This window comes from Rhinoderma darwinii, chromosome 7, assembly GCF_050947455.1.
Source record: "Rhinoderma darwinii isolate aRhiDar2 chromosome 7, aRhiDar2.hap1, whole genome shotgun sequence".
NCBI lineage: Eukaryota > Metazoa > Chordata > Amphibia > Anura > Rhinodermatidae > Rhinoderma > Rhinoderma darwinii.
In genome coordinates, this window is record NC_134693.1 from 27,836,747 (window position 1) to 27,980,925 (window position 144,179).

The 144,179-nt window shown below is 42.7% G+C and overlaps 4 protein-coding genes, 2 long non-coding RNA genes and 11 other non-coding genes across 18 annotated transcripts; 14 read left to right on the forward strand and 3 right to left on the reverse strand.

Moving 5' to 3' along the window:
* Positions 1-324: 324 nt before the first annotated feature.
* On the forward strand, positions 325-16,876 carry SERPINC1 (serpin family C member 1). 2 transcript variants are annotated; one of them, XM_075833066.1, is made up of 7 exons: positions 325-430; positions 9,118-9,494; positions 10,550-10,765; positions 11,285-11,422; positions 12,052-12,448; positions 13,163-13,227; positions 16,221-16,876. In XM_075833066.1, exons 2-7 carry the CDS (start codon positions 9,120-9,122, stop codon positions 16,395-16,397), a joined length of 1,368 nt encoding a protein of 455 aa, XP_075689181.1. In that variant the 5' UTR covers positions 325-430; positions 9,118-9,119; the 3' UTR covers positions 16,398-16,876. The 2 variants fall into 2 exon arrangements, with proteins under 2 accessions (XP_075689181.1, XP_075689179.1); XM_075833064.1 differs by lacking the exon at positions 325-430 and having other exon boundaries at positions 9,075-9,494.
* Positions 16,877-26,851: 9,975 nt separating this feature from the next.
* Positions 26,852-46,888, reverse strand: ZBTB37 (zinc finger and BTB domain containing 37). The gene is made up of 4 exons (XM_075833067.1): positions 46,802-46,888; positions 37,477-38,432; positions 36,139-36,238; positions 26,852-35,501 (listed from the first exon to the last, which is right to left on the reverse strand). Exons 2-4 carry the CDS (start codon positions 38,403-38,405, stop codon positions 34,974-34,976), a joined length of 1,557 nt encoding a protein of 518 aa, XP_075689182.1. The 5' UTR covers positions 38,406-38,432; positions 46,802-46,888; the 3' UTR covers positions 26,852-34,973.
* A 275-nt stretch (positions 46,889-47,163) lies between these two features.
* On the forward strand, positions 47,164-55,445 carry LOC142657739 (uncharacterized). The gene is made up of 17 exons (XR_012849970.1): positions 47,164-47,327; positions 47,845-47,891; positions 49,421-49,457; positions 49,639-49,686; positions 50,151-50,186; positions 50,674-50,722; positions 50,893-50,974; positions 51,386-51,425; positions 51,854-51,882; positions 52,062-52,088; positions 52,675-52,722; positions 53,247-53,276; positions 53,461-53,494; positions 53,857-53,893; positions 54,069-54,150; positions 55,136-55,182; positions 55,364-55,445. It is a non-coding gene; the product is annotated as an uncharacterized LOC142657739 (long non-coding RNA).
* On the forward strand, positions 47,629-47,707 carry LOC142658270 (small nucleolar RNA SNORD74). The gene has a single exon (XR_012850098.1). It is a non-coding gene; the product is annotated as a small nucleolar RNA SNORD74 (small nucleolar RNA).
* Positions 49,261-49,339, forward strand: LOC142658251 (small nucleolar RNA SNORD24). The gene has a single exon (XR_012850082.1). It is a non-coding gene; the product is annotated as a small nucleolar RNA SNORD24 (small nucleolar RNA).
* On the forward strand, positions 49,495-49,574 carry LOC142658255 (small nucleolar RNA SNORD79). Its single transcript, XR_012850086.1, has one exon. It is a non-coding gene; the product is annotated as a small nucleolar RNA SNORD79 (small nucleolar RNA).
* On the forward strand, positions 50,004-50,084 carry LOC142658272 (small nucleolar RNA snR60/Z15/Z230/Z193/J17). Its single transcript, XR_012850100.1, has one exon. It is a non-coding gene; the product is annotated as a small nucleolar RNA snR60/Z15/Z230/Z193/J17 (small nucleolar RNA).
* Positions 50,757-50,832, forward strand: LOC142658274 (small nucleolar RNA snR60/Z15/Z230/Z193/J17). Its single transcript, XR_012850102.1, has one exon. It is a non-coding gene; the product is annotated as a small nucleolar RNA snR60/Z15/Z230/Z193/J17 (small nucleolar RNA).
* LOC142658269 (small nucleolar RNA SNORD47) lies at positions 51,920-51,996 on the forward strand. The gene has a single exon (XR_012850097.1). It is a non-coding gene; the product is annotated as a small nucleolar RNA SNORD47 (small nucleolar RNA).
* On the forward strand, positions 52,529-52,609 carry LOC142658271 (small nucleolar RNA SNORD74). The gene has a single exon (XR_012850099.1). It is a non-coding gene; the product is annotated as a small nucleolar RNA SNORD74 (small nucleolar RNA).
* LOC142658286 (small nucleolar RNA SNORD75) lies at positions 52,761-52,825 on the forward strand. Its single transcript, XR_012850113.1, has one exon. It is a non-coding gene; the product is annotated as a small nucleolar RNA SNORD75 (small nucleolar RNA).
* LOC142658257 (small nucleolar RNA SNORD79) lies at positions 53,314-53,389 on the forward strand. Its single transcript, XR_012850087.1, has one exon. It is a non-coding gene; the product is annotated as a small nucleolar RNA SNORD79 (small nucleolar RNA).
* LOC142658273 (small nucleolar RNA snR60/Z15/Z230/Z193/J17) lies at positions 53,928-54,003 on the forward strand. Its single transcript, XR_012850101.1, has one exon. It is a non-coding gene; the product is annotated as a small nucleolar RNA snR60/Z15/Z230/Z193/J17 (small nucleolar RNA).
* On the forward strand, positions 54,835-54,910 carry LOC142658267 (small nucleolar RNA SNORD47). Its single transcript, XR_012850096.1, has one exon. It is a non-coding gene; the product is annotated as a small nucleolar RNA SNORD47 (small nucleolar RNA).
* Positions 55,446-58,557: 3,112 nt separating the features above from the next.
* CACYBP (calcyclin binding protein) lies at positions 58,558-66,618 on the forward strand. The gene is made up of 6 exons (XM_075833068.1): positions 58,558-58,717; positions 60,922-61,132; positions 61,889-61,985; positions 64,040-64,139; positions 64,906-65,000; positions 66,105-66,618. Exons 1-6 carry the CDS (start codon positions 58,697-58,699, stop codon positions 66,271-66,273), a joined length of 693 nt encoding a protein of 230 aa, XP_075689183.1. The 5' UTR covers positions 58,558-58,696; the 3' UTR covers positions 66,274-66,618.
* Positions 66,619-68,787: 2,169 nt separating this feature from the next.
* On the reverse strand, positions 68,788-71,690 carry MRPS14 (mitochondrial ribosomal protein S14). Its single transcript, XM_075832152.1, has 3 exons — positions 71,588-71,690; positions 69,935-70,102; positions 68,788-69,093 (listed from the first exon to the last, which is right to left on the reverse strand). The coding sequence occupies exons 1-3, from the start codon at positions 71,630-71,632 to the stop codon at positions 68,911-68,913; spliced, it is 396 nt and encodes a 131-aa protein (XP_075688267.1). The 5' UTR covers positions 71,633-71,690; the 3' UTR covers positions 68,788-68,910.
* A 43,790-nt stretch (positions 71,691-115,480) lies between these two features.
* Positions 115,481-117,108, reverse strand: LOC142657106 (uncharacterized). The gene is made up of 3 exons (XR_012849809.1): positions 117,022-117,108; positions 115,734-115,853; positions 115,481-115,656 (listed from the first exon to the last, which is right to left on the reverse strand). It is a non-coding gene; the product is annotated as an uncharacterized LOC142657106 (long non-coding RNA).
* Positions 117,109-144,179: the final 27,071 nt, after the last annotated feature.

Genomic DNA, 144,179 nt, shown 5'->3' on the forward strand with positions numbered 1-144,179 from the left:
GTAAGTAACAAAATTTTTGAATTTTTTTTTTTTAAATCACTGCATTGTCCTACATTAAACATGAAACGAATATGCACATGTATGAGGCCTAAAAATGTGTTATCTGACTTTCTTTTTTGTGTACTTTGGAGATTGACACAGTGAAATAACCTATTATTGTTTGTAGAAAATATAAGGAGCAACTTCCTGGTGTTTCACAAGATTCTTCACCTAGCTTATCTGGCAACAAAAGAGTTAAAAATAATTCCCACCCAAAGTAAAGAGTAAAACACAGGTTAAGATTTCAACTGGCTGGTCATGCACCTTTCACCTGGCGTCCTTGTGCCTCCTGACCCTGGGGGAGTGGGACATTCAGTACCTGTACTGTGGGGAAACATTGGGTATTGTACCTTCCATATCACAAAGACAGTTGCAGAAGAACCAGGACTAGGTAAGACTGTTTTTTTTTTTTTAACAAGGCCTTTAGGTTCCCGATTACTTTTATGTTGTTTTTGTTAATCATAATGTTTGTTATATACAATTAAAGGGTTACACTTTATTCCCCTCTTTGAGAATAATAATCGGTTGAGTTCTTCATTCTTAAGACCCTCAATCTTCATTTTGTCCTGTATTCTCTAAAGTGCCAGGACACCTTCAGCACTAGATATGTCCGTAACTGTAAAAAATGTATCAATAGCAGGGTGTAGAAATTCACTAGTTGTCGAAAATGGCACGAATTGCTCCAATTTTTTGAAAGGTGCAAACAGCACGGTAAATTTGATGCATTTTACACCTCTTAGCCAAGCACCCTATTCTAGACCACTCTTTAAAACTGTTGAAGTAGGGGTCTAGTAGAAGTGCCTAAAACACAAGACATCTGGCGCATTCCACGTTGTCTGTATGGGAGACCTATGTTGAATTGCTTGGATTATACATTTTGCAAATAAATTATGAATTATGGGAAAATCTGTCCCACAACAAAAGGTTTCCAGTGTTTCAGAAAGTACTCAGTCAGTTGAATCAGAACAAGAGTGAGAGATCTTGAGAAAGATCTTGCTTGATAATCTACCTATTTTTTTTTTAGGTAAGGCTGGTTTCTTGAGAAGCGTAAGGGTATGTGCACACGATGAGAGGCTTTTACATCTGAAAAGACAGACCGTTTTCAGGAGAAAACAGCTGTGTCGTTTCAGACGTAAATTCTGCTCCTCGTATTATGCGAGGCGTCTTTGACGCCTGTAATCTTGAGCTGCTCTTCATTGACTTCAATGAAAAACGGCTCAAATTACGTTTCAAAGAAGTGTCCTGCACTTCTTTGCCGAGGAAGTCAATTTACGCGTCGTCGCTTGACAGCTGTCAAACGACGACGCGTAAATGACAGGTTGTCGGCACAGTACGTCGGCAAACCCATTCAAATGAATGGGCAGATGTTTGCCGACGTATTGTAGCCCTATTTTAAGACGTAAAACGAGGCATAATACGCCTCGTTTACGCCTGAAAATAGGTCGTGTGAACCCAGCCTAACTAGACTTTACTTCACCTGGCAAAAAATTCAGTTCGCTGCTCAAGTTGATTTCCAAATACCCTAGCCAAGAAAGAGTGGCTTGTTGGTGCCCTCCGGCAACAAGCACTTGACAACATGCCCTACCAGACCTCCATATTTACACCTCTATACACTCCTAAAGGCTTCATAATGCCATAATATGACTGTATGAAACTAGCCTAAATTACACCAACGTGATTATATTGGCTGCATGATGAATGGCTGTAAGATTGCACTTTTTGAAGACCATCAATGGAATTTATATATCATTGCCCACACCACAATTTAATTGTTTTACTGATGCATTTTGAAGTGTAAATATTGCTATACCTTACTACCCGTTATATACTATATGGACAGAAGTATTGGGACACATACAACACACCTATGGGAGCTTTTATGACATCCCAAACGAAATCCATAGGCATTAATATGGAGCTTGCCCCCATTTGCTTATAAAACCGCTTCCACTCTTCTGGGAAGGCTTTATATAAAATTTTGGTGTTCGTCTCTGGGAATTTTTGCCCATTCATTCAGAAGAGCATTAATGAAGTCAGACACTGATGTTGGAGGAGAGGACCTGGCTCACAATCTCTGTTCTAGTTCATCCCAAAGGTGTTTGATAGGATTAAGGTCAAAACTCAATGCGGGCCGGTCAAGTTCTTCCACACCAAACTCACCCAACCATGCCTTTATGGACCTTACTTATGGACCCCTGAAAAACAACCCTGTAGCATTATTTCTCGTCCACCAAACTTTACAGTTGGCACAATGCAGACAAAGTTGGAGGCTACAATTGTCCAAAATGTCTTGGTGTCCTGAAGCATTACGATTTCCCTTCACTGGACTAAGGGGCTTAGGCAATTCTCTAAAAAAACAGCCCAATAGCACGATCCCTTCTCCACCAAACTTTACAGCTGGCACAATGCAGTCAGGCAGGTAACATTCTCCTGGCATTCACCGAACCCAGACTCATCCATCAGACTGAAGCGTGATTGATCTCTCCACAGAACACGTTTCCACTGCTCCAGAGCTTTACACCTCTCCATCCGACGCTTGGAATTGTGCTTGGTGATGTAAGGCTGGCATGCAGCTGCTCAGCCCCCATGCCGTGAAGCCCCCAATGCACAGTTTTTGTGCGGATGTTAATGCCAGAGGAGGGTTGTAACTGAAGTTGAGTCAGCAAAGCGTTGGTGGCTTTTATGCATTATGCGCCTCCGCACTCGGTAACCTGCTCTAAGTTTATGTGTTCTGCACTTCTTGGCTAATTTACTGTGGTTCTTAAAGGGAAGGTGTCATGATTTTTTTTTCTTTTTATCCAATTGCTTTTAGTATGATATTAAAATAAATTTTAATTATTTGTGTTCTTGTGTTCTACTTTTTACTTTGTTCTTACTTTTACTTCACTATGGGGGCTGCCATTTTTTTTTTCATCTCTGTATGTGTCGATTAACGACACATACAGAGATGGAATACGGCATATACATCCCCATAGTGAATGCGAACGGGAGCCGTTCCATTCTTTGCAGCGTACGCCGTCTGTGTGGGAACGGTGCAGGCGCCGCTCTCACACAGACCAAAACGAAGCTCGTTAGCAGAGTGAAATCCGGCGCCATTTTCTTGTGGACCGGAAGCCGCTGCTGGACAGTTAGGCTCGGTTCACAAGAGCACTTTAACGTCCGTAATGGAAGGACGTATTTTGGGCGGAAGTCCTGGACCGAACTCATTGCAGGGAGCTGTGCTCCTAGCATCATAGTTATGTACGACGCTAGGAGTCCCTGCCTCGCTTCAGGACAACTGTCCCGTATGTAATCATGTTTTCAGTACGGGACAGTAGTTCCACTGAGAGGCAGGGACTCCTAGCATCGTACATAACTATGATGCTAGGAGCCCGGCTCCCTGCACTGAGTTCGGTCCGGGACTTCCGCCCGAAATACGTCCGTCCATTACGGACGTTAATGTGCTCATGTGAACCCAGCCTAAGATGACTACATCCGGCTGTGGCTTCCAGTCATATGTTCAAGGAAGCGAAGACGAAAGGAATAGGAGCGGAGGCGGCAGGAGCAGGTAATTTATGTTTGTGTATGTGATGTGTGTATTATGTTCGTGTATGTTAGTGTTATACTGTCTGCTTGGCACTGTATTTAATCCTCCTACACTGTGCAGACGCTCAGAAAATGGCGGCACACAGTGTAGGAGGTTTGAATATTCAAACCCCTCCTTCTCCTGGCACTAGCCAGAATAAGGGAGGGGGGGATTGTGTGAGGACACTAGATCGAGTGTGTCTACCCCAAATTTGCAGCATAAAGCAATGAGTTTGCTTTACCACATTGACCATGCTGCAATTTTGGGAACTGCTCCCTCTAGTGCCCAGCACATGGAAATGTTATAAATTAGAATCTAATTTATAATATTTCCTGACTTGTGAAAAAATTAAAACAATGTGTAATCACTTAAATAATAATTGTTTAACTGAAAAAAATATATATTTCTAGCGACACATTCCCTTTAAACGCTTTGACTTTGCAGTAATACCACTCACAGTTGATCGTAGAATATCTAGGAGGGAAGAAAGTTCACAAACTGACTGTTACAATGGTAGCACCTTATTAGAGGACCACGCTGGAATTCAATGATCTCTTAACCATGACCCATTTTTTCACAAATGTTTGTAAGGCGACTGCATGGCTCGGTGCTGGATTTTACACACTTGTGGCAATGGGACTGAAAAAAACACCTGAATTGAATGATTAAGAGGTGTATCCCAATACTTTTGTCCATATAGTGTATATGAAGTGACCACATATTCTAGAGCGCTGTACTGATTATACTCACTGATGGTCACACTGTTTTTCGCTATACATTACAATTTTTCTTATCACAGCCTGAATACACAACTTGGTTATAATGTTATATGGATCATTTTCAGTGCATATTTACACATGGAACCTGGGGAATAAGACAAATTACTAAGTATATCCTTAGATATATACAAGATAAATGGTGCTGTACAATTTGCTAATATGGAAAAATAGGGTCATTTCCAAAACAATTATTTAAACCTAGGGACTTTCAGGGAAACTTAAGAGCATTTTTCACTTATAGAAAGAGTGACGAACGCTCAAAATACCCATAAGGAACCATAAGGAGGGTCATGTGGCCCCCAGGGAGAAAGGGGTTGTAGTTGTAAAGGTAGAAAAAACTGGCAAGATAATTTCTGAATTGATATTGCTGACAGAAGCGACTTGAGGTAAAATACCTAGCATAGTTCTCAAAATGACAGTCTGAGAGAATTTTCAAATATGGCTCTTTATAGGATAGCGCTTGAAGTTCACTAATTCTTCTTGCAAAAGATATAGCACTCAGATATAGTGTTTTGTAGGCAAGAAATTTTATGCCCACATTTTCAATAGGTTCAAACGGAGGAGCTGAGAGGTAATTCAGAATCAATGATAAAGAATGATGAACGGGCAAAATGCCCATAAGGAGGGTCATGTGGCCCCCAGGAAGAAAGGGGTTGTTGTAGGGAACCTTAGACAGTCTGGTAGGAATAGAGATAATGCAGGTTTTTTACTTTGTCCAAAATGGAGCTGGCCTCATGGCTTGTGGTGTCAGGTAGTCTAAGGGGGAGGTAAAGGAAAAATAGGGGATGGTTTTAGACCAGAAGGTAGGTGTAAGGCAATTGGGTGAGGAAATTGGGGAGGGAGTAAAGTTAATTGGGTAAGGGGATTAGTGTAGGAGGAATGTGAAGGAGAGCAGGCTAATTTTGTTTCTGTTTACAGGGAAAATCAAGACCCACCCACCCAGCCCTTATTATAAGTTTTGTTGTAATGTTTTGTATTATAAGGCGGGGTTTCTCGTCTGTGGGGGGGGGGGGGGGGGGACACACAAGCTGGACGGCTGGTCCCCGGTTCGGGGACACAAGCTAGACAGCTGGTCCCCGATTCGGGACACAAGCTAGATGGCTGGTTCCCGATTCGGGACACAAGCTAGACGGCTGGTCCCTGATTCGGACGGATGTGGGCAACTGCGAAGGTTGGTCATGGTAGCCAGAGGTTGCTCAGGGGGAGCCAGTGGAAGTGCACCTCTGGCTCCTAGTCTTTGGGAGGGCCGGGGCAGGCGGGCCCCAGCCCAATACGTGAGGTGCTGCAATCGGTCGGGTTCACCCAACTGAGCTGTATAATATGTTTAAATAAAGAGTGGCTAGTGCCACAAATTTATTTGCCATAATACTGTTGTTGTGTGGCTATTTGTGTTGGATGAGTGGGGGTTTAACGTGCGCTCCTTATGTATAGAAAAGAATATAGTAGTTACTTATAATTTGTGTTACTACACAGAGCTGCTACCTAATCCATTCTCATGCAAAGTCAACTTACCTGCCCGTATGTTTTTGGACTTTGCAAGGGCACTGCAGGACGGTAGAAGTACAGAATGAGAAAGCTCAGCTTATTTGTACATGTGGAGTTAGGAGTGTTTGGTCTTCACTTGCACGTATTGGACATTATCTATAGTGGACTTTAGACCTTTGGAAATGACCCATGTGAACTCAATAAAGGAATACAATTCCGATCTCTAGCTATAAGTGGTCCCTTCTGGTTTTTGTATAATGCATATGTCACAGTGTAGAAGGTGTTGGTAGAAATAATATTGTCTACTTATAGGGATCTAAATAAGCTTATATGTTAAATTGTTGCTGTATCCACTGATATTCAACCGTATGTCATATATGTTTCTCTTTGGGGCTTATCATAGAGATAATGTATTAAGCTGACCTTATCGTAGAGATAATGTATTAGGCCCTGTTCACATCAGCATTGCCCTTCCGTTGAGGGGTTCCGTCGGAGGCTTCTGTCTGGTTTACCCCTCAACGGAAAAAGGCAAACGGAAACCTTAGCTTTCCGTTTGCATCACCATTGATCTCAATTGATCACCATTTGCCTTTCCATTGAGGGGTTCCGTCAGGTTAACGCTGATGTGTACAGGGCCTAACAATGTTTAACTATGATCCAATGGTTACATTCTGATGCACTTCATATGCATGGAGTCGATAGTTATGGGCCATGGTGAGTAAATTACAGGCATTATCGCAGGGTTTCAGTGGGGGGGATACAGACTGTGAGGCAGGTCCCTGGTCAGACAGATTTTGGCATTTACAAAGTTTGGTGGAAGATGAACAATGACTACTGGCAAGGGGAGGGCAGTGAAGGTAAACACCTTAAGTAGCCAGCGGAGGCATTTGTGTTAGGCCACAGAGTTGGGTGGGTCGGGGCAGGTGTCCTCCAGCCCACTTCGTGGGCTGCCGCAATCAGTCGGGTCAGTCAATTGTAACGCTGGAGTTTTACTAGGTCGCTTAGGTCTGAATGTTTTGTGTGTTTATTTGTACGGCGCCATTTGGGGGGGGGTATACATTAATAAAATTATACGTTATATGTACTAGATAACTGGAGATGGGTTGTTGATACAGGGATTTATTCCAATTGCCATATTTACAGTCCAGAAGGAATCTTTCTCCCTCCATGAGGAAAATTAATAGCGACTCCATTTGGGTTGTCTTGCCTTCCTCTGGATCAACACTGCACGATAATAGATTGGGATAGATGGCCTTATGTCTTTATTTCTTATTGTGTTATGTTACTATGTAGCTTACAGCAAAGTTCTAGCAAAAATCTAGGACTCCAATCCAAGTGTTAGGGTATGTTCACACGAGGGCGTCTGTTACGGCTGAAATTACGGGGATGTTTCAGCCTGAAAACATTACCGTAATTTCAGCCGTACCGGCATGTGCAGGCGCTTGAACGCCGCGTCCATTACGGCCGTAATTAGCGCTGCTATTCATTGGAGTCAATGAATAACGGCTCCAATTACGGCCAAAGAAGTGACAGGTCACTTCTTTGACGCGGGCGTCTATTTACGCGCCGTCATTTGACAGCGGCGCGTAAATTACGCCTCGTGTGAACAGACAAACGTCTGCCCATTGCTTTCAATGGGCAGATGTTTGTCAGCGCTATTTTCGGCGCTATTTTCGGACGTAATTCGGGGCAAAAACGCCCGAATTACGTCCGTAAATAGGCCGTGTGAACATACCCTTAGTTGTCCTCACTTATGCCTTTTATAATTTACAAGACACACATGAGATGTCAAGCTTTTTGTTTTTATTATTTATAAAAGTAACCAATAAAGCAGGGAGATTAACTTACTGTATAGGGACATTAGGAATTACTTTATGCTTCCAACAGATCTTACTGGCAAAGAACACATTATAAAATTATTGGTTTGGACGACAGAGTACTAAAATATCAAACTGATCTTGACCTAAGAAAGGAGATGGATCAGATGCTGCTCGTTCAATAAATTGCTATTTATACTGTGTCAAAACCAGAATACAAGCCACCAAAATTCTAAGGCCTAGAGGATCTAAGAATCCTTATGTTCCCTGGCAGGATGGAGCTACATCAGGCCCTCAGATCACATGGTAACCTATGGATATGAAGGTATCTCCTTGTACTATCTGATAACCAGATCATTAGAAGTTGGATGAACCTTCTGATTTTTTTTGGGCAATGTTTTAACCTGAGATATGTTTTTTTATTAGCTAGATGGTAGATGCTGATGCCATAAATTAAAGGGATCCTGTCATCAACATCTTACCTGTTAAACTCACCTGACCCCTCAATGGCCGCAGCTGTCCAGAGTTCGTTCCTGTTCTCTTCTTTCCTGAAGTCCTCCTCTGTCGGTAAATATAGTCGTTTAAACTTTTCCCGCCTTTTATGGGAATTATTTTTCCCTCTGGGATGCAGCTTCTTAACCACGCCCACTGCCACCTCCTGTCCGGCCCTGACTGGCTAAGAAACTGTCAATCAATAAGAAGGAGGTGAAGTCCACTCTGAGATGCTGGAGGAATGAAAACCTGACTCTTTTCAGATGAAGATTTGACTCTTTTCTGCTCATTTGCATACGGCGTGGGACCACTGAAAACTGGAATACTAAAGCTACAGAGCTTACTTAGAACATATTTATAGCTTACATGACAATGATTTTTCACCCACTTTCACCAGGTATTGCTGGCTTTATAGCTAAAATGCTGGTGACAGGTTCCCTTTAAGACCTGCGGTGGTGTTGCAGGAAAAGGGAACACTTGGTGCCAAGCTCCCTGATAGCTGGGGGTCTTGCAGCGAGGGATCCATTGTATCAAAAAGGGATTGTCTAAAGCAAACAAATTCAAAAGTCCCGCAGTTGTATCAGGTATAAGGATTTATTGGCAGGGTCTAGTAAGTATACAGTTCGTTCTTATCAAAGAAGAACAGTTTTTAATATGGTTGGACTTTGTTTATGTGGCTTTGGGGTTGTGTACAGTGCTATCTACAAGTATAAAAAGTGTTTTCCAATTCTCACTGCAGCTTGGGAGAAAGTTTGAAGGCACTGGTCATATAAGAACAAATATGCTTTATTTTCATTTTTCTTTCCTGATTGGAATTTTCTGTAAGTCAGGAAAATCTAATAAATGGAGTTCCATAAGTGAATTTTTTCTTATTACATTGTATTTCAAAAACATCAGGCAAATTATGTTTTCATGTCCTGCCTTCTGACATCTGTTGTAGGTATGCATCTCCTCCCAGCATTACTCTTAAGTCTTTTGGGCTTGGTTTCATCCCATGCCCAATATCCTGACATTTGCACTGCTAAACCCAAAGACATTCCTCTGAATCCCATGTGCATTTATCGAAAAGAAGTGGTAGAAATGGAGGAACAAACGGAGAAGGAGGCCTCTCCTCCAGAGAAGATCCCTGAGAATACCAATCCTAGAATCTGGGAACTCTCCAAGGCAAATTCCAGGTTTGCTATGGACTTTTTCAAAATTGTAGCTGACTCTAAGACCAATGCAGAGAACATCTTTATGTCACCTCTTAGCATCTCCCAGGCCTTCACCATGGCAAAGCTTGGGGCTTGTGATAACACCTTAAAACAGCTTATGGAGGTGAGTACATAAATGTTAGTGTCAGTCCTAAAGTTACAAAGTTCTTACACTGTAGGACTGCAAAATTTTCTTTCTAGACCTATTGAGAATATTGCCTCTTATGGAGGATAAACCCTAATTTGAGACCTTTGAAATTGGAGGCACACGAATACTTTTTGTATTGCCTGTTTAGACAGTGTAGAAGGGTGTATGTGCTTTATGGCAGCTGCAATGTATGTCAGTTAATGGTCAGGAAAGTGTCAATAGACTAATACACTTGACAGAAGCATATAGCGTATAGCCGTCTCCCCCAGAGACCAAGGAGTAGATGGGGAGTTGCGTTACAGAGCCTTATCAGTGTGTATAGTGTTGCTGTCCAGTCTTATCTAGGCCTGCAGCAGTACCATAGAGCTGTAATCTGCCCTCAAATGATAAGATGACTCTGAAGGCTCTGTCCCAGTCTACACAGCAAAACTGAAAAGTGAGCTGCAGAAAATCGGGAATATCCGCATATTGCATATGCCCCAGTGGCTAGTGAAAAAAATCCTGACTATTTCAAGCCATATAAAAATAATATACAAACAAAAAACACCACCAACATTTAAAAAACATGTTTATAATAAAAACCGAATGTGATTTTTTTGTTGTTAATTTTACTCCCTTCAATCATTTAGTTTCTAAAGATACTGCTTGACATCAACTGTTCTGCATATATACTGCATAAAATACATGGCTGAACTAAAAGGGATCTGGATTCTGAGGGCCCACCCTCCATCAATACAGAACTTTGTTATAATTGCACGCATGAAACATATCATCAGGTCTAATAGGTTATGTGTGAATCAACCCAAAAGAAAATAACCCTAGTGGCAAGAGATAGGCTGCAAATGGGGTTGCTGGACCTTTAAGGCCAATTATTGTGTGCCAGCCTGGTTCCATCAGAGGTTTCTCTGGTAATATTGTGGAAAGTTGCTGTCAACCGGCCTCTCTTATTAAGCATAAGCTGATACATTTATTTCAGGCTTATACTCCGTTATGGAAATAATAATGTTCATACCGTTACTTCCTAAAAAAAGGTTTTTCACTTTGATCAAGTTTCTGAAAAGGCCTCTGATCAAATCCATTTCTTCTTTGCCAAATTGAACTGTCGACTTTACCGGAAAGCTAACAAGTCATCAGAACTGGTATCAACCAATCGGCTTTTTGGAGAAAAGTCTTTGACCTTCAATGAGACATATCAAGATATCAGCGAAGCCGTTTATGGAGCTAAACTATGGCCTCTAAACTTCAAGGTGCGTAGAGTTACTATGCAAAATCAAAATGTCTCTCTCATAAATACAATTAAAAGCAATTGTGATTATTCAACTTTTTTAAATAACTTTTTTACTATATTTCATAAGACATAAAGATGTTTCAACACCATTGTCTTGAAAACCGCTCTGGGGTTTATCATTATTTCATAATTTTCTAATATTTAAAGAGGTTTCCCCACAAAACACATGTATCCCCTATCCACAAAACAGAGGATACATGTGATCGCTGGAGGGTACGACAGCTGGAATCCCCAGCGATGAGGAGAATGGGGGACCAAAGTCTTCCAAAGTGTACCATGAGAATGGAGCGCTGGTGCGCATACTCGACCAGCGCTCCATTCATAGAACACTTCGGCGGACTTTCGGTCCCCTGTTCTCCTCATCGCAGGAGGTGCCAGCGGTCGCATTCCCTGCGATCACAGGGGGTACATGCGATCTACAGGGGGTACATGTGTTTTGTGGGAAAACCCCTCTAATGATTATTTTTTGGTGTTTTAGGAGAAGGCTGAAGATTCTCGTGAAATCATCAATAATTGGGTGGCCAATAAAACAGAGAAGAAAATCACTAATGTGATCCCTGAAGGTGCCATCACAGAAGATACCATCCTCGTACTGGTGAATGTCATCTACTTCAAGGTGCGAAATGACATAAAATGTTATTGTTATAACATTTTCGCTGCATGCAGCGCTATTCTTCCTGTCAAAACTATGGAAACCAGATGCTATTATAAATCAATCGGGGGTTTGGCAGACGTTGGTGGTATCATTCATACAACGGATCTAGCAACCGCATCATGGATGCGGGACAGTATTCCCGCAGGGAGACAGGAACACCTAGCGTCATACATACCTATGATGCTAGGAGCCCGGCTCCCTGGACTGTGTTTGGTCTGGGAAATGCGGCCACCATGCGATCCATATATCACGGACCGAACACGGTCGTGTACATGAGGTCTTACACTGCTCAACCAATAAACCAGGGAATGTAACTGCTCCTGTGCAGTTGCCTTTCCATAGGTTCGGGTGCCTAGTGTGGGATTGAGGATACAAGTTCCGGTGCCGAGACCAGGACCATTGCGTTCCCATTCACTAGTCACAAGTGATGCATTATGTGCCACTGTACAGTTTAATTCCTAATAAGGCACTTTACAGAATCTGAAAGCACTTACAAACTTCTATTTTACAAATTAAATTTTTGTTGTGATGCATAAAAAAATAAATTAAAAATATATATGCCTTTTATTTGATGCTATTATTATTTCCAGGGCTTGTGGAAGTCAAAGTTTGACGCTATCAATACAGAAAAAGCAGAATTCCATGTCCCAGGCAGAGATGAGGCCTGTGATGTCCCAACTATGTATCAGGATGGCAAGTTCCGCTATGGTGCCTTTAAGGTTGATGAGGTCCAGGTTCTTGAATTGCCTTATAAAGGTGATGATATCTCAATGGTGTTGGTTCTGCCATCAGAAGGTACACCACTAGAAATAGTGGAGCAGGCACTGTCCTTGGAGAAATTCTCAAACTGGTTGAACAAAGCTCAAGAAGTCCAGTTATCCTTGCATCTTCCCCGCTTCAGGATTGATGACAATTTTAGTGTTAAAGAGAAGTTGGAGAAGTTGGGTCTGGTGGACCTGTTTGACCCACATGCTGCACGGCTCCCAGGTAACTTGTTTGTTGGTGTCCTTGTCACCCTCATGAACAATCTGATCAAAGCAGTTCATGTCTCTCCTACTGAATGAATATACTTCATAGGATTTTGGTCACTTAAGCCGCCGGTAGCTTCGATATGCAATGGGATATGATTCTGCCATACAGCCAGGACAACTGCCTCCTGATTTGGGATTATCCCAAATGCAATATTATGGATAAGCGCCAATTTGGAGCTACAGATGTGTTGCAGTATCTGCACACCATGGTAATTCTGCTTCGCTGGTTTTTTCCTACTGGCCATTGATTTCTATGTTGGTACAAAGTCCATTTTATCTACCCCCCCCCCCCTTATCCTTATCAATGGTAGGCACTCGTCTGTAACGTCTGCAGTGTGGTTATAGACCAAAGGTGCACAACCTGTGGCCCGCAGTGCCATTCTGTGTGGACCCCAACCATCAGGACAAAGACACGCTTGTCTGTGTCCTGAATAATTGAGAGACTTGGCTCTCAAAGGACAGCCGTGACCTTCTCATGCAGAGATCTGAGAGCCTTCAGACGGCAGCTCCGTTCTTTTTTTCCTGCACTGATCACTGACGGTGTGGCTGGCACTGCTGTATTCACGGTGTGGCGGGCAGCTGTGTTTTTAAATTTCATTTTTTTTTCTTGTAAACTATAAATTGTATTTTTTTAAATGATAACATATTTAATTATTTTCCTTTCTTGTAGGGATTGTTTCCAGTGGAAGATCGGACCTGTATGTATCAGATGCATTTCACAAAGCATTTTTAGAGGTAAGATACTACAGGTGGAAGATAAACGATGCCGGAAATACAGTACTCATAAGTGGGGCCTATAGTACTTTATGACTGTATAGATTATAAGGGTATGTTCACACTGCGTAAACACTGCAGCGTTTCTGACCAGATTTTCTGTGCGGAAATTCTGTAGCATTTTTGCAGGAGAAATTGACATGCTTCAGATTGAGAATCCGTACTGCAGGTCAATTTCCACACATCTTTTTTGCACATTTATTTTACCTAGCGTGTGGATGAGAGTTGTTCAAATCTCATCCACTTTGCTGCCACTGTAATACACTGCGAAATTTCTGCATAGAAAATCCGGTCAAAAATTCTGCAGTGTTTACGTTACGTGTCAACATACCCTAATAGGGATGACTTATCCAGTTCTGTAGGGCTGACCACTGAGCCCCTCACTGCCCACCTGATAATACTGTATAATTCTGCGCTTGATTTAAATGCTTCCTATTTGGTGGAGTTATCCTCATTATGGCTTTTTTATGGCCTGTTTGTGTTACGTTGGAGTGCAAGCCTGGCTCCTGGAAGACAATGATCGCTCTTTAAAGGGAACGTCTTATGTATTTAATTTTACATTCATTATTTAGATCTAAGTTTATAGAAGATAAATAATGTGTTTTTCTTCCTTTGTAAATGTTGTAGCTATTTATTGTATATTTTCATTTCTTCCCTGCGGCGGCCATATTTGATACATTCTTCTGGCAGCTGCAATGATTGAAAGTTGACAGAGAAATAACACAGATTCTACATTCACCAGGAAGTGATGGAGCACAACCTCCTACCCAGAGACCAGGGAGTGACAGGGAAGATGCATACAGAACCTTATTTCTGAATATAGTGTTTTCCACGCTCTAAGGCCCCATGTACACAACAGTATTTTCATCTACCCCAAAATACTGTCCATAAAGACGGCTCCGTATTTCATCTGTATAAACGGAAGGGTCTCCGTAAATATGGTCTGTATTGCATCCGTATTCCATCCGTATATACGGATCCGTACAAAAAGAAGAAAGTTGCAAATGATGTCATCAACATGTTGCCTAGCAATGCTTCCGTAAATACGGACGGTTTACGATTGCACATCAGTAGCCGTCTGTATTTACGGAAGCTCCCATAGACTTCTATAGGAGAGTCCTTGCCGTAATTACTGACAAGAATAGGACCGGTTCAGTAATTTTTTCAGCACTGACACCCATCAGTAAAAATACTGACCGGTATCTGTGGCCAATAGAAATGAATGGGTCCGTAATTACTGTCAGTAATTACTGTCTGTAATTACTGATGAAAAATACTGTTGTGTGCATGGGGCCTAATGATAACGAGCATACTCTGCTCATGCTGTCCCAGTCTATACAGCAAAGTTGAGAAGTGAACTACATAAAACAGGAGGCATCAGCTTATTGGGACTGCTCTAGTGACCAGTGTAAATACTGGAATATATCAAGATTGAGGATAGCCAAATGAAATTTAAAAAAAACCACAAATGTTGAAAAAACATATTTATAATAAAAACCTGATTTAAATAAGATGTCATTTTTAGAAGATACATTCCCTTTCAGGTTTCTGAGTACAAGGCTTTTGCTTAATAACCAGGATTTCCTATACTACAATTAAAAGTGGATTTGCAGGCTGAATAGGCTGCCTTAGGTAAGAGAAGCATATTACAGCGACAGGTTAGTACTCCTATTAGCCAAAACGGCCATTCCACTTGTCTAAGAGGAACAATCAAGGAATGCATCGGACTCCTAGTTATGAGTCCAGTATCTTCATGAGAGCACTTCCCCCGCCCTTCTAGGAGGGTGATTAATAGGCTGCTGTGTATACAGATACACAGCAGTCCTTCATTGTGAGGAGGGCGGGGGGAGGCAGGTGGAGCAATCTACTCATGACTGAATTCGGTGTATTCTTTGATCGCTCCTATTAGCCAAATCGCACAATATTTTCTGTGCTCTTTCGGCCAATAGGAGAACGGACCTGTCCTTGTAATATGCTGCTATTACCTAGGGCAGAAAATTTAGCTTGAATACTAGGTCACCACATTATAAGTGCCCTATCTCCTACATAAGGAGATCGGCGCTATAATGTAGGTGACAGCAGTGCTTTTTATTTAAAAAAAAACAATCTATTGTTACCACTTTATTAGCGATTTTAGATTTATGCTAATGAGTTGCTTAATGCCCAAGTGGGCGTATTTTTACTTTAGACTAAGTGGGCGTTGTACAGAGGAGTGTATGACGCTGACCAATCAGTGACCAATCAGCGTCATGCACTCCTCTCCATTCATTTACTCAGCGCATAGGGATCCTGCTAGATCCTTATGTGCTGTCTTATACTAACACATTAACAATACTGAAGTGTTTAGACAGTGAATAGACACTCCACGGGATGTCTATTCACAATCTCTGCACTTCGTTACTCTGTCTGTTGTAGTTACAGCAGAGGAAGCGTGATCTCGCGAGATCTCGCTGTAAATGACAGGTTACAACGAGATTACGCTTCCTCTGCTGTAACTACCATAGAAACAGTAACGAAGTGCAGAGATTGTGAATAGACATCCCGTGGAATGTCTATTCACTGACTAAACACTTCAGTATTGTTAATGTGTTAGTATAAGACAGCACATAGTGATCTAGCAGGAACACTATGCGCTGAGTAAATGAATGGAGAGGAGTGCATGACCCTGATTGGTCAGCGTCATACACTCCCCTGTACAACGCCCACTTGGTCTAAAGTAAAAACACGCCCACTTGGGCATTAAGCAACTCGTTAGCATAAATCTAAAATCGCTAATAAAGTGGTGAAAATAGATATTTTTTTAAAATAAAAAGCATTACTGTCACCTACATTATAGCACCGATCTCCTTATATAGGAGATAGGACACTTATAATGTGGTGACAGAGCCCCTTTAAGTTATAATTGGGAACTATGTCTAACTATGGAAACAATAATGAAATGTCTTTCTCTTCAGGTCAATGAAGAAGGCAGTGAGGCTGCAGCAGCAAGTGCTGTTTTAGTGGCTGGACGCTCATTCAGCCCAAAAAGGATCACATTTAGAGCCAACAGACCCTTCCTGGTCTTCATTCGAGAAGTTGCAATCAACGCTATTGTATTTATGGGCAGAGTTTCCAATCCTGGTTGTAATTAACATTTTATAATGACCATCGTTTGAGCCACTTCCACAATTCTGCCTTTTATCTTTTATAAAGGCACACTTTTTTCTTTTTGTTTTCACTTGTTTACCAAATGGAAATATTAATATTTGGCACTATAATAAAATTCCTGTTATAGGCCTGTCTGTGGTTTCTATTTAGACCAGGGAGAAAATCAATACTATAGGTTTTCTAACTGCTATTAGTGATATATTGAAGCAACTTTGGTCTATGTATCTTGAAAAACAAATATTCTACAGATCAAGAAGTTTTCAAAGGGTTTGTCGCAAAGACAGGCAACTGCAGGGGTAGGCAACTTTTTTCGTATGGCGTGCAGACTAAAAAAAATAAAAATAAATAATCAATGATAAAGTACTCTATATGCCATGCAAACGCAAGTCATATAAGACAAACTGTTACCACGTATGTGACATAAACCAAATCAATCAGTTAATTAAACTTACATTTCACCCTTGTCCCTGGCTTTCCTTGCAAATGATCTCTGTGGTGTATACGAGGCTACTGAGCATCAGCTGAGGAAGGGAGAACGTAGGAGAGCCGCGGCTACTGAACATGAACTGGGGGCGGTAGTCGCACATAGGAGGGACTGCAGCTACTGAACACCAGCTTGGGGGAAACTGTACAAAGGGGAGACCGCGGCAACTGAATACCAGCTTGGGGGCGCTGCATACAGGAGAGATTGCGAATACTGAACATGAGCTTGGAGGTTCATATAGGAGAGACTGCAGCTACTGAACACCAGCTTTTGGGGGGGTGCACATAGGTAAGACCACGGCTAATGAACACCAGCTTGGGGGCGTTGCACACAGAAGAAAGCGACTACTGAGCACCAGATTTGGGGGGTGCATATAGGAGACCACAGCTATTGAACACCAGCTTAGCTTGCACATAGGAGAGGGAGCTGACAACTTTTGCTAACTTTTTCTCTTACAGAGTGGTTACTGAACTCCGTCCTTGCGGCGCTGTTCGCCAGGAGGGAGCAGCGCTGCATTATGCGCTTGGCGACGCTGATCACCAGGGGAGCAGTGCTGCACTGTGTGCTAGCCAAGTGTTCAGCAGAGACAGACACAATGAAGCACCTCTCTCTCCTGGTGTTTAGCGCTGCCAATCTCATAATAAAGCGCCGCTCTCTCTCTCCCTGTGCTCAGCAACGCCGAGCATGCACGGACGAAGGACACCGGGAGAAAAGTGTGCCAGAAAACCATGCCCCACATGCCACAGCTTTCTGACCCCTGGCCTACGGACATAGAAGGAATGCTCGGGACAGCTCACTTTGAGCCAGATCGGAGAGGGACTCTGTATACATTCATATGAATGGTCAGAATCTAATGCTATATTTTCCCAGCATTGGCTGTAGTTCAAGGACCACATTTCATCATGTCATATGCTTTGTTTATGGAAGAAATAGCTGTTGATCGTATGAATGGTTGGCTTTTAGGTCTTCCGTTTGGTAAATATTATACATGATGTTCTTCAGAAACACATCAAAGTTCAATAATACAAAATCCAATAGGCTTTTAGGCCCCACGCACATGTCCGTAATCGCGGCCCATGATTGCGGGCACGGTCGTCTGCTGGCGGCCGTCCGCATTTTCGGGCTGTGCTCCCATACAAAGTATGGGATCACGGCCCGTAAAACACAAAAAAACGGACATGCTCCTTAATTCCCAGCACAGTTCTGCACGGATACCCATCCATAGTGATACGGAAAGGTGTCCGCGGCCAATAGAACTGAAAGGGTCCGTAAAACCGCGGCCTGTGTTACGGTCCGCGCTTTTATGGTCGTGGGCATGGGGCCCCAGACTGTGACAATGTCATTGTCAACCCACTTGTTCTGGTTTACAGACATGATATCTTAAGTAGCAGCAGGGATGAACTAGTCCTCAGCAGCGGCATTGAAGGTCAATGCACACGATGCGTGGTACATGCGGTTTTGCAGCGCGTATTTGCGTGTGGCAAAACTGCAGCATAATATAGTAACAGCATAGACAATGAGATTCCAGGAAACCTCATGTACACGCTGCGGTATTTTCCCGCACGTGAATTGACCTGCGGTGCGGATTTTAAAATATGCAGCAGGTGATTTTATATTGTGTTTCCGCTTGCGAATTCTATCTGCCTAGTGCAGAGGAAAATGGCACAAACACGCTGCATGAACCCGCCGTGATTTACGTATCTAAATGTAAAAACCGCACTGAAAAATGCATTATAAAAACGCACCTTCTGGTGTTTTTCCCCTGTAAGTTTCTTGCGGTTTTGCTGCTTATTTTCTGCAGCTAAATACACAGCGTGTGCATGTAGCCGGAGTATTCTGGAGACAACCTTCTTAAAGTGGACGTGTGCCGCCCTATTGATGAGCAAAATGTTAAAGGACGTTGAGCATAAAGATGTGCTGTACTGGTTTCTTCCACAGTGTAGAGATAGAAGCGATCACAGACTGGTGTACAGATGTTGCATTTTTTTGCAGAGAAAAAGCAGGGATTCCACCACAAAAAAAAAAAACGCAAATCGGGAAAAAAAAGTATACTTACCCAGAATTCTGTGTTCTTCATCCGGCCTGCAGAGGGACCCATTGAACTCAATGGGGATGCAAAACCCACAACAGAAAGCCAAGTTTTGTGATATTTGCGGCGGAATCGCCGCATAAATTGCAACTCAGGAAAAGAAAAATCATACTTACCCAGAACTCCCTGGCACTTCCTGCAGTCCGGCCTCCAGGGATTACGTTTCATCCCATGTGCCTGCTGCAGCCAAATCACAGGCTGCATCGGTCACACGGCCCGTAACGTCATCTTAGGACGCAGGACTACGCACAGAAGAGAGGGGGTAAGTATAAACATTTTGCGTTTTTTTCAGCGCTGCTTTACGGAGCGGAAATTCAGTCTGAAAAGTGTTATTCACTATGATGAGACCGTACGAGTTAGATGGAACCAGAAGAAATGGATTCGAGTTAAAGGAAAAAGGTTAGTTTTGCATTTGCAATGCAGTTGACCTGTGTACAAAATAGAATGATGATTGTATCCCAATGCACTTGTATACTCCAGGTTACTGTAATAAATATGCAAATTAAACTGAAAATAGACCTACCTCCTTTCCTAACCCCACCCATGAGGTTCTCTTGAGTAATTTCCTTCCTCTGTGTAAGAGATGCCCTATTTAATACGGACTTCAACACAACACCTGATGTACACCATCAAAGTTATCTCAATTTGCAAACTGTTCCGTGGCTAAAATAACCCTTAACCTTGAGCAAAAACACATTGCAAACTTCACCCTAGATTCTACCTATTAACCTTAGAGTAGAGATCTAACCATAGCCTATTAACGCCTAACCAATGATTGACATACAAAGGACTGAACAAATGGTTGTCTGCTTTGCACAATTCCCTTTTGGTATAAGTCTCCCGACAATAAGCTCATCACAGATTGATCCCCAGCAATTAGTTGCAATCTGTCAGAGAACCAACAGCAAGTTGGTTATCCCTGCAGCGCCTCCACAGGTGAAATAAAGCATTACATATTTCCCATAAAAAAAAAAATGGGCTCTCCATGTAATGCATGGACATGATGGGAAAGACGCTCAGAGGACTCCCTTCCTAAACTCAAAATCCCTTAATAGGGTATTTGAAAATAGTTTTTTTTAAACCAGACATCCCCTTTATACTGGCCATAGACATTACGGTCTAGTCTGGCCATTGAATCGACATCCACAAACAGGTCAAATGATGGCTTCATACATATAAAAGTTTCCCTAAAAGGTATTAATTGACATTCCCTTCTCTTTAAGAAAGTGCTATTATTTGGAAACGATTGTTCCTCATTGGCCAGCAAGCCTACTTAACATATGGCAAAAAATCTGTTGGCCAAAGCTTATTTACGTAAAAACCTCAATTTGGATTGTTAGCTGAGTTTGAATTTATGGCCAGCTATAGAAATGTCATACTTCAACCTCAACCACACATTCGTGGCCCTTTATACGGCCACAAATCACGGATCCACAAAACACGGACCGCACACGGATGGCTTCCATATGCGGTCCATAGTTTTAACGGACCAATGAATAGAATGGCCGAGACTGATCCACAAAAACAGACAGGAATAGGATTCTAAAATTTGCGGAACGGGCACACGGACCCGCAAAAATAACAGAAGTGTGTATGGCCCAATAAAAAAATCACTGAAGTATACTTGAGTCCTTAGCCCAAGGCTTAGTAGAACGGTCAGGTAGTTATGCTGCCAGGTCTGAAGGCAGCATTAAGAAGTGACAGGCGCTGATTTCAACGTGCTGTCACCTATTAGGTCATTTTAAGTAGTTATTGAGTATTTAGAACTTATGCTTGTGGCGTGCTGCCCTCAGATAGGGAGAATAAATATCAGACAGTTCCGCTTTAAAAAAGAAAAAAAGTACAATAAAACAAGAATGTAATATTTTCCATTGTGTCTGGCGTGAAGCATTAGGCTGGGTTCACACGAGCACATTAACGTCCGTAATGGACGGACGTATTTCGGCCGGAAGTCCCGGACCGAACTCAGTGCAGGGAGCCGGGCTCCTAGCATCGTAGTTATGTACGATGCTAGGAGTCCCTGCCTCTCCGTGGAACTACTGTCCTGTACTGAAAACATGATTACAGTACGGGACAGTTGTCCTGCAGAGAGGCAGGGACTCCTAGCATCGTACATAAGTATGATGCTAGGAGCCCGGCTCCCTGCACTGAGTTCGGTCCGGGACTTCCGGCCGAAATACGTCCGTCCATTACGGACGTTAATGTGCTCGTGTGAACCCAGCCTTATAGTCTCATCCTCTGTGACATTGACCAAAAAGAAGATGCACGTAATGTGAATATACTATTGAATGGTGATTTTTCAATACTATAATAAAACTATTAGCGGTTTCACCAGAATTGGTTGACGAACAATACAAAACAAATCATAGATCTAAGTTTGCATAAAAAATAAATAAAAATGGATCGAGACAGGCAGTGTGAGGTCTATACTACCCTATCGGGTGTTACTCCGTCAATTCCATGTTCTGAATTTCCCTAGATGCCATAAATCAAGGTCCATACAGGTCTTTATAGTCTTTGGAAGATTGAAAATCAGACCGTGATTGGTGATGTAATAACTTTTATTTGTGATGCTGCTGTCCATACATTAACACTGTCGCATAGTGTGTGTGACAATGACACATCAAGGTTTGTGCAACTTGACTCTGCTGCGTCCATAAAACTCTATGGAAATCACGATTGCTTAGGTCAAACAACATTTCCATTGTACAAAAGTTACTTTTACACAATGCACGTCTTTGTTAGTCCAGCCGTTGTGTGTATAGCCAAAGTCTAAGGAAGGTACACTCATTTTCATGCTGTCATTCCCTTTGTATAATCAGCTAAGTTCTATACATTAAATGGATTGTCCGAGATAAGAAAAAAAAAAAAAGTCAGCTTATTTTCCAGGAACAGTGCCACTCTTCCCCATAGGCTGTATCTGGTATTGCAGTTTAGGCCGATTTAAGTGATAAGGTTTGAGATGCAGTACCAAATATAGCCCAAGGACAAGGGTGGCACTTGTTCGACCCTTTAAGACCTCTCTACAGCAGTGGTGTCCAGGCTGCAGTAAAACTACAACTCTCAGCGCATGCTGTAAGTTATACTTTTGCAAAAGCTGGAGAGATATAGGTTGGAGACCAATGCTCTTCAGAGATCCGTTATGCTTAGTTTATACTAGCATTATAATAATTAGTTCGTCCGGTCATAGGATCCATTTCCTTTCCCATAGTTGGTGAAAAACAAACGAACAAAGAACAGAATGGAGAATGGATCCCTATGACTGTAACATCAACTGAGCCTGTGCTCCAACCATCATCTAAATACTATCGACAGGCAATGACCACCTCTGTCAGACCCTAATACAGAAAATAACTGAGCGGCGGCACCTCGTAGTTTATATTGTCCTGCCAAAACTATAGGACGCAGTGATCAGAAATAAAATTGCGCAAAAGTGAGAGGTAAAACAGGAACTGGATCCAGTGTATTCTGGCAGAAGGAGCGGAGTTCCCTTCCACTCCGGTACTGAAATGTATCTGGATTACTAAATGTCACAGTGGCTAAATTCACAGGTGAGATATGCTACATGGTTTCGCAAATGAACCTCGGAGACACCCCAAAAATCCATATAATTTCCCATACAGCACTCTCCCCTTCATTCTAGCTTAAAAATACAACCCTATAATACTTAATGAGAGGTCATCTGTGAGCAGGGCCCCTTCAGATGTGGTAGGACGTTGGCTGACCTACTCATCTGACCATACCCGACGGGGCATCTCCTTCACTTTAGTGTCAAATCGGTTCCATTGCAAGTGGAGTCTGTTGTAGAGCTGCAAAGTTATTATACATGGTCAACGATAGCGGAAGGTCATGTATTGCTTTCTAGCTGTAGTAAAACTAGGAATCTCCATTGGCAGTGAGCAGCTTTACAGCAGCAGAAGGGCTCAGGTTGCTTAAATCAGTGTTTCTCAACTCCATTTCCTAAGTCCCCCCCCCCCCATAGGTCAGGCTTTAAGGATTATCCATAGGGTCAACACCTATGGCATGTCTACATTTACATCTCTGTGATATTAAAGGTTTGTCCTGGATTATAAAGAAAGGAGCTGCTTTTTTTTTTTAGGAAAAGCATCACTCTTGTCCATGGCCTGTGTCTGGTATTGCAGCTTATCCCCATTTAATTGAATACATGACCTATTCGGGTTAGAAATACTGGCAGAAATAACTAAAAATATTATGGATGAAATGTGGGGAGCATATCAAATAACTTTTAACACCAGCCCTGGTTCAGGGTGTGTGCCAGTCCACCTTCCAATGCAGGGTTAGTACCTGCCCGATGTGTTCTCCTTCCTGTTTTGTTTTTTTAGAGACCAACAGAGGGAAAAGATCCAAGACAAGGGAAAACATTCTCAAAATAAAGGTTTTCCCTGGGATCCATCGATACACTATATATATATATATATATATATAGTGAGGTGACAACTATTTACCAAAACAGGTTCCATATGTCACTGATCTGATGGGTATGGGAATCTTAAAGGGAATGTACCACCTATATATTTTTTCATAATTATGACCAGATAGTAAAACAATCTTTTTTCTGGTCTGTTTTTATTTTTTGATTGTAGATTTTTTTTTATTCTATGTTCTGTACATGATTACAGGGGCCGCCATCTTGCCTGAGCTGCTGTTAGCAGCATTTAGAGATATGCTTTACAGTAGCCACATTGACCATAGGAACCTGTAAATAGGAGGGAACCCATTGATTTCTATGGGAGTGGTTTCTAGGCATGCTGTGACCTGTGTAGAGGCTATTGTGCAGGGAGGAGGGAGCTGTATACATCACCTATTATGAACGATGAATCCTGTGTTTATATATATATATATATTATATAATCTCTCTCTCTCTCTCTATATATATATATATATATATATATATATATATATATATATATATATATATATATATATATATATATATATATATAGGTTACCTGTCATTGTAATCCTGCCTGTGATGATAATGAGATGACTGCTGAGAAGTGATCTCTACAGAACAGGAAGGATCAGTCTATTGTGAATGGTGGATCCTGTGTTATCTATATATAGGTGTTACCTGTCACTGTAATCTTGCCTATAATGATAATGAGATGACTGCTGAGAAGTGATCTCTACAGAACAGGAAGGATCAGTCTATTGTGAGGCTCAGTCAGTGGCCATAGTGAGAATTTTTAAATACAGATAATGACAATGAAAATGTAAAAAAAAAAAATCACCCAAAATTCTTAAAAAACATTTTTAACATAAAAATTTGATTTAAACAATTTCATCATTTTTTGATGACACATTCCCTTTAAAATTATGAAATTAGCTGCAGGTTGGCATAGCACTGATGGAAACTGTTTGGGCATCGTGAAGTTTTGCAACATCAGGAGAGCCACAGGTGGGAGACAACTGGTCTATACTATTAGATTTTATACCCCAGAAGGTCTAAATAAATAGCTGACCACCAGCCATGTCTCAGCCCACTAAAAATTAACCACAAGTGGATAAAAATCAGCTACTTTTGTACTTAGGGTATGTGAACACACACTAATTACGTCCGTAATTGACGGACGTATTTCGGCCGCAAGTCCAGGACCGAACACAGTGCAGGGAGCCGGGCTCCTAGCATCATAGTTATGTACGATGCTAGGAGTCCCTGCCTCTCTGCAGGACAACTGTCCCGTACTGTAATCATGTTTTCAGTACGGGACAGTAGTTCCATGGAGAGGCAGGGACTCCTAGCGTCGTACATAACTATGATGCTAGGAGCCCGGCTCCCTGCACTGTGTTCGGTCCGGGACTTGCGGCCGAAATACGTCCGTCAATTACGGACGTAATTAGTGTGTGTGCACATACCCTAAGTGGTCCCTGCTAAAAGGATTCATACTGCTGACATGTTACTCCGGCCTAATCGCAGCAGTGGCAACCCATTTATAAGTTGAACCAATATTCATAAAAATGAGGCCTGCAGTATCTCAAGAAACTAGGGTCATAACTAAATCTGTGAAGGCAAGTTATTGTTCATCATTGTTGTTGGTAAGCGGTTTTCTCTGGGTATCTGATTAAAGCCATAGGCTAGGAAAACCGATCCCTTTGGCCGAAGGACAAAGATGAACAAGCCCTTTGAGTTCATTTTGTGAAAAAATCTTCAAGAAAGCCTTTAGAGCTCAGTCTCTGATCCTGTAATATTTAAAATGCCTGTGCCACTTCCATCTCAGAGGGTCTCAATCCGTATTCACTTAGTACATGCCCCCAGTTAAACTTTCCAGCCCTTTAATTGGAGATCTGGCCCATCAACTTCTAAATGTCTCCCATTGTCCAATTAAATCGGAAGATAGAGAATGGGCCAATGAACGGAAAACATAAAAGCTGTCACGTCACGGTCAATTTGCGGCTTTTGCAGTGATTTTTACAAAGTCTTGGCAAAGTGGTATGGTTTGCCATGCTTTATAGCAAACAAAAGATATGGCAATAATTCCAAACTGACCGCAAAGTGTGAACGCAGCCTAAAAGAAGACAATGCTACATATTTTCACAAAGGAACTGTCGATTGTGGGTAATCAGCTCATAATGAGATTCCAAATGAAAACAAAATTGCCAAAATTAGGACAGGCTTGTAAAGAAAGGCACAGGCACGATAAACCTGATCATCCCTTTATTCAGGAACAGGGAGTGTTAGGCCCTGTTCACACAGAGTTCTTTGACACGTTTTTCGACGCGGAAACCGCGCCGGAAAACAGTGAAAAATGCCTCGCGGTAAAAAGCGACATGCCCTATCTTTGGGTGTTTACGTCTCTGACCTCCCATTGACATCAATGGGAGGCAGAGAAAACGTTTTTCGCGGCATTTTAGCCCACGGCGCTCAATGGCCGCGGAAGAAAAACACGGCAAACGGCATGCAGGCAGATAAAAATCTGCCTCAAAATTCCAGATGGAGTTTTGAGACAGAATTTTCTGCCTGCAAAAAAACTCTGTGTGAACAGGGCCTTAAAGAGTTTCTGTCTCCACATTATAAGTGGCCTATATTGTACATGATGTGATCGGCGCTGTAATGTAGATAACAGCAGGTTTTTTTTATTTAGAAAAACGATCATTTTTGACGGAGTTATGACCTATATTAGCTTTATGCTAATGAGTTTCTCAATGAACAACTGGGCGTGTTTTACTATATGACCAAGTGGGCGTTGTACAGAGGAGTGTATGACGCTGACCAATCAGTGACCAATCAGCGTCATACACTTCTCTCCATTCATTTACACTGCAGATAGCAATATAGCTATATCACTATGTGCAGCCACATAAACACATTATAAGGTTACTGCAGTGTCCTGACAATGAATATACATTACCTCCAGCCAGGACGGGATGTCTATTCAGAATCCTGACCACTTCTCTGTGATTTACAGCATAGCAGGCGTAGTATTGCGAGATTACGTTTGCCTTAATGTAAATATCACAGAGACGCTACAGAAGTGACAGGAGTCTGAATACACATCCCGACCTGGCTGGAGGTAATGTATATTCATTGTCAGGACACTGCAGTAACGTTATAGTGTGTTTATGTGGCTGCACATAGTGATATAGCTGTATCGCTATCTGCAGTGTAAATGAATGGGGAAAAGTGTATAACGCTGATTGGTCACTGATTGGTCAGCGTCATACACTCCTCTCCACAACGCCCACTTGGTCATATAGTAAAACACGCCCAGTTGTCCATTGAGAAACTCATTAGCATAAAGCTAATATAGGTCATAACTCCGTCACAAATGATAGTTTTTCTAAATAAAAAGCACTGCTGTCACCTACATTACAGCGCCGATCACATCATGTACAATATAGGCCACTTACAATCTGGTGACACAGCCTCTTTAAGGAGGTTTGAATTCTTCATTAAAGTGAACCTGTTACCAAAGCAGACATTCATCCAATGTTATATTAAAGGGGTTTTCTGATTTTGTGTGAATAAATGCAAATTTTTATTTTACTTTGTGGGTCAAATCCTAGAACTCTGCTTGCTGCTTGTGAATAGAAACATTCCCTATTTACATTTGAAGATTAAAAACGTTTCCTATTATGTAATGCCTATACAGGTGCAGGGCCCCTAAAAAAAGGTGATCTGATACACGGGCATGAGCCCCCTGCACCCGTGTGAGCGGTTTCTTAGCCTTATTCCCATCTGTAGGACTTCTGCCCTCCCATTCTGTGGAACTCACTGTCCCAAACCATTTTACTTACTCCTTACATTCCCAGTTTTAAGGATGTCTTAATAAAACAAATCTCTTCAACGCGGCCCATATCACATTACTATAGTCTATGGGCCATACACAACCTGACCTGGTCTTGAGATATCTCCATTACATTATGTCATAATGTCACTGCACCTTATATCCGTGTTAGCTCAGATACTGTGTGGTGACTGGTTCAAAATTAGCACCATATACCGATTGTGTCGCTCCTCCTATTCCATTTAGGCCTGGGCTTCACAGAGACTGGGCACAACAGATTGATTTTAACGATCGAGTGACAGTCCACAAGATTGCATGTAAATCAATGTATTCCTTTGGACTGCAGTTGTAGCTCAATAATTAGACTGGGTTCACATGGTGCATTTTTGGTGCGTTTTTTAGCATGCGTTTTTTCATGTCTCTCAATGGAATTTTATCAACCCCCAAAAAAATGCATGGAAAAAACGCATCATGTGAACCCAGCCTCAAAATCAATTATCTGCACTACAAAAAGTCTGCATGTAGCCCAGCTTTTAGGGTACATTCACACTGTGCGGTTAAATAGCAGTTGGACCGCATTGTGTGAATATGCCCTTTGAGTGAAAGCTTCTATGGGAAGTGAACTCTCTCCGTCTGTCTAGTTGTTGGTTTATTAGTTGTGATTACTTGTCATTTTACTTGTTTGTTACTTCTTCCCCGACTATAAAGTGCTGCAGAATATTTTGGCCCCATATAAAATGTATTATTTATTGACTGCAAGCAGAGATCTTTAAAGAAGAATGTATGTTATAATGTTGAAAAGCTTTTCATTATACAATAAAAAATGATTTACATAAAAACTGAAAACCCCTCTAAAGTTTTATGGACCCTCACAATAATAATCGGGGGTCAATACTGGCAATTTAAGTAGGAGCAATCGCTCCCTCAGTGTTATTAAGGCATTAGTAATAGACAGGGGCCTATTTCAGTGTCAGGTTCCCTTTAATATTTTTCACAGTTTAAGCACCACTAAATGCACGGCTGTCCTATCAGAGGAAGGAAGACTGGTATGCATATAAAAATATCCTCCCCCATAAACATTAAAAGTACCTCCTTTTAAGGCCTCATTCACATGTGCTTTCGGCTTTCTTTTGTTGAAAAGAATAGGAAAACTGGAAGCGACGGTTCTGTTGCACAACGGACACCACCAGCAGGCGGTGGAACCCTTTGACCTTAATGGGTTCCGTCGGTTTCCGCCGGGGTGTCCGTGGTTTTACCAGAAACAATAGTGCAGAATGCTGCACTACTGTTTCCGGTATTCTCAGGCAGAGCTAAGACGGAGGCCCCTAACGGAGCCTTCAACGCAGATGTGAACGAGACCTTAAAGGAAACCGGTCATCAGCATTTCACCTATTGAACTTTACTCACGTCTCGCTGGCCGCTGCTGTCAAAAGTTCATTAGCGTTATCCCCTCCTAATAATAATAATGATCTGCAAACATTTTGCGCCTTTTATGGTAATAATCAGTCAGTCTCGTTCGTTCCTCTTCTTATGCCCACCCACCGCCGAAAACTGTCCAGCCCTGCATGCCAAAATTTCATCTGAAATAGCGCACATGTGCCCGTCACGTCTAGTCCGATACCCTTATATGTCATATCGGACACATCTAGTCCCATATGCTTCTTCCGTGCAAATCTAGTTACTGCACATGTGCCGCTATGGTGTCCCGTTGCGAGTACATACCAGAACAGGACATCATTGCGCAAGGATTTCATGTATGCTGGGGGGCGGGGGGGAGTGGGAGGAGGAGCTGTCAATCAAAAGTAAGGAGGCGGAGTTAACTTGAATAGGCTTGAGGAATAAAGATATGATTCTTTTATACTCATTAGCATACGGCGCAGGAACACTAAGAATGGAATACTAAAAGGTACAGAGCCGACTTAGAAGATAATTATATATTTATATTACATAAAAATTATCTTTCACCCCACCAGGTATTGCTGGTTTAATAGGTGAAGTGCTGGTGACGGGTTCCCTTTAAGCATTTTGCATTTCAGGTTTAGCATCCACTCTTAATAAGTAAATCTCTTTCACTGATAATTAACCCCCGTCCATCGCATGCAAAAAATAAATATGAAAAAAACCAAAAACCTCCCATACATATTGAATAGAAATAAACAGTGATAACATAAACTACAGTCCACAAGATGAAAAAGAAAAGGTTTTCTAATGAGAATATTGTAAGTTGCTCTCAACCATCCAACTCAGAAAACTCTAGATTCAATTGCTCAAGAAGATATATACACTATTATAAAAGTATGGAAAAAAACCACTTTAAACAGTATAATGGATGGAGTGTTTATCTGGTTCCTTCTTTCCCTTTATTAAAGATAACATAAGGAGGTCATAGACTGGCAGATGCTTTGCCAACACTGGTGGTGACACATCTGCCGACCTCCTAAGTGGCGAACACCTTCCTTCTGCTTTCCATAAGAAAAGTAAAGTACGGTGTTCTTTGCATGGAGCGTGTTCACGATAGTTGGAAGTGCTTACTATCCCACCCTTACAGGGCCCAAGGCTCTCCCGTGTTAACACAAACTTGACGTCTCTCTAAAGATAAACTCCGGCCCCCCCACCTCCCCAAAAAAAAGATCCCTCTTATTTACTGGGGGCTCCTTGTTTTTTTTACTCAGGTAAATATTAATTTTACTGTGAATGGATCAGTGCTGCATGCACGCTGGGAAAGCAGCCTGCTCAGGGCTGGATTACAGGGAGGGTATATGCCCTGGGGCATTCACCACCTTCGGGATCTATGGGACATCCACCACTGAACCTCTCTGATGCCCGTTCAGTGATCCTATCCAGCCGAAAAGTGGAGCAGAGGTGTCCACGAACGTATGTAGGTCTCTCTTTTGAAGTCTAAGTGAGTCACTGGCTTGGCTGCCACCATAACTCCAGTGGAGAGGGCCATTTGCATGCATGGCCAGCTCTACTATGTTTGGCTACGATAGGGGATCAGGTAGAGTCTGGATCTCAGAGGCGGGTTGGGGTTCCGGCAATTTTTTTTTACCCAGGGTCCTCCACCAACGTTAATCTGCCCTAAACCTGCTCAATAATATTGGGATTGCTAGCTTACGGCATGGGCCTTAACAACACGCCTCATGATCTAGAAAATGGGGAACCCCCTGTATGTGAGACTTGGAGAAATAATATTTTCTCTGTGACTAACACTATGCAACCCCCTATGTCAGGCAACATTTATTTGTGGGTTAAGTGCCATTTTAAGTGCCTCTCCTTGTACATATTTTGAAATGTCATAGGACTAGAGCGGTCATAGGACTAGAGCGGTCATAGGACTAGAGCGGTCATAGGACTAGAGCGGTCATAGGACTAGAGCGGTCATAGGACTAGAGCGGTCATAGGACTAGAGCGGTCATAGGACTAGAGCGGTCATAGGACTAGAGCGGTCATAGGACTAGAGCGGTCATAGGACTAGAGCTGTCATAGGACTAGCGCTCCAGATCCATACTCCATAGACACCTGGGTATTATTGCAGTGAAATCATGACATGACTACAATGCTCTAGCACCTGAATAGAAGAACCTATTACCTATCATGGATCTGTTTTATTACCTTAAGAACCAAGGCTACTTTCCGTTTAAAGTGCTATTTACAAACCGATACAAAAATGTTTGTTTCCGCATCATTAAAATAATTTTGGTTAAAATATAATTAAGAAAATTATGTGTTTTTTATTGGACTGGGGTTGTTTAAAGTACCATACTCTTCCTGAATAGAATAGAATATTGGAAATATTTTCAACGAGCATGACTCATTTATAAGCCCAAAAAAGTGAACACCTCCTCGCTATCCCAGACCCAGCTATGTAAAGTATAACTGGAAGAGAGGCCCTTATTGTATTCTATCTAGAAGCTTAAAACTAAAATATCCATGCAGCCGAGCCCTCAAGCTTGTTTCTCATTGCAGAATACCAAAACCAAGGCCCGAGAGGTACGTAGTAAATAAAGGAGTCAAAACCCTGAGCTTCATTAGGACTAGGGTCTTATTTTTTTGGATACTACCAGTTCATATACACTCTTCACATAAGTCAAGATAAAGCCATAGTGTCCGCATTTTTGCTTGGTCATATCTTCAAACAAAAGGCAGACTTAATAGAGAAATAAAGCAATTCACCTTGAAGGATAAAATAGACTGCAGAGAAAAGCTTGTCTTGATGTAGAGGAAGCCATTACTCAATGACGATTTTCTTCTACATGAACAGAATTATGGCGTACTTTGACAGAACCCATAGTGCGCATCCCCTACATGATAGTGACAGCCATAAGCCACCATATATTAAAAGATAGCCTCTCCATTCAATAGTAACCAGTGACATCAATAAAGTGAGGTCACTTCTCCAGGAACTCCAGAGTACGTTCATTTTCTGACCTAATCTGAAGAATGTATTAAGGAGTTGCATAAGGGGTCGTCTGCTTTAAACAATCCCTTTTTATTAGAAGGATCGCCTGATGATAAGCAGCTCATGGGTGTCTCACTGCTGGTTAGCCCAGCAATCATCTGCAATCAGTGATGGACCCTGCAGCAGCTGTTCAATCCACCTGCAGCGCCCCTGCAGGGGGAATTAAACATTGTACATAGTAACCCTAAAGGGCTGTGTAATGCATGGACATGCTTCACCATCCAGAGTTAAGGTCCTTTTATACAAACACTAAAATTGTTACGATCTAACGAATAGCGATTCATTTAGTGTTGAATGAGCTGAATTTTACCCTGTATATTATCTTTCAAATATTCGTAATTGTGATCGGAAGAAAGACAATAACACACCTACTGGTTTGACGTGGAAAAACGAGCCATTCCTTTTTACACTTGCAAATTTGTTACCAACGAATGATAATGTTTTGTCAGCAAAATGATGCGATCACTGATCGCAGGCGAACGAAAGATCGATGATCGTTTGATCGCTGATTGTGTTTACACCAGCTCTGATTGTGCAATTTTGCTCCATCTAACGTTTTTTCGGATGAGAATCTACTCATCTAATAGGGCCTTTAGAGACGGTTTTTGTAGCTAATCCCTGCTCTGGCTAATGGTCGTGAACACAGGAATCCCCCTCTATTTAGTCAGAGTTTCCTTTGAAGGGGCTTTCCCAGTTGAATATGTTATTAGGAAAAAAAGACATCTGAGGGGGTGGGGGGGGGTTGCGTTTCCCGCTATAGACCTGCTCTGTTAGCTTAAGCGGAGAGCGGCTCCCACTATGGAGGACTAGATGAAATGGGTGCCATGTATTACTACATTTTCGTTGGCAATATCAGAGCGCTGCGGGTACCAGTATTTGGACCAGTAACAATCAGCTTAACATATAGGGCTGTTGGGGATAATAAACATTATTATAGGGGTTATCTGTTTTGGATAACCCTTTCTCAGAGCGTCTCCCTGACAATAGATGATAGTTATAATATTGTTATACAAGATGTCCATTTAAATCAATAGGTTTCCATTGTTTAGATCTCATACATATGGTTCGCTTTAGTCATGCTGGACAACCTCAGCTAATAGTGAGCAGTCAGGGGACCCCCTACTATTAGCTCAGCATAATCTAATAGGTTTGTTTCTAGCAGACAACCCATAGAAGTTCTGTCAAAGTACGGACGCTGTATGTTTCTGAATTTTACAAAATCCTTTGCAATACAAAAGCAACTTGCATTGTCATTACTTTAGAATATCGAAAATAAAATCAAAACTCATAACAGTACAAAACAAATGATAGTCTGTAATATAAAGTGTGTGTTGTGGGTAACAAAAAAATAAAATAAATAAATATATGAAATACTGTCACTAACCTCATACATGCCAGGAAGACTACTGACAAAATCTAGGAGTCTATGGCATGTAAGAAGCGCAATGAAGATGTATACTGAAAAACGGCTGTGTTAAAGCATATTCACTCGTCTGTTTAAAAACATTTGTCGCAAGAAGATCGACGGAGCGGATCTCCCTTGTTCATTAAATTGAAGAAATGAAAAGTGCGAATGGAGCATTGAGGAGATCTAGAACACCAGTCGTTTATAAATAAGCATCCAAAAAGGGGTCCCTCCGACATGAACACGGGTTCGGTCATGTTAAGTTGGTGGGAAAGCCCGTTTACTTTATAAAAAAAAAAAAAAGCTTAGTGCACCCTAATATTTAATAGGCAAAGCTCTCTTGAGAAACTCATGAAGCAGGCAGCTAGTAAGGCAATTGATGCCAAGGGAAAAAAAAGGCATCACTTATTTTACTTTTTACTACCCAGACAGGGCTGGATTTATCACAAGGTGTACACGACCTAGGTCTCATCCTAGGCAAAGAAACATCTACTGACTTGCAGAATGTTCCAACTACCGTAATGTAAAACCATAAAATACATTATAGAAATATTTTGTTAAAGCGAATGTCCATCCATTAATTTCTAAATATATCTTTATAAGGGCCAGAACAGTCGGAGCTCTGTTTTTCTAATACAGAACTCCAAATTCATTGTATAGACATAGGAACGATCAACGTTTCCACTGGGAATCAATATTAAAAACGTATGCCGTAAGCTCCTTAGCTCCCCCTAGTGGTGGCTGCAGGCAGTCAAAATGTGATCATTTAATTTCTATGCAGAATTTGAGCTCCGTATAAGAAAAACAGAGCTAGGACCCTTATAGTAGCATATGAAGAAATTAATCGGCGCAGAGTGTTGAACCTAAAAACATGATATTAAAAGGTGGCCATTCACTTTAAAACAATGAGAATTTTTGTTGTGATCGTAGCGTGAGTTTTCCAATACTAACCATTTGGAGAGTACATTTTTCCAACGTACTGGTTTGAAAGGATCATTTTGTTACCATAGAAGCAGGAAATATTGGCACTAATGCTTGTTACCTTTATTTTGGCGAAATTATGTGTATGGCAACCTTTTCTAACTAGGTTCTGCTGTTTGGAAGGATTGGCAAAGCTTCAGCCCATTGATTGGCAAAGTGTGGCTATTGGATGGCATAGCTCTGTGTACCTGAAAATGAATCCAGCCCTTCTCAGAGGTGTCTCCAAAACCGCACAGGGACAGCTCTGATGTCTTAAGGGTTACTTATTGCATCACTGCTTCCTCAAGTCACATTTCTGAGCGTTATTTAACATTTCACACTTCTCTTACACGTACAGGAGAGTCTTTGACTCTGCTACAGAAGTATCTTTAAGCACCTTACTAATATTCCTAAGACAGCACCATCAAACTTCTTCATAGGCCAGGCCCGAACGGTCTTCCACGCATTATTCAGAAAAAAAAAAAAGCTTCCATGACAGGTGCCACACTACCTCGAAATGCTCTTGTAGAGATGCATTTGTTTCAACATGTACACCATGATCTCCAATAGTCACTGACTGTACTTGAAAAAAGGAAAGGGCATATTCACTTAAAAAACAGTAGCTCATTTCCTTTGCACAGCTGTCGATATAGAATGGTAAAAGTTGGTCTTTGAGGTCTAAAAGGAAAGGAGCACGAAGGAAGCTGATACAATTTTCTCTGAATTTGGCAATGAAATTTGCAAACTTCCCAAAATTCTGCATTCTACAAATACCCCAGGAGACAATCTTGCGAACTCAACTGGGAAAAAGGGGAGCAGGAGGGAAGGATAAAAATGTTGTGAAGTTTTGCTGAGGTAAAAGGGAGGAAATTAGTCTACTTTTGTCCTCCTTTATATATTTAGATCATTTTGTTTTCTTAGTCTGGTCCAGTAGTGGACACAGAGCCATGAGCTGTCTCGCCGCCATATGCCGCCTCAGCTGTTGCTGAAGGTGCCACTCCACCAGCTTCCTCATGAGGTGGAGACTCTTCCCCGGCTGGACCCCTAGAAGTGACAACTGTGGTGGTCTCGGGGGAAATGCTGTGCGGCCCCTCAAGAGGAATACAGCCAGGGTGGTTCTTCCGAAAGTGCTGATTAAGGATGGCCTGGAAGGGGAAGCTTTTCCCACACACATGGCAATGGAAGGGTTTGTTGCCTGTATGCTTCCGTATATGATACTCCAGCTGATCCTTGCGGGTGTACTTCTTACCACACATCCGACACACAAAAGGAGTGATACCCATGTGTAGCCTCATATGGCGGTCCAGACTGCCCTTCTGGTTGAAAGACTTGGCGCAGTAGATACAGGTCAATCGCGGGTTGTAGCGGAACCATCGCTCAGAAACCTCTTGCTCACGGAGATATTCTACGTAACCACTCACTCCAATTACCCCCCCTTCATCTCCCTGTACAGAAAAAGGAACAGAAAGATAAAAGGGGAATAGAGTACTTGTAATAAAACATGAAAGCATGATGGCCTCCGAGCCCATAATCGTTTTCTGCGGTAAAAAAAAAATCTAGCAAATATATACAGACATTGTAGCTACACCAAAAAAATACCATAACTCACAGTGCCTCAAATGCAAGTTTCGAGGGTGCTCTGTACACTATAGGTCCTGAAAACTGTACAGGAGAAGTTGCCAAAAGGATCACTAACGCCCCCTTCTCTGACATCAATAATACCCCCTTCCCTGACTTTACTAACACCCCCAATAATTATCTATTAATAAAACTATCTAAAATATTGGCAGTGTCGGCGCTGCCTCCACCCATACTGGCATTGCCTCCACCGATACTGGCACTGCCTCCACCCATACACTGTGAATCCATATATTAATGTGTACTTCAGATTTTCTGGGCATCCATAACCTTCTGCCTTTTTAAATTAACCAAAAAATAGAATCCAGGAGTGAAGGGCACGTTTACAATATCTCTATCCATGTTTGAGTTCGTATTTCCATTCATTCCCTAATGCCCCGGAGGAAGTTCACATGATATGAACATATGATTCACTTTAATGACTCTCAGCTGACAACCACTGACCTGGTTGCTATGTTGCTTTGGTTCCTCCAACCGCCGGGGAGACTCACTTTTTGCTCTGTGTCTTTCCGGCATGGTGCTCACGCTACCAGAGGGGCTGAATCTTAAAAAAAAAATTAAAAAAATCTCTCAGGATTCAAAAGAATATGAAGTAGCTGCAATCAATTTTATTGTGACAAATGAGGGAACCAAGATTAAAGGTGTATTCCCATCTCGGACATATATGGCATATCCAGAGGATACGCCATAAATGTCTGATAGATGCCGCTGCAACCCCAGGGACCCGCACCTATCTCTGGAACGGGGCCACTGACCGGCGTCCTACCTTCTGCTGCTGTCAATGGGTTCCCAAACACTGAATTATGAGGTGGACCATTTCTGTGGAAACAGCCAAGCGCGTTTTGCTACGCTGTTTCCGTAACTCCCGCAGACGTTAATGGCAGTTCCGTAAACATCGTATGAAAGCGAGCTACACTTTTTCTAAAACGTGCTTGTCTGTTTCTGGAAAACCCAGCCACCTCATAATCAGTGGGAGCCCAGAGACAGAAGGTAGGACATAGGGCCCTGTTCTGGATATAGGTGCAAGTCCCAGAAGAGGGACCCGCATCTATCCGACATTTATGGCATATCCTGTGAATATGCCATAACTGTCCGAGATGGGAATATCCCTTTAAGGTTCTCCAGGTTCACGTTCATACCCTACATCAGGGATGTATAACTCCTTACATTACTGTAAATAGTTGGGCTTGCACTACATGACTACGATTACCAATGGTAAAAAAAGAAACGAGCAGGTACATGCAACTGATGCAAACATCCCGTATACTAAAAACCTAGATCATTAAGGTTGTAAATGAAAGTGACGACCATTGGCATTTTAAACAAGAATATTTATAAGTTGCCCATAAATAAAAAAGTTGAACTAGTGAGCGGAGTACTCCCACTATACAGACCGGGTTCTTCTTACAATGCTACTCCCGTATGTACTACTCAGCGGAATGCCAGGTAAACTATATACCATCACTAACGGTACAGTGAAGGACATACAATGACATCTTAGTCAGAAGCTCCTATTGTATATACTAGAAGCCACACAACAAGGCTCAATACTGCATCTACATGCCAATGGTCCTGTCTCCTGCTGCAAGTTTTCTGAACTTTATGCCAAGCGAGCCGCATGGATAAGCATCGGGCACAGTCCATGCTGCTCTGAAAGAAAGTAGATAAAGTTAATAAATTGTACGGCAAAGTAAACAGTAAGTGCTGCATCTAATTGATTTTAACTTATAACTGGAGGTAATGGGAAAATCAATCATCATGGAAGGATAATGTTTCGCTCACCTGTCCACCTCACTACTTGTTGGCCTGGACACTTTGGTGCTAGACGAGCCCAAATTGTAGCCTTCTTGTCCCGCAGCATTGTGCCCTGTTGTATCAATCACCATGGCGGTCACCTCTTCTGCACTGCTTCCGTCTTCTCCAGAGGGTTGGTTTTCTGGACCCAGCCACTCATCCAGGTTTTCTGTCTTGATACGAAGGGCCCCCATCACCCTGACATCATCGTCACTGCGTTCCCCTCGGTCCGCTGACCCTGTTTCCACGTACCACTGTCCAGCTCGGTTGATTCGAAGAATGGGCTCCCTGCTCTCCACATCTGAACCCTGCTCCACCATTTGAGGACTTGTAGACTCCTCTGCTGGACTTAACTCTCTAATGTCCAGTACAGTGCTTACTTGTCCCCTCCGATTTCCTGAGGGTCTTGGAGTGCTGTGCCGTGGACTTACAGAACGAGTTAAACTCTGAGTGACACGGTGGGTATCCGGGACTCTTTCTTGGTGTTTGGGTCTACTCTGGCTTAGCTCCTCCTCAGATTCGGGTGAACTAATTTTTAAATGGATGCCCTCAAGGATCTGAGTGCACTTGTCAATAATGTGCTGCATCTGCAAAAAGCTTGCAGCTGTTAGATAGCTTATGATGTCAGCAAGTTGCAAGCAAATACGGCCAGTATAGCAAAAAGAAAGCAGCTGTTCGAACACCCCAGGATTTTTGATGACCGATAACGACACTGCGCTCATCTCGTTTAAGGACATGTGGTCCCGGAAGTAGGGTGAGCTGGCTGCCAGGACCACTTTGTGTGCTCGAAATGACTGGCCTTGTACATTGACCACAATATCGCAGAGACGGCCTTGCATCCGCAGCTGGTTGAGGTGGCTCAGGACAGAGTTGCTGTACTCAGGAATCTCCAGCTGAATATTGCCTCCTTTCTCCATGGCTGCCCCTCTCGTAAGCACTCAACCCTATAGAAAAGATTGCAAAATGATTTAAATACAAAAAAACATAAAAAATATATAACAACAAAGTAATGAAGACAACTGTTTTTTTTATGGAAGACTAGGATTATAAATCAGTGCTATTACTATTACATAGGTATATTAGTCCTCATGCACATGGCGATATTATGGCTCCATATAACCTTGTATGGGGCTGTAATGGAGAACCTCTATAACTACTGTAACTCCATAAGCCTTTGATTTCATACCAAGGTTTTTTCCATACAAATCTGGCAGAAAATAAATTGTGCCACTTTCCTTTGGATGTCATATTATACAGGTATTTATTACTTCTAGGGGAGAATATCTGACATATGGCACCACGCGTCCGGTCGGCTACGTAGCACGGAGCTGCCGGGGAATCCGTATGCCGCCATGCAGTATATTCTCTATTTACTAAAACTCTAGCTCTGCCTCGGCTTCTAATGAATTTCCACCATCCATCCTAAAAAGTGTACAGCCCACAACCCACGTGCTTCTGCATGGTGCTTCTACGGCACTGCACTGTCCCCTGAAAGCAATGAATCGAGATGAGAAAACCTTATTGCTCGTGTATCTCCCAAATCAGAGGCACACAGGGCTACAGTATCGGCCCATTCGATTTCTATGGGTGCCGTGTTAGTTATCCGATGACACAGATCCTTAATACAGCAGTGTGCATGAAAGCTAAAAAAATTGAATGTCTTGGCAGAGGAAAGGCAGCTATTTCTTTTTTATTAAAGATGATCTAAAATAATATTGTGTTAACCATGCAGTTTTCCATAGGATTGCAGGTAAAACTGAGTAATGCCGGCGGTGAGTCCTGCTGTCAGTCCCTGCCGTCGGATCTTGTACCTCCTCCAGTGGCCTGCCTCTCTCCCAGGCCGCCGGCGTCTACTGTTGTCCTCCGTTTGCGGCTGCACTGTTCCTAGTGTGGGTGCTCCAGCCGCCTCTTAAAGGGCCAGCGCATGCAAAATTAAAAATTCACTCATCTAAGCCCTGTTGCCCCAGGACTATTTAAGGCACTTCCACTATCCGCTTGGTGCCTGAGCAGGAGTGGGACAGCCTGCAAAGGTTCCTGTATGCATAAATCCAGCCTGTATCCAGTTGTCCGCTGTTTGCCTGTGTCCAGCGATCCACTTTAGATTTGATTCAGCTGCCCGCCGTCAGTCTGCCTCCTACTGTCGGTGTCAAGCCTGGAGCTTCCACGCATCAAGGTAACATCTCTGCCAGTGCCTGCTTCTAGTCCGCTTGGCCAGCAGCTACTCTGCCGGGACCACCTCAAGAGGTAGCAACCTGGTAGCCTCCCGGCAGCAAAGACCAGATCCCTGTATAGGGGTTAAAGGATGAAGGCTACTTAGATAGCGCCCTTAGAGGTGTCCCTAAGCCAAACTGGTGGAGTAGCTCAGTGGGTCCACAACCTGCTGGTCATAACACGGAGTTATTTTACAGGCGCTTACTACTTGGCTGTTTACGTATTTGCAATTCCGTTTGATAGAGAAAGGACTAGAACCTAATTACTCATGGGACTGGTGGTGTTCGCGGTGGTTGGACCCTCGCCGATCACACTTTTATTGCATGCCTAATTAACACTCTAAAAGTCTATGAGTGGAAAGCCCCTCATCACAATGCTTATAAGTAAGAGTTAAATGACAAACAGTTCTGCTACATCTGTACCAGCAGACTCAAGAATAGTAATTATAAATTATAATGTGAATGCTTGCATAGAATGGGTTTAGCGCTGCATAATTTTGTCACAAAAGATGTCACAACAGCCGCCATTCTGTTCATGCAGACTGCGCCCACAGACAATAATGCATACAAATAAGATCTAGTGGAGACAAACCCTGTTGTATGCGTCTTAGATTTTACACAGAAGAGACACAGATGAATGCGTCTTATGGAAAGATCAGTTTGCATTGAGTAAGGCTGGATTCACACGAGCAAGGACGGAACGTATTTCGGCCGCAAGTCCCGGACCGGACACACTGCAGGGAGCCGGGCTCCTATCATCATAGTTATGTACGACGCTGGGAGTCCCTGCCTCGCTGCCGGACAACTGTCCCGTACTGAAAACATGATTACAGTACGGGACAGTTGTCCTGCAGCGAGGCAGGGACTCCTAGCGTCGTACATAACTATGATGCTAGGAGCCCGGCTCCCTGCAGTGTGTCCGGTCCGGGACTTGCGGCCAAAATACGTTCCGTCCTTTACGGACCGAACATGCTCGCGTGAATCCAGCCTTAATTGTTCTATGCGTTTATTATACATCAGCAAGTAAATATCTACAGCTGCTTCTGCTAGGGGGAATGTATGCAATATATAGTCAGCATACAAAAATATCAAGAGTATCATGGACGAGAGAGGCCATATTGGATTGGTTGAGTGGGCTGTAACAAATCCTTTATTTTTAAAGGGATTGTCCAGACACAGACAACTGTTGACCTATCCATCAACAGGATAGGTCATCAGTATATGGTCGGTGGGGGTCACATACACTGGCCCCGCACCGATCAGCTGCTCTGGCTGCCTCCGGATGTTATGCAGGGTATGCAGTATTCGATGCTGGAAACAGATGGTCCCCGACCACTGCATAGCGGCCGTGCTACAGAACTGCAGCTCTGCTCCTATTCACTTGAATAGGAGCAGAGCTGCAGTACAGCAGCTCGTCCGTTATTATGTGACCGGAGCCAACTGCTTCCTGCATGGACGTCAGGGGCCCGGAGGCAGCCGGAGTAGCTGATCGGTGCAGGGTACAGGTTTTGGACCCCCACCAATCATATATTGATGACCTGTCCTGTGGATAGGTCACAAGTTGTCCGTGCCTAGACAACCCCTTTAATATCAATATACAACCACAGTTGCAGTTTCAAAAGGGACTGTAGCTCCGCTTTCCTGCAATCCTGAATGGCAACGATGCCTTGTTATAAAGCAATATGGGAACAGATGATTTATCACTGGATAACTAGGCTGATTTGCTATCCAAAAGACTGGGAAAGCAGAAATCTGGATAATAACCCTAATGAAAGGAATGGATATCTGATACATATTGTAAAAAATCTGAAACTTGTAAAGCCGTACAGCCCTCCGTAGGGAGAGGAGCACCTAAAGGAGTTTTTCTGCCATATTTACATGGGAATAAAAATTAATACATTTTGATGGAAATCACCTGGACTATCCCCAATCTCTAAATATAATGAACCACTGTCAACTTTATGAGCGATTTTTAGCTTTATGCTAATGAGTTTCTTAATGCCCAAGTGGGCGTGTTTTTACTTTAGACCAAGTGAGCGTCGTACAGAGGAGTGTATGACGCTGACCAATCAGTGACCAATCAGCGTCATGCACTTCTCTCCAGTCATAAACTCTGCAGATAGCGATATAGTTATATCGCTAGTGCAGCCTCATACACAAACACTAACATTACTGCAGAGTCCTGACAATGAATATACATTACCTCCAGCCAGGGCATGATGTGTATTCAGAATCCTGACACTTCAGAACCATCGTACATAGTAATCTCGCGAGATTATGCTTGCCTTACTGTAAATCTCACAGAGACGCTACAGACGTGTCAGAATTCTGAATACACATCCCGTCCTGGCTGGAGGTAACGTATATTCATTGTCCGGACAATACAGTAATGTTATAGTGTGTTTATTTGGCTGCACATAGCGATATAGCTATATCGCTATCTGCAGTGTAAATGAATGGAGAGGAGTGCATGACGCTAATTGGTCACTGATTGGTCAGCGTCATACACTCCTCTGTACAACGCCCACTTGGTCTAAAGTAAAAACACGCCCACTTGGGCATTAAGAAACTCATTAGCATAAAGCTAAAAATCGCTCATAATGTGGTAAAAATTGATAGCTTTTCTAAATAAAAAGCATTACTGTCACCTACATTACAGCGCCGATCTCCTTATGTAGGAGATAGGGCACTTATAATGTGGTGACAGAGCCTCTTTAAGATAGGGGGTTTCCTTCTTCAGGGACTCCATTAAAAGAGAGTCTCTTCCACCAGAGAACCAGCATTTCCATGTAAATAGAAAGCCCATTTATATGAATATGCACCAAGTAATTTTTAATATCACCTGTGGTGGTGCTGCAGGGAAATTGAACAGTTGATGTCAAGTTCCTCAGCAGATTACAGTGGGTTGCTGGAGGGTCCAAGCACCAGGACACCCTGTGATCATCTTATTTTGTGAGACCCTTCTAAAAAAAGGAATTGTTAATAGTGGACCACCCTTTTAAGGAACAATGAAAATAATATACTTACCTAGAATATTTAAAGGGGTCTGTTATCACATTTTTCACCTCACAAACGACTATACAGGGAAGAATGTTAGTTTTTTTTAAACAGACCTATGTTGCCCAAGTCAACCCATCATGAGCCATTAAAAAAAGTTATTTTATTCCTCCGGGTGTCATATGCAAATGAGCACTGAAGTCTCCTGCAACCCAGGAAGTGTCCTGCATTTTAAGCAGAGACCATGTAGCATGCAGGACACTTCCTAGGTTGCAGGACTCTTCTGTGCTCATTTGCATATGGCGCCCGGATGTATAAAAGCACTTTTTTATGGTTTACGATGAGCTGAATCGGGCAACATAGATATGTTTGAAAAGCTATAGTCCTTCCCTATATAGCGGTATTAGCGGTTTGGAAGCCGGAAATGTGATGACAGACTCCTTTTAATAACCATTTTTCTCCACACATAGTGACGTCGAGTGATAATAAATTTTAATGTGTGACTGAGGAGTTTTTTTTTTTATAATTTCTGTTCTTATAAACATAATTTATCCTAATAAAGATCACCGCTCTTATTTCCTGGTGGTAAAGTCTCCGGAAAGTACCTGCATTTCTTACCACAGGTTTATCAAAAAACACATTCATGCACTTTCAACATAAGAACAATAAGGCCTCACATATAAGAGAAAACGAGATGTTGTTACCATGTGAACCAATCAGAGTCTTTTTTATTGCATATTAGAAAATTAAGGAAGAACCCTGATTGGTGCGTAATGTAAAGGGCGTTTTACACAGGACGATTATCGGGCAGATGAGCGTTAATATAACTCTCGTTGCCGGTAATTGCCCTGTGTAAACAGGGGAACGATCAGCATATGAACGAGCAAACGCTCCATCATCTGCTGGTCGTATCGTTTTAAAAAAGTAAAATATTATCGTTGTCGGCAGCACATCTCCCTGTGTAAACAGGGAGACGCGCTGCCGACATGATAATGTATGGGGATGAGCGATCGGGGTAACCACCGCTCGTCCCCATCCATAGCTCCGTGTGACAGGAGCAAACGAGCGCCGATCAACGATGTCCTACTGATCATCAATCGCTACAGCGGCCGCTTATCGGCGGGTGTAAAAGGGTCTTTAGAAGGATCCATTGACAGTAAGCTGATAAAGTGCCCCCCCTGCTGAGATCCCCAGAGACCAGCTGTAATCTGTGGAAAATCATAACAGTAAGTGTCTAATTTACCTGCAGCGCCACCACAGGGGAAATAAAGCATTACACAGTGCCCATTCAGATCAATGAATGTCTGTGTAATACGGGATATGTCCTCCAGAGCGAGAGATGCTCTTTGTAACCCCTCTGCATTCCGTCCAAGAGATGAGGATCCTGAATAAGGGGCCCTATTAGTCAATTAGAATTTACAAAGTATATGAAAATGGGTTTCTAAACGGGAAAAACCCTTTAAAGCAGATCTGTCATTATACGATACTGCCATATGTAAGGGCGGCATTTTATGGAGACAGGTCCGCTGCATTATTAGCCAAAACTACGCCAAAAACCATTGTGCTGTGTGGCTAATAGCAGCTAACAAGGAATACAGTTATGAGTCCGCTGCATACATGAGGGGTGTGCCCCCCGCCTCCTCCTGCCCCTCTCACCAGTGACTGACAGATGCTGTATATGTGGCTGTATACATGAGGGGAGTGCCCCCCGCCTCCTCCTGCCCCTCTCACCAGTGACTGACAGATAATGTATATGTGGCTGTATACATGAGGGGTGTGCCCCCCGCCTCCTCCTGCCCCTCTCACCAGTGACTGACAGATGCTGTATATGTGGCTGTATACATGAGGGGTGTGCCCCCCGCCTCCTCCTGCCCCTCTCACCAGTGACTGACAGATGCTGTATATGCGGCTGTAAATATGAGGGGTGTGCCCCCCGCCTCCTCCTGCCCCTCTCATCAGTGACTGACAGATGCTGTATATGCGGCTGTATACATGAGGGGTGTGCCCCCCGCCTCCTCCTGCCCCTCTCACCAGTGACTGACAGATGCTGTCTATGTGGCTGTATACATGAGGGGAGCGCCCCCCCGTCTCTCTCACCAGTGACTGACAGATGCTGTCTATGTGGCTGTATACATGAGGGGAGAGTTCCCCCCCGTCTCTCTCACCAGTGACTGACAGATGCTGTATATGTGGCTGTATACATGAGGGGTGTGCCCCCCGCCTCCTCCTGCCCCTCTCATCAGTGACTGACCGATGCTGTATATGCGGCTGTATACATGAGGGGTGTGCCCCCCGCCTCCTCCTGCCCCTCTCACCAGTGACTGACAGATGCTGTCTATGTGGCTGTATACATGAGGGGAGCGCCCCCCCGTCTCTCTCACCAGTGACTGACAGATGCTGTATATGTGGCTGTATACATGAGGGGTGTGCCCCCCGCCTCCTCCTGCCCCTCTCACCAGTGACTGACAGATGCTGTATATGCGGCTGTATACATGAGGGGTGTGCCCCCCGCCTCCTCCTGCCCCTCTCACCAGTGACTGACAGATGCTGTCTATGTGGCTGTATACATGAGGGGAGCGCCCCCCCCGTCTCTCTCACCAGTGACTGACAGATGCTGTATATGCGGCTGTATACATGAGGGGAGCGCTCCCCCCGCCTCTCTCACCAGTGACTGACAGATGCTGTATATGCGGCTGTATACATGAGGGGAGCGCTCCCCCCGCCTCCTCCTGCCCCTCTCATCAGTGACTGACAGATGCTGTATATCTAGTATCTAGTCAAAATGTGTTATAGATACACGGTGACGCCTACGACCTCAGACCACTACGACCTCCGTCACTGACACAGGGACCATTCAAACTGATGTCAGTGTCTCAGGCCCTATAAGACGGAGCCATTATCCTACAAATTTCCATATAATCATCCGAATGTAAGAGATAATCGCGTGCAATCAGAAATCTCAGTCATTAGCAGCGCAGAGATGAGGCGTGGTCAAACGAGCGACGATCGCAGTAACGACTGAACAGCGAAAATCTTTAGCAATTATTGTCACGTTTAATAAACCGTCTTTCGAACGCAAAAGACAATCATGACGCGTTCTTATATCCGCCCCTATAATAGGACCCTTAGGCTCTGTTCACACTTGCGTTCGTTCTTTATGTCAGGCTTTTGTTTCTTTATTGCGGTCAGTTCATTTGTTATATTGATTTTCATTGTTTATTTTAAAAAATGTCAATAAATTTGAACAGGAAAAATTTACAACGGATCAAAGCAGATACATTTGTCATAGACGCTTTGAAGATGTAAGCCATGACATGAGTGTGAATAGACCTTACATAGGCCCGCTGCACAAGGGTGCGGTGTGCCCCCCCACTATTCTTCTAAAAGGGGCTTGTGGGCGGAGCTTAAAGTTGAGCGCATTGTCCGTCATTGCAAAATTGCCCTTAGGATCACAAGATTAAAGGGCCACAGAATACAAGAGTCCCATTGATTGTAATGAATAATCTGAGAATGCCCGAAAACCCGCACAACACTACAGCAGAAATAGATTAACGAGTGATTGTGAATGACATAAATTACTTTTCACTAACATTTGCGGTAAGATATGGCACCCCCAAAGACCCCATATATACGCGCTGGGAGAACCTGGGCACAAATCTTTGCACTGGGTGTGATATTTTGCACAAATGGAAAGCCTTTGGTTTGGTAAATTGTCCCCATTATTCCAAAAGTTGTTACCTATTGACAACTCCGGACATTGTGGAACTACAACTCCTACCATGCCCGGACAGCCTATGCATGCAAGGAGTTGTAGTTTTAAAATAGCAAGAGAGCTGCACTTTGCACACCGCTGAAATTATTGGCTATAACAGTTACATCTGTGGGCAGCAATATCCATCATGGTGCAGGCAGCGGGCACAGCTGTCATTAGACTTGGGGTTACCCCCTGGAGTGGTATTTAGGCTGCTCAGGTTGGCAGTGGGCGGGCTGCATTTGGACTGGTCCCTCCCCTTCCCGGGAGAATGAGACGCGCGGTCCTAATGCCGCGCCCTACATTCCAACCCCCCTGAGTACTCTTCCCCTCCCTCCAGAATTCTGTCACCTACCTCCGGGGGCGCGGACGGGCCGGGACGGGGCCACCGCCGGAACACAACGCTCCGGAAGTGCTATGTCAAAATACCTTCACTCTCCTGCCTTCCTTACCCGGAAGTGAACCCTGCCCCCCATCTGCCTCCGTCGCACGATGGGGAATGGTGATTGGTAGCCATGTTTGGTGGGGAGTAGGAAGTGCAGCGGAGCCATTTTAGGTGGGGAACTCAGTATGCATAGTAAAGTCACTAGAGTGTATTTTCAGTGGGCTTATAAGCATATCTGGACATATTGATCAAATTGCGACAGACATTTTTTTGTTGCTAATTTTTTTCATTCGTAGTTTCAAATTGCTTTATTATAACCAAGAACATGGCACCTTGTGCCTCTGCGGGCGACAATTCCAATAGCCAAAGCCAAACAGCGTGCTCCGCCCCTAGCGCGGGCTACGTCGCTGACGTCACATCCGGGATTCTGCTGCATATATAAACCGCAGCTTCGGCACTGAGTAGTTCTCTTGGTCTGCTGCTCTCATAGAGAGAGGTGAGTGGTCTCTGCAGGTCTGAATATTGTTCTACCTCTTCCTGTTTAATATTGTAGTAACGTTATCCTCCTGCTCTCTTTATACCGTTATCCTCTGTCCTCTGCTGCACTGGGACTTTCCTTTAACAGGATGGGAATGGATTGTGCTGTCCACTACCCGTGGCTCTTGCTGCCATGATGTGCGGCCATGCTTTTTAACCATTCCGTTGCTGTTACATCTCTTTACAAAGTTGATCACGTGGAACGTGTTCATTTTTGCTAATGCTGCAAGGCGCAGAGGAGAATACACTCCTATCTATGATTTGCCTGAATGTGATGAAAATGATGTTGGTAGGGACATCTGAGATAATGATGATTACCAACGCCTCTGACCAGGCTGCAGTGCTAGATCAGGGAGGCTTCTGTATAATGTGCTGCCACTGGGATATATGTGGGACTTTCTGTCGTCTGTACCGGCCCAGGGTTATTCTAGAATCGAGTGTTAGAGTGAGATATAAACTCTGTCCTTCTCTTGCAGGCATCTACATTATATGAGGAAGCTTCATGGCTCTGCTTATCAACTATGTAAGTCCTGATTTATAAATACCGTTTTTTTGTCTTCTATGTGCTCCGATTCTTTATGCAGTTCTATTCCCACCTAAAGGGGTTCCCATGAACTATTTTTATACAAAGTCTAGTCCTGCTGTTAAGGCAATTTTTTGGCTTTATAGCATTAAATTTACTCTTCTGATATCTATCTACCCTGTGTCCCCCTTGGTTCTGCTATGAAGCTGTGCTGATGGCGTTGGGCGTGATCTGGCAGCTGCCCCTATAGTCCCTAACTTTCCCTGCAGATTGAGATCTTGCAGTATCCTTTTACTGGCCAGATCAGTAGGCCTTGCTCTGCAGGGCTTTATTTCCATTACTTGTATAGCGCCAACATATTTCCCCGCGCTGTCCAGGTGTAGGCAATATAATTTCCTTATCTATTTTTGGCGTTTCGGAGGAAACCAATACAAACACTGGGTGAATATACAAACTCCATGCTGATATTTTCCTTTCTGGTTTAGAACCCTGGACTTTAGTGCTGCACAGCAACAGTGCAAACCGCTGAGCCACTGCGCTGCCCAGGACTTGGGGCCTGTTCACACGGAGTATTTTGACAAGATTTTTGGAGCGGAAACCACTCCGCAAAACCCGGCTGAAAACGCCTCCCATTGATTTCAATGGGAGGCGGTGGCGGCTGTTTTCTCCCGCAAGCGGTAAAACCGCCTTGCGGTAGAAAGGGACATGCCCGATCTTCACGCGTTTACGCCTCTGAACTCCCATTGACATCAATGGAAGGCAGAGAAAGCGTATTTCGCTGTTTTTTTTTTTGCCCGTAGCACTCAATGGCCACAGGCAAAAATCGCGGCAAACGACATGCAGGAAGGACAAAATCTGCCTCAAAATCCCAAACAGAATTTTCCTCCTGCAAAAAACTCTGTGAATGAGGCCACATGGTTTTCCTATTTATTTGGATATATGGCGTGTAGCACTACGTATGTGTTCACTCATAGGTTCCAGTATCAATACCAAACTTCACTTGACAATGTGAAGAAAGTTTTAAAATTAAGTTATCATGATAACCCCTCAAGATTCTTGACAATGACCTGATCAGCAGTCCCACTTTTGGGACGGCTCGTGGTCTGCTTTTTCTTGCAGTGTTTAGTAGCTGACCCGTATCCTCCGCAGCTCCCCTTCTCTTTGCTCTGTCCACATCCATAATATAAATTTGCCAGCAGGTGCGGTACTTTGTAATTTCATCTGCAAAGGTTCTTGTTGAACCCAATGCATGATCCTGTGCGAGCAATACATTGACTTGTGTACACCTGAGTTATCGGCAGCGTCTTAGTATTCGGGTGGCTGCTCGAATGGTCCATCTGCAGTGACTTGCACCAGGCTGATCTTCTAATGCCACTGATGACACTTATTTGCTACTCTTGACTGTCAGGATGACGAGAGAGCTTACCACCAATACTTATTCTGAGGCATTAGTTACTGATCACCTTATTGCTATGAACAGACATTTCTGCTTCTTAACAGTCTCTTTTTTTTTTTTTTTTTCCTTCTAGGTCCCAAGTCCAGTCATACCATACGTTGGCCATACAGGTAAGTCTACTACTTGTGATATATGCACTTCTTATAATGCTGTACATGATGATTTGATTTAATCAATGGGAATCTCTCTGAAAAAGGATGAGGGACAACTTCTATACTGATACAGTGTAGTAAAATAAGTTTAAGTACGTGTGTGGGATATTTTATTCATGTTGTCGTCCTGTGTTTCTAGGGCTAGGATAGAGGCTATGACCCAAGATGGATGATACTGTGTCAAGAGGTTGGTGTCTACCACTTCATTTTGTTCCAATGGATATGCATTCTCATGTATTTACTGTGTGATGGTGGGTGCTATTCTGTGCTCGGTGCATATGGCTAAACTACTATAGCCGCATGAACGTCCGGTTATGCAGCTAAAATCATAAAAAGAGTTGCAGAAGCGTTCCGCTGCATACATTTTGCTACTTTTTTGCATCTCCTTGGTGCATAATTTAACTATTTCCTCATTTCTATAGCACCAGGGAAAATTTGCATCTAGGTTCTGTTGAGCAAATAAAGTCTTATCATAGTCTTAACTTTTAGATGTTAAAATTACTCCAGGCACAAATGATGATCGCATAGTTCAGCAGATGAACAGTGATGAATAACTTTGTCTTTCGCTCCTATCTGATGTGTCTATGCTGAATGTCCTGTAATGACACTGTAGACTGCTGAGTTGTAATGCTGCAATATATCTCTCTGCAGATCATACTGCGGGTTCAGTGACATGGGACTTCTACAGTAAGTATTCGCAGAAGTGTACTTTCATATTTGTTATCAGTACTTGGGGTGTAGTCACATGAGCTTTGTCTTTCCGTTGAGGGGTTCCCCTGCCTGAGATCAGATGGAACCCCTCAACTGAAAAACCATGCTGATATGAACAGGCCATTGGCAACTTGTGGACTCTTATAACCGTTCTGTATTGGCCTCACTTGAATGAAAAGAGTACTTGGTATCTAGTAAAGCGTACTAATAAACTGTAACATGATGATGCTTTAACAACCTTGACTTTGCCATGGAGGTATGTTATTAGCTCTATCTGACTTATCAGCTGTACATGACCAGTGTGAATTGATGAAGTTCATTGATTCCATTCAAGAGTTGGCCTTTCTATAATATTTAAATGGCAGATGCTGGCAATCTCAGATTGGCTTGGCATGGTTTTATATTTGTACAGAATTTTGCCTTTAATTTATTTATTTTTTTTTTTTTCCTTCCCTTTCTGCAGACCACAATCTGGCAGGTCACTTGAGGGGACAAAGCACTTGGACATATGGGTAAGTGCAGTTTGACAGCTCTGCTCTAGTGTTCAGGATGTTTATGATGACCACATAGTTCAGCTGATCTTCTGTGATGAACAGTCTTTCGCTCCTATCTGAATCATCCTTACATTTTAGAAGCCTCTGGCACCATTATTACTGTAACTAATCGTTGAATATTTCTTTAGGTGCCATGTCAGACCAGCTGAACCTCCAGATGTTTATCTATAGACTGCCTTGGATCATTAACATCGCTGGAGACCTACCTGAGTGAGTATAATATCCAGCACATTGAGACTCCCATCAGATGTTTAAATTATGGCAACTATTCAAGGCCCTGTTATACATCTTGTGCAATAACACTAGCGTATTGGTTAGAGCATATAGTCTGGTCTCATATTGCACTGATGCGACCAGGTTCATACTTGGCTCTATCTACTGAGAATAGCTGCCAGTTTAGTTGGTGCCACAAGTGGCTTTTTTTTTAATATGCAATTATCCAGTGGCAGCCGAGATCTTGCAGTGGTCTGTCAATGATGATTATGAATCAGGTCTCCAATTACATGTGCGGATAACTTGACCCACACTGATGCAGACTACATAATATTGCATTTCAATCTGGCAGCTCATGTGGCATTTAATTTACAAATCCCAATTAATGTATAATCTGTCTGGTTTCAGGACCATGGTTTGGAGAACCTGCAGATAAAGCTTGGACAAGGTAAGATTGTGCCCTATATTCACACTTTAAACTTGCTATCAGCCTGAATGACTGAGTCTAGCTATATAGTCTGGCATGAGCATGTAATGGTCTTGGAGAGCTCGGCCTGTTTTTGAAGCCTCAGCGTTCTGTATGCTAATAAGCTGTCTCTATAGCTCCTCTATGTTGGCAGGATAGCAGCAGTCTATGTTTAAGACCTGAAGGCTGCAGTTGTGGACACTTACATGCAATTTTGCTTACTATGGCATTCGTGACCGCTTGGTACAAATTTAGAACATGACAATTTCTTTTGGGGTTTTTATGATGCTCCAAATGTCTGACCTGAAATTATGTGTGGACTATCCGAAATACTGACATGACCCCCTGACACTTGGTATCTAAGTGTTGCTTGTGTATCTGGCCCCACTAATCACCTTCTCTAATTCTAGGTTCTGAATGTACCGCATTGCTAGACATGGTGAGTAACTTATTATTGGTATGTAATCTAATACTTGGTTACAGTGATGAAACTGATTCTGCCATATGATTAAGGATGATTATATCTTTAACCGTTCCACTTTTTTCTGAGAACCTGCATGAAATTAAAAACTAAACTTTTGTGACAAAACTAAATTAATCATCAACCTCCTATTGCAGGTCCGAGCATCTTGGACGCTGAACTTGGTAAGTTTACACATGCGGGTCGATCTTGGTCCAAAGCAAAACACAAAACTACTTTAATAGTCAATGTTAGATTTTGGTTCTTTCAGTAAATACTTGTACCCCCTCCCCCAAATAACCCTTCTGGAGCATCTTTTAATTAGAACTCCGCGTTGGGCCGTTCACTAGTTCAATTATGAATAAATTGACAACTTCGTCTTAACGGTTGGTGTTTTTTCACAAGCTGAATGGTAACACCCAGTTAACGTGTTCATGCGTTACTAGGAGGAAAGATTCACGTCAGAACAAAGCAGTTCTGTGACGAGACGCTCCAGAATTTAATGGCAAATACAAATATTTGTCAAGACAGACATGTGAGGGGTGACGGCACCTGTTAAAAGGGCTTGTCCCAGAATCGTCAATTATACCGATCTGCAGGATAAATTCTGTCTGATCACTGGTGGCAACTTTTATGATGACAATTATGTTGGTAGGGACATCTGAGATCTTATGATGATTACCAACTTCTTCTCTGATTGTAGTAGTATGTATTTTTCAGTTTAGAATATTAATGTAAACTGTCTGCTAACTCCTATATTCCTTCTCCCAGCAGCAGACAAGGACGTGTTTGACAGAATCCAGATAAACGGCTTAATCGGTAAGTTGTCTAGCAATAGAGATATCAGGTCTGACATGAGCCTATGATGCTTCAAGAGTAGTGGACAGAAGTGATTTCTGACAACTTTTTATTAACTGAGGCTTAATCTTAAGATGTCTGATTACTGGGCTTTGAAATCCTGCACCCTTGCTTTGTATACTTGCCTAGTTGACTTAGGTGGGAGTCTGACCACAGGGACCCCCACTCCACTGATCACGAGAACAGGCTTGCCTAGCGGTTCCTAGGAACACCATAAACATGGAGCAATAAGATGCATGCTCGGCCACCGCAAAGGGCACTTGGCAGCGCCATAGTAATAGAGCGATGGCCGAGCGTGTGCACTACCGCTCCATTCCTATAGGGCTCCTAGGAATGACAAGGTAAGCCTGTGATCAGTGTCAGATATTTATCCTATCCTTTGATGGGAAAACCCCTTATACATTTTCATGCGTAATTCACATGTTACACAACTCATCAGCGTCTGTTTTAATATGCCTAAGTTCTTTTATTTTATTTTTTTATAGATTTCAGAATCTCAAGACTTCTTCTTTAATGTAAGTGTGTTTGATCAACTGATATCTGTTACCCTGGCACTGTGATGATTTGTTTATTAATCAATGGGAATCTCTCTGAATAAGAATGAAGGAGAACCTTCTTACTGATGGTGCGGCTCTTAACACAAGTTCTTAATCTCTTGTATTGTACAAGTGCTTAACTACTCTCCTCTTCTGGTTTTAGGAATTGTCTACTTGATGGAAAGGCAACCAAACAGGTGAGCTTCCTTAAATTAGAAATTTGAGTGCATAGGATTTCTCCAGCACAGGATTATGTGATTAATTCATAGTTCAGCAGACTGACAGTGGTGAGATCTTTCGCTCCTATCTGATGGATCCTGCTTGACTTTGTATGGGCCTCCTGGCAGGGTGGTTTAACCGTCTGGGATGGGAAGTTCACTTAGAGTAATTGCTTACATGGCAGCTGCAGAAACTGGGGGATTTACTGGTCTGAATCTCCCTGGTGTGCTATTTAGGATTGCACCTGCATCCATAGTTGAGGTTCCAGTGATTGACCGACTATTAAACATTTTGTTTAAGTTTTGAGTATTAGACTAAGATGTTCTAAATCTATTCACAGGCCTCGGGTCACGAGAGGACAGGACTCTGACATCCTGGTAAGTACAATTTGACAACTCTGCTCTAGTGTTCAGGATGTTTATGATGAACACATAGTTCAGCTGATCTTCTGTGAAGAACAGTCTTTCGCTCCTATCTGAATCATCCTTACATTTTACTAGTTTTTTTTTTTTTTTTTAAATTACTGCAAGTAATTGTTGAATATTCCTTTAGGTGCCATGTCAAGCCCATCTGACTAGCTGAAACCTTGATTAACTGTGTAATTACCTTGCACGATCACTAAAGACCTACCAGAGTAAGTATACTTGGGTTACATTATTGAGACTCCTTGTTCTATAATGTAATTAAAGGGCTATTGCCATCTCAAATGGTGCATCTACTGCTTACTTAGCTTTCGGTAACTCCCATAAACTTTCTATAAGGAAAGCAGCTGCTGTTCGACAGACAAGTCTATAAAGCTGTTCTGATAATTGAGGGTCTCATCTCTGGGATCTTTAACTACATGGAGTTTATGGCATAGGTAGACATGCCACGAACCTTTTTAGCAATCCATTCTTGTAACTACTAGAGGTGCCGTTACGCAGCTTGTGAGCACAACCGCTATTCTGCAGTTGCAATAGCGCTTCAGGACATCCAATAGATGGCATAATGTTTGGCTTCTAGTTTCCCCAGACTCTAGGAAGTACAGGTATTTGCCAGTATGTTTAGTGCAAAGTTTTTGTAGTTATCCAGTGGGAGTTTAGACTTGGTAGTTTGGATCTTGCAGTGGCCTGTAAATGATGACTTTATGAATCAGGTCTACAATTACATGTGAGGATAACTTGACCCACATTGATGCAGACAAATATATCTTTAAGCTTGCTACCCATTGGTAAGGGCTTCTAACTGCTATCTTATTGCCATAGGTTGAAATTTTGACTGCTATGAATATTTTTTTAAAATTTATATAAAGTGTGTTCTAGACCCCCTCCTCCCCTATAACCGGTGATGAAAAAGATTCTGCCATATGAACTCTACTGATTTCAACAGCAACCGTTCCACTTTTTTCTGAGGCTATAGTGGGAGAACTCATTACCATTGTTATATGTATTGGGGTGCACAGGTTTATTCTCTCAATCACTACAGCTTGTTATGGAATGTGTCTGCTATTGCAGATAATCCATTAACTTTTTCTGAACTACAACTCCCTTGGCAAGCCTGTACCCATATGTAAAGCCTATAAACAGCAGAATGTTTACGTTGTGCAAGACTGATCTGAATATTTATTTTTGATTCCGTAGTGTGGACCCGACAAACTACTTGAGACTGCTGCAAACAATCCTTTCTGGTGTGTAACTTAGTCTTTGCTGTTTAAATTGAATGGTCTGTGGTGAATGATGACAATTGCTTTGAACTCTCTCCCTGATATAAAGATGAAAGCGAAAGTACTGACACCAGTTCCTATCAAAAGTAGTAATTCCTATAAACCATCGAATGTCACACTAATGTTGTGTTTTTTGTTTTCTTAGGTTTATTGAAGGATTGTCGTCCGTGGCAAGCATCAATATAAAATGTCTAACTTTTGTAATAAAGTGGATTTATAACATAAAACTGCATTTCTGCTCAATATATTATAGAGTTCGGTGGTAACATGTACTGAATAAAATGCTGAATGGTCTTTAAGAACTACACTAGATTCTTTAGGCTCACACTAGTTACTGCAAGGGTTATTCAAAGCTGGCATGAGGCCTACACTCAATCTGACTTTAAATTATTTAGGATCTGCTGCTGTTTTTGGGGGGGGAAAAGGACAGATTAGTTTGTCCCTACAATATGCTGCCCACAGGTTCACTTTAAATGCCATGCTAAAATATGTCTTATGGCAGGACCTAATGGTACTTGACAGGTATAAATAGTGGAGAATCCCTTGTCCCTCACCCCCTTAAAGCAGCCCTCCTGGGTCCCTTTTACTATAGCTGACTTTTCCCACTAGTGCTTTAGCAATCATGCTGATAGATCTGTAATAGAAATCAGATCTCCATGCATTGACTTACCAGTGAGCCTGTGAAGGCCGATCACAGCTGTAACCTAATGAAGCTGAAAAGTAGCCAGTATTGAGAATAAAAAGACTTTTTTTTTGGGGAAACATGACAGTAAGGCCCCATTCCATGCACATGACATAGAAGTCATCTGTAATTACAGTTCAGAATTAGATGCCTTTTCTTTTGCCCACGGACACCTTCCTGTTTATTTACAGGAAGGTGTCCAGGCTGTGGAAAGGCTGCAAAAGATGAAAAATGTCCCATATTGTTTTTACAGATCTTTGTATGGGAGCACAAGCTGAAAATGTGGGTAGCTGGAAATGCCTGTGATTATGGGCACAGCGGTGCGCATGAGTCCTTAGGCTTCAATTTTCTGACGCTTCACCTTCGGGAAGATTAAGTGCTAATGTTCCCGCTCAGATCAATGGGTTGTCTGGAATAGATTTTGTAACTACTCTCCACTGGCCAAGGCAGGGTCCTGAATAAAGGTTACACCCTATATTAAAGGGATTTTCACATTTCTGTAAATGGCTCAGGAAACAGATTTTCTCGTTAGAGCCCAACTGCCATGGCACCAATGGACTTGGTGTACCCTCATCTGCAAAACAATTTAGGTGCCAAAGTTAACCTTGGCTTCTGTAGACTTGGTGCTATGCCAATCGCTAGGTCTGTACTCCTAGGAGTTTGACTAATAGAAGCAGAGTACACAACACGATAGTGGAGTCCAGTGTATTTATGAGGGAAGCACTGCCCCTCTGACAACTGATCTGCAATATTTAGGGGAGTCTGTACTCTGGGGCGCTGGTGTCTACATTTGGAAAGTGTAAATATAATGTCTGGTCGAAGGTCTGTATGGATATTAGTCTGCATCATTATGTGGGTCTGTTCATTTAGGGAGATTTTGTTAATTTAGGGCAGCGGTAGTGAACTTGTGGGCTGTATAAGGCCCATGAGAATTTGGTCTGGTCCAACTTCATTCAGACCACACTGCTGCACTGTCACTTGCTTGGCTCTGCCCTACCCACTCACATTTAGGAGTGGGAGGAGGGCGGTGTGAGCCAAGTATGGCGGTTGTGGGCTGAGAGCGGGCCAATCCGGTCACCTGACCTCATGTCGGTAAGGTGACTGGACTGATCCACTCCTGGGCTGGCCTGGCACGCACTGACCACACTCGGACTGCCGCATCCTCATTCACTAGTATTTCGTGACCGTACTTGGTTACATCTGCCACCCTCCTACTCCTGACCTAACATTTAGAAGCTTAGCGAAGGCCTAAATGTAGAAATTTAGCTGTAGTGTAGACCCAAGACCTGACAAACGCATGAAGTGAGGTCAGATGACCTTAAAGGGGTTTTCCGATCAAGGACATTTATGATTATTCCACAGGAGATGTCAGATAGGTGCGGGTCCCACATCTATCTCTAGAATGGGGCCCCCTAAACCGTCTTCTACCTGTTGTGGTTGAAGCTGGTGATTTCTGACCATGAATAAGTCACTTGCTGAGCTACGCTGTTTCCGTAAGTCCCGTAAAACGGAACAGTAGTTACAGAAACGGTTACTGTTACACTTCTCTTTGTGGTTGGAACATTGAGGTCGAGTGGAGTTTAGGGGGGGGGGGGGGGATCAGAGGTGGGACCCACATCGGACATTTGATATACTGCAGATATGTCAAATGTCCCTGATGGGAAAACTTCCTGCTGCGGGTTCTTTGTTAAACTTACCAAAGAGTTGACTGTGCTCCAGACTGACCGACTCATCAATACCGGCTAACCTCACGCCTCACCAAAGAGAAGTGGTTCCAGTGATCACATTAGGGGTGGGTTCATTAAATGTTTGCCCAAATATAGCAGGTTCATGTTTACGTTTTTATAATTTTGTATGGCCTGTGAATTGTGGTATACATATAAAAATAGCATTTGGCAGGAAAAAGGTTCCCCACCTCCGATTTAGGGGGTCTGGTTGAAGGTCTGCATTTATATAGGTTCTGGACTGTGGTCCGCATTTATTTAGGGAGTGGGGTCTGCATTTATTTAGGGGATCTGTTTGTATCTGGTCTAAGGCTGGCGCATTTAGGGGCTTCTGCATTTATTTGAGGGGTATGGTCTAGGCTTTGCATTAATTTGGGGGGCCCTGGTTGAAAGTCTTCATTTTAGGGGGTCTTTTTTTTTTTTTTTTAGGGGTCCGTGTATCTGGTGGGGTGTCTGCGTTTCCTATATAGGTGCTTATATTTACATGTATGTACTAGTCACTTTGTAGCCTGGCTTCAAAGGTTTATCTGACGACTTGCCACCGACCATTCAGATTCCTTAGTGTCACTAGTAATTGATTTGTGGTGCAGAGATAATGACTGGCTAGTGGATGAATTTTTTTGTATAGGTTTTTCATATTTATTCTGTCTGTGTTTAATGCGGACAGATACTGCTCATTAACAACACGGCAAGTGAATGAAGCCTAAAGTTTGGTTGCACTCACAGACCACCGCGCTGTTAACCTGCTACACTCCGCGCGATCACGTGTCCTGTTAGTCTAAGCGCAAAACGCCAGAGGTCCCAACTCTCCACTTTTATGTCTCAGCTCTTTCGGGCGCCATTTTCCCATGTCCCTTTATCTTCATAGACATATTAGTCTCCGTGAAAATGGCCGCCGCTATGGTATTTCACACAAAATCTGGTACTTTTTAGAACGGGTAAAATGAATTTCATTGAGCGATTGGTTGAGGAGTCATGACGTCACGTTCAACGGCGGAAGGTTCCAGAGGGTTGTGCTTCTAGCGGCTGTTCATTCATCGTTCTAGGTTTGCGACTAGACGTTTTTTCGGCTATGGAATCTGCTCTGCTCGAGGTAAGGAAGCTACAGGGAGCCGGGCGCATAACGTGACAACTCCCATGCACTTATCTGAGCCTGAAGCTGCTGTACTGTGCCCTAGACTTTCAATTCAGGCGAGTTCATTCTCACAGGGGTGCCACTTAAAGGGACTGTCTAAAAAGAAGATCCAACTTGCGCCAATTTTTCCTATTAGGACATATGAATGTCATAGACTCGGGACTCTAATCTATAAGCCAGGGGAGAACCATTCCGGTGGAGGTCATCCGTTCATTACGCGGACTGCCATGCGTTGATATGGCTGCCATGTTCGCTGCAGGGGAACTAAGCGGCCAGACAAATACTGCACTGGGGAAAACATTTGTAATTGCCTTGTATTAGGGAAGCCGATCCCAACCGCTGCGTGAGCTTTGTTTTTTTTTAAAGTGGTTGACTTGGCGAGACAATCTCGTTAAGACAGTAATTTACAACCGGAAAAGCGAAGCGCTGTAATGCCCCGTTCAACGCTCCATTAATTTCTATGGGGTTCCCAGGAACGGCATGGTGAGCTTGTGATTGGTGGAGGTCCCAGCGGTCAAATCAAATATTTATCACCGATCCTGTGTATAGGTGATTAATATTAATTATGGAAAAACCCCTTTAAGACTGGCATTTCATACGCCAGCCTTAACTGAAGTTTGTTGGAGTGAATTGAGCCAAATTTAATCAGAAGCGCACTCTTCGTATATTTGGACTGTTCTAAAGACAGAAAATGAAACCTATGCCCCTATGAGCAGGCGTAGATTTGCGCTACAATTAGCACCATTTTCTTTCATTAAAAATCCTAAATCTGCCAGATATTTGCTGCCCTGCCCCCTACTGGTTAACCTTGCCCACTTGTTTCGCCATTTTTCAAAAGTGAAAGAAAGAAACGTCACTAATTTTATCGCAAATATAGAGTCCGCCAAAATTTGCTGCTTTTTTTTTTTAGGCCACGAAACTTGCGCAATTATCTTTATAAATTCCCCTTAGTGTTCTGATGCTTTTTTTCAAAGCCAAAAGACGTTGCTGCCAGATGTTTGTTGTAAGTCAGGAACGTGTTAATATCTCTGCGCACGCTGCGTTTTGCTTCCATGCTGCGGGTTTTGGTGCGACTTTTCCTCCGCACTAGGCATATACAATTCACAACCGGAAACACAAGATAAATTAACATGCTGCAGATTTTAAAATCCGCACCACAGGTCAATTTACGTGCAGTAAAACACCGCAGCGTGTGCATGGGACTTCCTGGAATCTCATTGGCTATGCTGCTACTGTATCACGCTGTGGTTTTTCCGCATGCAATACGCATAGTGTGCATTGACTCTTAGGCTACATGCACATGTTGCTAATTTAATGCGGAAAATCTGCATCAGAACCGCAAATCGGCAAGAGTAAAATCTGCACTTCGTGATGCGTTTGCAGATGCGACTTTTACATTTTTGATGCAGAAGCACGTAATACGCATCATGGGCAGCGGGCCTTAGGCCTCCTTAAAGAGGCTCTGTCACAAGTTTATAACTTCCCTATCTCCTACCCAATCTAATCCGTCACCAAGCGGGCGTTGTAAAGAAAAGCGTATGACGCTGACCAATCAGCGTCATACACTTCTCCATTCATGCCCAGCTTTATTCACAGCACAGCATCATCTCGCAAGATCACTCTGTGACGTCACTTACTCCCGCAGGTGCTTCACCAGAACGACGGTAGAGTGACCGGACATCGCCTCCAGCCGTGCCATGACTGCTGCTGAGGAGGATAATCGTCCTGGCACGGCTGGAGTCGATGTCTGGTCATTCCGGTGAAGGAACTGTGGGAGTAAGTGACGTCACTGCATGATCTGGCAAGAGAAGCTTAAGAGCAGAGTGGATTTCAAGCGAAGTGGTGAGATATGTGATATGAGTTTCCCATTTGTAACCATTGATTGTTCACATCGTTAGTCCACCAATTAGATATTTGCGATACTAGGGTCGCTACGTAGTAACTAGGAATATCCGGTATACCCAATCCTCCCATTGTTTTGTCTCGAGTTAGTACTTCTAATGCTATTCAGTCCGGCAGCCAAGCCACGTCCCAGAAAAGGCGCCGTCTTTTGATGATTTCGCCCTTTGTACTGTACTATCCACATCAGATTTCATCTGTATAGTGTCAACGTGACCTTCTTGTAAGTGCATAAATTCATGGATTTTTGATACCCCCCCCAGCTGCAGAAGGATCTTGAAGAAGTGAAGCAGCTGCTGGAGAAGGCCACCAGGAAAAGAGTGCGTGATGTGCTGATTGTGGAGCAACGAAAGCTGGAGACTGAAATCTCTAACAGGCAACAGCAGCAGGCAGGAGAGTCTATGGATGTTCAGAAGCCGTCTGCCATCGTCCCTCCCATGACCAGCACTTACACAGTGAAAATCAGCAATTATGGTAAGTAGGAGGAAACTGTACATAGACCAGTATGTGGGAGAATGTCTCATCTATGTACAGTAAAATATTCTCTGCCGTCTTTTCCATGCAGGAATGGGCGATTACTGGGTCATCTATGTGAAGTAGGTGTTCGGAGCACAACTAAAACTTGTGTCCTAGATGTCCCCGGGTTACAATGGGTCAGTAGCGCAGTTTGTGCACTAATTCCTCTCTGACCGATATATCATCGATTGGGGTACCGACTCCAGGGACCCTCGATGATCAGCTGTTTTGAAGGGGCCACAGTGCTCGTACAAGCGCTGCTTCCTCTTAATTTATTTTACTGTTCACACTATGAAACACCGGCGGTTCACAGTATTACAACCGCCTTCCATTCGCTTCAATTGGAGTAGGTTGTAATACTTTGAAATGCCCGTACAAGTGTGTCGGCAATTCACAGTGTGAGCGGTAAAGGAAATTAAGGGGAAGCGACGCTCGCGCAAGCGCTGCGGTCCCTTAAAAACATCTGATTGGAGGGGTGGCGGGAGTCAGACCCTGACCGACGGATGAGGTATTGATGGCCTTTCCTGAGGATAGGCCATCAATTTCTTAGGACTGAAAAACTCCTTTTAAGAGTGCTTTAAACACGTCTGCACATTGCCTGATCCTATGTCTGACGTTTGATGAAGAGCAAAACATTTAGTCATTTTTACAATTAGCGAAAGTGAATGTTCATTGCACAGATTGAGGACATTTATTTTTATTTTTTTCCGGCAGGGTGGGATCAGTCTGACAAGTTTGTGAAAATGTACATCACTTTGAATGGCGTTCAAAATATCCCTGCGGAGAATGTACAAGTCCAGTTTACAGAACGGTAGGTGTAGAACTGTAATGTACTGTGTTTTTGAGAAGCTATATGTATGTCATGGGAGCAATAGCTTGACTTAAATGGTAAATAACTTTTTAACAATCTTTGCATAAATCAATAATACAAGCAAATATATGAAACTTTGTAATATATCTGAGAAAAAAATGCCTCTTTCTCCACTGATCAGGCTCTTATCCCGCCCCCCCGCACTGATCATTCACTCTCAATTCACTAGTAAAATCTCTTGGATTATCAGCTGAGTGATCGGGTTATATGCTGCCCATAGAAGTATATGCAGAGTAGAGGGGGAGAGCAGGAGCAGAGTGAGACATAGTGAATGCTACAGCTTTCTAGTAATCTCACCCCAGTGCTGGATTCACGGCTACACTGCTCATTACTGCTGTATAATGTCCTCCATGCTGCTTCTATGTGTGTTACAAAGAGATAGGGGAGCAGCATGTTCTCTTCTCTTTGTGCAGTGTATAAAAGACAAAATAAAGCAGTTGGGCTCTGCCAACCAGCTCAGAAAAAAACTAAAATTAAGGGCTATGTAAATTTTTGAAAGGTGTTTGTGAATATATATATATATATATATATATATAGCAGATATAAAAAAATGGCGACAGCACCCTGCAACACTAATGCCACCTAAACCACTAAATATAAATAGATATGCACTAAAGCTCAATCTACCTACAAATAGGGAGGTTCTTAGTGCACATTTTGATCAAAAAGTGTTAGCCCACCTGCCACGACAAGGCGACCTCTGTAAGGTGGGAACCTACGCTGCACATACACCCAGAACTGGGACTAAGCCTACATATATACCTGGGGATGGTAGGATCCAGCATTGAACTGATTAAAATCACCCAGGGCAGAGTGGGAGGAGTGCAAGAACAACAAGTGGAGGCAGTCACTAACCCCACATATATGGATACCATAAACACAACAAATATATGAAACTTTGTAATATATCTGAGAAAAAAATGCCTCTTTCTCCACTGATCAGGCTCTTATCCCCCCCCGCCCCCCCGCACTGATCATTCACTCTCAATTCACTAGTAAAATCTCTTGGATTATCAGATGAGTGATCGGGTTATATGCTGCCCATAGAAGTCTATGCAGAGTAGAGGGGGAGAGCAGGAGCAGAGTGAGACATAGTGAATGCTACAGCTTTCTAGTAATCTCACCCCAGTGCTGGATTCACGGCTACACTGCTCATTACTGCTGTATAATGTCCTCCATGCTGCTTCTATGTGTGTTACAAAGAGATAGGGGAGCAGCATGTTCTCTTCTCTTTGTGCAGTGTATAAAAGACAAAATAAAGCAGTTGGGCTCTGCCAACCAGCTCAGAAAAAAACTAAAATTAAGGGCTATGTCAATTTTTGAAAGGTGTATGTGAATATATATATATATATATATATATATATATATACATATATACATATGATTTTTTTTTTTACTGAAAAGGTCAGTGTGATTGGTGCATTTTTATAATTAGTTTTTATTAATTTTTATTTTTTGAGATACAGAGCAGCTGTATCGTTTGCTAAATCCTGTTCCCGTCAGGTCCGTGGGACTGAAGGATTGGGCTCTTAGCGAACAATTTTTTTTCAAATAAAAAAAGTTTCACCAATCACACTGATTCACCTTTTTTTTTTTTTTTTTAATAAAAAAAAATGTCTAGCAAAGATTTACATAGCCTTTAAAGATAGAGCCTGGCGAGGGGGAAAACTGCTAAATAATGCAGAATACTAGTCATATAACGTCCAGAAAGTTTGCACACATATGGCAGTGTCATTCTGAAAAGTCACCTGAAGTTAGGAACGCTTTAGGTTTGGTTATGGCAGATATATCACGATATAGGATTGCCACAATATGACTTCATTGGACATTACCAGAATCATGCTATTTCAGCTCCATGTCTCACTCACCGTAGTAATAACCAGTTATTCGCATTCCTGTCAGCACAGTGTGATCTTATATTCTATGTTGTGATAATGTATTATATAGCGTGTTTTATGGAATATTTGGATACAGGTATTCTTTGCCTTTTGCAGGTCGTTTGATTTATTAGTGAAGGATCTAAATGGGAAGAATTATGCCATGACTGTGAACAATTTGCTGAAACCCATCTCCCCTGACAACAGCTCAAAGAAAGTGAGTGTACCGAACAGTTGGTAGAATAGACATATAGTGTATGGCCAATCTCAGGAGCTTGTATTCACTTTCTCTTCCCTGTTAGTGAGGGATTTACCGTGAGTAGCCAAAATCTCATAATGACATGCTTCCCCAAACCCAACAATGTTTTCTGTTTGTATGTTCTCCCCGTGGTTGCGTGGGTTTCCTCTGGGCACACTGGTTTTCTCCCACACCCCAAAAACATACTATAGGGAGTTTAGATTGAGCCTCAATAGGGGACAGTAAGGACAACTTCTGTACAGCGCTGCAGAATATGTTGGTGCTACATAAGTAACAGATATAAATAAGATAAAATCTCATCTCGACTGCAAAGTGTAAACCCAGCCTTAGGCTCTGTTCACACTTATGTGAATTTATTTGAATGGCTCTCCAGTATATAAAAAAAAAACTAAAAAAAACCTGACAGACCCATTATAAGCCAGAGGGATATGTTAGGGCCTATTGCAAAACAGATCCTAATAGATCTTTTATCTGAAGCCATGATGACCGTGTGAACAGTCGTTTGGAAGGATCCTGCCTGTAACTTAAAAAAAATAAATTGCTACCAGCCGTATACTTAAGAATCATGATAGAGACCAATGGCATTTCTTTAAGCATTAGTTAGAGTTAGGCTATGTTCATCCCTCGTACGTGGTCTTTTCTTGGCACAACATGAATGTTTCAATGCTGCTTCTATATAGTTGTGTGAATAGGCTGTAACTGAATGCTTGCTGTTTTTTGGCAGGTGAAGACAGACTCTGTGATCATCATGTTGAAAAAGAGATCTGAAAGCGAATGGGACTATTTAACGCAGGTTGAAAAACAAACAAAGGAGAAAGAGTGAGTGTTTATCTCTAAATACGATGGGTCCTGCCGTGCAAGCATCTATCACCCCTATACTGAGATGTCACCTGTTGCATCAGGTCTCATAATATACAGTAGTGTTAAAAAATAAATAAAAAATATAGCAGTTTAAGGCTAGAGTCACGCGGGCATTGCGCATCTCGGACGTGAAAAACGGCAGTTATTCACGTCCGAGGTGCATCCGTGTTCTGCGCTGCGGGATGCCATATCATGCATCCTCCATAGACTAGATTATGGGGAGTGAAGCGTGACAAAAATAGGACATGTTCTATTTTCTCAGACCCTTCACATGGTCCGTTGAAACAATGTCGTGTGAACGGCCACATTAAATTATATAGGCCTAAGGGCTTGTCCACACACAACGGAATTGCTGCAGAAAATCTCTGCAGCAATGCCGATGAAAACCAAACATTACGCTGTGGCAAAAACGCACAATTTCCTGTGGTTTTTATGGCAGAAAATGGTGTATATTTTGCTGCGTATTTCACAATGTTAGGAGATGGAGACATCTCCTCTGAAAAACGCAGCCACTGTCCGCAGCAGGAATTGGCATGATGCGGTCCCAAAAATACACACCGCAGGTCAATTTCTGCTCAGAATTTTTTGCATTGCCTGTACCGGATATTTAAAGGGGTTTTCCGAACTTCTATAAAAATACAGGAAAGTACCTATATGTGTCTGAATGCTGGCCAGGTAATGCCACTCCAGCTCAGAAGCAGTTATTTTTATTATCTTATGCAGCTCTCGCTAGCACCTTTTTGTTTTGATGCTGCTAAAGCTTTCTATGGGTGGGATTACCATATAAAGAACTACAGTTCCCATGATTCCTCTCCTCACTGACTTTGCCTGCAAGGTCGGAGAGTCACCTGGAGATTTTGTGAATGGAGACAAGGAATGATGCGACCGTTTAGTACAGCAAACCGTGACGATACAATACGCTAGAGGGTTGTCCCACATACCTGACATGTAAGCCAAGTTTAGAGGTTAGCCAGAGGGTATGTACCACCTTGTATATTTTATTACCCACCTTCTTATGTGTTAAGGATAAAGTAAGGTGTTTAGTTTTTTTTTCTTTTCCAGCAAACCATCAATGGAAACTGACACAGAAGACCCTGGTGCCGGTCTAATGAATGTTCTAAAGAAGATCTACGATGAAGGAGATGATGAGATGAAAAGAACGCTGAATAAAGCATGGGCAGAATCTCGAGAGAAACAGTTAAAGGGTGATATGGGGGACATGGATATCTAAAGAGGAGATTCCCCGCCCCATCCCTTCGCCTTAAACAATTCCCGAGTACAGGGATGGGTCTTGCTTTACCTGCAGTAGAGTTGATCTCTACAGTATCCATTGTTTACAATCCAATTACTTCCCAGCATGCACTCTGTGCTGCTTCTACAGCCCCTTCTGATTGGACTATGAAAAAAATCAAAACACTTTAGCCATTGTGGTCAGAGCACTGACCCGCAGATTTCTATCGTAATAGATCCTTCTTCTTGGATTTGACTGCAGATATTTTGTCTGGAGTTTATTATTTTATCTTGAAATATTTGTAAATGTCTGTATAATAAACTCTGCCAAATACATTTTGTTTCATATTGTTGAATCTGAGTTTTTTTAGTTGTGGTTTCAATTGTAGGTTTAGCAAATCTAATAGTTAGGAATTGCTTAACCCCTTAATGACCACAGATACACCTTTTCACATCAGTCATTATTGGGCTTTATTCTAGGCAGTCACCTTTTCATGGCGGCCTAATCAACTACCTGCACGGGTGTTCCGTGCAGGCTGGAGCAGGTGCTCGGTAGTCGGATGACAACTGGGCACCTGCTCCAACGGTATCGATCAAAGTTACTTCAATCGCGACCGTTTAACCCCACAAATGCCGCAGTCATTAGGGACCTCTGCATTTGAGTTGTTTACAGCGGGAGGGAGCTCCCTCTGTCACCCATCGGCAGCTCGCAAATACAACTCCGGGCATGAGATGGGGTGCCATAGCAGCACGGGGCCTAATAGAGGCCCCCAGGTCTGCCCTGGCTACATACGAATTAGGCTGTGCCAGAGGCATGTCCTAATAGATGCCTGTCAGTTTTACACTGACAGGCAGTAATGCTTTGGTATATGAAGTATACCAAAGCATTATATCGGACAGCGATCGTACAGTGAAGTTCCTTAGTGGGACTAAAAAAATAATGAATGTGAAACAAAACCATTTTTTATGGGGAAAAAATGGTTTTATTTTATAAAAGTGCAAAAAATAAAAACACACATGGTATCCCCACAAAAAATACGCCGTAAAAAGCTTGCAAAACAATGGCAGAATTGCTATTTTCCATCCCCCCCCCCCACAAAAAATAAAATAAAAGGCTAATCAATAGGTCCCATGTACCCCAAAATGGTAGCAATGAAGCCCTGCAAAACACAAGCTCTCATATGGCAACATTGACGGAAAAATAAAAAGTTATGGCTCTTGGAAAGCGGATATACTAAATTTAAATAATTTTAGTTCAAGTGTCTTTATTCTGCAAAAGTAGTAAAATAAAAAAAAAACACTACATATTTGGTATAGTCTTAATAGTACCGACCCATAGAATAAAGCTAAAGTGTTATTTACGCCGCACAGTAAACTTCGTAAATGTTCTATATACCCCAAAACTTTGCCACTGAAAAATACAACTCATCCTGCAAAAGTCCTCATACAGACATGTCCATGTGAAAATAAAGTTTATAACTCTTTGAATGGGACTATGAAAAAACAAAAAAATTGCTTGGTCATTAGGGCCCAGAATGCATGCTGGGGGAAGGGGTTATACAGCACTTCCATACATATTACTTCCTCTAGCTCATGGGTAAATAACCTGTTCTGGTCCAAGGGCCACATTGTCAGATTGTTTTATTGCAGCCCTTGGAAGTGGTACAGACGGGAATACCCCTTTGAGACATTTATGGCATGACAGAATATGCCATGAATGTCTGATAGATGAGGGTTCTGCTGTTGGGACCTCCACCTTACAGAATAATAGGGGTCCTCTGCTCAGCACTGCAGAAGAGGAGGCAGCCACACATGCATGCAGCTATCTCCATTGTAGTGTATAGAAGTTATGACTTTTTACAACTCCCAGAAACCATAAGAGAGAGAGCTGCACTGATGCCTGGCCACTTTCTCCCTAGAGCGGAAGAAATAAACACTTCTGGCATATCCACAGGATAATACTATAAGTGTTTCATATAGGAAAGCTCTGGATGAAACCGGTGGACTTTTTTTTATGCCTAGTGCAGGGTGGTGCATGACACATGGATTTAAAGGGCACCAAAGAGAATGCCAGTCATGGTCTGCATTAGGCATAACACCATATCTTTTGCCTGTATTGCTCCTCTAAGTTGCTTAAAATAGATCTCTGCAACCCCACAGTTCCTCCCTATAACATTAGTACCTGTCACTGCTGACACCGCATGCCGCTCCTCTGACAGGTACTAATGCACCCTCTTGTGACTGCTGATATCGACATTCAGTGAAGGGAAGAGAGAATGGAGCTGCCTTTATACAACCGTGTCCCTCTGAAGCATCAGCACACAAACCGGTATCTGTCCCTGGGTTGTAGGTTGTGCACCCCAGATATAGAGCAATGGTCAGCGTGCACTGGTAGATCTCCATGACCCATGTAAGATTGGGTGGGAGTTTGCAGTTGGCACTTTAATGTGTCAACTCCACCAAATGAGCACTGGAGCTGGGAAGGAAATGAAAAGAAAAACAGAAAACCTGCCAGTGAATAGCAACTTATATTTATCATAGACAATGTAAGAAATAAAAACATTTAGGACACCATGAAATCCTGATAATGCCGGGACCAGCACTGGGATATCTCTTCCGTCAAGGCTTAACTTCTGGACTACCACATGGCCCTTTGAATGCCAGACATTTGATTGTGATCTGCCAAATGGCGGAATACTATTCTACTCAAGCGCCATCTCCTCTTCACACCACGTGGTCGAGAGGTGAGAACACATCGGTTCCGGATTCGTACTGGACAACTGTCTACCGGCAGTGCTGCAATCTCTTTATCCGCCACTTCCTGCAAGACAAAAATCTATTAATGTATATTTATATTGTCACGGATTCCAAAATATTGCAGCCATACTGGGTCTGTGGATGTAGCAATAACCCGAAGCTTAAAAGGGGTTTTCCCATTAGGGACATTTATGACATATTCACAGGATATGTCATAAAGATCAGATAGATGCGGGTCCCACCTAACCCTAGAACGGGGCCCCCTAAACCCTGTACTACTGCTGTGTGTTTCGGCTGAAGCGTGTGATTTCCGACCACAAGGAACACCGTGTAGCTTGCTAAGCTATTCTGTTTCCCTAAGTGCCATAGAAATGAATGGTATTTACAAAAACAGCGTAGCTCGCATGCTACAATGCTTCCGTAACTGCCATTCACTGCCCACATCTATCTGACATTTATGACATATCCTGTGGATATGTCATCAAAGAAACGGAAAAGTACGTCTATTACGGATGTCACACCCAGAACACCCACTGTTCATTAGAACCCTCCACCAAAACAACATCCTCAACACAATGTACAGGAGCATAATGAACTCAATACACAAAGTTCTGGAAAGGGTGTGGGGTTTACTGAAGAGGGGCATGGCTTAAAATGTGAAGTTTCTAGCTTAAAATCTGTCTCAAATTAAGCCAATTTAAATGTGGTATAAGGAGAATAGTGTCTAGCAAGATGCACCAAATTTATCATACAGCGTGCACCACTGTAATAAAAAGTTCCAGTTCGTTTTTTTTTTTTTTTTTTACATTTCGGTCCTTTGAGCGGGCAGAGCGCTTTTTAATGACCCGGTGAAGGTTCTCTCATTATGTGAGACATAAGCGATCTATAAACAAACCATTTCATACCCGAAGTTCCTTAGGGAGGATGCTATTCTTCCGCAAGGCATTGATTCTCAGCCGCTCATCTGCATATTCGAAGGCCATCTTCCTCCTCTTCACATCTCGCCACATTCTCCAGTCTACATAAAAACTTCTCACTTGATTTGAGCATGTTACCGGGGAGAAAGAGAGCAGCTATATGGAAGAAAGGAAATCTGTTGAGTTATTAGAAATTCACTCACTAAAGTCTTCAGTCTCTTCCACACTGCTATATTGAATGAAAAGAAAAACAAAAAAAAAATGGAACCAAAGTGGCGCTGCTAATGATGGCAAAGAGGCTAGGCAAAGTTCAGAATTTAATGAGGGTGTGCAGGGTTTACAAGCTACGCGTTTCAACGCCGGACCTGCGTTTTCATCAGGCTAAAAATCGGCCGTGTAAATAACCCTATTTAAGGTACAACAATCAGAGTTAGGCAGGATGCACACGAGCGTGCGTGTTTTGCGCGCCCAAAAGGTTCACAAAAGCTCCGTGTCAGCCGCGTGATTTTCGCACAGCCGGCATCATTATGACACTGTTTGTAAACAGAAAAGCACGTGGTGCTTTTCGGTTTTCATTCATAGTTTTGACTGCTGTAGCGCTCATCACGCGCGGCACACGGACGTGTGTCCGTGTGCGGTTTTCACGCACCCATTGACTTCAATGGGTGCGTGATGCGCGAAAAACGGGCAAATATAGGACATGTCGCGAGTTTTACGCAGCGGACATACGCTGCGTGAAAATCACTGACAGTCTGAACAGTCTCATTGACTAACATAGGTCCGTGCGACGCGCTTGAAAATCACGCGGGTTGCACGGACGTATTATACGTTCGTCTGAATAAGCCCGGACACACGGACCTATGTTAGTGAATGGGGCCGTTCAGACTGTCAGTGATTTTCGCGCAGCGTGTCCGCTGTGTAAAACTCACGACATGTCATATATTTGTCCGTTTTTCACGCATCACGCACCCATTGAAGTCAATGGGCGCGTGAAAATCCATGCGCACCACACGGAAGCACTTCCGTGTGACGCGTGTGATTTGCGCAACAGCAGTAAGAACTATTACAAACATAAAAACAGAGTGTCATAATGATGGCGTCTGCGTGAAAATCACGCAGCCACGCATCAGATGCTGAAGACACACGGAGCTTTTACGCACACAAAACGCCGAATTTTTTGCATGCGCAAAACGCACACGCTCGTGTGAATCCGGCCTGACGTGGGCTTCACTGGATTCCGCTACAGGAATTTTTTTTTAGGTGGTTCTCCAGGTCAAATCCCATTGTGACATCTGGATACGACCTTTTATATAGACTACACGTAAACAAATTGTAGCAAAAAACAAAAGCGTCTCTAGATTTTAAATGTAAGTGAATAAGAAGCAATCACAATTGCGTGTTTTACATACAGCAACAAAATGCGGTTTTGAACTTAGTCCAAGTGTGAACAGCGCCACTTATACGTGTATCTGGGAGCTAACAGGAAGAAAGCATCGGATAGAATAATACACAAGGGACGTAGTCACCGCCGGTATAGCAGTCCTCCCTTTAGCAGCTTTACCCTTCGATATCACGATACATAAACGTCCAAGTCCCCGCTCCTTTTGGCTAGGACTCTCCCCCCCCTGTCCTTGTACTAACCTGCCGAGCACTGCGCAGCACGGATCCCAACATGGACGCCGCCATCTTGTCCCGGCTGTCAATTCAAAGACTTGCAACTTTATTGTTCTTGACAGTAGGACGTCGCTCCAGTGTCCCTCCAGTAGCGTACTGAGGATTGGTGCCAATGAGAATGCCAGCGTGATAAATCTATAAATCGTGATAAATCTATAAATCGTGATAAATCTATGACTGGTGACATGTCAACAAATGTGTATATCAGTGGTCTGCAGTCTATGGAACTCCAGCTGCGGTAAAACTACAACACGGGGCAGCGTGGCATGCATAGCATTGCATTTGCAGTAGATGACGTTGGTAATAATAATAGATGTATAAACTATGGTGCAGATAATATTATTTATTGTGCATTTCTATATAGATCGGACTGCGGCGCTGTATACAGATTGTGATGTTATAAATGTATAAACGATGTGTGTCTATGATGGTGCCAGGAAAAATAATCCTATTAATGATGAATTTATTTATTTCTGTTATTTATATAGCGCCATCAAATTCCGCAGCGCTGTACAGAAGTTGTCATCAACCACTGTCTCCAGTGAGGCTCACAATGTAAACGCCCTATTTGTATATTGATAAACTAGAAATCATAATGTAAAGAATTATTGCAATAAATGTACTGGAAAAAGGTTTTACTGACTCTTCGTTTACACAGGCAGATATTCTGTCCGTTGAACGAGCGCCGATCTGCAATGCAGCATGCTGATCACTGCTTGTGTGCTCCATTCAATCGGAGCAACGATGGCAAGTATCGAAAAGATGTGCTGACGACAAGCGATGACGTTTTTCCGGACACGATCAGCGAACAAACAAGCGCTTGCTCGTTCATCAGATGATCGCTGCCCTTTTTTATACAGGGCAATGATTGGCATTCGTACCAGCGCTCGTTCACCCGATCATTGGCCTTTGTGACAGGGATTTCAGGTTATGTTCACATCGGTTTTCAGGTTTCCATTTGGGATTTTCCTTCAAGGTTTTCATCACTTTTTATGGCAAGAAAAGCGCAGCATGTAGCATGTCAAAACAGTGAAAGCCTTGATGGCTCTATTTGAAGTCAATGGAGTCCGTGAGGCACTGCTTGTATGCGTTGTACGATGAATCCAGCACAGTGTCATGTTTTCTGTTATAAGGGGCAGTCACATCGGAGATATGAACAGTGCCTAATAATAATAAAGCTAGTAGTGGTCGGCAGGTATCTCCTACCCCTAGGCCATTGTACGTCACAGCCGCCAAGGGGATGTATGGAGACGGCTCATGGGCTAAGCCCCCACCATATTCAGCGGGTGTTGGCTGTAGGTTAAAGCCGACACTTCACTGCAATATTCGGGATCAGATATAACTCCAATGCCAGCCATTTAAGCACCTATAGGCCACGATCAATACTGACTGCGGCATCTAAGCCATGTGAAGGAGGGAAGCCGTCCTCTTCCTTAGTGCATCGGCATCCTGCGGCGCAGTCGTGAGGTGCTGATGATTGTCATTGCAGCCTGGGGGCCTAATGAAGGTATTGCAATGTATTGAACCAGCGATCAAACGATCATTTTTTAATCCCCTAGAAGGACTAAAAAATAAGTAAAAACAGTTCAATTACATTTTTAATATTGTACAAAAAAATTTAAATATTACGTTTTAGAAAATCATTTTTCCCCTAAAGTTATGTAAAAAAATAAAAAGAAACATAATTGGTATTGCCGCGTCTGTAAAAGTCTGAGGTATTAAAATATCATAGGATAAAAGTTGAATAAAAAGTCGTATGTACCCTAATGAATCACCTAACCAGAAAGTTTGGGCCCGACTCAAGAGGAGATAGGGTTAAGGGTATGTGCACACACACTATTTACGTCCGTAATTGGCGGACGTATTTCGGCCGCAAGTACCGGACCGAACACAGTGCAGGGAGCCGGGCTCCTAGCATCATACTTATGTACGATGCTAGGAGTCCCTGCCTCGCTGCAGGACAACTGTCCCGTACTGTAATCATGTTTTCAGTACGGGACAGTTGTCCTGCAGCGAGGCAGGGACTCCTAGCATCGTACATAAGTATGATGCTAGGAGCCCGGCTTCCTGCACTGTGTTCGGTCCGGTACTTGCGGCCGAAATACGTCCGTCAATTACGGACGTAATTAGTGTGTGTGCACATACCCTTATTGTATACAGGACGCAAGACTTGTACAAAGGTTTTGTTTTTTTACATATTTTTTTTTTTTACATATTTTAAATTTTTTTGTTTGTGTTTGCGGCTTTGTAATGCACCACTATCACTTTGCTGCTTGTGCACATACTGTAACTGAGCTGAGGCATTTTGTGTCTACAGAATAGCATTGTCTCATGTATAACTGGCGCTGATCTGTTCAGGAGATAACATTTCTAGTGGAGTAAAACATTTTAATATTTGTTGATGGAGATGATGCATTCTTGTGTGAAGCAAACTAATCCAAAGCTGATTTGATGATTATAGAACAATTAGATGAAAAAAAACAACCCAGACATTAATTAGTTACCCTGATTCTTTAGCGAGACTGTAAGTTTAATTAACTGTAAACGCACAGATAATGATTAAGAAATAATACTAAAGGAGGTACATGGGAGGATGCACTAAAGGAGGTACCTGTGGCAGAGGCATCAAAGGGAGCACCTGTGGCAGAGGCACTAAAGGAGGTACCTGTGGCAGAGGCACTAAAGGAGGTACCTGTGGCAGAGGCACTAAAGGAGGTACATGGGAGGAGGCACTAAAGGAGGTACATGGGAGGAGGCACTAAAGGAGGTACCTGTGGCAGAGGCATCAAAGGGAGCACCTGTGGCAGAGGCACTAAAGGAGGTACCTGTGGCAGAGGCACTAAAGGAGGTACATGGGAGGAGGCACTAAAGGAGGTACATGGGAGGAGGCACTAAAGGAGGTACCTGTGGCAGAGGCATCAAAGGGATCACCTGTGGCAGAGGCACTAAAGGAGGTACCCGTGGCAGAGGCACTAAAGGAAGTACCTGTGGCAGAGGCACTAAAGGAGGTACCAGCGGCAGAGGCAATAAAGGAGGTACCCGTGGCAGAGGCACCAAAGGAGGTAACTGTGGCAGAGGCACCAAAGGGATCACCTGTGGCAGAGGCACTAAAGGAGGTACCCGTGGCAGAGACACTAAAGGAGGTATCCGTGGCAGAGGCACTAAAGGAAGTACCCATGGCAGAGGCACTAATGGAGGTACCCGTGGCAGAGGCACTAAAGGAGGTACCCGTGGCAGAGGCACTAAAGGAAGTACCTGTGGCAGAGGCACTAAAGGAGGTACCAGCGGCAGAGGCAATAAAGGAGGTACCCGTGGCAGAGGCACCAAAGGAGGTAACTGTGGCAGAGGCACCAAAGGGATCACCTGTGGCAGAGGCACTAAAGGAGGTACCCGTGGCAGAGACACTAAAGGAGGTATCCGTGGCAGAGGCACTAAAGGAAGTACCCATGGCAGAGGCACTAATGGAGGTACCCGTGGCAGAGGCACTAAAGGAGGTACCCGTGGCAGAGGCACTAAAGGAAGTACCTGTGGCAGAGGCACTAAAGGAGGTACCTGTGGCAGAGGCACTAAAGGAGGTACCTGTGGCAGAGGCACTTTAGGAGGTACCTGTGGCAGAGGCACCAAAGGAGGTAACTGTGGCAGAGGCACTAAAGGAGGTACTTGTGGCAGAGGCACTAAAGGCGGTACCAGTGGCAGAGGCAATAAAGGAGGTACCCGTGGCAGAGGCAATAAAGGAGGTACCCGTGGCAGAGGCACCAAAGGAGGTAACTGTGGCAGAGGCACCAAAGGGATCACCTGTGGCAGAGGCACTAAAGGAGGTACCCGTGGCAGAGACACTAAAGGAGGTACCCGTGGCAGAGGCACTAAAGGAAGTACCCGTGGCAGAGGCACTAATGGAGGTACCCGTGGCAGAGGCACTAAAGGAGGTACCCGTGGCAGAGGCACTAAAGGAGGTAACTGTGGCAGAGGCACCAAAGGAGGTAACTGTGGCAGAGGCACTAAAGGAGGCACTTGTGGCAGAGGCACTAAAGGAGGTACCAGTGGCAGAGGCAATAAAGGAGGTACCCGTGGCGGAGGCAATAAAGGAGGTACCCGTGGAAGAGGCACTAGAGGCACTAAAGGAGGTACCTGTGGCAGAGGCACTAAAGGAGGTACCTGTGGCAGAGGCACTAAAGGAGGTACCTGTGGCAGAGGCACTAAAGGAGGAACCTGTGGCAGAGGCACTAAAGGAGGTACCTGTGGCAGAGGCACTAAAGGAGGTACCTGTGGCAGAGGCACCAAAGGAGGTAACTGGCAGAGGCACTAAAGGAGGTACTTGTGGCAGAGGCACTAAAGGAGGTACCCGTGGCAGAGGCACTAAAGGAGGTACCTGTGGCAGAGGCACTAAAGGAGGTACTTGTGGCAGAGGCACTAAAGGAGGTACCAGTGGCAGAGGCAATAAAGGAGGTACCCGTGGCAGAGGCACTAAAGGAAGTACCTGTGGCAGAAGCACTAAAGGAGGTACCCGTGGCAGAGGCACTAAAGGAAGTACCTGTGGCAGAGGCAATAAAGGAGGTAACTGTGGCAGAGGCACTAAAGGAGGTACCTGTAGCAGAGGCACTAGAGGCACTAAAGGAGGTACCTGTGGCAGAGGCACTTTAGGAGGTACCTGTGGCAGAGGCACCAAAGGAGGTAACTGTGGCAGAGGCACTAAAGGAGGTACCAGTATCAGAGGCAATAAAGGAGGTACCCGTGGCAGAGGCAATAAAGGAGGTACCCGTGGCAGAGGCCCTAAAGGAGGTACCCGTGGCAGAGGCACTATGGGGGGCACATGTGACAGAGGCACGAAAGGAGGTACCAGTGGCAGAGGCAATAAAGAAGGTAGCCGTGGCAGAGGCACTAAAGGAGGTACCCGTGGCAGAGGCACTAAAGGAAGTACCCGTGGCAGAGGCACTAAAGGAGGTACCCGTGGCAGAGGCACTAAAGGAAGTACCCGTGGCAGAGGCACTAAAGGAGGTACCTGTGGCAAAGGCACTAAAGGAGGTACTTGTGGCAGAGGCACTAAAGGAGGTACCAGTGGCAGAGGCAATAAAGGAGGTACCCGTGGCAGAGGCAATAAAGGAGGTACCCGTGGCAGAGGCAATAAAGGAGGTACCCGTGGCAGAGGCAATAAAGGAGGTACCCGTGGCAGAGGCAATAAAGGAGGTACCCGTGGCAGAGGCAATAAAGGAGGTACCAGTGGCAGAGGCAATAAAGAAGGTAGCCGTGGCAGAGGCACTAAAGGAGGTACCCGTGGCAGAGGCACTAAAGGAAGTACCCGTGGCAGAGGCACTAAAGGAGGTACCCGTGGCAGAGGCACTAAAGGAAGTACCTGTGGCAGAGGCACTAAAGGAGGTAACTGTGGCAGAGGCACTAAAGGAGGTACCTGTAGCAGAGGCACTAGAGGCACTAAAGGAGGTACCTGTGGCAGGTGCACCAAGGGAGGTAACTGTGGCAGAGGCACTAAAGGAGCTACTTGTGGCAGAGGCACCAAAGGGATCACCTGTGGCAGAGGCACGAAAGGAGGTACCCGTGGCAGAGGCACTAAAGGAAGTACCTGTGGCAGAGGCACTAAAGGAGGTACCAGTGGCAGAGGCAATAAAGGAGGTACCCGTGGCAGAGGCACCAAAGGAGGTACCCTGTGGTAGAGGCACCAAAGGAGGTACCCTGTGGTAGAGGCAGTATAAAGGGCACCTGTGTAAAAAGCATGGCCACCTGTGAGAGAGGCACAGTAGGAGGCACCTGTGGTACAAGCATTATAGAGGGCTGTTGTGACAGACACTATAGGGGAGCACCTGTGACAAAGGCGCTATTTGGGCCACCTGTAACAGAGACACAATAAGAGGGACCTTTAGAGCTTTCCCCCGGCCACTGTCTGACAAGGTGGTCTGGAGTATGGAAACAGCAGAGTTTGCCACGCTACGCTGTTTCCATAACTCGGGAGCTACGGAACCAATGTCTGAAAATACAAATAAAAAAATCAGGATACGTTCAAATGTATAATAATGCGAATTTAGCACGTTTGTCGGTAAGGGATGTACTTAATTATTTGAATTGACCTCGGTGGCGTCAGAGTTTATGCTCCGGAAGAAGCCATTCCTGGTGAAACTCGCGTCGAGGCGCATTTATGGTGGATGCCACGTGGAATTTATATCTTTTACATACCTTTTTTTTAAAAACCCGTTTGTGAGTGCAATAAACCCCCTTCGAGTATTTACAACCTGCTGAAAGTTTTATTGCACTATGTCCGTATTTTATTTTCACAAAATAGAGGATATATCACACACAAGAAAATCTGGGATTGAAAGTGCAACAATGAGAATCTCCTTCCTGGAATAAGAGGAGAAGGTCACTACCATCCCTCTTCATGTCATTTTACTTTTGAAGAATTTTGGACACTGTTCTTTTTCACAATTGCTGCTCCCGACTCTCAAATAACTGTGTTCTTTGAACAGGCAAATCTTTGTCTTTTCCTATCAATTTCAGGCTGGATTTTAGTTCATGCGTAGGAAGTTGGTGCAGCATTTACTAGTTTTATACTTATAGTCCTATCCTGTAATTGCTGATTGAAGAATATGATGTTCTGCATGTTGCCATGTGCTGTTGTGCAAGTATTGACTTTGTATGGCGCTTGTTCATAATAATGATGATTTATTACAGATTATATGGCAGGTAGTTTTACTTCATTAATGGAAAGTGCCTTCGGTTCCAGGTAGATTGTGCCTATAGGATTTTGGTTTTCTAGATTTCCATAAAAATGTGTATTTCAAGATCTATGGTGCAAGTGTGTGAGATATATATATAGATCACACAAACACAAAAGTTTGATCAGCACATTCTAACAAAATGAAACAAAACGTATATTCAGGTGCATGAACGCCTGTGACTGCAAATATACAGCACACAAAAAAATGGCGACAGCACACTGCGAACACCAATGTCACCTAAACCGCTAAACAAATATGCATTACATGCTAAATCTACTTACAATAGGGAGGTTCTTAGTTTAGTTTAATGCTGGTTCCTACCATCCCCAGACATATGTAAGCTTAGTCCCAGTTCTGGGTGTATGTGCAGAGTAGGTCCCCACCTATGGGGGACGCCTTGTCGTGGCAGGTGGGCAAAGACTTTTAGATCAAAAACGTGCACTAAGAACCTCCCTATTGTAAGTAAATTTAGCATGTAATGCATATTTATTTATATTTAGTGGTTTAGGTGACATTAATGTTCGCAGTGGGCTGTCGCTATTTTTTTGCGTTCTCTCTATATAAAAATAAGAACATCAGAGGATGCATAACTGTCATTCAATAGTTGTCTACAGAAGCAGCAATATCTTTATTTGCCACTAGATGGTGATATGTACTTTTGTATTGAAATAATTTATGGGCTCCAAAGATTCACCAGGTTCAGACTTTAACAAAAAAGATTATTTGTAATGTATAGGTAATGCAACAAAACAACATAATAGAATACAATAGACGCACTTGTTAGGAATTTTGCTTCAAATAAGGATAGCAAATTTACTATATATCCTTGTCTCCAGATGTTATCTATTGTCTTAGTAAAAATGGAACTTGACCGAGCTTCATAGTTGCTCATAAATTAACTCTAATGTGTCTTTAATCCATTTTATAATAAGGTAATGTACTCATGAACCTGCCGCAAACAGTTTATTACAAGTCCCTTGTTGTTAGTCTTTTGTGCATCGATTACACTTCTGACTTATTTCTTCTTATTTCCGCAGCGGCTCTAATAAACACTGATACAGTTCAGTTTCCTGAGAAGTATGTGGGAAAAAAGCCGTTCTACTCAAAATAACAATCTATGTTCCTAAGGGCCTGTTCACATGAGCGTTCGGTTTCCGTTGATGGGTTCCGTCAGGCCTTTCCGTCAGAGGAACCCATCAACGGAAAGGAAAAAAGAAACCACAGCTTCTGCCTGCATTACCATTGATTTCAACGGTAATGCTTCTGTTGGTCTCCGTTTCTGTTGGTCTCCGTTTCTGTTGGTCTCCGTTCCGTAATGTTTCAGTTTTTTTTGGCGGAAACAATAGTGCAGTCGACTGTGCTATTGATTCTGTAATAAAAACCTGAAACCTTAGGGTATGTTCACACGCGAAACTAAAAAAGGCTATAAAATACGGAGCTTTTTTTCAAGGGAAAACAGCCACTGATTTTCATCAAACGTTTTTTGGAGCCGTTTTTGGAGCTGTTTTTCTATTGACACAATGAAAAACGGCTCCAATAACGGCTCAAGAAGTGACATGCACTTCTTTTTAAGGGGCGTTTTTTTAGTTCAGCCCCAGTATTGTCAAACGTTTTTCGGGGTGTTTACGGCCCGAAAAACGGATGAAAATAGACCGTGTGAACATACCCTAATAGTTCATTCACTGTAGAAAAATAAATCCTGTTGGAAACAGTCAACAAGTAGCACATGCATCACATCTTATTCAGGACAGAATCATATTGTGTACTTAAAGAGGCTCTGTCACCAGATTTTGCAACCTCTATCTGCTATTGCAGCAGATCGGCGCTGCAATGGAGATAAGAGTAACGTTTTTATTTTTTAAAAACGAGCATTTTTGGCCAAGTTATGACCATTTTTGTATTTATGCAAATGAGGCTGGCTAAAGTCCAACTGGGCGTGTTTACAGTAAAAGTCCAAGTGGGCGTGTATTATGTGTTACATCTGGGCGTGTTTACTTCTTTTACTAGCTGGGCGTTCTGACGAGAAGTATCATCCACTTCTCTTCACAACGCCCAGCTTCTGGCAGTGTAGACACAGCCGTGTTCTCGAGAGATCACACTGTGACGTCACTCACTTCCTGCCCCAGGTCCTGCATCGTGTCGGACGAGCGAGGACACATCGGCACCAGAGGCTACAGTTGATTCTGCAGCAGCATCGGCGTTTGCAGGTAAGTCGATATAGCTACTTACCTGCAAATGCTGATGCTGCTGCAGAATCAACTGTAGCCTCTGGTGCCGATGTGGCCGACACGATGCAGGACCTGGGGCAGGAAGTGAGTGACGTCACAGCGTGATCTCTCGAGAACACGCTGTGTGTCTGCACTGCCAGAAGCTGGGTGTTAACGAACAGAAGTGGATGATGCTGATTCGTCAGCATCATACACTCCCATTCCTAACGCCCAGCTTGTAATGGCAGGAAGGAGGTGAAGGGAACAAGTGAGCCCTAATCTACCCACAGCCCTGTCCCTGCCTAATTGCAACGACCCGCCGTAGGCGACGGGGTACAACTTGGCGGCGGTCCCTACGCTGTCTAAGTGCAAGGGAGACAAACAGGGAACACGCAAGGGAATACAGTAGCCCACGGAACGGAGCGGTGAATGAGCCAGACAGGATCAGGAAGTAGTGGAGTATACAAACGGGAGCACGGAGCAGAAGCAAGCCAGGGGCAGAGCAACGCAGGATAAACAGAACTGAAGCAAGGCAGAAGCACGGCAGAAGCAGGCTGGAGCAAGGCAGCAGTGGGGCCAGGAATCCAAAAAGAATAACAAGCAAGGAGGAAGAGAAAACGGCAGGTATAAATGGACAGGGGGCGGAGCTAACTCTGACTGACCAGGCCGCGATAGGCTCTCCCACTCCTGAGCCTGCCACCCTGATTGGTGGGAGCAGGTGTCAGTCTCAGAGGTCTGGCCTCAGGTGTCGACTGATTAATCCTGGGAGTATACCCAGATGTAGTGCCTGGCAGATCCTTTACAGTACTCCCCCTTTTATGAGGGGCTGCCGGACCCTTACTAAGAGGACCCGGTTTAGTGGGGAAGAGAAGGTGGAACCTCCTTATCAATACCCCAGCGTGAACATCTTGAGCAGGTACCCAAGTCCTCTCCTCCGGCCCGTATCCTCTCCAATGGACCAGGTACTGGAGGGAGCCCTGGATCATCCTACTGTCCACAATCTTGGCCACCTCAAATTCCACCCCCTCAGGGGTGAGAACGGGAACAGGAGGTTTCCTCGAGGGGGACCAGGACGGGGAGCAGCGTTTCAGGAGGGAGGCATGGAAGACGTCGTGTATGCAAAAGGATGGGGGAAGCTCCAGACGGAAGGATACAGGGTTGAGGACTTCAATGACCTTATAAGGTCCAATAAATCGGGGAGCAAACTTCCTGGACGGGACCTTAAGGCGCAAGTTCCTCGACGACAACCACACCAGATCCCCGACGACAAACCGGGGGTTAGCAGAACGTCTACAATCAGCCTGAATCTTTTGTACGCTCTGGGACGCCTCTAGGTTCTTCAGACTGTGCACAGTTCCCGATTAACGTCCTCTACCTCGGGATTATTGGAACAACCAGGGGAAACGGAGGAGAACCTAGGATTAAACCCGAAATTACAGAAAAACGGGGAGACCCCTGACGAGTTACTGACCCGGTTATTCAGGGAAAATTCGGCGAGGGGAAGGAATGAGACCCAATCAAATTGACAGTCAGAAATGAAACACCTTAAATATTGTTCCAGGGATTGGTTAGTCCTTTCCGTTTGGCCATTAGTTTCGGGATGGAATGCGGAGGAGAAGGATAGATCAATCTCCAACTTTTTACAAAAAGCTCTCCAAAATAAGGAAACAAATTGTACCCCTCTGTCCGAAACTATATTGACCGGGGCCCCGTGGAGACGCAGAATGTGTTTCACAAACAAAGAAGCTAACGTCCTGGCGTTAGGTAGTTTCTTAAGGGGCACAAAGTGGCACATCTTGCTGAAGCGGTCTACTACCACCCACACCACCGACTTGCCCTGAGATGGAGGCAAATCGGTGATAAAATCCATGGAGATATGGGTCCAAGGTCTCTGGGGAATGGGCAAGGAACGTAGTAAGCCCGCAGGTCGGGACCTAGGGGTCTTGGACCTAGCACAGACCTCACAAGCGGCGACGTAAGCCCTAACGTCTTTAGGCAACCCAGGCCACCAATAGTTTCTGGTAATGAGGAGTTTGGTACCCAAGATGCCAGGATGACCAGATAGAGCGGAGTCATGGTTTTCCCTGAGTACCCTTAGCCGGTATTGCAGGGGGACAAACAGTTTGTCCCCAGGGAGGTTCCCGGGAGCTGAACCTTGATCAGCCGCGATGTCAGAGGCTAAGTCAGAATCAGTGGCAGAAACAATTATACCAGGGGGTAAAATACAAGCAGGATCCTTCTCAGAAGGAGGATTAGCCATGAAACTACGTGACAGTGCATCAGCCTTAATATTTTTGGACCCTGCCCTATAGGTAACCAAGAAATTACATCTGGTAAAGGACAGTGCCCAACGAGCTTGTCTAGGATTAAGCCTCCGGGCAGATTCTAGGAAAACCAGATTCTTGTGGTCAGTAAGGACCGTTACCTGGTGTCTGGCCCCCTCCAAGAAGTGACGCCACTCTTCAAAAGCCCATTTAATGGCTAAAAGTTCGCGGTTGCCAATATCATAGTTACACTCCGTGGGCGAAAACTTCCTAGAGAAGTAAGCACAGGGGCGGAGATGGGTGAGGGAGCTGGTACCCTGGGACAAGACGGCCCCCACTCCCACCTCGGACGCGTCAACCTCCACAATAAATGGCTCCCTTTGGTTGGGCTGAACCAGCACGGGGGCCGAGATAAAGCACTTCTTGAGGGTCTCAAAAGCCTGGACGGCCTCAGGGGGCCAATGGAGGACATCAGCACCCTTGCGAGTGAGGTCCGTAAGAGGCTTAGCGACGACCGAGAAGTTGGCAATAAATCTCCTGTAATAGTTAGCGAACCCCAAAAAACACTGTAGCGCCTTGAGGGAGGCAGGTTGGACCCATTCCGCCACAGCCTGAACCTTGGCAGGGTCCATGCGGAATTCATGAGGAGTGAGGATTTGACCTAAAAATGGTATCTCCTGTACCCCAAACACACATTTTTCGGTCTTCGCAAACAGATTATTTTCCCGAAGGACCTGGAGGACCTTCCTGACATGCTCCACGTGGGAGGACCAGTCCTTGGAAAACACCAGTATGTCATCAAGGTACACTACAAGAAAATTTCCCAGGTAATCTCTCAGAATTTCATTAATAAAATTCTGGAAGACAGCAGGGGCATTACACAACCCAAAGGGCATGACTAGGTATTCGAAATGACCTTCGGGCATGTTGAACGCAGTTTTCCACTCATCCCCCTCTTTGATGCGGATAAGGTTATATGCCCCCCGTAGATCGAACTTAGAGAACCATTGGGCCCCCTGAACCTGATTAAAAAGATCCGGAATCAAAGGAAGGGGATACTGGTTCCTTACTGTGACCTTATTCAAGTTCCGATAATCAATGCACGGCCTAAGACCACCATCCTTCTTCCCCACGAAAAAGCCAGCACCTACAGGAGAAGTCGAGGGGCGAATGAAACCCTTGGCCAGGCATTCTTGGATATACTCCCTCATAGCTTTACGTTCAGGACATGAAAGATTAAATATCCTCCCCTTAGGAAGCTTGGCACCAAATCGATGGCGCAATCGTAATCTCTATGAGGGGGCAACACCTCGGAGGCCTCCTTAGAAAACACATCAGCGAAGTCCTGAACAAACTCAGGAAGCGAGTTTACCTCCTCCCGGGGAGAAATAGAGTTAACCGAAAGACATGACATCAGGCAATCACTACCCCATTTGGTGAGATCCCCAGTATTCCAATCAAACGTGGGATTATGCAGCTGCAACCAGGGAAGACCTAATACCAGATCGGACGATAATCCCTGCATCACCAGTACAGAGCACTGCTCCAAATGCATGGAGCCAACACAGAGTTCAAAAACAGGAGTATGCTGAGTAAAATAACCATTAGCAAGAGGAGTGGAGTCGATACCTACTACAGGGATAGGATAAGGTAAATCAATAAATGGCATTTTTAGAGACATAGCAAATTCCACAGACATGATATTAGCAGATGAGCCCGAATCCACGAAGGCACTGCCAGTGGCAGACCGGCCAGCAAACGAGACCTGAAAGGGAAGCAAAATCTTATTGCGTTTAGTATTAACGGGAAATACCTGTGCGCCCAAGTGACCTCCCCGATGATCACTTAGGCGCGGAAGTTTTCCGGCTGCTTATTCTTGCGCCTGGGACAGGTGTTCAGTAGATGCTTGTCGTCCCCACAATAGAAGCAGAGACCATTCTTCCTGCGAAACTCTCTACGTTGTCGAGGGGACATGGAGGCCCCGAGTTGCATAGGTACCTCCGAGTCCTCCGTGGAAGAGCGAGGAGACGGGACCTCGGGGGGAATCGCAGGGCAGTCAGAGGGGAAAACATTGAAACGTTCAAGCTGACGTTCCCTGAGACGTCGGTCAAGTCGTACTGCTAGGGCCATAACCTGGTCTAGGGAGTCAGAAGAGGGGTAGCTAACCAGCAGATCCTTCAGGGCGTCAGATAATCCTAACCTAAACTGGCACTTTAGGGCCGTGTCGTTCCACCGAGAAGCTACGCACCACTTTCTAAAATCAGAACAGTATTCCTCAACAGGTCTCCCACCCTGACGTAAGGTCACCAGCTGACTCTCGGCTAAGGCAGTCCTGTCAGTCTCGTCGTAAATGAGACCGAGGGCAGAGAAAAACCGATCAACGGAGGAAAGTTCAGGGGCGTCAGGAGCCAAGGAGAAGGCCCACTCTTGGGGCCCTTCCTGGAGTCGGGATATAATGATACCCACCCGCTGGTTCTCGGAACCTGAGGAGTGAGGTCTTAGGCGGAAATAAAGTCTGCAACTCTCCCGGAAGGAGAGAAAAGTCTTACGGTCCCCTGAGAACCGGTCAGGTAACTTGAGGTTGGGTTCTAAAGGTGAGGTGAGGGGTACTACAAAGGCAGCGTCAGACTGATTGACCCTCTGAGCCAGGGCCGGGACCTGTAGGGAGAGGCCCTGCATCTGCTGGGTCAGGGTCTCAAGGGGGTCCATGATAGCGTCAGCGTAGAAGAAATGGTAGACTAGGTAAGGGCTTGTTATGTAATGGCAGGAAGGAGGTGAAGGGAACAAGTGAGCCCTAATCTACCCACCGCCCTGTCCCTGCCTACTTGCAACGACCCGCCCTAGGCGACGGGGTACAACTTGGAGGCGGTCCCTACGCTGTCTAAGTGCAAGGGAGACAAACAGGGAACACGCAAGGCAATACAGTAGCCCACGGAACGCTGCGAGGAAACGGAGCGGTGAATGAGCCAGACAGGATCAGGAAGTAGTGGAGTATACAAACGGGAGCACGGAGCAGAAGCAAGCCAGGGGCAGAGCAACGCAGGATAAACGGAACTGAAGCAAGGCAGAAGCACGGCAGAAGCAGGCTGGAGCAAGGCAGCAGTGGGGCCAGGAATCCAAAAAGAATAACAAGCAAGGAGGAAGAGAAAACGGCAGGTATAAATGGACAGGGGGCGGAGCTAACTCTGACTGACCAGGCCGCGATAGGCTCTCCCACTCCTGAGCCTGCCACCCTGATTGGTGGGAGCAGGTGTCAGTCTCAGAGGTCTGGCCTCAGGTGTCGACTGATTAATCCTGGGAGTATACCCAGATGTAGTGCCTGGCAGATCCTTTACACAGCTAGTAAAAGAAGTAAAAATGCCCCGATGTACACACATAATACACGCCCAGTTGTACTTTTACTGTAAACACGCCCAGTTGTACTTTTGCAAGCCTCATTTGCATAAACACAAAAATGGTCATAACTTGGCCAAAAATGCTCGTTTTTTAAAAATAAAAACGTTACTGTAATCTACATTGCAGCGCCGATCTGCTGCAATAGCAGATAGGGGTTGCAAAATCTGGTGACAGAGCCTCTTTAACCCCTTAATGACCAGTCCTGAAAAGGTCTTAATGACCAGCTACATTTTTTTTTAGTTTTTACCTCTCTGGCTTTCAGCAGCCATAACTTTTTTATTTTTTCATTGACATGGCCGTATGAGGCCTTGTTTTATGCGGGAGAAATTGTATTATTTTTTCCCCAGTTTGGGGTAGAAAAAAAATATATTTTTACGGCGTGAATATAGGAATAAGTGATTCTTGGCATCGTTTTTCTTGTTTATTTTTTATCCCGTCCACGCTAAATAACCCGTTAGATTAATTATTTTTACTGTATTACTGTCGTTTAGATACCTATTATGTGTAGTTTTTTTTGTTTTTATTTAATGTAGGGGCAATAAAATATATTTTATGCAAAATAATGAGTTTTTTTGGGACTTTTTTTTATTTGTTTTTTTTGTTACTTTATTTTAAATCCCATTAAGGGATAACTTTATTTCTAAATTTATTTTTTACTTGTAATGTATTAGCATACTCCTGTATGCTAATACATCATACTGTGTCACTATGAGACAGGCTGCTGTTAGGGCAGCACATAGTGTGCCCAAACAGCAAGCAAACGGAACAGACAGCCCTGGGGTCCTTTGTAGGTCCCAAGGGCAGACTGCAGAGGGATTCCCTGCTCTTTAAGCACATCACCGGGTTTCCAGTGACGCGATCCAGTTTCGCGAACACCCCCTTTCTCAAGGCCCCCTTGGGAAAGCGTGTATGTACGCGAAACGGCCGTAGGCTTGGGTCACATCCAGACCTTAAAGATCCTGAATAAAATGATTTCATTGCTAGTCGGTGAGTGCCTCGATTTCTTCTATCCTACATTCACTTTAATGGGTTACTGAACAATGATGTTCAGCTATGGTACAAGGTTAATAAACTAAATTCCCATATCCAGGTACAAACTTCTGTGTGTCCATTGTTGCCAAGAATAGTTAAAGTGGAAATAATCCCATAATAGATATTAGAGATGACCTAAATCTTATTTCATTATTATTTGAAAGGTTGTGGATCCCATAATGGGCACAAATATGAGCAGAACATTATGTGATTGCAGTAGGAGAGAGCTATCTCTATTATATAATGGACGTCGGGGAGTGGTTTTGATTTGGGTAATGGACAAGTATTCTGTACTTTGTATCAGGGGCCCTGTCACTATCAATGACCTTCAGAATGGGCCTCCAGGTTTATTTACAGACTTAAAAAAAATTAAAGAAAATGTAAAATTTTCTTAAAATAAAAAATGAAACAAATTCCACAACAACCCGGTTTTAATTCGTTGAGTTGCCCTCTTTTGCCAAATTGTTATAGGTTAGGGCACAACCTTTTCTGGTCCGAGGGTCAACTATACCATGGGCTATAATAAAACTTTAATGGGTATTCCCATCTGACACATTTGGGACATATTGACAGTCTGACAGGTGGGGGCAGGGCCATACAGTGAGATTGGTCAGGGCCCCTTGGATTTTACCCTTTCAGCCTTTAAAGGGAGGGAAGTGAGCAGAATGGTCAGTGGGAAGCATAGTGAGCAGTGACCTCTGGGGAAGGTTGTCAAAGTTATTTTTTCTGAGATATTAAAATTAGTTTAATAGGACTTTAGGATGAAAATAGATCAAATTGGAATGAGCTTACCTTAGGAATTCTGTGCCATTACCGCACCGCAGGTACCCGCCTGTCCACAGTCATCTCTCGTTACCTTGTTTACACAATGACGTGATGTGTCCATGCCACGTGATTTTGACAGCCAGTCACCGACGTACTAAGTAAAGGTACTGTCGGTGTGGGAACGGCGCAGTATTTATACCCCATGCACACGTCAGTATTCTGGTCTGTATTTTGCTTCAGTATTTGGAAGCCAAAATCAGGACTGGGTCCAATACAGAAGAGGTGCAAATCTTTCCATTATAGGTTTTCTCTGTTTATGTTCCAGTCCTGGTTTTGGCTTCCAAATACTGAAGCAAAATACTGACCAGAATACTGAGGTGTGCATGAGGCCTTACTGAAAACACAAATACAATTACCTTCATATTTAAAGTTCTAGATCTATCGAACCTAATTGAAATGGAATATGTCACTGGGTTTATGCTGACCTATCCTAGGCCAGTATAAAGTAGTGTCGGAAACCCTTATTTCATTGATGTGTCACTTGTCAATATGGCGTAGTTTTCATAAAATCACAGTTTATAAAGTTCAGCGCAAGCCAAGCCAGGAGTCCTCCTAATGATGTGCACGCGCTAATTCTGGAGTCTTCCATATTCATTATATGCGGGATAATCTCACCCACCGCCGCTGATTAACAGCCATCTTCTCTATGCACAGTAAGGGCGGATTTACACGAACGCAATATACGTCCGTGTGACCCGCGTGTTTTTCACGCAAAAAGCAAAAAGCACGGACTGTCTGTACTGCCCCATAGACTTGTATTGGTCTGTGCGTGGCGCGTGAAAACCACGCGGCCCGCAAGGACGCAATACACGTTCGTGTGAATCCAGCCTTATGCTCATCGCAGGACTCTGTTATGGGGCATCCACCTTGTCTCATTGATTTAAAAAAGTTGTCGATTCAAGTGGCTCAACTGATTTCCCCAGATTTGCATTTTAACATCATACAGTTCTGGTTGAATGCAGCCACCACAAGGGGGAGGTTAGGAGCTTACCGCATACTTTGAATTTTATCATTCAACTCCATGTCTAGGGGATTTGGTGAAGATATATTAAGAAATTAATGGGCCCAGATTTTTGGGGCTATTTAGGATAAAAAACAAAACAAAGTGATGTTCAAAGTTGGACATTCAACCTTTAAAAGGAGCATGCAAGCTTGATCAAATTAAAACCACATCTTTTACTACAAGTTTGGTGGCCAATGCGGCTAGAAATTTCCTCCTGGCGCCTAACTCTTTTTGTATTTTTTTTTGTCTATGGAAATTCTTCTGGCTTCTGAAGTGGTCTCACTGGCTCCTAAAGTCTGCAGTCTAACTTAAGGGAATTCTCAATGTAAAAAAAACTCAAGTAATTTTTTTCTCTATGGTGAGAGTTATTTGGACCCTATTGGTTTCTTATATTTATTGTCAGTAGTGTTTATAAATGACATGCAACTAATCAGATAACTGTCACACAAGGACTGAGCTAATCCTGCCTCAATAATAGAGAGTTCTGAAGACATCCCATAATAACTTATTGCACCTTGTTTAGCAGAAAAATTTTTCCTTGGGATCACACCAAATTCTTCACACTCTAATCTTGGAAATGAAGGACACCTAATGGTCCAACCTCCAAAGCCAAACTCAGCTTTCATGTTTTGGATTGTGATTGACTTTAATCCTATTTGCTATATGGAATCAATAAAACGTTTGCTATGATGAGGGTCGCCTTTGAAGCCTTGTACCTTTCCAAATAATGGTGATTGTTTCATGTTTTATGGGGGGCCCTATGTCGTATGTCAGGCCTGGTGCTTTTAATGTTTCTTTTCCAATCCAACTCTTTGTTAAGACTAAGATCCAAAGAAACAAATGACGTGTTATAGACTTGCTATCTTTGTGTAACGGCCTCAACTCTTTGATGTACAAATAATGGAGCGAAGCTCTAAATGATTATACGGTTCAAAGTGTGATCTGTCCACAGGCCCCTAGAAATGCGCTCTTTTATTGAATCAATAATGGAAACGAAAACATGTTTTCATTTAGCCCATGGATTATCCTTCAGCTAGGGAATTATCATTAACTTTATTTCTCCTATGAGCTGTTACTAACCATGAGACAAGGGGTTATGTATACAGAGAAGATGGATAGCTTTTAATATGAATGGATTGCATTGGCCTTCTATATAAATAGAATTTATAACTATGAAATTAGGAAATATTATAAATCCTATGTAGCCGGCTGTTAATGCTGCAGTGGCTGTAATGTGCCTCCAGCTCCCAAGTAATCACGTAAATTTTCCAAGACTCACATATGGTTCTAGTTTTCAATTTTGTTGCGACTATTTTACACTGACTACTATAGCAGAGGATATCCCTTTAATACATATGAATTTGATTTATTCAGGGGTCAGTGATGGCTCCCATGGGTTAGTGACGGTTCCCCTTACATTGAGAATGTAAAGGGAAATATTTGAATATTATACAAAATATGGCATTAACGGCTATGTTTATAAATAAAACAACGTATTAGAGGATTTAAAACAACTTTTTTGTATAACTTTTTATAAAAAAAAGTTTACTTTTTGAAATACAGCTGTATCTCAAAAAGTAATTTTTTTTAAAAATCAAAAACAATTAAAAAGATGTTTTTAAAACGTTATTTTATTAAAAAAAATTTGCTCACAGTTTTACATAGCCATTAAATACATTTTTCCACCAAAGAGGCCAAGATCTTTAGGAACGTCTTGAAGACCCAACTTTGATTTTATCGAGCCTCTCATCTACTCAGTCCATTATTTAGATCTGGAACTAAATCTAGGAAACTGGTCCAATCCCACCCAAACTCTGTGGATAAAATAAATTCTTACCCACATAAATGACTATAATAACAATGATTATTATGACATGTCATTTATATAGCACATTTGTGCACATATAACACATTTAGGCAAGATTCACACAAACGTTGTATACGTCCTTGTGCTGCCAGTGAAACAACGGGCAGCACACGGACGTATGCAACTGAATGGGGCTATTAAGACATGCGTGATCTTTCACGCAGGGTCTAAAACTCACTGCATGTACTATTCTGGTGTGTTTTTGCGGATCACGCACCCATTGAAGTCAATGGGTGCGTGAAAATCACGGACAGCACACGGACGTCACCAGTTGCTAAAGAAATGCAGAGAAATAAAAAAAATAAAATAAAAATGTGCACCAACATCAAAAACGGATGCCACAGGCAACACACACTGATGAGACAAGTCGACTGCGCTATTGATTCTTTCAAAACAAATGGAAATCTTACACAACGGTGACAAACAGAAACCATAAGCAATGGAAGCATTACCATTGAAATCAATGGTGTCCGTTTGCCTTTCCGTTGAGGGGTTCCTCCGACGAAAAGGAACGATGGAATCCCTCAACGGAAACCAACGCTGATGTGAACAGGCCCTAACGCAGGAAAAATGCTGTGTTTTTTGCCGACGCAAAAGGGACACAACTGTGTGAATCTAGCCTTATATTGACAAAAATTAAGAAAATAAGCAGTTGATTTTAACAGCATAAACCGATCACCATAAATGATGCTATAAATGTATTGTACAGGTTGTTATGGTCGTGACGATACCAAATATGTATATATTATTTTATGTTTTGAGAATTAAATGTAACGTTTTTTTATTTAAAAAAATGTGCGTGTGTGTTTATTCTTTTGATTTAACATTACTTTTTTGTATTTATTTAAAAAAAAATATTCCATAGGCAGATTTTTTATTTATTTTTTATTTTTATACTATAATATACTGGCCTATAAATGTGATATCCAGTATATTTGCCAATACATTAGCCTGTGTACTGAGAGTGCACAGGCAGTTGTTTTTAGGGCATACCTTAGTTTGCCCTAATAACAGGAAATATGGTCAGCTAATGGTGGAGATCAGAGGTTTCTTTGATCTCCACCGTTAGAGCGAGGCTGTGACTTTGTGTTGTACAGCCGTTGCCTCGCTCCTGATCGCAGAGGCACACTTGCAAACTCCATGCAGATATTATTCTTGGTTGGCTTAAAATCAAGAACTCTAGCACTGCAAGACAACAGCGCTATCCACTGAGCCACCATGCTGCCTAATGTCTACAGCTCCTATGCAGACCTATGTGTCTCCACTGTTACAGACTACAAACAAACTGTGTAGTCTGATCCTGCAGTCACGCTGAATGTATGTTAGCAAGAAATAGGGAACAAATGGAAGCGAGTGTGACTGCAGGATCAGACTACACAGGGTTTGTTTTTAGTATGTAACATTGGAGACTTATAAGTCTGCATAGGAGCTGAAAAAAAAAGTTAAATGCAAAGGTGGACATAGGGTTTGGGTTAAAAGATAAAATTCTGGCTACCTGTAGCCACCACCAGGGGGAGATTTTTGAATACATGTATGTTGAGAGGACCTGTCAGCTATGCTGAAATGTCTGTTTTAGGCCTCATGCACATGAACGTGTATTTGCGTCCGTAGTTCAGGAAAAATGCGGATGAATTGCGGACCGATTCATTTCTATGAGTCCATGCACACGACCCTGGTTTACACGGACCGTGTGCGGGCCGCAATTGCGGACTGCAAAAACTCAGGACAAGTCATTTTACGGTCCGCTATTGCGGTCCGGCCCCATTGAAATAAATGCACATCTTCTGTGTGCACAGGCCGTGATTGTGGACGACCCACGAAAGACACTCCGCGTCCGTCTGTGCCATAATCACGGACCGTGCACACTGCTACGGCCGTGTGCATGAGACCCTAGTGAATACTTGTATTCTCTATTATATACAAATTCTGAAGCATCTTTTCTTAGAACTCTGCATTATGTCATTCCTCTGTTATTCTTCCTGGAATTTTATAAATAAATTGCCAACTGGGTGATACCTGGGGAGTGTCCCTCCAAAGTCTGACACTGTCCAATAAGTTTTGACACTGCCAAACAGTGTAGGGACACGCCTCTTTGACAAGGAGAATGGTAGCACCCAGTTGCCAATTTACTCATAAGTTGGATGGAGGAATAACAGAGGAACAGTTCAAGACATAGTTCTAATTAAAGATGCTCCAGAATTGTTGTTCTATGAGGAATGCAGGTACTTATTAAAATAGACATCCCCCCGTTTTCTGGCATAGAAATGTTCCAAAATTCACAGTTTGCATTGAAAAGGGCGTGGCTTCTTGGAGGGGGTGGGGTCACTGCAGTCCTACAAATATATTATAATTTATGCTAGAAACCTGGCCTAAATTATAGCGGAAATTTACGCCAACTCCTAGCTCCGTAGATTTCACTCTGTGGGTATTAGCAAGGTAGAGGTCCATGCCATACCCTGTGCTTTGCCCTCCTCAAATCAGACTACCCTCCCATTGACAATAAAAAAAATAAGTAAATAAAAAAAAATTATACTCATCTCACCGCTCCTCTCCACCGGGTCCCCTCAGCCTCAGCATGCTGCAGCTCATACATTGTACCGACACCGGGCAGCGTCAGGACATTGTACATGACTCAGTATTTAGGACATTGAGTGCTGCGTTGCAAATAAGACCCTGGCGCTGCCCGGCGTCAGTACATTGTATGTAGCTTGCTAACGGAGCCTGAGGGGACCTGGAGGAGAGAATCAAAGATGAGCAGTGAGGGGAGTATATATTTTTTACATTTTATGGCTTTATTCAGACGAATGTAAAATACGCGCGTGCAACGCGCGTGATTTTCACGTGCGTTGCCCGTAGCTATATTTGTCAATGGGGCCGTGCAGACACGGCAGCGTTTTTTGCGCAGCGTTGCTCCGTTGCCAAAAACTCACGACATGTCCGTTGATTCAGCGTTTTCAACGCATCACGCACCCATTGAAGTCAATGGGTGCGTGAAAACCACGCATGCCGCACGGAAGCACTTCCGTGCGAACTGCGTGTTTGCGCAACAGCTGTCAAAAGGATGAATGTAAACAGAAAAGCACCACGTGCTTTTCTGTTTCCGAACATCCAAACGGAGTGTCTTTGCGATTAGCGAACCCCGACAACCGAAGCTAACTTCACCGGGTTCGGCCAAACTCGTTTTGGCCGAACCCGGCAAAAAAATTTCCGGTCCGCGACGTCGGGAGACATTCACTGTGCATGGTGCTGAAAGAGTTAAACTGTTTCAGCACCATGGACAGTGACTTGCGATCCCAAAATACATGAACCTGTAAAAAAAAACGAAGTTCTAACTTACCGATTACTCCTGTCTCCTTCCTGCAGTCCGACCTCCCGGGATGACACTTCAGTTCAAGTGACAGCTCCAGCCAATCACAGGCCAAGCACAGGCTGCAAGCCAATCACAGGCTGCAGCGGTCACTTGGACTGCCGCGTCATCCAGGGAGGTGGGGCCCGATGTCAAGAGAGGTGCGTCACCAAGGACGCGTCACCAAGGCAACGGCCGGGAAGTTCTCGGTAAGTAGGAACTTTATCTTTTTTTTTTACAGGTTTTTCGCTGTTGTGTTCGGCATTCACTGTCGAGGGTGCTGAAAGATTTAGCTCTTTCAGCACCTTGGACAGTGACGGGCGTCGACAAGCCTCATCTCTATGATGCCGGCTGCGCGAAAATCACGCAGCCGCGCATCAGACACGGATGACACACGCAGCTGTCAAATGTTTTTTGCGCTCGCAAAACGCCGCGTTGTTTGCGCGCGCAAAAACGCAACGCTCGTGTGAATCCAGCCTATGTCTGTTGGGGGAAAGGGATTGATTGGTGCATGGCTGCGATCATTACACTACAATTGTGGCGCACGGCCAGCGAATACATGCAATACGTGCGCCTCTTAGTAAATCTGTAGCATCTTACTCCAGCGAGGCGAAAAGCTAAGATTGGAGTATGAAACGCCGGTCTTAGGCCTCATGCACACGACCGTAGCCATGTCCACGGCCGTGATTTTCGGTTCGGCCGGCAACGGACTGTCACCCACGAGCCGCCCGTAAATCGCGGGCCGTGCACATGGCCGCGGCCATTATTTGCAATGAGCCTGGACCGCAGAACACGGCCGTAATAAGACTTGTCCGTTCTTTCTGCGGTCCAGGCTCCTGCGCCATGCATGGACCATGGAAACCACGGTCGTGTGCATGGCCCCATAGGGATGAATGGGGCCGCAATTCTCCTGTGGATTTTCGGGGGAATTGCGGCCGCAAAAGCACGTGTGCATGGGGCCTTAGTAAATCTCCCCCATGTCTATGCAGAAAATTTGGAGCTCTGTATCAGAAAAACTGAGCTCCAACTGCTGTTATTTTGTGAAACGTATTAGGACAGAATATTTGATCTAAAAACAACATGGTATTAAAAGGTGGACATTTGCTTTATGGCATTTTGAAACTCAAGTGTAGAACTTCTCATGGAACTACCCAATATCGAGGTGGCAAATTTGTTCTACTCATATTTTTACTAGTGGTAAAAAAAACACACGAAGGCACTTGGTGAACAGTAGATGAAAAAATGAATATAATAATGTGATCTAACCCTAATAAAAACCATCTGAAAAAGGATAAATCACGTTAACAAAATAATCTGTCCTGCAGAAACAGCTAACATATTAAAGAAGTTCATATATTGTTGAATTAGAATAAATTGTTAGTGACAGGAACTATTTAGATTCATTTATATGTTCTTGGAAACTGATTAAAGCAGTCAAGTACTTTGTAATTGTACAATAGACAAAAAGAAAACCCCTAATACGAGCTTCCTTGTACATTCTGGCTTATATGACTAATGTTCGTATCTGGATGTAATCATCACCCCGCTCACATCTATATGTACATTACAGGAATTCATATTTCCAATCCATTTAAAAATTAATTTTCCATTTATTAAAATAAATACTTATGTTATATGGTTTTGGTGCACTGAATGTACGCATTCTTTAATACATTATAATAAAATACACATGCTGCGGTCGGCTATAAAATAATTAATAACATGATTTCTCATTCACAAACATTGTTCTTACGCATGTAGACAAAAATAATTAAATTAAGACTGAGTACATTAATACAATTTGGCTCATTCTCTCTTCCCTGGATCAGTGTGTTCAGGGTCAGACTGGCCTCCCCAGAGAACCAGAGGATCCTTCGATGGGACCAGGCTCTAACACAATAATGGGCCGAAGACCAGCAGAAGACCCCATTTGGAGCTCTTTGGAGCCAATCTCTTGCCACTAGGGTCTATTTCTTATGGGATGATTCACAAATTACCTACCGTATAAGACCTTAGTGATGATCTGTCCTGTGTGTACAATGATAACAGCAAGGACTATGATAAAATTAAGTGGACATGTTCTATACAGCTATAGGGTGGACGCTCAGAATCATCTCCTCTGGTGGGCCCAAGGAACCCCAGTTTGACGCTGAATGCATTACAGGGCTGTAAGTAACGTAGCGCTCCAAAGATAATTAGTTAGTGACAGCGGTGTCACTTGCTCCTTATTATTGTCAATCAGTTGTAGCACCTGCTGATTGCATAACGCATTAATTATAACTTATGCTATATATATATATATATATATATATATATATATATATCTTCCTGTTTCATAGCAGGCAGTATAGGTAACAATCTCATAGAGACAGCCCCTATCCATATGTTCTATTAGGGGAAATAGATATCGTAGAGGGGGATCTGGCAAACCCGACCCGTCCATACATGGCTAGCTATTCAATTGAATGGCTGCCATATAGTGCTACATTTCCACTGCAGCAGCTGTATTCCCCTGCACCGTATGTATGGTCAGACCTGGATTCCAACAGCGATCAACGGGGTTAGAGAAGCCAGACCAGTGGCAATCACATGATCGCCGCACCGACTTCCATTTAAAAAGGGGTTGCCTTTGTGAAACAACTAATATAATTATGGGTTAAATCATGGCCATGATTATGAGTTTGTAAGTCCAATCAGATAATTTTATTGTCCATATATTTTACATTTTCTGATCCCAGATCTAAAGAAGGGGATGGTAGAAGATGATTTAGAAATTCTAGGATATGCAGATTGTTTTAATTGTACTTCCAACATTTAGATACTTCTAAGAAGTTTTCCAAAACTCATCAGACAATTGGGCAGATATTGGGGCTAATTACTCCTGGCAGAAAAAGGAATAAAAGACCCGCTATTAATATGCCGTACATTTATTATTATAAGTTCAACTTTACTCTGGTAAATCAGCTCAAAAAGATCTGAATTGATCGAACAAGTCGCGGTGTGTATAGACTAGTGCGGAGTAAGTGTGGCTTGTATTTTATTAAACGCGCTCTGTATTTGTGTTTGGAAGCTGTCATGGAAATATGATGGTTTATAGATATAATGTGATAGTTGATGTTGCATGAAATGAATGTGCAGAATAAAGCTGGAAATGTAAAGTTTGCCGATAAGGTTGTTGTCTATGAAATGAAGTGTACAGAGAGGATATGAAGGCTGCTTTATGTTGTGTGACTGTAGATGGAAATCAGTAATAAGATGAACAGCCTGGAACTTCCTATTGGTGCTGAAATCTGAGATATTTCTTTGGCATCTGAAGATTCTGTTTTTAATCATAATACTAGATTTATGTCCGCTGGTCATGAGTGATTCTTACGACTAAATCTTCAGAAAAAAACTGAAAAGGTGTTTTATACCTGTAAGTATACTCCTTATCATTTTGGCCTCATGCACACGACCGTAGCCATGTGCACGGCCGTGATTTTCGGGTCGGCCGGCAGCGGACTGCCAGCCGCGAGCCGCCCGCAAATCGCCATTATTTTAAATGAGCCCGGACCACAGAACACGGCCGTAATAAGGCTTGCCCGTTCCTTCTGCAGTGCAGGCTCCTTGGCCATGCACGGAGAGTGGAAACCACGGTCGTGTGCATGGCCCCATAGGAAAGAATGGGGCTGCAATTCTCCTGTGGATTTTCGGGGCAATTGCGGCCGCAAAAAGCACGTGTGCATGGGGCCTTTGTGTCATCCTTCTGAACATAGCAAAACATTGTAATGAGTATCTGGTTCCTCGGGTGGGGGAGCTGCATGTACTTTACTCTGTGGAAGAGGATCGTCTCTATGATAAGTGCTAAACTAGGGGTTCATAGTGATTGGTGGAAGATATAAGATGGGAGCGAAAATGCATCCAGGCTTTTTACCTAAGTTTTTTGCCTATGTCTAATGTATACATCGGGAAAAAGCCCCCGACGTATACGTTAAACGTATGCTGTGACGGATATCCTATCTGTGGCATCCTTCCCCATAGACTTTAATGGTATCCGTGAAACAGGTAAGTCGTGAACTGAGATCATGAGAGTTTATGACGTATCCATTAAATGTATACATTATAGTCTATGGGTGACAATTGCCACTGTTAGGCATCCGTTTAATGGATTCTTCATCCATAGACTATAATGGCATCTGTTTAACGGATACGTCATGAAAGGCTATTAGAAAGTCAATGACTTATCCATTCAACTGATGCATGCCAAACAGTGACGTTTATCACTCATAGGCTATTATTTTCAAAAAACGTATACCGCGCGGCGCGATAAACACTTTTTGGGGATCCGGCGGGATGTAGTAGCGTTTGTTTCTATTGCTATTTGACTTTGATACTGACCTTGGCTTATGCCTTGAGCTGGATTGCGCTTCTGTCTCGCCCTTTGGATTTGTTGCTTGGTTCCTGTGGTTTTACTCCTGGCATCAACTCCTGGCCTGACTTCTGACTACGGTTCTGTCTCTTCCTCCAGCTTGTTACTTCTTCACTACTAATCCATTGATGACCCCTGGCTGTGTCCCTGACACCTTGTGAAGGTTAAGGATGAGTTTCCTTAATCTCCGCACCCTACTCTAGCCAGCTCCAAAGTGATTGCATCTTAGGGTATCCACTTCTCTAGAGAGAAACAAAACAGTGTGTTGGTCATAGAGGCCACTGAGGCTGCAGGGGCGCACATAGAAATCATAAGGCCCCATAGCAAAATTCAGAATTGACCCCACTTTTCACTAAGAGCTCACCCAAATGTACTATGCAATGATTAAATTTAATGTCTGCTATTCTGTTTTATGTTAAAAATTCGATGCTGATTAATTGCATAATATATCTGTATAGGGGGCACTCTTTTTCTCTCTTGACAAATTATAGAATTCTGGCTGCATGCAACCACCACTAGGGGGAGCTATCAACATGTGCATTATTTCTGAAGCTAATATTGAACTCAATGGGAGCTATATAAATGTGTATGTAGTGAGCTCCCCCAGGTGGCACCTGCAGTTAACTGCTCTGACAGTATCATGGCAAAGAGGGGAAGGAGTTCAGTGAAGGGTAGTCCCACCAAGGCCCCATAGCAATTACATAGTTACATAGGTTGAAAAAAGACACAGGTCCATCAAGTTCAACCTTTCTCAATAAATTACCTGTCATTCATTGCTTGATTAATTATAACCCTCAATGCCATTCGTCGATAAATAAGCATCTACCTTTTTTTTTAAATACTGACCTAGTATCTGCCATCACTACCTCTTGGGGTAGGACATTCCATAACTTGACCACGCTAACTGTAAAGATCACTTTTTTATGTTGATGTCTGAAACATCTTTCTTCCACATGCAATGGATGTCCCCTGGTCCTTTGTAGAGTGTTTGGAAGGAACAGATCATGTGCTAGCTCTCTGTATTGACCACACATATACTTTGTGACGTCTACAGCCACGGACCGTCGTTCTACTTACCCCCCGATGGCCGGTGCTATGGACGAGTGAGTGCCGGGCGGCATCTCCCTCCTGAGAGTTGCCGGCACTCACTTCCGCATCACTGTTCTGGCTCCCGTAGGGTGCACACGCATAAGGGCCTATACACGCAAATGTCAGAAATCTGTAATTAACCCATAATACCACTGGACTAAAAAAAGGGCTCTGCCCTTTCACTCATTGCCTGAGCGTTGTTGTGTTTAACCACGTTAGTCTTGCAAATGGTTACTTAGTGTTTCCTGATCCCAGTGTTCCTGTGCCCTGCTACCTGTATCCTGTTTCCCGTGCTATACCTGGTTTGGTGTCCTTGAAGTGTTGGAGTCGTGTGCTGCTTGCGTCTACGACTGCTGTGTTACACCTCGTCTGGTATCTGCCTACCAAGGTCCCATCTGAGCCTAGCCATTACTACTGTCTGAACTACCACAGGTTCCCTTGTGTTCGGACTATAGACTTTGTCGTGGTACCCTTGTATGGCCAGATGCTATCCCGCTACAGCGGTACGGCCCAGTGGGTCCACAAACCCACAGATCATGACATACTTATACAGGTTAATAAGATCACCTCTAAGACGTCTTTTTTCCAAACTGAACAAGCCTAGTTTTTCTAGCTAGTTGCATAGCCTACCTCTATTGTACGTATGCCAATTGGGGGTGGGGGTGGGGGGCTTCTTTAAGCTGCTGTAAGTTCGCTCCTGCCCCGATGCTAAATATAGAAATATTTTTGAACAGTAAAAATCCCATTTGGCAGAAAGCAGTTGTACATCACGCCTGCATACATTTTGTTTTGCATTATCCTCCTCCAACACCTCTGAAAACCTGTTATAACAACTTATTGGTCAATTACTGATAATGCAAACCCCTTAATATTTTCTCTAAATTGTCTTAAGGTTGGAAGTACAATTTAAACAATCTGCATATCCTGGAATTTCATCTACAACCATCCCCTTATTTAGGTCACTTATGGTGTACATATGGTCTCTGGTGGTATGGACTACATTAGTTTTAGGAAATCTGAAATCACGCAATTACATTTGCAATTTGGTAGGTCCCGAGCATAACACTCCACTGTAATAAGATAAATATTTGAGTACATTTGCCCAAAAAGTGGTTAAACCCTTTAAAATATCTGAAAATAAAATTCACTTTTATTTAATATATTGTTAGTCTATGTTCACATCTGCGTCAAGGCTCTGTTCCGACGTCCTATCTGAGCTTTCCGTCGGAACGGAGCCATGACTGACACAAACTGAAACCGTAGGTTTTCGTTTCCACCACCGTTGATTTCAATGGTGACGGATCCGGTGCCAATGGTTTCCGTTTGTCTGCGTTGTGCAAGGGTTCTGTCGTTTTGACGGGATGAATACCGTAGTCGACTACGTAGTTGACCTACGGTTTCAGATTGTGTCAGTCAGGGCTCCGTTCCGACGGAAAGCTCAGACAGAAAGTCAGAACGGAGCCCTGACGCGGATGTGAACGAAGCCTTAGGTGGGTAAATAGGAACAACTCTTCTCATTGATTTAATATAAAAGAACAAGATACATTAAAAAAAAAATCATCTCACCATAAAAATGTAATTTCTTTCTGGGTCCTCCCACAGTTGCATGTACCACAGCACCCCTTTTTCTGGAAGGGGCCTGTAACAATGTACATCCTCAGCTTCTTGGTTCATGAATATAATGCCAGAACCTCTGAACTGCCAAAACTACTATTAGACTTACACAGCTAGAGCAGGGTCCGATAGAGTGGTCTGGGCCCCCAGGACCATAATAGTCATGGGCCCCTTACCAACCTGGGTTAATACACCTTTGTGCCTTTGACCAGCATTTATGCACTATATCTCTTTGTGTATTGTTTTTTTTTTTAAAAACCCTACATTTGACTCAGGGGCAGTGGACCACTTCTGGCCATAAGCCCTCAGGCACTGATCTCATGCCCAAATGATTAGTCCATCGTTGAGCTAGAGCAATAGGAGAGGGGGAATATTTAATTTTGCATAAAGTTGTTGAAGATTGAGTTGCTGCAGCATGCCGTTGCCCACACAATCTTGTCCTATTATTATCGACTTTAATGGTGAAAGGCTTGTAAAAATTGTAATGCATCTAATAACTCTAATTATTATAACATGGTTAAACAGAAGGTTGATATGCGCACATTCATTTTTATCATTTAATTTATTATGTTTTAAATGTATATAATACTTTGCATAGAAGTGTATGGCATACTCTCCAGAAACTGGAAATCATTAGAGGGAAAATAGGACCTAGATGTTGGCATGTCTTAGGCTCCCCGGGACTCTTTGGTAACTGCAGTCTAAGAAACATTTTATATCGTCTTTGGAATTCTATATGGAAACTATTCCCCTTATCTTGCAGAGGTTAAGCTGTTTTGTGAAACGGGAAGAATTTCCTGCTATATCTCATTGTATTAGTAAGATTTAGGTTTTATTCTCCCTGGATATGAATTGTGAGGCTCCAATTTAAATCAACTGGTATTTTATAGATTCTATAACCTGGATCCTACAATGTCCTGATCTGCTGACCTCATTATTTCCAGCTGTGGTTTGAGAAATACAGTATATGTAAGTTTATCCTGCTTAAATATTAAAGCTTTCTTGTATCTCTTATATGTATTTTTTTTTAAAGCAACCCCACTATTTAAGCAGTGGAGTACATAGAGAAGGGGGAAAAAATGAGGCCGCTTTCAGGTGCCGCTTGAGGTCATCACACTCCTAATCACCTGGATGAGAAGGTCCTAGTGGGCCAATCCCATTTTCATGACTCTAGTACATTGTACAGGTCTTTTTTTGGCTAATATTACATCATGTTCCTCGGACAAGAACAATCCTGTATGGGCACCCACTTACCATGGGCCCCTATAGCAGCTGCATGGACTGCCTCTGTGGTACGTGCAACTGGAATGTATTTAGTTTGACGCAAACTGTGACTCGCACTGCAGTTTTCTAACACCGGTCATCTCAGGGTCCAGGGTTAGGAAGTGGGAGTAATTAAGGTGGGGTTGACATCCCACATAGACGTCTACGTAAGAAGTGGAGCTCCTATGCAGTTGGATGTCCAACCCGGATAGGAAGTTAGAGCGGAAATTACAGTTTAGTAATTATGTTTCTTCTACTCCCAGAAATATTGCCATTTTTCTGTTTTGTTGTGGCGGACATTTTTGCATAAGTGACTTGTGACACGGAGATACAAAAGGGTCAGACTGAAAAAAATCCAGTTAAAGCCATAAAGTTGGATTTTTATTTACTGGGGGAAGCCCTGAACAATATTTAATCTCCCGGGAAACTCCAGCTCCCATTCCTACCTTAAAATATCTTGGTATAGGGGTAAGTAAAGTAAACTATAATTCTTCCCAGTGCTATATTCTGGCTTAGCAGTATTGATTGTTTTTGTAATATCTTTGAACAGGTTGAAATCAGATTGCCATCTCTATTGTAAAAATGTTGTTGCAAAAATTTCTGCAAATGAAAATGAGTTTCATTTCTCAGAATGTGGTTGTTTCTGCAACAGATTCACTGATTTTGCATCCCTTACCAGGCTTCAAGGTGCTCGGGGCCTAGAAAACGGTGCATAAAATAGAATTGTAATGCCAAATGTCAACAAATGACAAACTTTAGCAAAACATTTACAATGGAGAGTAAAGCATGCACATGTCACTAACAACATACATACAATCAAATCAAATTAGTGCCATAGACAGTTGATTTTCATCAGATCCCAACAAAATTGGCAGGACAAAAACCTGAAGTCTATGGCATTATGGATGAGGTTTATGTAAACAAACAATCGCTACCCTGAGATTGGCAATTAGAGACCTCTAGACAATGTCTTTATCAGCCTGTTAGCAGGTTCTAGCATAGTTTAGATGTCCAATTTTTATACTATAAACTACCGTAATCTGCAGACTATAATCAGGGGCGGATTTGGCATTTCCAGTGCCCCAAGCAAAGTTATGTGTGGGGGCCCTAATCAAAGATACCTGTAGAGAGTGTCACACAAAGTTCCCCCTGTAGAGAGTGTTACACACAATGCCCCCTCTGATAGTGTCACACACAATTCCCCCTGTAGATAGTACCACACACTGTGCTCTCTGTAGATAGTGCCACACACATTGTTCCCTGTAGAGAATGCCACGCACAGTGCCCACTGTGATAGTGTCACACACAGTGCCCCCTGCGGAAAGTACCACACACAGTGCTCCCAGTAGTGCCCTCATTCAGTAATAGACTCCCCAAACAAATAATAAAACTTATACTCATCTATCCCCTTCCCACAACAAACGGAGCTGCACTGCCTCCTCAGCCACATTATGCCTGCAACCTATGAGACGCCGAGATGGGAACCCTAGTTGTAATGCTGTCAGGGGCATCTACAGGGGCCCCCTGACTGCTGGAGCTCCACAGAATTGCATGGTTTGCATGATGGTAAAGAACACCACTAACTATAATTTGCATATTGGAGCTAATGGCAATGACTTGGAATCTTAGGCTCAGTTCACATTTGCATTAGTTCCTTCCCTTTAGGTTTCAGTTGCTTTTTGACAGATCGATCTTACAAAAAGATCCTAACAGATCCATCAAATGGATCATAACGGATCCACATCTGTCATGGATCCTATACTGTAAAAACAGAATCCATGACGCCAGTGTGACAAGATCCCCAAAGATGCCCTTCTCAAAGGAGCAAACAAGCACCGATCAATGAGCTGACTCGATAGAAGAGATCAATGAAGAGTTAAACATTTCAAAAACATGCTAAAATGTAAGAGGACATGTAAGAGGACATGTAAGAGGACCCTTACATTTTAGCATGTTTTTGAAATGTTTAACTCTTCATTGATCTCTTCTATGATCTCTCCAAAGAAATTACCTTTGGTCACCCAGAAGGCTCTGAACCAAGGTGCTCTGAATGTTGTGACCATGTTTCCATTCTTTCATTTCTCAATCATAGCAGACACAGGCTTGAGAGGTATTCTACGCACAAAATAACACATTTAAAGGAATGGGGGTACTAATTTATCCCAAGTGTTGCTTTGGTATGAGTCTTTGATGACCTTGTGTATACTGGGAGACTTTCTCAAGCAAGACATCCTTTAGATCAAACAGACTGATGTCCGAACTGTCCCATCCTCATCTATGATTGAAACAGTTTGCTCACTTTAATGTAGGTGAGGGGTAGAAATAAGGAACAAAAAAATAAACATTAAAAGGAATGCTTAAGAAAGTTATACACAGATGTGGTTCAAAGGCAGTTTATATTAACCAAAAGAGAATGAGGAAATGCATCCCAAATGTGTTAGGATTTTATATGAATGTTTCCTTTCAGAACAATATGTTCCATTAAAGCATGGGCTTGTTATAGGCCCTGTGCTGCACAGTAGACATGCCAGGCTGCATGGATGTGGTTAAATAAAACCCTAATACAGTGGTGAAATCTTTATGTCTATTGTATTTCTACACATGATTTTTTTTCATCCCCCTTGCATATTTTATATTTAGGGATCTGGATCTAAATTCAGCTGTGCGCTCCTGGCAAATGCGAGATCCCTAACTTATTACAGTGTCTATGCAGAGAAAGCATTCACAAAATGTATCTGTTGTAATTGGGATTGTGTTGGGGAAACAGTGCTTACATTGCCAGCAATATAAAGGTAAACCCATCATGTAGATGCACAGGAAATTTGTCCTCTGAGTTGCTGAGTTGACTGAAAATGGAAGAGGAATGTATAAAAGAATGATAATTGAAAAGATGTTATAACCAACGGTAGACAAAAGTATATTAAAGTTAACGTTAATCTTTTATCACCATAAATTCATTTAATAATTTACCTTTACTATAGTCAGAGCTCTGCTTTTCTAATACAGAGCTCCAAATCCAAAGCATTGGCATAGCGTTAAAAAAGGAAATTCTGGCTGTTTGCAGCCACCACTAGAGGGAGCTTAGACACTTGCTGCATACTGTTTTATTATCAAGTTCAATGTATAAAACGTATAGTAAGCTCCATGCTGCCCCTAATGGTGGATGCAGGCAGGCATTTTGTCTTAACTCTTTGTCATACAGAGGATTTGCAGCTCTGTATTAGAAAAACAAAGCTCTGACAACTATAAAGATATATTATGAAATTATTCAGCACAGAATATTGGGCTGATTTAGACGGACATCCACTTTAAAGAGATCGTCTAGGATAATACAAAAGGGTTTATTTCTTTTCTTTTTTTTAGAAACCTCACCTTGCATGGGCTGGGTTTGGTATTGCAGCTCCGCTCTATTAGGCCGGGTTCATACATAGCGTAAATACTGCGGATTTTCCGCAATGGATTTAATTGCAGAAAATCTGCAGCTTATTACAGTAGCAGCAAAGTGGATGAGATTTGAACAAATCTCATCCACACTGCAGAAAAAACGTTCATAAATTGACCTGCCTTGCAATTTTTTAATCCGCAGCATGTCAATTTATGCTGCGGAATCCCTCCTTTTCTGTTGCGGCTTTTCCACATTGAATTCAATGGGGAGGTAAATCCCACAACAAACAGATGCAGCGGGAAAGCTGTGATTTCACCGCAAAGATCGCAACTCAGAAGAAAAAAAATAGGATCTAATACTTACCCAGATCTCTCTGCTCCTGCATCCAGACTGGCCTCCTGGGATGATGTTTCATCCCATGTGACTGCTGCAGCCAATCACAGGCTGCAGCGGTTACATGGGATGAAATGTCATCCCACGAGGCCAGCCTGCAGGACGTCAGAGGGACACGCCGCCATGGCTACGGGTAAGTATAGGCTTTTATTTACCTGCTATTTTCCGCAGCGGACATTCTGGACGAAAAACTGCACCACAATTTGTTGCGTTTTTTCGGCCAGAATTTCCTGTGGCATCGAGGGCGGATACGCTGTGTACTTTTACGCAGCGTATCAGCCCTGTGTGAACATATCCTTAAACTGAATCGGGCTGAGTTACAATATGAGACACAGCTCATGCACGAGTGGGGGCTGCTTCAGGAAAAAAGCAGAGAATTTTTCTAATTCTAGACAACCTCTTAAAGGGATTAAGGGAGATGTTGGAGGCTATTGAGTATCATTAAAAGTGATTTGCAACTATGAACCTAATTCTACCCTAAAAAGTAGGTACAGGTTTTACAGTCATCGTAACCTTATGTAGTAACGCCTATAATATAAGCGCTACATAGGCTTAGAATAACAAGTAAAACATATAGGCCCTATATGATTTTCTTGTTACTCTAAGCCACTACGTTCTACTATCTATGAATGAAATGGTGGCCACTGTTCTGAGGGAGTTACGGAGACAGCCGAGCAAGCGTTTTCCAAGACTCCTATAGAAGTGAATGGACAGAACAGCGCACATGTGCGGCCACTTCTCCATTTATTCTCCGTCGGGATGAAGAGGCTGTCTCAGCAGGTGGAAGGGGGGATAGTGGACCCCTGTTATCGACATAGATACAGGTCCCAGAGCCCTGAGACCCACAGTTATCAGACCTTTATGGCATATCCCATGGATATGCCATAAATGTCTGCGACGGGTTTGTTGCATGCTAGAAAAACACAGGTGGAGACCTCTTCTGTAGATGTTAGATTTTGCAGTTTTATCTGTTTTTTTTTAGTAGCTATTGCAGTCATTCTATCTTCTTCCACTGAGAAAAATTTTTCAAAAATGAGCAAAATTATATTTAAATATTTACATGTATTATTATTATATTTTATTTATTATTATATTCCATTTATTTAAATATTTAAATGTTAATGTTAAGCCACCTTCCAACTTGCAACGGTAGAGAAAAAAAGAATACAGTTACCAAACAATAAAACATTGTGCAAAAATAACATCCGACAAGTTGACAGTGCAGTATGTCAAGTAAAATTGTGGCCAGCCTGATAACCATGGGTTAGAAATAGGATAGGGTTTCGTCTGACTGCCCCAGGCAATCACTATTAACTGTTAGTTCAGCTATTTACATTGAGACTCATAAATGTGTTCATCATACAAGACTATATATAATATGTGCACAGCAAGGAGTAAAAGCAGTATAATCTAAAACATGCACACAGTGCCTACTTTGCCCATTATTCTTTGGCCTTTCCATGGAGGGCGATTTTAACCTTTTTGAACCTTGACCACAATAAATCACAACTTTGCTTTAATACCCACAACAACCAATATAATACTTTTTTATTTGTGATTTTAATGCTTTAAAATAGTTAATAATTATAATTTTTTTACTTTTAAGGTGGATTTTCAGGATATGACTTTTTTTGGGCTCATTTGCCACTGTACATGTGTGCCAGTTACCCGATAACATTATTTTTCACATTGGTGGCTTATTGTCCTAAAAAAATGATGGAACCCTGACGAAAAACTTACAGATTGAATTATAAGGCCATGTTCAGACGTGGCGGAATTTTTCCGCTGCAAATGTTGGTGCAGATTTGGGGCAATTACGCAACGAATCTGCACCAACATTTGCATATTTGACATGTAATTCAGACTTTGTAGATATCACAGCGGACTTCACAGATTTCAGTTTTTGCATTGCAATGGCTGAAATCCGCAGTGAAATTCTGCTTCTTCTCCGCAGCGTCATGAGCATGATGCGGAGGGAAAATTCTGCACCGCAGCCTAATTTCCGCACAGTGCCCTTAGGTAATGGGATCCATCAGGATCTGCTTTAAAACAGTTCTTACATAGCTGTTATAACTCTATTAAGGCCCCATTCACATAGCATTTGTGCTATTCGCTGAGCGTATAAGTTTTTTTAAAATTGAAAACTGATAGAAAAAAACAAAACTGATAGATTTACTGTATGTAAACGGACACAAACGTATAGCATAGCATACGTCGTCCATTGAGATCAATGCTAAAAAAAAACGTTACGTCGCATATACCTTTTTTTAAGTACTAAATAGCGTAGCAGACTTAAAAAAAACGGTATCCCAATGTAAACCATGGCAAACATAGACCCAACGGATGCTATTTTGGTCTACATTTGACCCATTATAGTCTATGTATACGCCGAGCTATACGTTTCAATACTTTTTAAGTCTTTAAAAACATAGATGCTCGGCAGACACAATGTGAATGGGGTCTAAGATTGGAAGCCATGACACTAATGTGAACAGATACAATGTAAGCAGGCAGAAAGGGGCAAGTTTCTTTGACCTCTGAATTTTTTTCCCCCATAATCAATATGTATCACCTATCCACAAGATAGGTGATAAATACCTGATTGGTGGGGGTCCGACCTCTGGGACCCTCACTGATCATGAGAACGGGCTTACCTTGCCATTCTTGGAGCCCCATATGAATAGAGTGGTAATGCACATGCTCAGCACCGCCCCAATCATTTATATGGGGCAGCCGAGCGTTATCTTTGGAGGCCCCATAAAAATGAATGAAGTGTTGTCCGAGCATGTGCATTACCACTCCATTCATATGGGGCGCCCATTCTCATCATCAGTGGGGGTCCCACCGGTGGGACTGATCAGGTATTCATTATATTGATTATGGAAATACCCCTTTAAGTATTGTGTGCTTTTCTTCTGTTTTGTTTTAAGGCCAATACATAGTGAACTGTTTTGTGAATTTGCCAAAATGCAAATCGGACAAAAAGTTATCTCTAGTCTAGAAACTCCACAGTGACTTCTCATGTTTTTGTAATTTCTTAGAACGGCCCCAATTATAAACTAGTTTATTAGGTCAAATTTATATATTAGTACAAGAATGAAAGACACGTCATGTTAAAGGAGAAAATGACCCATAAAACTTGAACATCAGCAACACAATCTGAACAATAAGAAATAAGCTGCAATTCTGCTCTTAATGTTATTTGCTTTTTGAATGCAGTGATCTCCTGGTCTAGGTGTGCGTTACCTTCAGTGACAGCTCTGCATTCCTTTAAAGAATGCTTTCAAGATGAGTATGGCTCCCATGTGTCCTGGTTTTCCCCAGGACTGGAAGGGTTTTGGCACATGGTAGTCTTTAGCTTGGTATAATTTTATTCCTTAAAAGCAAACTTGTTAGGCTCCTACACTCATGAAGCAGCATGTGAACAGATCTCCATTTGATTTTTTAAGTGGTACCTAAAAAATGAGATATGTGTAATCGTTGTAATCGTAACAACCGGTAAAATAAAGTAAATATGTTAATTATACCGCAATAAAATGGCCCAAAATACACTTGCAGAATGCTTTTTTTTTTTTACCACAACCCGAAAAAAGACTAAAAGTTCATCAAATCGTATTATATGCCAAAATGGTGCCATTAAAAAATACAAGTTATCCTGTTCTACTTGTCTTCTGGAGAGCGACATTGGCGGCCATTGACTACAATTGATATTACCAGCCCCGCGGCCACTTTGTTCTAGCGATCGGCAGTAGGCACAGTCGCTGGACCCCACAGATCAGATATTGTTGGAATATCCCTGTGATACGCCACCAATGTCTTTGGTGAGACAATCCCTTTAATAGCTAAATTTTTGTGTCTTTAGCCGCCAACTCCACTTATGTACCTCTGTTTTAGACAGAACCCAAGCCCTGAATGAATGGATTTAATATTTTTGATCATGAAGATTTACGGATAATACTGCACCGCGTTCCAAATTATTATGCACATTGGATTTAAGTGTCATAAACATTTAATTATTAATTTTTCAATTAAACTCATGGATGGTATTGTGTCTTAGGGCTCTTTGGATCATTGTAATCAATCTCAGACACCTGTGATAATTAGTTTGCCAGGTGTGCCCAATCAAAGGAAAACTACTTAAGAAGGACGTTCGACATTATTAAGCAGGACACAGGTTTCAAGCAATATGGGAAAGAAAAAGGATCTCTCTGCTGCCGAAAAGCGTGAAATAGTGCAATACCTTGGACAAGGTATGAAAACATTGGATATTTCAAGAAAACGTAAGCGTGATCATCGTACTGTGAAAAGATTTGTGGCTGATTCAGAGCACAGACGGGTTCGTTCAGATAAAGGCATAATGAGGAAAGTTTCTGCCAGACAAATTAATAGGATTAGGAGAGCAGCTGCTAAAATACTATTGCAAAGCAGAAAACAGGTATTTGAAGCCACTGGTGCCTCTGGAGTCCCGCGAACCTCAAGGTGTAGGATCCTCCAGAGGTTTGCAAGTGTGCATAAAGCTATTATTCGGCCACCCCTAAACAATGCTCACAAGCAGAAACGGTTGCAGTGGGCTCAGAAATACAAGAAAACTAATTTTCAAACCGTGTTGTTTACTGATGAGTGCTGTGCAACCTTGGATGGTCCAGATGGATGGAGTAGTGGATGGTTGGTGAATGGCCACCATGTACCAACAAGGCTGCGACGTCAGCAAGGAGGTGGCGGAGTCATGTTTTGGGCTGGAATCATGGGGAGAGAGCTGGTAGGCCCCTTTAGGGTCACTGACGGTGTGAAAATGACCTCTGCAAAGTACGTAGAGTTTATGACTGACCACTTTCTTCCGTGGTACAAAAAGAAGAACCGTGCCTTCCGTAGCAAAATTATCTTCATGCATGACAATGCACCATCTCATGCTGCAAAGAATACCTCTGTGTCATTGGCTGCTATGGGCATAAAAGGAGAGAAACTCATGGTGTGGCCCCCATGTACCCCTGACCTCAACCCTATTGAGAACCTTTGGAGCATCCTCAAGCAAAATATCTATGAGGGTGGGAGGCAGTTCACATCAAAACAGAAGCTCTGGGAGGTTATTCTGACATCCTGGAAAGATATTCAAGCAGAAACGGTCCAAATACTCACAAATTCAATGGATGCAAGAATTGTGAAGGTGATATCAAAGAAGGGGTCCTATGTTAACATGTAACTTGGCCTGTTAAGATTTTTTTGATTGAACGAGCTTTTGATTTCTGTAAATATGACCTCCTGATGCTGCAAATTCAACAAATGACCATTTTAGTTCTCTTTACAACCTTTAAAATATTTCGATCTCTGTTGTGCATAATAATTTGAAACAGTGCATTTTGAGTTTTTTACTTCTAAAAAAAAATCTGTTATCATTAGGAGATTTGTTCAATAAAATTCACATTATACTCCAACGGTTGATGGCTTGAAGATTATACTGACTGTCATTTGCATCGACTATTTAGGAAAATCAGCGAAAAATAACATTTGCATAATAATTTGGAACGCAGTGTATTGGGTATAAGTTAGGGTATGTTCACACGCTTAACAAAAAGCAGCTGAAAATACGGAGCTCTTTTCAAGGGAAAACAGCTCCTGATTTTTCACTGCGTTTTTCACTGCGTTTTTTACGGCCGTTTTTGGAGCGGTTTTTCTATAGCGTCAATGAAAAACTGCTCAAAAAGTGACATGCACTTCTTTTTCGCGGGCGTTTTTTAACGCGGCCATTTTTCAAAACGGCCACGTAAAAAACGGCCCGTCGGAACAGAACGCCGTTTTTTGGAGGCGTTATGCTTCCGATATTTCTGTCGTTTTTCGGCAGCCCAAAAAACGGCCGAAAATAAGCCATGTGAACATACCCTTAAACATCTCAATAACATTTATGCGGGCCTTTTCAGTGTCCACATTACATCATGTGGATTTTCTCAAGATCTTCGTCTTCTTTCTACATATGAAATTGTAAGTAATTTATAGGGGACATTTTTTTTATTGTCAAACTGAACTACTAGAGCTGGTTAACTCCTAATAACCACCCATGCACCTTTTCACAGCGCCCATTAAGTGTACTTATGCAACGGCATCGCCTTTGCAAGGCGCTGTGTCATAAGCCCGGCCAGCTAGAGCGGGTGTTGGACTATCTAAAGACAGCCGGGCTACTGCTCTAATGGCCAGGATTATCGTCAACCCCCGGACATTTAACCCCTAAGATGTCGCGGTCAATAGCGACCCTGGCAACTAAGTGGTTTCAAAGGGAGGGTCCTCCTGCTGTCACCCCATCGGCACCATCAGGGTTTTCATAGCAGTCGGGGGCCTAACAAAGGCTGCCATCAGTGTATGCCTAAGAGAATGCCTGCCAGTTTCATTCAGAAGTATTGGAGTGTATTATATAAGCGATCAAAGTTTATTCTAGTGAAGTCCTGGGACAAAAAAAGTAAAAAATTGATTAACAAAGTTAATAATAAATAATAAAAAAAATCCCTAGCAAAAAAAGTAAATCAAAAGCTCACTTTTTCCTCTAACAAAATGCTTTCTTATGAAAAAAACAAAAACTACTCATAATTGGTATCGCCACGCGTCCATAATGACCCATACTATAAAACTATTACATTATTTAACTCGCTTAGTAAAAAATAAAACAAAAAACAATGCCAGAATTGCTGTTTTCTGTTCATCCTACCTTTCAAAAGATGCAATAAAAAGCGATCAAAAAGTCATAAGTACCCCCAAAATGGTACCAACACTATTTTAAAAGTTGTCATGCAAAAAATAAGCCCTTAAACAGCTATAGAAAAATAAAAAGTTATGGTTCTTAGGCTATGGCGACACAAAAACGAAAACTTTTTTAGAAAATATAGTGTTTTTATTGTGCAAAATTAGTCAAACAAAAAGAAATATGGTATTGCCGCAATCATAACGACCAGCAGAATAAAGTTATTATGTTATTCATACCACATAGTAAACACTGTTAACTTAAGACGCAAAAAGCATGGCAGATTTTTTTATTACCCCCCCAAAAAAAGTTAATAAAAGTTAGTCAATAAATTATATGTACTCTAAAATGCTGCTATCAAAAAAATACAACTTGTCCCGCAAGAAACATGCCGTCATATGACTTTGACCATGGAAAAATAAAAGAGTTATGGCTTTTGAAATGCGACGATCAAAAAACTGAAAAAAATCACTCCATCATTAAGGCTCAAAATAGGCGGGTCACTGAAGGGTTAAAAGGTTGAAACCTGGATAACTAGTCCCATCGCCTCTCCCTTCCTGACATATCAGCCACTATACGATTCAAAACAAGTGCTCAACATCAAAGGCTTTCAGCTCCTGAATTCTGTATTAAGACCAAATGTAGCTGTAACCTAACTTTGGTCGAATGCCATAAATATAGAGAAATGTGCTGTGTTTGTCACGTTGATTTACAGGCAACCAAATTCTATGCCAGGCTAGGAGCAGATTTTAGAAATGAAACATTCTACTTGTAGGACAAGAGACATAAACCTTGAATTCACAGCAGGATTGCACCTCTGTATTTAGCTTTGCTTTTTTCGTCAATGTAGCAGCTTGTACTGTTAGTATAGTAACTCATTGCTACAACAGTCTGAGATGGTGACAGGGACTGCTGCGCAGAACACAATCTGGTCTAATGAGATTAGGGAAGGAGTGCGGTGGGTCCAGGTGCATAGTAATAATATTTAGGACTAGTGGCGTGGAAGAAAAGTAGCACAAAATGCTGGAGAACCTGGTTTTCTATAGGTCTCATGAAATACTTGAATTTATGAGTCTATTTAAACCAGTTTCCTGTAGTTATGGAACAGTATTTGGAATCAGAATTTTTTTTAACTAAATATTTTCAGTTCAATGTATTAGGCTCTGTTCACATCTGCGTTGGGGTCCTGTTTTGACGTTCCGTCAGAGGTTTCCATCAGAACGGGACCCTGAGCAGACACAAACTGACAGCGACGGAAACCACAGGACCACGAGACCCCAACGCAGATGTGAACAGAGCCTTACGTTGACTTTAAAGGGACCGTCCACCCTTGAACACCATTTTATTTTTAATTAACAAGTTCCAAAGGTCTTTGCTAATTAACTCCGTATTTTAACTTTTTTGGATAGAGACATATTTCTACATAAACATAGAGTTTGTTTTTTTAATATTAAATAATTGTATAAGTTAAATGATAAAATCCTGATTGCCTGCAGTCACCACTTGGGGCCAGACATAGACCAAAAGAGTATCCTTTTGGTCTCCGTTGGGCTGGTATATGTCAGTACATCAATATACCTTTTTTTTTTTAAAGAATGGAATAGCGTAGCAGACTGTGCTAGTCCATCCTGAGGATTACCAAAAAAAAGTATACTGCTATATGCACAGTGACGTTAAGGATTTCCCAGGTCTGGAGTCCCAGGTCAGAGTTCTTGCGATGCTCCGGCCCGGGACTCTGGCATTGTAGCTCCAGACATCATTTCCATATATGGACAGTGATGTCAGGAGTTTCCCCGGAGGCAGTGCTTCAGAAATCTCTTTGCCTGGATGGTTCGGACGACATATCCCCTGTCGAAGGTACACATCAGGAGTTTTCCCGACATATTCCTCCAATGGAAGTCTATAATGTTGTGTCAACAGGGCCTAATAAAACAATATGCGAAAATCTCCTAAGCTTCGCTAGAAGAGAATTTTATCATTTATTTATATATAATTAATATTAAAAAATGTCTATATGGGTATATGGAGCTCTGTATCAGAAAATGGAGCTCCTACCCCTGTATAGATATATTAATCAGGGCAGAATGTTGGACCTAAAAACAACATGGTGTTCAAAGGTGGAGATTCACAATACGTATTTTTGTTCTTCCATCTTTTATATCACAAATAGATAGTTAAGAAAGCCAAAGAATGCCATCTTTCACTCCCACTTTATGTGATGGGTTTATCCTCTTTATGGTCTATATGAGTACTTGGTTTTCACACTTTTCAGATCTGGTGAAGTCTTCGGACTTTTGCAGTGGTTATTTCTGTATCCAGTGGTTCGAAAGAAGCGGCAGGATGCGGTGTTTCGGTGCCCAAGGCATAAATCGCAAATTGCTACCAAGCAGTAACACAATTTTATAGAAATGACAGCCCTGCACTACACGATGCAGAGCACATACAGTAGGTGTCCATGTCTATAGTAGAAGCTCTTGTGGGAGTCCAAGTGTCTAAGAACAGAAGATGTTTAATATTGTGCCCCCTTTTTCCCTAACTTGCATTACTCCCTAAGCAGCTGCCTTCCTACCCTGCTTTATCTTTGTCCTGGCTTTGTTCTAGAGTCTGGCCCCAGGATGTTGGCTTGTTGTACGTAAGGATACATATACTCTCTAGTAAATACATTTTTCCTGCAGACAGATGGAAACACCTAAAAGATGTAACCGTTTTAGGTCGGGAGGGGAGTACATTATCAGATTTCATTCCTTAGAGAGGCCTCAATACAATTTTGACATATATTAAAGTCTTAGTGCATATTTATTGCCCAGTTAAATAAGGTTTATTTATGTAAAACTTTGCATCTTCCTTAAGTTTCTGAAGAACTGAATATGGCTAAATCTAACAGATGAGATTTAATATGGCTGGGACCTGATAGGTCCGTATAACTCTGCCTCAATGCCCCATGGTATGTGTGAGAAGCAAAATTAACAATCAGGCTTGCGATTGCTTTGGCGGCATCATATGCTTCATATGCTGTAGTATTGAAGTTGACAGCAGTACTGCAGGCGGCAAGTTATCCTTAGCCAAAATCTTGACGGTGGTAATGCAACAATGGACTGCGTATGCGCCGGGAAAATCTCAATATGGAGATCTAAATATAAAGTGGATCAACTACTAGCTATGAGATTTTTCTGTTCTGGAATGTAGTTTGGGACTTCATCGGAGTACCAGAATGAAAAATGCCAGAGCAAGCTCCGAACAAGGAGGGGATTAGGATAATATTCAACTCTAAAGCCTGCAAAACTGGGAATGCAGCTCTGGACTACAATATAGAAAAATTCAATGTATTTATAAAGGTAATAAGATATTCTTTATGGAAACTGTGAAATGTAGTTTAAACGTGAACATACGTTTAACTAGTCATATCTACATGATCTGTGTATAGCTGGGTCGTATAATCTGTGTGCAAGAACCAAAAAACATGGCTAGCATATGCCATCTCTTTACGATCGGTGGGCGTCCGACCTCTAGGATCGCCACTATCCAAAAAATAAAAGTAGGCCACAGTGTTGATTTAGAGCCGCCACCCCTGCACAGTTTTGCATTGGCCATGTGCTGGGAAAAACAGTGAAGGTGACGTAGCCCAAAAAGAAGCGTTGCATCCCTTTAATTCTCGGGATCGGCGGGGGTCTCAGAAGTTTGACACCCACCGATCATAAAGTAACGGCATATCCTGACGATATGCCATGACTTTATAAGATGGGAATACCACTATAAAGGGGTTGCTCATTAGGGTATATGAAGTCAGAAGGGGTGTACCCCTCTCTAGTCAGGGTGCGGAGACTCTGAATAGAGCAGCTATCACTCTGAAAGTTTACCATATATTACGTTGTTGCAGGGGAAATGTGTAGAAGCTCACAGCTTCAGTAGTCGGATCCACCGCCATCAGCTGATCACCAGGGAGCATTCTTTTGAGGATCTTGGTGAAAGCAGTAGGAAAAAGGTTTGAAATAACAGGAGATTTTGATTAAATAATTTAATAAAATAATTTCCTCATTGTATATTTATGATATAAAAGAATAAATGATATACATAGATACTCCATACTGACTTTGCTTATGTTGATAGTAAGTGGGGATAAAGGTCATGTGTGGTACGTGGTCATGAGTCTTAAGGACAAAGAGCAAAACATTTGAACATAAATTTATAGAATTTCACAGTTAACGTGGTGTTCCCAACTCAAAGTTCGATCTCTGTGGACTGCAAGGTCCATTTGGCTTATTCCTTGCACAGCGATGCTCCTGGCCGTTTGCTATGCATGGGGCTGTGTTGTATTTTCCGGCACAGCAGGTGGCCGGGAGCATCGCTGTGCAGAGAAATGCTGTGCAGGAGCCGCAGAGCTTCATTCTAAAGATCGTGGGGGTCCTGGCAGTCGTACCCCCACTGATCAGTAAGTGGTGACATATCCTAGCAATATGCCATCAATTACTATCATAAATATCCCTTTAAAACCCATATAAAATATTAAAAGCGGAATTATGCTTTAAAACGAAAATTGGTGCAGTAAATCATACACAAGCATTTGTTTTACTACAGCTGGGATAAGCAGCTCCAGGTTAAGATTGGAAATGAAATTCTTCCTTTGCCAATTCTTCCTCTGCCAACTCTGCTGTTTTTCACTACAGTCCCCTAATGTTAATTATACAAATGTGTCCTTCCCTCCCTTTCTCCTTTTCTTAACATATCCTGAGATGTGTGGCGCAAGATGACTAGCTTTGGAAAGAAATATGATTGTGTGATACTCTGTTCACGAGATGTCTATGTGTGGCCACCCAGTGGTTGTGATGTGAATTGCAGCCTGTAAAGGGTTATGCTAACATGTCGTGATATTGTATAGAATTTGTTTCATGATAAATTGAAGTACTAAAAGAGGCTCTGTCACCAGATTTTGCAACCCCTATCTGCTATTGCAGCAGATAGGCGCTGCAATGTAGATTACAGTAACGTTTTTATTTTTAAAAAACTAGCATTTTTGGCCAAGTTATGACCATTTTTGTAATTATGCAAATGAGGCTTGCAAAAGTCCAAGTGGGTGTGTTTAAAAGTACAAGTCCAAGTGGGTGTGTATTATGTGCGTACATCGGGGCGTTTTTAATACTTTTACTAGCTGGGCGCTGTGAAGAGAAGTAACATCCTCTTCTCTTCAGAACGCCCAGCTTGTGACAGTGCAGATCTGTGACGTCACTCACAGGTCCTGCATCGTGACGGCCACATCGGCACCAGAGGCTACAGTTGATTCTGCAGCAGCATCAGCGTTTGCAGGTAAGTCGATCTTACCTGCAAACGCTGATGCTGCTGCAGAATCAACTGTAGCCTCTGGTGCCGATGTGGCCGTCACGATGCAGGACCTGTGAGTGACGTCACAGATCTGCACTGTCACAAGCTGGGCGTTCTGAAGAGAAGAGGATGTTACTTCTCTTCACAGCGCCCAGCTAGTAAAAGTATTAAAAACGCCCCGATGTACGCACATAATACACACCCACTTGGACTTGTACTTTTAAACACACCCACTTGGACTTTTGCAAGCCTCATTTGCATAATTACAAAAATGGTCATAACTTGGCCAAAAATGCTCGTTTTTTAAAAATAAAAACGTTACTGTAATCTACATTGCAGCGCCTATCTGCTGCAATAGCAGATAGGGGTTGCAAAATCTGGTGACAGAGCCTCTTTAACCAAATTCAAGAAAAATTTCTCTGCCTATTTTCCACTAAAATTAACAAAAACCACCAGTAAATCATTCAGTTGTCCCTTTCTTTTAAAGTGTTTTTCCCATCTTGGACATTTACAACATATCCGCAAGATATAACATAAAAGTCTGATAGCTGCAGGGCCCACTTCTGGGACCCACACCTATCTCTAGAACGGGGCCCCCTAAACCCCGTTCTAGCTTACTCTGCTCCCGCTGCCTCTCGGCCACATCCTGCTTAGGTGGTCGGATGTTACGAAAACAGCCGAGCTCACTGAGCTACGCTGTTTCCGTAACTCCTATAGAAGTGAATGGGAGTTACAGAAACAGCTTATCACGGCGAGCTATGCTGTTTCCGTAGCTATCAAGTTCCGGAAACAGCGTAGCTCGCCGTGCTACGCTGTTTCAGTAACTCCCAATCACTTCTATGGGAGTTACGGAAACAGCGTAGCTCAAAGAGCTCTCGACTGTTTCCGTAACTCCCGACCACCTAACCAGGAATTGGCTGTGGCAGCTGAGCCAAGTTAGCTAGAACAGGGCTTAAGGGGCCCCATTCTAGAGATAGATGCGGGTCACAGAGGTGGGACCCGCATCTATCTGACATTTATGGCATATCCTGTGGATATGCCATAAATGTCCCTCGTGGGGAAAGAGGTGATCCGGGAGGTCAATTAATTATTTAGTAGGGGCTGCAAATTAAATAAATAAACCAAAAAAAGCAATATTTACCTATCCTTGCCCCCCGGTGATGAAGCACTGAGGCTCCAGTGGCAGTCCGGTTGTTGCCAATCAGAGGGCTCAATTATAACATATGACCGCTGAGCCCTCTGATTGGCTGTAGCGGTCACATGCTACGTGCATGTTAAAGGAAGGGTGTCGCGAATTTTTTTTTTTATATCAATTTGCTTTTAGTGTTTTATTAAAAAATGTTTTATTTATTTGTGTGTTTGTGTTTTACCTTTTTTTATTTTTGAACTTTTTCTTGTCTATGGGGGCTGCCATTTTTTTTTTCATCTCTGTATGTGTCGATTAACAACACATACAGACATGGAATACGGCACATACAGCCCCATAGTGAATGCGAACGGGACCCGTTCCATTCACTATGCTGTACGCTATCTGTGTGGGAACGGCGCATGCGCCGCTCCCACACAGTCCAAATGGAAGGTCTTCGGCCGAGCGACGTCCGGCGCCATTTTCTTGTGGACCGGAAGCCGCGGCCGGACAGTAAGATTACTACTTCCGGTCGCGGCTTCCGGACATGTGTTCTGATGCAAGCACTAGGAGCGGAGGGAGCAGACGGAGCGGACGGACCGGAGGGAGCGGCGGCGGCAGGATCAGGTAAGTTATGTCTGTGTTTGTTCGTCTTTTACTGTGTGATTAGCACTGTATGTAAACCTACTACACTGTGTATTCGCTCAAAAAATGGCGGCACACAGTGTAGGAGGTTTGAACGTTCAATCCCCTCCTTTCTCCTGGCGCTAGCCAGGATAAGGGAGGGGGGATTCTGTGAGCTCACTAGAGCTTGTGTGTTTACACCAAATTTGCAGCATAAAGCAATGCCAATTTTGGGAATTGCTCCCTCTAGTGACCAGCACAGGGAAATGTTATAAATTAGAATCTAATTTATAATATTTCCTGACTCGTGAAAAAATTTAAAAAATTAGAACAATGTTTAATCATTTATACACAAACTGTTGAACTAAAAAAAAAAATTAACATTTTCTAGCGACACATTCCCTTTAACAACCACATGGAGGGCCACCAGAGCCTCAGCGCTGGATCGCCATGGGCAAATGAAGGTGAATATTTATTTTTGGGTTTATTTATTTCATTTGCAGCCCCTACTAAAAAATTTCCAGGATAACCCCTTTAAGGCAAGGATGTATGAAGCCTTGCTTAAAGTCTGTAAATGTCGGCAATTATTATGGATGCCAAAGTACACAAGTATTAGCTTTAAATCATTATTACTAGTTAAAGGTCAAAGTTAGGGTATGTTCACACGCAGTGTTTTCAGACATAATTTGTGCGTTTTACGCCTTGAATTACGCCTGAAAAAACGGCTCCATTGCGCCTACAAACATCTGCCCATTGCTTGCAATGGGTTTTAAAGTGTTCTGTTCCCAAGAGGTGCGTAAAAAGACGCCTGCGAAAAAGAAGTGCATGTCACTTCTTGGGACGTTTTTGGAGCCATTGACTGCATTGAAGAACAGCTCCAATAACGGCTGTAAAATACGCTGCGAAAAACTCGAGTTGTTACAAAAACGTCTGCTCCGTAATTTCAGAGGTATTTTGCTAAGCTGTGTGAACATATCCTTAGAGTCTTATAGGTCCTGATGAAATGCGTTGAGAGGTCTGGTAATTTAAGACGGTGTAAAAGTGCCAGTCAGAACAGTGCGAGCTGCAGAGTTCAGAAAAGGGTTATAAAAGAATGACAGATATTTTCTCATAAAATGAATAGAAATATATCAGGACTAAATGATACAACTAAATCAAAATAAAGTTACATTGTATTGTGACGGTGTAATTATGATTTGTGAGACGAGATCTGACAGGTTTATGGTAAATGCATAGCAAGCATATTATAGGTATGGGGGAGTGCGGGGCTGCAATGTATGTTATTCATTATGGAGAGTAAGTGAGAAAGGATTGTTCACTGGATCTTATAGATAACTGTAGATTAACCCATAGGACATCTAGAATGAGAATATAAAACTGCCACATGTCTAGGTGTTCAGCTGATATACTGTTACATAGACTGGGCTAGACACATTTATTATGACCAATATCTTACAATAAATTCACAATATACTGGGGGTAATGTCGTCATTTTAAGTGCATAATCGCGTTTTATTATTTATTATGTACTTAGAAATAAGGAATGATGTTTCTATAGGGAATATTCAGGGGCTATAAAGATTCTGGGCTTTGTTATGTGGTAAGGCATCTTAATCCCTCCCAATCAATTTAATATTCTCTTTCCAAATTGGTACCATATTCTCCCCTAGAAGCAATGCTCTTGAGGAGTTACCCCCATAAGGCTCGGTTCATTTTACTGTTTTAGATTTCCAGCAGAGGAAAGAATATGGCAGGAATAGCGCAATATGCAGTGAAAAACCCCATAGATTAAAGGCACTGTGTAGGGACCAAAAGGTATTAGCAGTGTACTCACTGTAGTATGTGTAGTATGTAGTATGTGAGTACACTGATAGTATACACTCTGGTCCCCCTGTCGCGCTGAATATGAGATTTTAATAGATTTTTATAGCGCTGGCGGGGGACTGGAAGTCTTCCTTCATGATGACACGACTCTTCGTCATGTGACCGACCCCGTTGTACTCTATGTACAAGCAGTACATAGATTACATAGCGTACAGCAGTGCTGGTCACATGACAAAGAGTCATGTCGTCATTAAGGAAGACTATGCCACTAGACTTCCGGTCCTCCGCCAGCAGTATAAAAATCTATTCAAATCTCATAGAGCGACGGGGGACCGGATGTATATTAGCGAGTGTATTCATGTACTGCAGTGACTACACTGCTAATGCTTTTTCGGTCCCCACATGACACCTTTAACATAGGCTTCGTAATATGGTTCTGACATAGATGTAAAATACTGCATTGTAAATATTCAGACTCACTAATGAAGTATGGATGGTTGTCTAGTGACAGGCAGAGGTGACAATTTTGGGTCTCTATACTCTATACTTGTATATATCCTACCTACATGGTCACCTCTATAGGGCTAGAATTACACGTGCTGTTTTTGAGTCTATTTTGTCTGTTTTGTTTATCCAAATTTAGGAGTGAACACAAACATAAGAAAAATTATAAAATAAAGACTGATCTGTCTCCACTCTTTTGTATCCACTCCTGTTTGGCTCAAAAAACTGTATACAAAACTGCAACAAAAATTTGGGTTCACTTATCATGACAGATCCTATTCATTTCTATAGGGAATGGGTGACGGGCTGAAGAAGCTGACAGAATCTGATCTCAATTTGTCAAGTTTTTCATCAATTTACATCAATTAGAGGGCAAAAAACATGAACTCAGCCTCCGGATCTTTACAGACCACATTTTTGTCCTCTATTTTTTTTTGGAAACCCTTTCTTCCCAAAAACTTATGTTGTGCAATGTTCCTGCACACCACCTCAATAGTAATTGATCAGCATGAATGTAGGAATAGATTTCTAAAATATAGTGTGAAAGGAGCCTTAGGCTTAGTTCAAACTGGTGTTATGACACAAGAGCCATGACCGATATCAACGATCCTTTTTGGCACGGATCCTGATAGACCTTAATAGATCTCACTGGATATTGATGGATCCTATCAGCTTATAAAGGGTCCATCACTTTTTGTTTTCTCTTACCCAAAAGAATAGCCCAACATGCTTCACTCTTCTGGTCATCCAAGAACAACAGAAATGATATGGAAAATAAATAATCCAAGTATGAACAACGCCATACAAAGATAATGGTAGAGCATCATGCCACACGCAAAATCCACCACTGGCATTCTTGCTGTAAGAAACTAATTATAGGGATTGGCGGGGGTGCCAGCTGCCTTGGTATTATTTGAACTATAAGGGCTGGTCTACACGTAGCATAAATACTGCAGATTTTCCATTTCAGGAAATCCAAAGCATAATAAGTAGCAGAGGAGTGGATTAAATTTCAAGAAATCTCATCCACATGTTGTGTACGTGATATGCGGAGATTCCGCACACAAATTGCCCTGCTGTGCGTTTTTTTTAAGCCGCAACATGTCAATTGTGGATGCGGAATCGCCGGTATTTTGTTGCGGGTTTTCCCCATTGAATCCAATGGGGATCTAAAACCCGCAACAAACTGTCACGCTGCAAAAATCGCAACTTAGAAAAAAAACTTTATACTTACCTCGTTCTGGCCATCCCCCTAGGATGACATTTATTTGTGACCTCTGCAGCCAATCACAGGCTGTAGCAGCGGTCACATCTGATGAAATGTCGTTCCAGGAGGCCGGCCTGAATGACGTCAGAGGGCCGGCCTCACGCTTCATTCCATGTGAATGCTGCTGCAGCCAATCACAGGCTGCAGCGGTCTCCTTTGGATGAAACGTCATCCCAGGATGCCGGCCTGCCAACAGGTCGGCTAATGCTACAGTTTCCGCATCGGACATTCCGGGGGAAAAACTGCACTACAATTTGGTGTGGTTTTTCTCCTGGAATTCCCTGCGGCCACAGGGGCGGATACGCTGTGTACCTTTACGCAGCGTATCTGCCCCATGTGAACTTACCCTTAGAATTCTTCTCCAGCCAAATCATTTCAACTGGACATCCCCTTAAAGACAATTATCCTTGAGCCCAGAGTATCCGAAATAAAACAACATCATATATTTTACTGTCCTCATAAGGAAACTTAAACCTTTGTGGCATGCAGGGTACGATGTCTCCTTAATGTTGTTTCTTTTATTAATAATTCTGCTCCTGAGAACGCCCCATCTTCTGCCATCCTCCAAATACATCATAGACACCTTGTGATTTTTCTTTTTAAATTGCTCTTCGCTTTTCTGTAAAACACTATCCCCCTTAGTATTCATTGCTGAGGACACTGTGGTCTAGGACCCAACAATAAAAGGGTTGTGTAAGCTACGGGCATGGATGCGAAGAACCGCAATTAGGTACCATATTTTTATTCTGTCAGAACGATAAGAAGACCTCATTCTAATTTTATTAAGGTCGTTCCTGGTGCAAAATTAATTGCTATGTATCACAGACAGGAACTTCCACTACAAAGCTCTCGGTGACAGGGATAGAATTTCAGCTCTTAAAACTGTCGAGAAAAGTCTTTACATGTGACCTGTTATCTGCCCCCTGGGTAATAATGGACAGAGAGGAGGAAATAGAAAAATACTCTCTTCTTCGGATTCTAAATCAATTCAATATGAGCAGAGATTTCAATCTCCTGCTCCATTTAACTGCTGGGAAGTTGGGGGTGAAGCTGGCATCGGATAAGGACCTGTAACCAAGCAGCCGTTTGTAGAGGGTGCAGCTGGGAGGAGAACAATACAGATCTTTTTTTTTGTGTTAAAATGAACAAGTAGAACATTTTTCACCCACAGCTGCCAAGTCACATCGTAGAAGCACAAAGTGTTACCACTTCAGAAATGAGTGCTTGTGTATTTAGTTGTCACGCAGCGTTTTTTTTTTTAAAGTGAGGAACAGTGATATAAGTTCTGCTCAAGAGGCTGACACCTAATCTTCTGAAGGAAGAAAAAGTTATTGGGTCGCGATGACATTGCAGTAGAAGCTCGAAATATATTATTTTTACAATTTTTATCCGCTATTACGGATCTGTAGTTGCAGATAAAATACTGACCCATTAATTTCTATTGGCCACGGACACCTTCCCATATATTTACGGTTGTGTGTCTGGGCCATAGAAATGACCCGTAAAAAATAGGACATGTCCTATTTTTTGCATTTACGGACCGTGCTCCTATACTTGCTAACGTGAGGCGACACTCTGCGGCCTGCCCGCAGCCCGTTTGTTCAGTATTTACAGACCGTAAATACTGCACGGTCCTCTGCATGAGGCCTCAGTCTAAATATATTTTATATTTATTTATATATGTATGTTGTTACTTAATTTTCCAGGATTCATTGTATATGCAGTAGATTAAAATGCAGAAACAGAGTTGCTATGTCAACACGGCACATTCATCAATGCAACTATGCCAGCTTTCTGGTGTAACTTCATTGGAAAGAACGGTGTTCTGGCCGAGTGCCATATTTATCGCCCCCCTTTTTCTGACATTGAAAGGGGTAAGCAATATTTATTCCTCACAGTTTCCAAGATTGTTGCTTGAAAGGGAACCTTTTGGCTGGGTTTCCATGGATCGGATACGCTGAGTAAGGGTATATTCACACGCCCTATTTACGGACGTAATTCAGGCATTTTACGCCTCGAATTACGGCCGATAAAATGGCTCCAAACCGTCTGCAAACATCTGCCCATTGAATTCCATGGGTCTTACGGCGTTCTGTGCAGACTGGCTTTTTTTTGTCAAAAGACGGCGCGTAAAAAGACGGCCGCCTCAGAGAAGTGCATGTCACTTCTTGGGACGTAATTGGAGCCATTTTTCATTGACGCCATTGAAAAACAGCTCCAATTACGTCCGTAATGGACTCCGGGAAAAACGCCGTAATTTCAGACGTAATTGGCGTTGCTGTGTGAACATACCCTAAAACTACGCAGCATACCCAACCTAGAACTAGCAGCACATTCTATCTGAAAAACTACACCACATTGGGGTGTGGCTTTTTGGGTGGGTTTTCCACTTCGGAAAGCAGTGCTAGAAAATAAACACGTTCACATGAATGGTATGTTCACACGCTTAGCAAAATACGTCTGAAAAGTAACAACTCGCGTTTTTCGCTGCGTATTTTACGGCCGTTATTGGAGCTGTTTTTCAATGGAGTCAATGAAAAACGCCTCCAAAAAAGTCCCAAGAAATTACCTGCACTTATTTTTCGCGGGTTTCTTTTTACGCGCCGTATTTTGACTGCGAAATTAAAGTAAAATTAAGCCTCGTGGGAACAGAACACCGTAAAACCCATTCCAAGCAATCGTCAGATGTTTGGAGGCGTAATGGTGCAGTTTTTCAGGCGTAATTCGAGGTGTAAACAGCCCGAATTACGTCTGAAACCACTGCATGTGAACATAGCCTCACCCCGGCCGTAGTCATGGCGACGCGTCCCTCTGTTGATGTGTAGTCTTGCCTCTGGGATGATGCTGCTGCCCATGTGACCGCTGAAGTCTGTGATTGACTGCAGCAGTCACATGGGACGAAACGCCATCCCTCGAGGCCGGTCTGGCAGAAAAACAGAAAAAAGCGTGGTTATGACAATGCCCGTGTTGTATGTATAAGCAGTTTTTTTTTTCTGAGTTGCAATTTTTGCAGAGCAATTGCTGCGATTCCCCTTCTAAAGTCGCAACACTTGGCTATTGAATTCATATTGGAAAACCTACAACAGAAAAGCAATGAAAACGCTGCATAAATTGACATGCTACGGATTTAAAATCTGCATTTTCTACATTTCATTCACTTTGCTGCTGCTGTAAATGCTGCGGTATTTCCTCACAGTATTCTGTTGCGGAAATTCCACAGCATTTTACGCTACGTGGGAACCCGACCTTATTGTTTACTTTCAGTGGATAAAAATTGTGATCATGTGATTGGATACACAGGTTCACAGCTTGAACTGTGTTTTGCAACTAGTTGTGCACCTGTGTGATCATCACATGACCAGGAGAGATTTTTAGTCACTGGAAGTAAATTATAAGGCCGGGTTCACACGTTATGTAAATACTGCAGATTTTCCGCAACATATTTAATTGCAGAAAATCTGCAGCGTAATACAATAGCAGCAAAGTGGATGAGATTTGAACAAATCTCATCCACATGCTGTGTAAAAAAAACGCTGAAAACTGTTCATAAATTGACCTCTGATGCATTTTAAAAACAAAATTTGCAGCATGTGAATTAATGCTGCGGAATCGCTGCTCTTCTGCTGCGGGTTTTCCGCATTAAATTTAATGGGGAGGTGAAACCTGCAACAAATAGAAAAATCTGCGATTCCGCTGCAAAAATCGCAACTCAGAAAATAAAAGATTATACTTACCCAAAAATCTCTTCTCCCTTGTCCAGCCCAGCCTCCAGGGATGATATTTTATCCCATGAGACTGCTGCAGCCAATCACAGGCTGCAGCGGTCACATGACATCTCATCCCAGAAAGCCAGGCTGCAGGACAGCAGAGGGACGCGTCGTATTGCTACAAGTAAGTATTAGGGTATGTGCACACACACTAATTACGTCCGTAATTGACGGACGTATTTCGGCCGCAAGTAGTGGACTGAGCACACTGCAGGGAGCCGGGCTCCTAGCATCATAGTTATGTACGATGCTAGGAGTCCCTGCCTCTCCGTGGAACTACTGTCCCGTACTGAAAACATGATTACAGTACGGGACAGTTGTCCTGCAGCGAGGCAGGGACTCCTAGCAACGTATATAACTATGATGCTAGGAGCCCGGCTCACTGCACTGTGTTCGGTCGAAATACGTCCGTCAATTACGGACGTAATTAGTGTGTGTGCACATACCCATAAACTTTTTTTTTTAAGTGCAGTTTTCCGCAGCAGACATTCCGGCCGAAAAACTGCAGCTGTGTGTGAAAATACCCTAAAGGTTCCTATTCAAAGAGCGATCTTGAAAACAGCAAGGAATTGATACAGAAATTATTCTGAAAAATGTTATAACTTTTCATTATACAAAGGATAATCTTTATTTGCTCAAGCCATAATTAAGAATTTCTAAAAAAAAAGGGGCTTAGTTTTATTTTAAAAATAATAATGTGTCACTTTCCCGCATGAAAAATTGGAGGTGCGCTACGCCATGTACAGCCTGGGGAGACTCAGTAGCGACATCACATTCCTGAATATGTATGCACCATTTGAAGAATACAGCATACGCAAAACTAAAGTTCCATACTGTGCGTCCCAGTCACATCAAGGGTAAGTTCACACATAGCGTAAATACTCTGGATTTTCCACAATGGATTGAGTTGCGGAAAATCCGCAGCATAATAGAAAAAAATCTCATCCACACGCTGCGTAAATGCTGAGCTGAAGAACCGCACAGAAATTTACCAGATGCTGCCGTGGGGTACTTGACGGGTGACATCACTCTCTGGTCATTGTGTTGAGCTCCAATTCTTTTCCAGGTATACGACATGTCATTGTGACGTGCCGTGTATGGGCTGTTCTGTTGTAACGCGCATGCACGGTCCCTGCTGTTATCTCGAGAACAACAGGGACAGCGAGAAGAGCAGGGACCACACATGCGCGTTACGGGCTATACACCAGAACAGCCCATACACGGCACGTCACAAGTGAGGTGTCGTATACCCGGAAAAGAATTGAAGATCAACACAGTGGCCAGAGAGTGACATCACCGACAAGTACCCCATGGCAGCATCTGGAAACGGGGACCAATTTGGAAAATGTAAGTATATTACAAATATATTTACATTAATAAATTACAAACATTAACACAGTCATTTTATCACGGACAACCCCTTTAACGTTTTCCCACAATATTGAAGGGACAAAATGTCTACAATTAGGATATTCAAATATTTATTGCTCAGTAAGTCTCATCATTCTATTCCTGGACAGCTGTTTACTACATTTCTACCCTACTTCTAAATTGTTGTTTTCTATCTCTAATTCCTGTTCTGGTTATTGTTCTGGATTATTTCATTGACAGATTACACATATACAAAGCCTTGGGGGACACTTTGTGACAAATTTCCTTACAGGGATTTTCAGGTTTCATGTAAATAAAGCCTAATCATTGCATATGAAAAGTTCTGTAAAACTTGTGTTTTAATTCCTTACCATTTCAAGATGTATGGGAACATTATTGTTTACATCCAGAGGCTCAGAATATGTACAGACCTCCCACAGGCCGGATCCGCCACGGAATTTCCACAAAATTTACGGTAGCTGCAAAGTCAATGAGATTTTTGCAAATCTCAGTCACACGCTGCGGAGCAAAAATGCAGAAAAGTTGTGCGAGAAGTTCTGCGGTGTGGCTTTCATATCCGCAGCATATCAATTTATGCTGCGTATTCTGTGCGGAGATGCTGCTTGTTTGGGCCTTAGACTTCAATGGGGAGCATAATTTCCGCACTAAAATCCGCAAGTTGAGTTTTGTTGCGGTTTGTACAGCATTTACGTAGTGGAAATTCGCAGGTGCACATAAAGTTTGCTATAAAAAAATGCTTCAGAAATGCTGCAGAAAATCTGCGGCGTCTCCACAGCAATAGGTCCAGCAAACAAACGCACTATTTGCTGCAGATTTCTGTGACTGATTTACCTGCGGTTTTTTGAGAGTGCGCTGCAGATTTCCTGCGGCAGAAAATCATTGAAACCTCAAAATATGGCCCAAATCCCCCTGAGGACGCTGCAATTTAGCGAAACATGTTGGGGGGGGGGGGGGGCTATATTAATCCTATTTTACAGCAATGTTAACAGCTGACCTTTACTATTGACCATAGTTAATACCTTTACTTAGTGATAGCTGATCTATACTAGTGACTACAGCGAGCACTTTACTCAGTGCTTATGATTTGCATTGGGTTATTCTTATCTTTTGTATGGCATAGGAACTTTGATACTATTAGGCCTGGTTTACACGAGCGTGTGCGTTTTGCGCACGCAAAAAATGCGGCGTTTTGCGTGCGCAAAAGGCACTAAACAGCTCCGTGTGTCATAAGCATATGATGCGCGGCTGCGTGATTTTCGCGCAGCCGCCATCATTATGACACTCCGTTTGGATGTTTGTAAACAGAAAAGCACGTGGTGCTTTTCTGTTTACATTCATAGTTTGACAGCTGTTGCGCGAATCACGCTGTTCACACGGAAGTGCTTCCGTGTGACCTGCGTGATTTTCATGCACCCATTGACTTCAATGGGTGCGTGATGCGCGAACAGCGCACAAATATAGGACATGTCTTGAGTTTTTTTTAGCGGACTCACGCTGAGCAAAATTCACGGACTGTCTGCATGCCCCCATAGACTAATATAGGTGCGTACGACACGCGTGAAAAGCACGCGCGTCGCACGGACGTATATCACGCTCGTGTAAACGAGGCCTTAGGCTGGGTTCACACGACCTATTTTCAGACGTAATGGAGGCGTTTTACGCCTCGAATTCCGTCTGAAAAACCGGCTCCAATACGTCGGCAAACATCTGCCCATTACTTTCAATGACTAAAACAAAGAAAAAGAAACACGGCGCCACATCGTGCAAAGTAAAAGTTGGATAGGGTAAAGGAGCAAAATTGGTTAAATATAAGCTCACCTTAACCAATGGACACTGTGAGGTGTCACACGAGCATAGAGATCTCACAAGAGCATAGAGGCTGCTGCCAGGTCCAAAAACACAAACAAACACAGTTTGTTGTCCAAATTGGAAGTAGAAAGTAAAAAACACGGACCACCGGCACTGCGATTGTAGTCAGGAAATAAGGACCTTTAGACGGACATCACGGCAAAGTTTTAATGACAGAGGCTACGCGTTTCAACACCGGACTGGTGTCTTCATCAGGCCAACATAACATGTGTGGTTCAAGCACATTTATATACAAACAGATACAAGAGAAAACAGGAAGAGGGAACAGAGCCCCGCCAAAACCACAGGTCAAAGTTCAGACACATTATGAATAAACAAACATGTCCAAACTTTAAACACGCTGACTATACAATACTATAATGTTTGAAAATACATATAATACAGTCCTTCACACAATGACACTAGAAATACATTAAAAGAAAGTTGATCGGCACTAAACCAAACCACCCCGTTTTCAAGCACATATAAAAATACACTTCATATCTTTAGCAACAGTACTAACCGTGGCAATGAGTGCAAATTCTAAGTATTAGTCCGTGATGATAACACAAAGAACAAGTATGAAAATATTACGGTAATTGTAAACCTACGACGCTGGTTAAGCTTCGCCGGTTGCTAGGAGACCCAAAGAGTACGGTGGCCGAGACATAAGCGCTGAAGCGCATAATGGAACGCACAGAGCTTATTGCGGTGATTGTAATCCTAAGACACTGGTTGGGCTTCCCCGGTTGCTAGGAGACCAAGAAGGTACGGTGGCCGAGACATGAGCTCTGGAGCGCATAATGGAACGCACAGATCTTAGACAAAGGGGAAAGATACGAGTAGTGAACAAACCAACAGTTCATTATTCAAGATGGGTAAAAGACTCATTTAACCCCTTGAGTACCCAGCTCATTTTGGCCTTGAGGACCAGACCCATTTTTTCAAATCTGACATGTATCACTTTATGTGGTAATAACTCCGGAATGCTTTTACCTATCCAATTGATTCTGAGATTGTTTTCTCGTGACATATTGTACTTTAGTTTAGTGCAAAAATGTGGTCGATAAATTCATTGTTTATTTGTGAAAAACACCAACATTTAGCGAAAATATGAAGAAATTATGATTTTTCCAATTTTAAATGCATCTGCTTGTAAAACAGATGGTAATACCACACAAAATAGTTACCAATTAACATCTCCCATATGTCTACTTTATGTTTGCATCGTTTTTTGAACATCCTTTTATTTTTCTATGACCTCACAAGGCTTAGAACTTTAGCAGCAATTTCTCACATTTTCAAGAAAATTTCAAAAAGCGATTTTTTCAGGGACCAGTTCAGTTCTGAGGTGGCTTTGAGGGACTTATATATTAGAAACCCCCATAAAACACCCCATTTTGAAAACTGCACCCCTCAAAGTATCCAAAACAGCATTCAGAAAGTGTTTCAACCCTTTAGGCGTTTTACAGGAATTGAAGGAAAGTAGAGCTGAAATTTTCAAATTTCATTTTTTTTTACAAAATTCATATGTAATACATTTTCTTCTTTACCACAGAAGGTTTTACCAGAGAAATGCAACTCAATATTTATTGCCCAGATTCTGCAGTTTTTAGAAATATCCCACATGTGGCCCTAGTGCGCTAATGGACTGAAACACAGGCCTCCGAAGCAAAGGAGCACCTCTTGGATTTTGGGGCCTCCTTTTTTCAGAATATATTTTAGGCACCATGTCAGGTTTGAAGAGGTCTTGTGGTGCCAAAACAGTGGAAACCCCCAAAAGTGACCCCCATTTTTTAAACTACACCCCTCAGGGAATTTATCTAGGGGTATAGTTAGCATTTTGACCCCACAGGTATTTTGCTATATTTTCTGGAGTTAGTCTGTGAAAATGAAAATCTACTTTTTTTCTAGAAAAACGTAAAATTTTTTAATTTTTGCAAGATATAAAGGAGAGAAAGCACCCCAACATTTGTAAAGCAATTTCTCGTGATTACGGAAATACCCCATATGTGGTCATAAACTGCTGTTTGACCCACAGCAGGGCTCAGAAGGGAATAACCCCCATTTGGATTTTGGAGCTCTGATTTTACTGGAATGGTTTTCAGTGCCGTGTCACGTTTGCAACGCCCTGGAGGGACCTAAACAGTGGAATCCCCCCAAAAGTGACCCCATTTTGGAAACTATACCCCTCAAGGAACTTTTCTAGTGGTATAGTTATCATTTTGACCCCACAGGTTTTTTGCTGAATTTATTGGAATTAGTCTGTGAAGATGAAAAGAGACTTTTTTTTGGAAAAAACACAGAATTTTCTAATTTTTATAAGGAATAAAGGAGAAAAAGCACCTCAACATTTGTAAAGCAATTTCTCCTGATTACGGTAATACCCCATATGTTGTAATAAACTGCTGTTTAGACCCATGGCAGGGCTCAGAAGGGACGGAGCACCATTTGGATTTTGCAGCTCAGATTTTGCTGAATTGGTTTCTGGGGGCCATGTCGCATTTGCAGAGTCCCTGAAGTACCAGTACAGTAGAAATTCCCCAGATGTGATCCCAATTTGGAGACTATACCCCTGAAAGAATTAAATTAGAGGTGTAGTGAGCATTTTGAGCCCTCAGGTGTTTTATAGATTTTATTAGAATTGGTCCGTGAAAATGAAAACATTTTTTTTTTCCAATAACCTGTAGCTTTAGCTCAGAATTTTTCATTTCCACAAGGAATACAGGAGAAAAGACACCCCAAAATGTGTTACACAATTTCTCCTGATTACGGAAATACCCCATATGTGGTTGTAAACGGCTATTTGGACATACGGCAAGGGTCTAAACGGAAAAAGTGCAATTTCGTTTTTGGAGTGGAGATTTTACAAAATTGGTTTTTGGTGCCATGTTGCATTGCGCTGAGGTACGAGTACAGTGAAAACTCCCGAGAAGTGACCCCATTTAGGAAACTACACCCCTCAAGGAATTCATCTAGAAGTGTAGTGAGCATTTTGACCCCCAAAGGTTTTGCAGAAATTAGTGCACAGTGGATGTTGCAGATTAAAAATTGACATTTTCCACATATATGCTATTTCAGTGCCCAATGCGTTGGGCCCAGCTTGTACCACTGGAGACACACACCCCATAAATTGTTAAGCGGTTCTCCAGAGTACGGTAATACCCCATATGTGATCATAAACCGCTGTTTGGGCACACTGCCAGGCCCAGAAGGAGCGCCATTTGGCTTTTGGAGCGCAGATTTTGCTTGGTAGTTTTGTTTAGTGTTTTACTGGTGTTTCAGTTTATAATGTGGGGGCATATGTAATCTGTGCGGAGTACATACATTTTTTGCGTGACACACTGTCGTTTTTATTGGTACCATGTTTGGCTACGCGCGACTTTTTGATCACTTTTTATTCAATTTTTTTGGAAACAGCGTGACCAAAAAAGGAAATTCTGCCATTGTTTTTTATGGTATTTTTTTTACGGTGTTCACCGTGCGGGATAAATAATATGATTTTTTTAGGTCAGGCCGATACGAACGCAGCGATACCTATTATGTCTAGTTTTTGTCTTTTTTTTCATTTTTTTTCTAATTATAAAGGGCTTGATCAGGGAAACAAGGCGATTATTGTTTTCATTACGTAAAACTTGTATTTATTTATTTATCTAAAACTTTTTTTTACTTTTTTTTCACTTTTTATTTTACACATACTAGGGGACTGGAAGATCTGATCTTCTGATCCCCTGCACAATACACTGCACTACTTCTGTATGTACTGATGTAGTGCAGTGTATTGTAACTGTCACTTTACAACTGACAGTTGAGCCTATTACGTCCTGCCTTGGGCAGGACCTAATAGGCTCCCGTACCTGGCAACCAGGAAGCCGTTGCTAGGCTTCCTGGTTGCCATCGCAACCATCAGAACCCCGCGATTTTTCGCGGGGGGGGGGCAATGGGGTGCAGAGGGAGCCCCCTCCCTCTGTATCAATCACTTAAATGCCGCTGTCGCTATTGACAGCGGCATTTAAGGGGTTAAACTACAGCGATCGGAGAGGACAGTGATCGCTGTAGTTGCAGTGGGATGTCGGCTGTATATTACAGTCGACATCCGATGAAGATGGAGCGAGCACAGCTCCTGTGCCCGCTTCATCCTCAGGGCGTTACTATACGCCCATTTTCGGGAAGGGGTTAATAAAAATAGTGTTTTCTCTGCTCTCTGCTCTCACGTATCTCACAGAAGTGAGGAGATCAGAGAAAGTGACAGGAGCTTTCTCCTGCAGACGACGTCACAGACGGCTGTGATTGGTCAGTCTTCAGAGACTGACCAATCACAGCAATCGCCGGCATTGGGGACTGCTAATTGGTCCCCAGGCCGGTAGCAGAGACGGTTAGCTGTCAATGACAGCTGCCGCCGCTGTTCTGTCACTATGTGATTTCACATAGTGACAGTTTATTCCTGCGCCGTAATAGTACGTCGAAGGTACGCTGGAATAAGCGGCCAACAACGTACTATTACGTCGAAGGTACGCAAGGGGTTAAAGCTAAAATCTATTTGGACAAAAGCATATTTATAAGATAAAACGATGATAATGAAGTTTTTCATCAAGGGAGAAAAACAGCACCAGGCGATGGACCAGAGAAATGGGACACACACAAGAGAATCAACAAAAAAAACCACAACGGACCAGATAAAGAATCCAGAACAAGGTAGGCAAATGATTAAAAGTATATGGGGTCAAAAATCTATGGATTTTAACATTAGAATAACTAGTAATACAATAGATGATATGAGAATAAATATTATAAAAATGTAAAAAATATAAAAAAATATAAAAAATTGTGCTGTTGCCAACGTAAGTAAAATAGGTGACCCTGCATGGGCGGCGAAGCGAAATTCGGCGCAGAAGGAAGGAGGGTCATTCCAAGGATGATTCTGTGAGATCATTCAATCCATTGGGATATAAGGTGCCTAATTTGTATATCCAAAAATTTTCTCGCTGTTTGAGCCTAATAAATCTATCAGACACATCAACGGATATTTGTTCTATAGGGGTAACTTTGATATGCGCGAAATTACAATCATGTTTGGATGCGCAATGTCGTGATACACTTTGTTTTAAAAAACCTTTACTTACATTATACCTATGTTTATTAATGCGGTTCCTTAAGGTCTGTGTTGTACGTCCCACGTATTGCAAATTGCATGTGCATTGGAGCACATATACTACATATGTACTCCCACAGTTAAGATAATTTTTTATTGGAAACCTTTCGCCTGTTAATGTAGAAGAATAATCTATACATTTATTGGTGATGCTGTTGCAGCAAAGGCATCTATTTCGATCACAGCAAAATGAACCTTTTAAGCCTGTTACTGATTCTTGATTTGTCCTTTTAATATTACGCATTTTGCTAGGGGCTATTAGATTTTTAATTGTCTTAGCCCGTCTATATGTAATTGTTGGATTTGCTGGAATTATAGGTTTCAGAAACGGATCATTGGTCAAAATGTGCCAATGTTTCCTTAAAATAGATGTAATTGATTTGCTACCTTTATTGTATGACGTAATAAAGTTACTATTTCGCTCAACCTGGTTAGAACACTCAGTGGTTGTTTTTATTTGAATACTTTATTACGTCATACAATAAAGGTAGCAAATCAATTACATCTATTTTAAGGAAACATTGGCACATTTTGACCAATGATCCGTTTCTGAAACCTATAATTCCAGCAAATCCAACAATTACATATAGACGGGCTAAGACAATTAAAAATCTAATAGCCCCTAGCAAAATGCGTAATATTAAAAGGACAAATCAAGAATCAGTAACAGGCTTAAAAGGTTCATTTTGCTGTGGTCGAAATAGATGCCTTTGCTGCAACAGCATCACCAATAAATGTATAGATTATTCTTCTACATTAACAGGCGAAAGGTTTCCAATAAAAAATTATCTTAACTGTGGGAGTACATATGTAGTATATGTGCTCCAATGCACATGCAATTTGCAATACGTGGGACGTACAACACAGACCTTAAGGAACCGCATTAATAAACATAGGTCTAATGTAAGTAAAGGTTTTTTAAAACAAAGTGTATCACGACATTGCGCATCCAAACATGATTGTAATTTCGCGCATATCAAAGTTACCCCTATAGAACAAATATCCGTTGATGCGTCTGATAGATTTATTAGGCTCAAACAGCGAGAAAATTTTTGGATATACAAATTAGGCACCTTATATCCCAATGGATTGAATGATCTCACAGAATCATCCTTGGAATGACCCTCCTTCCTTCTGCGCCCAATTTCGCTTCGCCGCCCATGCAGGGTCACCTATTTTACTTACGTTGGCAACAGCACAATTTTTTATATTTTTTTATATTTTTTACATTTTTATAATATTTATTCTCATATCATCTATTGTATTACTAGTTATTCTAATGTTAAAATCCATAGATTTTTGACCCCATATACTTTTAATCATTTGCCTACCTTGTTCTGGATTCTTTATCTGGTCCGTTGTGTTTCTTTTTGTTGATTCTCTTGTGTGTGTCCCATTTCTCTGGTCCATCGCCTGGTGCTGTTTTTCTCCCTTGATGAAAAACTTCATTATCATCGTTTTATCTTATAAATATGCTTTTGTCCAAATAGATTTTAGCTTTAAATGAGTCTTTTACCCATCTTGAATAATGAACTGTTGGTTTGTTCACTACTCGTCTCTTTCCCCTTTGTCTAAGATCTGTGCGTTCCATTATGCGCTCCAGAGCTCATGTCTCGGCCACCGTACCTTCTTGGTCTCCTAGCAACCGGGGAAGCCCAACCAGTGTCTTAGGATTACAATCACCGCAATAAGCTCTATGCGTTCCATTATGCGCTTCAGCGCTTATGTCTCGGCCACCGTACTCTTTGGGTCTCCTAGCAACCGGGGAAGCTTAACCAGCGTCGTAGGTTTACAATTACCGTAATATTTTCATACTTGTTCTTTGTGTTATCATCACGGACTAATACTTAGAATTTGCACTCATTGCCACGGTTAGTACTGTTGCTAAAGATATGAAGTGTATTTTTATATGTGCTTGAAAACGGGGAGGTTTAGTTTAGTGCCGATCAACTTTCTTTTAATGTATTTCTAGTGTCATTGTGTGAAGGACTGTATTATATGTATTTTCAAACATTATTGTATTGTATAGTCAGCGTGTTTAAAGTTTGGACATGTTTGTTTATTCATAATGTGTCTGAACTTTGACCTGTGGTTTTGGCGGGGCTCTGTTCCCTCTTCCTGTTTTCTCTTGTATCTGTTTGTATATAAATGTGCTTGAACCACACATGTTATGTTGGCCTGATGAAGACACCAGTCCGGTGTTGAAACGCGTAGCCTCTGTCATTAAAACTTTGCCGTGATGTCCGTCTAAAGGTCCTTATTTCCTGACTACAATCGCAGCGCCGGTGGTCCGTGTTTTTTACTTTCTACTTCCATTACTTTCAATGGGTCTTACGATGTACTGTGCCGACGACCTGTCATTTTACGCGTCGCTGTCAAAAGACGGCGCGTAAAATTACAGCCTCGTCAAAAGAAGTGCAGGACACTTCTTGGGACGTAATTGGAGACGTTTTTCATTGACTCCAATGAAGAACAGCTCCAAATTACGTCCGTAATGGACGCCCCGCAAAACGCGAGTACGAAGAATTACGCCTGAAATGCAGGAGCTGTTTTCTCCTGAAAACAGCTCTGTAATTTCAGACGTAATTGCAGTTATCGTGTGCACATACCCTAACTGGTCGGCACACATTGTAGTTTTAAATTCTATGTTGTTTGTCCCTACTTGTTTTAAATAAAGGTATTTTTTACAATCTAACTATTCTACAAGGTAGCAAGTAGTTGGGAAAAAAACGTGTTTCTATTGCCTCTGCCATTTTCTCTATATATAGAAAATCATCAATGTCTCCTGCCTGTGGGAACATACCCAAAGGCAACATGCATACAATGCATAATTTAGGAGGGAAATCTGCATCAAAACCGCAGGTAAACAGGTAATTCCGCAGGTAAAATCTGCACTTAAAGTCTGATTCACACGAACGCTGCGCATCTCGGACATGAAAAACTACAGTTTTTCACCTCCGAGGTGCATCCGTGCTCAGCGATGCCGGACGCAATATCACGCATACCCCATAGTTGAGAGTCTATGGAGGGATGTGTGAAAAGAACGGACATGTTCTATTTTCCCACGGACCCTTCACACGGTCCGTTGAAACAGCAGCCGTCCCACGGACCTATGTTATTCAATGGGGCCGTTCACACAGCCGTTGTTTCAAAGGAAGAATAGGACATGTCCTATCTTTTCACGCATCACGCATCCCTCCATAGGCCTGAGGGGGGATTTTCACGAGCATGTGCGTTTTGCGCACGCAAAAAACGTGGCGTTTTGCGTGCGCAAAAGGCACTTAACAGCTCCGTGTGTCATCACATAGGATGTGCGGCTGCGTTATTTTCGCGCAGCCGCCATCATTATGACACTCTGTTTGGATGTTTGTAAACAGAAAAGCACGTGGTGCTTTTCTGTTTCCAAACATACTTTTGACTGCTGTTGCGCGAATCACGCGCGTCCCACGGAAGTGCTTCCGTGTGGTGCGTGTGATTTTCAAGCACCCATTGAATTCAATGGGTGCGTGATGCGCGAAAAACGCAGAAATATAGGACATGTCGTGAGTTTTACGCAGCGGACTCACGCTGCGCAAAAATCACTGACAGCCTGCACTGCCCCATAGACTAGCATAGGTCCGTGCGTTGCACGGACGTATTACACGTTCGTGCAAATCCGCCCTTATACTGTGTTTTTTACACGTTTTTAGGTGCAGTTTTTACATTTTGATGCAGAAATAGGTGCGGTTTCATCTGCGAATTTTGGTGCATTTTTTGGATTAAAAAATTGTCAGATAAAATTCTGAAATGGAAACACAATGTAAATTAACATGCTGCGGACAACAGGTCAATTTATGTGCGGAGAAATTCTGCAATGCATAGATGAGATTGCTTGAACTCTCATTTACTTAGCTAGTACTAAATCTTAGCCAGTAGGAAAATCAGCGCGGAAATCCGCACATGAAACACATTGTGTGCATGTGACCTAATACTTCTCACAGCTGAGACGTTACAAGCGTATCTAGTCTAGGCAATTCCTTCTGAGATAAAGACACCAGCAACAGAAATCTCTCTCCTGCAGAAAATCAGAGAATGCTTCAATTAATAAAAAGTTATAAACTGCTTCTTGATTTGTCTAGTTCAGATTATAGCTGTTATTAGCAAGAATTAGAACCATTACATATTAACTGTCCCATTGGCAAAAAATAAATGGTGAAATGCAATGAGTGAAGCTTTTTGAAAGTCATATTGTCAATACTACACATTGTTTCTGTTAATAACTTCTGAAAGTGTTCTAAATTCAGTGAGAGTATCAGTACATGACCGAGGGGGCATATGTCTGACACTTATGAGGAGCATGTGACTGCACTGTATATGGGAGGAATGTGACTGACACTTATGGGGGGCATGTGACTGCACTGTATATAGGAGAAATGCGGCTAGCACTTATGGGGGGCATGTGACTGCACTGTACATGGGAGGAATGTGTCTGACACTTATGGGGGGCATGTCACTGCACTGTGTATGGGAGGAATGTGGCTGGCATTTATGTGAGTCATGTGGTTTCACTGTACATGAGAGGGCATATGGTTGCATTGTATATGGGACGAATGTGCCTGACACGTATGGGGGATATGTGACTGCACTGTATATGGGAGGAATGTGTCTGACACTAATGGGAGCCATGTGGCTGCACTCTATATGGGAGAAATGTGTCTGACACTCATGGGGGCTATATAACTGCGCAGTATATGGGAGGAATGTGACTGCACTGCATATGGGAGGAAATCTAACTTGCCCTTATGGGAGGCATTTGGCTAGCACTTATGTGGGTCATGTGGTTGTACTGTATATGGGGGGAATGTGTCCGACACTTATGGGGGCCGTGTGAATGCAGTGTATATGGGAGGAATGTGGCTGATACTTTTGGGGGCCGTGTGACTGCACTGTATATGGGAGGAATGTGGCTGACACTTATGGGGTTCGTGTGACTACACTGTATATGGGAAGAATGTGGCTCACACTTTTGGGGGTCATGTGGCTACACTGTATGTGGGATGAATGTGGCTGACACTTATAGGAGCCATGTAACTGCACTATATATGGGAGGAATGTATCTGCACTGTATATGGGAGGAATGTGTCTGGCACTTATGCGGCGCATGTGGCTTGCACTTATCTGGGTCATGTGATTCTACTGTATATGGGAGTAGTGGCTGCACTATGTCAGCGCATGTGACTGGCACTTTAAACATTGCTACTGAAACTCTGTATTACACTTTGGGCACGATAAAAGCGATACACTGAAAAGCATGCTATTGCCTCTACTATCTTCTTGCCATTGTATTTGGGTGTCATGTGGTTATCATTTTATTTCGGTAATTCATCTATTGGAGGAGCTTGTGCTGTCAATTTATTTGCACCTTGTAACCTGCATTGTTATAGGGGTCCAAAAGCTTCTAGAAGTGCAGGCGTCCCTCTTTCATCTGCCGGAAAGCTTGGAAATATGCTGTATACTCCTGTTTCTTTCCATGTGCTGCACAGTGCCACCCTCGTGAGCACCTGGCTAGTAAAGGATTTGAGCAGCTTCTCTCTTTCGATATGTAAATAAGAAAATGTGAATATAAAAAATGATTTTATGCATACAAGAGTTACAGCAGAAGGTCGATAAACCTTCTGAATAAAGCCATATGTCATCCACAAGAGAAAAGGCTAAGGGTAAGTTTAGGTTCAGAAAGCCATAAATCCAGCTGTATAGGAATGAGAGTACAAGTACATGTGCACTGTTTACAAGTGTGGGTTGTAGTGCAACGAATGGAAATATTTAATATAGAAATTATGTGGAGGAAACCTAGAGATGACTTTACTATGTGTGAATACATCTACAATACCTCTAAAATCAATACAATCATCTGACATTGGCCCTCGGTGTGTGTAAAATCAGATTGTGAGCCCCAAAGGGACTATTGTTAGCCATTTCCATTTATGTACTGAAAAAGATGCTGTTGCCCTTCAAAAAAAAATCTTAAAAAATGTGCTTATTTTCCTTGTCTGACTGTAGTAAATTGGCGTAAACTAGAGAAGAAGCTGGATAGGGCAAGTGCTGCTTTTGCAGAGCCTGTCCATTGTATATGTCTTTAAGGTACTGAAAATAAGGCTGTGCTTCTAAGGAACGATAATTCTATAATAGGACGTGTGAAAAAATGCCACAATTTGGAATCCGTGAGAGAAATTAGTCAAATAATCTAGAATATTTTTAATGTTTGAGTTCACATAGTACTTTAAGAAACATTAAGTAGACAGGGACCACAAGATAACCTGGTAATAATCTTGCTCCAGGTCTATATTTTTGCTAAATCAATATAAGTCGTGCATAGTCATTTGAAGAATTATCATTAATAGAAATGTCCCCATTCTAATGGGACTGAGTCACACATACAATATATAGACAAAAGTATTGGGACATACCTCTTAATCATTGAATTCCCGCCATGTAGTCGCCTTTACAAACATTTGTGAAAAAGTGGGTCGTTCTAAAGAGCTCACTGAATTCCAGGTTTGTCCTGTAATAGGATGTCACCGTCAATTCATGTCTGTTTGTGACATTTTTTCCCCTCTAGATATTCCACAATTAACTTTGGGAGGTATTATTGCAAAGTAAAAGCATTTAGGAACAACAACAACTCAGCTACAAAGTGGAGACCACGTAAACGTTGAGTATTGAGGCGCATAGTGCATAAAAGTCGCCAACGCTCTGCTGACGCAATAACTGCAGAGTTCCAAACCTCCTCTGTTCCCTGGGAGCTTCATGACATGGGTTTCTATGGCCGGCCAGCTGCATGCCAGCCTTACATCACCAAGCACAATGCCAAGTGTCGGATGGAGTGGTGTAAAGTCGCCACCACTGTGCTCTGGAGCAGTGGAAACGTGTTCTGTAGAGAGATCAATCACGCTTCTCTATCAGGTGGTCTGATGGATGAGTCTGGGTTCGGTGAATGCCAGGAGAACTTTACCTGCCTGACCGCATTGTGCCAACTGTAAAGTTTGGTGGAGGAGGGATTCTGTGGGGTTGTTTTTCAGGGTTCGGCCTAGGCCCCTTAGTTCCAGTGAAGGGAAGTCTTAATGCTTCAGCACAGCAAGACATTTTGGACAATTGTATGCCTATGGATTTAGAATGGGATGTCATAATAGCTTCTGTAGGTGTAATGTGTAGGTGTCCTAATACTTTTTTCCATATAGTGTGTGTGTGATGGCCAAGAAGAAAGGGCTAACAGTAAATAAATATTACACAGGGACTCACTATGGGTCACCCTGCACTTTTTTTTACTTATTTTCCTAAAATCTGCATTTCCATGATAACTATGCTCTTCTACAGTCTCAAACTCCATCTGTGTCTGTAGATTTGCTTTTATGATCTGAGACTTCATCTGTTAGCATCTCCGAGCATGTGGCTTGGATCATAAAGAGGTTAAGCAGAATTTGTTAGACTGTCAGATAATCCCAATAAAAGGATGACTGTAATCTCTACTTTAAGCATGCTGCTGGAGCCATACTAGAGCAAACCTCCAATTTACACAGCCTGTTGCCTGTCTAGAGTTAGGAAATTCCTCTCCTTCTGAATGACAGCATCACTTTGATGTTAGCATATCGCTTATGATGTCTCCAAAAAGGTTTTATATGCTTTTGAAAACATGAGGCATACAGTATCTACTGTAGTACAGACATGCTATCGTTTCCAGCTGACAGATTAGACATTCTTGAGGGTTTTTTGGTAGGACAGTAGTTAGATTTACTTGACAACCAGTAGGTTAAAGCCTCTGACTCCATATAAAGAATTTGTCAGCAAAAATGGCACAATTTGTAAGTGACAAAAATATAAATTTGGTACAGGCACTGTCTTATAGAAAACAACTGGTCTGATCTGGCATCAGTTGGCTGACAGATTTTGCAATCGGATCCCCCAGACTGGAAAAACTGTTGGCCACAAGAAAAGTATGTAAAAAATGGCCTCCAGATGCTTAATAAATATAGTCTGCCTCATATATTCGCCTTATTTCTATTTATGCTATATTAATAATTGTTTAGTAGCATGTGGATGAGATTTGTTAAATCTCATCCACTTGCCTGCAGCAATTCTGGATGGGAAGATCTGCAACAATTCTGCTAGAACAATTCTACTTATGCAACGATCGCGGCCCGTTGTCCTCACTCACCCCT

Excerpts from the sequence above, each read along its gene's own strand:
- MRPS14 (XM_075832152.1), bottom strand. The coding sequence starts at position 71,632 with ATGGCGGCGTCCATGTTGGGATCCGTGCTGCGCAGTGCTCGGCAG. Across the intron at positions 70,103-71,587 it reads TGCTGCGCAGTGCTCGGCAG|CTGCTCTCTTTCTCCCCGGT; the intron begins GTTAGTACAAGG and ends TCTTCCATATAG. Across the intron at positions 69,094-69,934 it reads TCCTCCCTAAGGAACTTCGG|GAAGTGGCGGATAAAGAGAT; the intron begins GTATGAAATGGT and ends TTTGTCTTGCAG.
- ZBTB37 (XM_075833067.1), bottom strand. The coding sequence starts at position 38,405 with ATGGAGAAAGGAGGCAATATTCAGCTGGAGATTCCTGAGTACAGCAAC. Across the intron at positions 36,239-37,476 it reads ACAAGTAGTGAGGTGGACAG|ATTCAGCCCCTCTGGTAGCG; the intron begins GTGAGCGAAACA and ends TTTTTTTTTAAG. Across the intron at positions 35,502-36,138 it reads CAAAGCAACATAGCAACCAG|GGAGATGAAGGGGGGGTAAT; the intron begins GTCAGTGGTTGT and ends TTTTCTGTACAG.
- CACYBP (XM_075833068.1), top strand. The coding sequence starts at position 58,697 with ATGGAATCTGCTCTGCTCGAG. Across the intron at positions 61,986-64,039 it reads CAAGTCCAGTTTACAGAACG|GTCGTTTGATTTATTAGTGA; the intron begins GTAGGTGTAGAA and ends TGCCTTTTGCAG. Across the intron at positions 65,001-66,104 it reads AAACAAACAAAGGAGAAAGA|CAAACCATCAATGGAAACTG; the intron begins GTGAGTGTTTAT and ends TTTCTTTTCCAG.
- SERPINC1 (XM_075833064.1), top strand. The coding sequence starts at position 9,090 with ATGTCCTGCCTTCTGACATCTGTTGTAGGTATGCATCTCCTCCCAGCA. Across the intron at positions 10,766-11,284 it reads TATGGCCTCTAAACTTCAAG|GAGAAGGCTGAAGATTCTCG; the intron begins GTGCGTAGAGTT and ends TTGGTGTTTTAG. Across the intron at positions 13,228-16,220 it reads TTCACAAAGCATTTTTAGAG|GTCAATGAAGAAGGCAGTGA; the intron begins GTAAGATACTAC and ends CTTTCTCTTCAG.